The following is a 126,321-nucleotide window of genomic DNA, read 5'->3' as shown; positions in this document are numbered from 1 at the left end:
GAAGTGCAGTTACCCATAGTCACCTCCTAACCACTCCCTCCACCAAGTTTCCGGGTGCTGTTGATATTTTGTGTTAGTATGGTATCTCTGTTACAATTACTGAGCCAATACTGACACGGCGTTTTTTAACTAAAGTCCACAGTATACATGAAGGTTTACTCTTGTAGATTCTGTGGGTTTTGGAAAATATATGGACCAACCATTAGAATATCACACTAAAAATTTGCCTCCCCTAAAAATGCCCTGTGCTACATCTGTTCATCATCCCCACTGCCCGTGCCCCACAACTCTAGCAACCACTGATCTTTTTACTGTCTCCACAAGTTTTGCCTTTTCCAGAATGAATTATACTTAAAATCATGGAGTTTAAAGCCTGTTTAGGTTGGCCCCTCTCACTTAGCAAAATGCATTTAGTGTTCCTCCATGGATTTTCAAGGCATGATACTTTATATCTTATTATTGATTAATAATATTCTATTGTCTGGATATACCAGCTTGTTTATCCATTGACCTATTGACGGAAATCTTGTTTGCTTCTAAGTTTTGTCAATTATGAATAAAGCTTCTATGAACATCCTTACGCAGGGTTTTGTGTGGACGTAAGTCTTCAGTTCATCTGAGTAAACACCAAGGAATGCAATTGCTGGATCATAGAGTCAGAGAATGTTTAGTTTTGTAAGAAACTGCCAAACTGTTTTCCAAAGTGGTTGTGCTATTTTGCATTCCCACCAGAAACAAAAGAGTTCCCAGGGTTTCACATCCTCACCAGCAATTGATGTTGTCACTGTTCAGCAATTTAGCTATTCTAATAGGTATGTAGTGGTATCTCATTGTTTTAATTTGCATTTCCCTAATGACATATGATGTGAAGCATCTATTGAGATGGTTATTTGCCATCTGTATATCTTCTTCGGTGAGGTGTCTATTTAGATTTTTGTCCATTTTAAAATTGAGGTTTTCTTATTGTTGAGTTTTAGGAGATACCAGTCCTTTATCAGATATGTGTTTTCCAAAGATTTTCTCCAAGTTTGTGATTTTTATCTCTTAACAGTGTCTTTCACAAAAAGAAGTTTTTATTTTTTAAAGATTTTATATATTAGAGAGAGAGTGGGAGAGAGAGGGAGAATCTGAAACAGACTCTGCATTGAGTGCAGAGCCCCACATGGGGCTTGATTCCAAGACCCAAGGTCACGACCTGGGCTGCTGAGCTGAAACCAAGAGTTGGAGGCTTAACTGGCTGAGCCACCCAGGTGCCCCACCAAAAAGAAGTTTTTAATGTAGGGGTGCCTGGGTGGCTCAGATGGTTAAGCGTCTACCTTCGGCTCAGGTCATGATCCCAGGATCCTGGGATCGAGCCCCACATTGGGCTCCCTGCTTGGTGGGGAGCCTGCCTCTCCCTCTCCTTCTATTGCTCCCCCTGCTTGTGCTCTCTTGCTCTATCAAATAAATAAATAAATAAAATCTTTTTTTTTTTAAGTTTTTAATGTAATGCAGTAGAATTACTTTTATTTTCTTTTATGGATCATACTCTTGTTGTTGTCCAAAAAGTCATCACCAAATCCAAGGTCGCTTAGATTTTCTCCTATATTATCTTTTAGAAGTTTAATAGTCTCAGGGTACTTGGCTGGCTCAGTCAGTAGAGCATGATCTTGGGGTCATGAGTTTGAGCCCGACGTTGGGTGCAGAGATGAAATAAAACTTGAAAAAAAAAGTTTAGGGGCACCTGGATGGCTCAGTCTTTAAGCGTCTGCCTTCGGCTCAGGTCATGATCCCAGGATCCTGGGATCGAGCCCCGCATCGGGCTTCCTGCTCGGTGGGAAGCCTGCTTCTCCCTCTCCCACTCCCCCTGCTTGTGTTGCCTCTCTTGCTATCTCTCTCTGTCAAATAAATAAATAAAATCTTTAAAAAAAAGAAGTTTAATAGTCTCATTTTATATTTAGATCTACAAACCATTGGGGTTCTTTTTTGTGAAATGTGTAAGATGTGTCTAGATTTTTTCTTTTTCTCTCTCTTTTTTTTTTTTTTGCATGTGGTTGTCCAGTTGCTTAGCACCATTTGTTTAAAAGACTATCCATCCTTCATTGATTGCTTTTTTCCTTTGTTAAAAATCAGTTGATTATATATGTGTCTATTTCTGGGCTCTCCATTCTGTTCCACTGATCTATTTATGTATTCTTTGGCCAATACCACATGTCTTGCTTTTTATAGATTTACAGTAAGTCTAGAAGTCAGGCAGTGTCAGTCCTCTGTTGTTCTTCTCCAATATTGAGTTAGCTATACTGGGTCTGTTGCCTCTCCATATAAACTTTATTAATTTTTTAAAAGATTTTATTTATTGATTTGGCACAGAGTGAGAGTGCACAAGCAGGGGGAGCTGCCCACCAAAGAGGGAGCCCAATACGGGGCTCGATCCCCAACCCTGGGATCATGACCTGAGCCGAAGGCAGATGTTCAACCGAGCCACCCAGGTGCCCTATGGAGGGGCATAAACTTTAGAATCAATTTGTTGTTGTCTACAAAATAACTGAGATTTGATTGGGATTACATTGAATCTATCATTTAAGTTAGGAAGAACTGACATCATGACAATATTGAGTCATCCTGTCCATGTACATGGAATATGTCATTCATTTAGATCTTCTCTCTTCGCAGTTCTATCAGTTTCTATCCTAGATGAGTGTTAGCATGGTATATCTTTCTTCATCCCTTTACTTTTAATCTGTGTCTTTACATTTAAAGAGGGTTTCTTGTAGAGAACTTAAAGTTGGGTGTTGGGTGTTTTCTTTGTTTTTAATTCACTCTAACAGTCTCTGTCTTTTAATTGTTATATTTAGACCATTTATGTTTAAAGTGATTATTGAGGGGCATCTGAACAGCTCAGTCAGAGGAGCATGCAACTCTTGATCTCAGGGTCATGAGTTTGAGCCCCATGTTGGGTGTAGAGATTACTTAAATAAATAAAACTTAAAAAAATAAGGTGATTATTGATATAGTTCAGTAATAGCTACAATATTTGTTACTGTTTCCTATTCATTGCTCTTGTTTGTTTCTACTTTTGTCTTCCACTTTTTTTCTGCCTTCTCTGGTTTTAATTGAGCATTTTATCTGATTTCATTCCCCTCCCTTAGCATATCAATTATACTTTGTTTTTTGTCTCACAGTTCTTAGATATTCTTTTCTCTCCTTTTCATTCTTTTTTTTCTCCTTGCATTTCAGTTTGCTAAGTTTCTATTGATGACATTTCTTCAGGCTCACTGGTTCTTTGGCATTGCACAGTCTATTGATGAGCCCTTCAAAGTATTCTTCATTTGTTATGGTGTTTTTTATTTTTGCTATTTCCTTTTCATTATTTCTTAAAGTTTCCATCTCTCTGCTTACATTACAAATCTGTTCTTTCATGTTTTTTACTTTTCCCATTAGAGCCTTTAGCATATTAACCACAGTTGTTTTAAATTCCTGGTCTGATAATTCCAACATCTTTGCTATATCTGAGTTTGGTTCTGACTATGGCTCTGTCTCTAAACATTTTTTTTATTTTGATTTTTTTTAGTAATCTACACCAAATGTGGGGTTCAAACTCATGACCCTGAGATCAAGAGCTGCTTGCATTACCGACTGAGCCATCCAGGCACCCCTGTTTTTTGTCTTTTAATATGCCTTGTTTTGTTTTATTTTGTTGTTGTATGTTGTTTTTGAAAACCAGACAAGGGGCGCCTCAGTGGCTCTTTTGGTTGAGTGTCTGACTTCTGCTCAAGTCATGATCCTAGAGTCCTGGGATTGAACCCTGCTTTGGGCTCCCTGCTCGGTGGGGAGTCTGCTTTTCTCTCTCCCTCTGCCCCCCCCCCCCCCGTGCTCTCTCTCAAATAAATAAATAAAATCTTAAAAAAGAAAGAAAGAAAGAAAACCAGACATAATAGATAAAAGGAACTGAGGTAAATAGGCCTTAGGTAAATAGTGTGGGGTTTTATGTTTTTGTAGGTAGAAATTGGGTATTTATTTTTTGCTATAGCTGTAGGTATCAGAAGCTAAAGTTTGGTCTGGTGTCCATGTTTTTGCCTTACCTTTTGCTTCTGGGTTTCCCTACGGACTTCTTAAAGAGAACTAAGATGTAGTTGTATTCTCCTCTTCTTCTTTTTTATTTTTTTAAAGATTTTACTTATTTATTTGACAGAGAGAGACACAGTGAGAGAGGGAACACAAGCAGGGGGAGTATCATTCCTTTTTATGGCTGAATCATATACCATTGTATGATTATGTCATATTTTGCTTATTCATTTATTCATTGACAGAAATTTGGATTGTTTCTACATTTTGGCTACTATGAGTAGTTCTATGAACATTTATGTACAAGTTTCTATTTGAACACCTGTTTTCAAATTATTTTGATATATAACTAGGAGTGGAATTGCTGGGTTATAGTAACTCTATGTTTAACTTTCTGAGGAACTTCCAAAGGATTTTCCAAGGTGGCTACACCATTTTATACTTTCATCAGCAATGTAGGAGGGTTCCAATTTCTGCACGTCCTTGTTAACAACTGTTACTGTCTTTTTGATTATAGTCACTTTAGTGGGTGTGAAGGGGTATTGCATGGTTTTGATCTGCATTTTCCTAAGGTAGAATAGATGATTTTCATGTACTTATTGTCCAGGTGCATATCTTCTGGGGAGAAATGTCTATTCAAATCCTTTGGCCATTTTTAAATTGGGTTGTCAGTCTTTTTGTTTCTGAGTTGTAAGTGTTCTTTATATATTCTAGGTACTAAACCCCTATAAGATATACGACTTGCAAATATTTTCTCCTATTCCATGGGATGTCTTTTCACTTTGTTGATAGTGTTCTTTGAAGCACAAAGGTTTTTAATTTGATGAAATCCAATTTCTTTATTTTAAATTGGTTTCTTGGGTTTCTGGTGTTATTAAAGAAATCATTGCCTTAACCCAAGGTCGTATTTACACCTGATTTCTTCTAAATGTTTTAAAGTTTTAGCTCTTATCTTTCGATGTTTAATCCATTTTGAGTTAATTTTTTTAATATACTGTTAGGTAGGGATCTAATTTCATTATTTTGCATGTAGATATCCAGTTGTCCTAGCACCAGTTCTTGAAAGACTATTTTACCCAACTGAATTATCTTTACACCTTGTCAAAAAAACCAATTTACTATAAATGCATAGGTGAATTTCTACACTCTAATTTCTATTCCACTGATCTACATGTTTATCCTTATGTCCTTATGCTACTACCTCTTAGTCTTGGTTATTGTTAAAGAAAAAGAATATTCAGTGACCCTTGTTCAAGATGGTAAGGCAGACTTTCTTCAGGACCACTGCAGTAAGTACAGGGAACACTACAATGGGATTTTACTGTGGTGGAGAAAGATTGGGCTCAACTCTCAAAACAGGCAAGTGGGAAATTATAGCCAAGGAGTAAGGTGGGGGTCAGTGGATGGAAAATTACTAAGAGGAAACATCATCAAGGGTGAGGAGGGTTCTGGCTAAAATGACCTACCAGAATTCATGCTGAAGAGAGGTCAAGGTGATCGGACATTACATGGGATATATGGTGGAAGATGAGAAACTTGATCAGCTGTCAAGAATGATCATATATGCAGAGTGATGAGGTTCTGGTTAAAATGACTTAGCAGGGTTCTTGCTAAAACTAGATTTTTAAAGGAAATGCACAGAAGGGCCTAAGAGGTTTAGGAGCCTAACTAAAGTTTGATCAAGGAAAGTATCTTTGTTAGCAGTAAGTTTTGAAATCAAATGTGGGTACTCCAACTTTTTTCTTATTTTTTAAGAAGATTGTTTTGGTTATTCTGGGTCTCTTACATTTCCGTATGAAATTTTAGGATAAGCTTTTTAACTTTTGCAGAAAAAAAAGCAGTTGAGGTTTTTTTTTTTTTTAAGTTTTTATTTATTTATTTGACACAGAGAGACACAGCGAGAGAGGGAACACAAGCAGGGGAAGTGGGAGAGGGAGAAGCAGGCTTCCTGCCTAGCAGGGAGCCCGATGTGGGGCTCAATCCCAGGACCCTGGGATCATGACCTGAGCCAAAGGCAGACTTAGCTTAACGACTGAGCCACCCAGGTGCCCAAACAGTTGAGATTTTGAAAGAGATTGTATTGAAACTTTTGTATCAGTTTGAGACTATTGCCGTCTTAACAATATTAAATCTTCCAATCCATGAACACAAGGTATGTTACCATTTATTTAGGTATTCCTCAACTTCTTTAAGGAATGTTTTGTAGTTTTTAGTTGTAAGAGGAAATATGAATCTAAAAAGAAAATATTTAATATAATCCAATACAAAAAAGAAAATCTTACAGCATTTCATTTTGAAAACTTGTATAATCATAAAATCTTTCTCTGTCCCTTTGAGATTATGTACAATTTTTAAAAGCTAAATAAGACTTTCCCATTTTAAGACCCAGTAATATTTTTTCTTAATGCTCTGGACTCCATCTCTCCCTCTCTCTTTCTTAAGATTTTATTTATTTATTTGAGAGAGAGCACAAGCAGGGGGAGCAGCAAGGGCAGAGGGAGAAGCAGGCTCCCCACTGAGCAGGGAGCCCGACGATGCGGGGCTTGATTCCAGGACCCCGGGATCATGACCTGAGCTGAAGGCAGCCGCTTAACAGACTGAGCCACGCAGGTGCCCCTGGAGTCCATCTCTTTGACATGTAAATAACCCCATCTTCTCTCCCTTTTCAAACCCTCATCTCCCATTCTGTGGTAGTTTAACTAGATGCCTGGCTCCAAGTTCTAAGTACTTGCTTGTCAGAGATATGAGAAGTTTCTTTTCCCTTTGGATAAAGGAAATTGGCTAACACAGATAGCCACTCAACTGTCAGATAAAAGCTTGTTTAACTTTGACAGTGGAGTCTTCCAGGGAACCATCAGACAGGTCAAATAATAAATAATGTCTGGGAATGGTGCTTTGTAGAAGCCCCAACACTTTATGTCCTTCCAGTAATTGCAGGGCTGCTAGTTTTCACCATGATGAAAGCTATAGGTTTCCAAGGCTACTGTGGTGCTGAGCAGGGAGAGTGAATAATGGAAACAGCACAAGTTAAAATGCCACAGAGGTCACTGTTCTTACTGATTTGGCCATTTTTCTTGAATAAACATGCCATGGGTTGCTGCATGCTTTCCCTTGATTTCCAGAGTTCAGAAAAAGTTGATTCTAATATTTTGCCAGTGTTCTTGTTGGTTCTATGCAGATTTTCATGGTGGTTCTTACTCCACCATTTCCTCTGATATCACCCACATTTTAATTTTAGTATAAATTTTATTACAAAAGCAATAATCTTTACCCTTATGATCAGTGTGTTTTATGTCCTACTTAAGAACACTTTTTCCTGGGGCACCTGGGTGGCTCAGTCATTAAGCGTCTGCCTTCGGCTCAGGTCATGATCCCGGGGTCCTGGAATCAAGCCCCGCATTGGGCTCCCCGCTCAGTGGGAAGCCTGCTTCTCCCTCTCCCTCTCCCCCTGCTTGTGTTCCCTCTCTCACTGTCTTTCTCTGTCAAATAAATAAAATCTTAAAAAAAAAAAACCATTTTTTTCCTGCTATTAGCTCATGAAGATATTCTCACATATTATCTTTTAGAAACTTCATTATATTGTCTTACAGATTTGGATATACATCTCTTAGGAAATTATTTTTATGTATGAACTAGGGCCCAAGTGTCTCTTTTCTCCACCTCCATATTGATATCCTTTTAATCAAGCACCACGGGCCTATTTGTCCATTCTTACACCAATGTCACAGTCTTAACGGCCCTAGATGTATAAGTCTTAATACCTAGTAGAGCTAGTCCTCCACCTTGTTTTTCTTCTTTAAGAATATCTTGGGGGCACCTGGGTGGCTCAGTTGGTTGAGCATCCCAACTCTTGATTTTGGCTCAGGTCATGATGTCAGGGTCATGAGATGAAGCCCTGTATCAGGCTCTGCACTCATCGTGGAGTCTACTTGAGATTCTCTCTCTCCGTCTGCCTCTGCCCCTCCCCCTGCTCATGTTCTCCCTCTCAAAAAAAAATAAATTCTTTAAAAAAGAGAAACTATCTTAGTTACTTCTTGCTCTGCATTTCCATATAAATTTTAGCCAAAAAAATGATGTCAGAAATTTGGTTAGGATGGCTTTGAATATATAGTAAGGATTGGGAAATTAAACATGGTTATCATATTCAGTTCTCAAGTTCATGAACGTGACACATTACTTCATTTATTTAAAAGTACGATTTCTTCAATGTCTTATGGTTTTCTATTGTGGTCTTGTGCAAAAGTCTGTATATACACATGTATACTTATGCTCTATGATAAAAAGAATCATACATATATATGGGTGTTGATTTTACAATTACACAACATGACACAATATATGTGTATACATATGTGCATATTCATGTCACAGTATATACAAAGAGCAGTTGGGTTTTTGTATATCCACCTTGAATTCTGCAACCATGCTAAACTCACTTACTAGTTCTGGTAGCTTTCAGGGATAGATTCAAGCCTATTACCAACATAGGCAATCATATCATCTAAGAATAAAGAGTTGTATTTCTTCCTTTTTAATATTTTTACTTCATCTTCATGCCTTACTATATAGACTAGACCCTCTAGTACAGTGTCAAATAGAAATGGTGAGAGCAGATATGCTTGCCTTGTTTTTTTTTTTTTTAAGATTTTATTTATTTGACAGAGAGAGACACAGCGAGAGCAGGAACACAAGCAGGGGGAGTGGGAGAGGGAGAAGCAGGCTTCCCACTGAGCAGGGAGCCCGATGGATGCGGGGCTCAATCCCAGGAACCTGAGCTACCCAGGCGCCCCTGCTTGCCTTGTTCTTAAAGGGAAAGTATTCACTCTTTTTTTTTTAAAGGTTATTTATTGATTTATTTGAGAAAGAGCAGGAATGGAGGAGGGGAGTGGTGGAGAGGCAGAGACAGAGGGAGAGAGAAGCAAACTCCCCACTGAGCATGGAGCCTGATGCGGATGCCAGGCTGGATCCCAGGACCCCAAGATCATGACCTGAGCCAAAGGCAGAAGCTTAACTGACTGAGCCACCCAGGTGCCCTGTATTCACTCTTTCTTCATTAAATATGTTAGCTGTAGGTTTCCAATAGATGCCCTTTATCAAGTTGAGATTTTCCCATCTGTTATTAATTTGCTGAGTTGTTGTTGTTTTACAACTGACAATTTATTAAAATAGTTGACTTAAAACATGGCACTAGTGACTTCAACCTTCATTCCTGGTCAATAATGTCAGAAGTAATTTGCTTAACAATTTCAGAAGGACTGTGAATGTCCATGGGTTGCTTCTGGATTCTCGTCTGAAAACGATCCCGTCTTGGAGTCTTCACCACAGAGTCTCGGTAGGCATCTGAACTGATCCTTTTACTTTGAGATTCTTTCTCTTGGAACCTCTGATCAAGTCAGCACACACCTCCAAAGATTTTAGTCTGTGGTTGCTTAGGGTAGTTCTAATTCAGTGAATCATCACCTCTGGTTCTACCAGTATCTTTCAAGCCCTGGCCGCGGTGAGGCTTGTTCCTCAGTGACAGTGAACAGCTGGGAGTGAGGGGCAGGTGGTGAGGCACAGGAGCAGCGGAGAGCAGGTCAACCAGAGCTTCGCTGCAGCTGCCACTGCATCTCCTGCAAGAGCGGAGTTTTGCTTTTTTTAAAGACTTATTTATTTGAGAGAGTGTGAGGGTGTGCACGGGGTGGGGGCAGAAGGAGAGGGAGTGAGAATCTTTAGCAGACTCCATGCTGAGCACAGAGCCCCACACGGGGCTTGATTCCACGACCCCGAGATCATGACCTGAGCTGAAACCAAGAGTCCCATGCTTAACCAACTCTGCCACTCAGGTGCCCCTTTTTTCTTTTTCTCAAGAGCTGAGTTTTTTAATTAGTAATATATCTTGGATTTTATCAAATGATTTTTCTGCGTCTATTGAGATGCTATGGTTTTTAGTCTATTAATGCTTAATTATATTATTTTGTTGTTGTTTTGTTTTGAAGTAGGCCCCATGCCAAGCATGGAGCCCAACGAGGGGCTTGAACTCACAACCCTGAGATCAAGACCTGGGCTGAGATCAAGAGTCGGACACTTCAGCAACTGAGCCACCCAAGCGTGCCTAATTGAATTATTGTTTAAATATTAAGCCAACCTTGCATCACTGAGATGAACTTGACTTGGTCATGATGTATTACCATTTTATGTATTTTTCAATTAGATTTGTTAAAATTTTAAGACATTTCTGTATCCATGTTCATGAGGGATATACGTCTACAGACTTATGCCTTTGGTTTTGGTATCACAGTAATGTTGGCTTCATAGAGAGCTGGGAAGTAATTCCCTCTTCAATTTTCTGAAAGATTTTATGTGGAATTGATAGTATATTTTCCAAAAATGTTTGATAGAATTCATTAGTGAAACCATCTGGACCTGCAGTTTTCTTTGTGAGAAGTGTTTTAAATTACAATTTAGATTTTTTAAAATAAAGGGCTATTGGAGTTACTGATTTCTTCTTGAACGAGCCTTTTTGTCTTTCAAAAAAATTTTCCATTTAACCTAGATTGTTAAATTTATTACTATGATGGTTTTTTGTAACATTCATGTATTATCTTTTTTAATATGTGTAGAATCAGTATTCCCTTCCTTCATTCCTTTTTTTTTTCCTCTTAAGTAAACTCTATGCCCGAGGTAGGGTTCAAGCTCACAACCTCGAGATCAAGAGTTGCATGCTCCATCAACTGAGACAGCCAGGCACCCCCTTCCTTCATTCCTGATATTCATTACTTGAGTCCTTCCTTTGTTTTTCCAGATTTGGCTAACAGCTCATCTATATTATGGCTGTTCTCAAAGAACCAGTTTTTAGTTTTATGTTGTTTATTTTTCTATTTCATCTATTTTTTGTTCTTTAATTCTTCTGCTTAGTTTGTGTTTAATTTCCTTATCTTTTTCTAGTTTCTTAAGGTGGAAGCTATATTTGAGACCCTTTTCTAATATAGATGTTTAGTGCTACAAATTTCCCTCTAACTAATGCTTTAGTGGTGTCCACAAATTCTGATATATTGTGTTTTCATGATCATTTGGTTCAAAATACTTTCTAACATCTCAGGTTTTCTCTAAATTTGTGAATAGATTTTTTAAAAGTATATTTTACTGGGGCACCTGGCTGACTCAGTCAGAGGATTATGTAACTTTCCATCTTAGGGTTGTGGGTTCGAGCCCCATGTTGGGTGTAGAGATTACTTAAATAAATAAAAACTTAAAAAAAAATGTTTTACTATTATTGGATAGAGTGTTCTAGAAATGTCAATTAGGTCAAATTGGTTGAGAGTGTTCTTCAAATCTTCTATATCTTTACTAATTTTCTGTCTACTTTTTAAATTATTGGGTGGTAGTAAAATCTCTGACATTATGGATTTTTCCGTTTCTCCATGAAGTTACAATGGTTTTTGCTTCAGACATTTTGAAGGTATGTTATTAGGTGCCTCAATGTTAAGAATTGTGTCCTTTTCAGGAATTGCTTTATCATTATGAAAGAACTTTACTACTGGTAACATTCTTACCTGTGAAATCTTCCTTGTCCAGTATTAATATAGCTACTGAAACCTATTTATGTGAGCATGGCACATGTTTTTCCATGCTTTTACCCTATTGGTGTCTTTGTCAATAGTATTCTATTGCAGCCAACTCAAAACTTACTTAAAACCTAGTTACTTAAACACAATGCTTGTTTATAATCTCACAGTTTCCATAGATGACAAATTGGGCACAGTGTGGCTCGACCCTCTGTTTAGAATCTTTTTTTAAATTTTTATTAAATTTTTATTTTTTTAAAGATTTTATTTATTTATTTGACAGAGAGAGAGAGACAGTGAAAGAGGGAACACAAGCAGGGGGAGTGGGAGAGTTTGAGAAGCAGGCTTCCTGCTGAGCAGGGAGCCCGATGCAGGGCTCGATCCCAGGACCCTGGGACCATGACCTGAGCCGAAGGCAGACGCTTAACGACTGAGCCACCCAGGCGCCCTGTTTAGAATCTTATCAAGGTACAATCAAAGTATCGTCCAGGGCTGCAGTTCTCATCTTATGCTTGGACAACTCCTCCAAGTTCATTGGTTGACAACAGAATTCAGTTCCACTCGGGTATTTTTTTATTTTTTGTTTTTTTTTTAGCGAGGTGGGGGAGGGCAGAGGGAGTGAGAGAATCTTAAGTAGGTTCCACGACCACACAGAGCCCAAAGTTGGGCTCAGTCTCACGACCTTGAGAAAATGACCTGAGCTAAAATCAAGAGTCGGATGCTTAACCAACTGAACCACCCAGGTGCCCCTTTCAGGTATTGTTTTTAGTATTTGTTAGGTGCGAGCCAAGCAACATTTAGCATAGACTAATGTGGTAGGTAAAAATCTCTCCTCCCTACCCAAAGATATCTATCCCTAAAATATATGAATATGTTAGGCTACATGGCAAAGAGGAATTCAGGTTGCAGATGAAATTAAGGTTCCTAATTAGCTGACCTTAAAATAGGAAGATTATCCTGTATTGTCTGTATGAGACTAATGTAATCACAAGGGTCCTTAAAAGTGGAAGGGGGGGAGGGAGTGGGGGGATGGGTTAGCCTGGTGATGGGTATTAAGGAGGGCACGTTCTGCGTGGAGCACTGGGTGTTATACGCAAACAATGAATCATGGAACACTACATCAAAAACTAGTGATGTAATGTATGGTGATTAACATAACAATAAAAATTTTTAAAAAAAGGCGGAAGAGGGAAGCTGAAGTTGGAGTGATATAATATGAAAAGGACTCAACCTGATTTTGGCTTGGAAGATGGAGAAATGGGGCCAGAACCTGAGGAATATGGGTGACCTCTACAAGTGGAAAAGGCAAGGAAATGGACAAATCTCCCTGTCAGCCTTCAGAAAGGTATGCAGGTCTGCTGACATCTGGTTTAGAACAATGGGGCTCATTTTGGACTTCTGTCTTCCAGAGCTATAAAATGATAAATTTCTGTTGTTTTAAGCTTCTGTGTTTGTGGTACTCGTTACAGCAGCAACAGGAAACTATATATAGCTAACTATTCCTCACTACTGAGGCCGACTCCTTCTTAGTACTTCACCTAATGCTTTGTGAATTCCAACATTTTTCAGTCTTGTTGGTGGGAAGAGGTACTGTTCTTGGCCTTGTGTAATGCTGTGTACCTTTCCCTTTAATTCTTTCGGATGGTTCTTTCCCTGAGGGTACCTTCTTTAGTGCATGCTCCTCAACTCCTAAAGACAGGAGACGGACTCTGCATATCTCCAGAGTTCTCTGTACAGCACTTTCCTTTCCATTATTCTGCCCTGTGAACTGCAGCCACGTTGGTCTCTTCCCATGCTCAACTGTATCCCTCATCTCAGAGAATCTGCCAGCTCTACCTGGTTCCCTGTCCCTGTGCAACAGTCAAAATTCTCTTTCTCTGGGGCAATCCTAGCACTCATTTCATTTGTTTCCCACTTTAAATCACCACCATCCTTCATTGCTTGAAATAAAATGTCTTAAAAATGGTTATTGGGGCGCCTGGGTGGCTCAGTCGTTAAGCGTCTGCCTTCGGCTCAGGTCATGATCCCGGGGTCCTGGGATCGAGCCCCGCATCAGGCTCCCCGCTCCGTGGGGGGCCTGCTTCTCCCTCTCCCGCTCCCCCTGCTTGTGTTCCCTCTCTTGCTGTGTCTCTCACTGTCGGATAAATAAAATCTTTTTTTTTTTAAAAAAAGGTTATTAATTTGGTTCCAGTTTTTTTTTTTTTTTCCTGGTGGGAGAGTAAATCCAGTTCCAATTACTCCATCTTTGTCAGAAGCACAAATTGCAATTCAATGTATTTTCTAGTTTCCATTGTGATTTCTTCTTTGAGACTAGGTTATTTAGAAGGATATTTCTTAAATTCCACATAATTTTTTTTCCTAGTTACCTTATTGTCATTAATTTCTCACTTAATTGCACTGTGGTCAGAGAACTTATTCTGTATTATTTCCATCCTTTGAAATTTATCAACATATGCTTTATGGCCTAGTATATGGCTTTGTGCATTTTTCAGTTGTAATTGGAAAGAATGCGTATCCTGCTGCTGTTCACTGCAGAGTTATATGCCCCTCCCTCTCTCCATCAGGGCAAGTCTGTTAATGGTGTTTTTCAAATATATATTTGTGATGGTTAATTTCTTTTCTTTTCTTTTTTAGATTTTATTTGAGATAGAGAGCAAGTGAGAGAGCAGGAGCAGGGGAGCGGAGGGAGAAGCAGGCAGCAGGGAGCCTGGCATGGGGCTCGATCCCAGGACCCCAGGATCATGACCTGAGGCAGATGCTTAACCAACTGAGCCATCCATGGTTAATTTCATGGGTCAACCTGATTGGGCTAAGCAATGCACAGCTACCTAGTAAGGTATCCTTTCTGGATGTGTCTGGATGTTTCTGGAAGAGATTAGCATTTGAATCAGCAGACTGAACAAAAAAGATATGCCCTCACCAATGTAGGCAAACATCGTCCAGATTCCATTGAGGTCCTGAGCAGAAAAAGGAAAAGGGCAAATTCTCTCTCCTAGAACTGGAATATCCGTCTTTTCCTGCCCTTGGACACTGAAGCTCCTGGTTCTTGGATGTATATATATATGTATATCTTTGTGGGTTCTCTCTGGAGAACCCTGAAACAATACTTAGTGATTTTTAAAAATTTTTTTTCTATTTTTTATGTCAGCAAGAGAGGTGTGGAAAGATTTTCCTCCACAAATGATCATTTATTTTGCTTTTTTCTGTCAGTTTTGGCATTTAATGACCAAATAAATTTAGGTCATTAAAGTCTACTTTATCTGAAATAGTGTTTACATGATATAGCTTTTTACTTTCAAAGTTTCTATATCCTTATGTTTTATATGTGCCTCGTACAAGCAGGATTTTTTAAAAAGCCAACCTGACAATTATCTTCTGACTGGAGCATTTAGTCCATATACATTTAATATTACAGTTTAAACCTACCATTTACTAAATGCTTTTTTTTTTTTTTGACTTAGTTGCTCTGTTTCTCTTTGCTTTATTGCTTTCTCTACATATTCCCTGGCTGTTCTTGTAGTGGTTACCTTGAGATCACAGCATGCATTACTGACTAATCTAAAATTAATTGGTAAGGGCGCCTGGGTGGCTCAGTTGGTTGGGCAACTGCCTTCGGCTCAGGTCATGATCCTGGATTCCCAGGATCAAGTCCTGCATCAGGCTCCCTACTCGGCAGGGAGTCTGCTTCTCCCTCTGACCTTCCCCCCTCTCATGTGCTCTCTCTCAAATAAATAAATAAAATCTTTAAAGAATATTAATTGGTAATTTTATAGTTATCCAGTTAATGTAAGAACCTTAGGGATATTTAAGTCCTTTATTCTCTCAACATAAAAAAAAAAACAAAAAACCTTTCTTCTGGTATACTTTAGTTTTTAATACTGCAAGACATTATATTTTTGTTTCATACAGTCAGTACTTGTTTAGCTTTACCCATAGTTACCATTTTCTTGTTCTTGATTACTTCTGCATCTTCAACCCTTCAAGGAGGAATATTTTCCTTCTGCCTAAAGAACTTTCTCGAATATTTTCTTTATAAGGGCCTGTCAGTGATGACTCCTCTCAGCTTCTGTTTGTTCTGAAAATGTCTTTTACCTTTATTCTTGAATGAATTTTTTGCTAAGCAGAGACATCTATGTAGCATTTTTTTTACTTTCGGCTCTTTGAAGATGTCATTTCAGTGTCTTCTGGCTTCAAATCTTTTTGTTGAGAAATAAGCTATTGTTGCTCCTTGAAGATTCTTTTTTTCCCTCTTGCTACCTTTATGATACTTGTCTTTAGTTTTAGCAGTTTTACTATGATGTATATAAATAGTATTTTCATTTATCCTTTTTGAGTTTCATATGGTTCTTGAATCTGTGTTTGATATTACATTTTAGGAAGTTCTTACCTACTATCTCTTTAAATACTGTCTTCCCCCACTTTTACTCATGTCTCCTTCAAACTTACTTACAAATATTTTGGATCTCTGTTTTCTCTCTCAACCTTTTCCTATGTAGACCATTCTTTCTGTCCTTTTATGCTTTATTCAAGATATTTTCTTCTCAACTATGTACTTCACTAATTTTTTCTTCAGCTATGTTTTATCTGTTATATGTATCCATTTCGGCTATTGTTTTTCAATTTCAGAATTGTTATGGTTCTTTTTCATTGTCCCCCATTTTTTGTTAAAATTCTTAATCTTATCTTTCATGTTTGAACATTGTATGCATTGTCATTTTAAAATCTCTGTCCAGTCCATCTGGACTCCCAGATGTGTTTCTACTAGCAATTGCTTCTCTTGGATTTTCTTTGTGTCATTTTTCTTCTCATGTGCCTGGTTTTTTAAATTGTTTTTGTAGAATTGCTTGTAGAAATAATTTGAGAGCAAAGAGAATATCATGTCTTTATAGAGAGGACTTCCTGGTACCTGAGGGCACTGGCACTATGGAATCACTTAAATCCACTGTATAGATTAAGATTCAGAGCAGAGCAGCAGCCCCCTGTGGGGTTATAATTTGAGTGCAGTCTCTAGGGGTCCCACACACGAGAGTGAGCGCATTTGCCAGCACTAACCCCCATCTTGGCAGTACCCAGAATCCAATTTTTTTTTTCCTCTGTGAACCTATCAAAAGTATGACTCACCCTCTCAGGTACCCCTTGCAGAATCAAGATGCCCAAAGAAGGGATAATCTCCTTCAATCTATATTTCTTGCCCATAATTTTACTCTCGAATTAGTTCTTTGATGTCTTTAGATTTTTTTTTTTTAACTTTGTCAGAGAGAGCAGAAGCAGGGAGAGCTGCCAGCAGAACAGGCAGAGGGAGAAGCAGGCCTCCTGCTGAGCAGGGAGCCCGATGTGGGGCTCAATCCCAGGACCCTAGGACCATGACCTGAGCTGAAGGCAGACAACTCAGTTGGTTAAGCTTCTCCCCCCCACCCCCCGCACTGGTGCTCTCTCTCGCTATCTCTCTGACACTCTTTCAAATAAATAAATACGATCTTAAAAAAAAAAAAAAAGGCATTTTGCCCAGCTTTCCCACTTCTCAGTTGGGAGAATAGGTCTGTATTACTTTGTCCACCATTACTGGAAGCAGAATTCTGGGTGCATGTTTTTGCAGGGTGAATAGTTGTTAGGTGATTTCCATTCCAACTCCTATTTTAACATTCTAACTTAAGAGAACATTTACATATAACTAATCTGATTAAATGTCCTTCAAAAAGACAAGAATATACCACAGGTAATATTTCCTAAGAAACCATGGACTTGGAGGTTAGAACTGATCTGCCATAACTCTCAGAGGCTGGTAGTTTATCTCATGCTATAGGTTTAAATCAGACAACTTCAGGATGTCTGTCATTCAGCAATTTAAGTCTAAGTCCTTCCTAAAATGTGGGTGAGAAAATACTGCTTTCTTAAGCCCTTGGTCTTTAGGAGTGTCTGGATGGAAGGAGAGGGGAACTGCCTATGATAAAAGGCTTTCACCTGGGACTCAGCCATGTGTGGCTGAAGAATGATCTGGGCTGAGAGGCAGACTGTGCTGAGAATGTTCCTCCTCTTTTCTCAAACATCAAAATTTCTGGGAGGTACTAATATATACCCCAAACTTAATTGGTTCAAAAATTAAGTGGTAATTACTCATCACTGCTAAGACCACTCCCTTCTTCCAGTTGTCCAATCCCATGTCATTCTTGCTTCTTCTTTCCCTTGATCTTATCCATTCACAAAATCCTCGTGGCATGATCTTCAATGTGTAATCAGGATCCATCACTTCTCACCACCTCGGCTTATCTAAACCTTTGTCCGAAGACACAGTTTCTGCCTAGATTACCTCGATAGCTCCTAACCGTTCTAGTACCCACTCTTGTCCCTGTATGCTCTTCACAAGGCAGCTAGAGGAATCCTTTCAAAGCCTAAGACAGATTATGCCACATCTTTGCTCAAAATCCTGCAATAAGCCTTCCAATTCACTCAGGGTAAAAACCAAAGTCTATACATGGGCCTACAAGTTCCTTGCTATAGGCCCTCTCTTTATCTCTGCCCATGTTTCTTCTTGGTCTTTCTCATCAGCCGAGCTGTTCCTCCAATATGTCAGCACCTTTGCATCTCCTACACTCCCTTTCTGGGATGTTCTTAGATAGAAAAGATTTTATTTCCCCTTTGCCCATAGCATGGTCTGGTATGTAGCTCTTTTGATTACACTGTATTTTAAGTAGCAGAATCAAGTTTTGCATCACCAGATCCTGAGAAGTCAGGTATTATTTTTGAAGTTGAAATTTCATTTTATTCCTATTTTGGAAATCTGCCTCAGCCCAAGCTGCCACCAGATGAGAAGGTGCCTACCTGGTTTGGAAGTCTGCAGCTCTTGAAAACCCATGTGGAAAAGGTGATATCACGATCAGATTAAGATGCCAGATAGGTCCCTTAGTTCACAAGGAACAGGAATCAATACATGCTAGTGAGATTTACACTGTGCATAACCTGTGGCCCAGCAATTTCACTCCTGTTTCCCAGAAAAAACACTCCCAAAGGTGTTCAGAGCCGAAGTTGGTTAAAACCCTAAATAGCTTTCATTAAAAGAATGAACAAATGACTAAGTAAGCACTATAGAGCAGTTAAAGGATTAGATCTGCATATAGTTAATTAATGAATTCATAATTAAGTGATTTCAAAAAGCAGAATGGCCACAGAATGAAATAGAACATACCAGTTTTTTAAATAAGGGTGAGTGGAGGAAATTGGGAGAAATGGGATTGGAATGTGAGTAGAGATAAAAGTAAAATGTATAAAAACGAAAGGCCACACACAGACCAATGATTATGATGCACCACGAACTGAGTTCATAACAAATCCACAATGAGTACCCAAGCTTATCTGTGGACCAGGCCTGGGAAGGGGGCAGATCCTATGACCAACTATTAGAGCTCCCTCTTCAGGTTGACTTGATAACCACCCACTTCAAGGCGTCCTTCAAGGAGCATGTGTTCCAAGCCTTCTCCATATCGGTCACTATTCCATATATTAGACATGCAAAAGCAAACGAGGTAAATATAGTCCATTATTTAGCAAATAACAAGTTCACGTGGCCCATCCACACTTCTATTTTTTCTTCCCAAAGGGGTAGGAAATTCTGTGAAACGATTTACCTAACCACAGATATTTGCAGCATTTCCTAGATCTATGAACACTATAAAAATGAAAGGGAATAAGTCTGGTACAAATGGTATACTTGATGCATCAGAGGAATCAATGTCAAAATCATTTGTAGAAAAACTATTTTAATTAGCATCATAAATTCCAAACTGAAAATAAATGTAATAAATAATGTTTCAATCACCAAAGGTTGTGAATAGTTAAAAAGACTTCTCCCTATTCTCTACCTTTACTACAGAAAATGAAAGCTGTGACAAAGACAGTTAAATCCCATGGAGATCTGTCATAGATATGTTTCAACTTGGCCCATGAAGTGACCTGACAGTCTCTAATAGCACTTATCTGTAATTCCATAAAATAATGCTAAAATGATTGATGCAATTTTTTTTTTTTTTTAGTAATCTCTATACCCAATGTGGGACTCGAACTCACGACCCTGAGATCAAGAATCAAATGCTTTTCCAATAGAGACAGCCAGGTGTCCCAGCTGAGTTTTTTCTTAATGGTGATGCTTTATGTTGAAAAAGTCCTGTACCTTTACCACATTATTTCACAATTGAGGTTTTTATTTGTTCTGTATCCTCTGATGTCGGGTAAGAGATGAGTTCATTGAAAGGTTTTCCCGCACCTGTCCCAGGAATAAGGCTCCTCTCCAATGCAGACTGATGTTTGGTAAGATCTGAACTTTGACTGGAGGCTTTTCCAAATCACTTACACTCAAAGAGCTTTTCTCTGTATGGAATCTTTAATACACTTTAAGAATTGAGGTAATGCTGAAAGTGTCCCCAAAGCAGTCACACATACAGGGTTTTGCTGCAATGTGGATTTACCCATACAGAAGACTGATTTTAGTGAAGGCCTTCCCACTTTTTTTATATTTATGGGTTTTCTGGTAATAAGCACTGCTTCCAAATGAAGACCTCCCTACTTGCTCCTGTCCAAAGGGAATCTATGTTTAATGAGACTTGAGCTCACATGGAATGTTTATGACACTGAAGATATCCCCAACAGTTCTCTGCTATCTGACAAGACCAGTCCAGTATCTGAAGGCTTTGCCACATTCTTTACTCTGGTGGGACTCTTCTTCAGGAATGGCTTCTCTGTTGTGTAGTGTAATGGGCCTTAGGTTTACACTGAAGGTCTTTCCAGGCTGAGAATACTCATAGGATTTCCTCAAGTCTGGACATGCTGGTGCTTAGTCAGGACCACTGGTGTTCCACGGTTTGTTTTATTAGGGAGAGATATTTTTAGATCACTCATTTTAGACTGAGCAGCTGCTTCTTTTATTAGTTTATTACAAGTAGAAATTGTACACAAGGTAAGGGAATATTTCCCACTCCCAGAGCAGTGACAGAAGTGAACTTCAGGGCAAATTCTCCCAAGTGTCTTAGGTCCCTTTATCAGAGAGATACTCTGGCTTGGCTTGAAGCACCATAAGCTGATTCCTCAAGGGGCTTCTCCCTCACTTGGCGGTGGAATTCTGCAAAACTCTGCTTTGAAATGGACTCCTTGTTTAGGGCCAGGAGTCACCATCTGAAAGAACAGGTTGATCATGAAATTAGCATTTTTTCCCTAGAGGCAGAACGAAGTCAAATGTAACAAATGAGAGCAGCCTACAGAGAGAAATCACCTAAAACATGGCTTTTTATATGTGGAAGTTCTAAGTAAGAGTATATACTTGCTTTTTCATTAATTCTACTCTTTAGTATTTTCTTCTTTTTCCTTTCTTTGGGTTATTTTCCTGTTCCTTTTTTTTTTTTTTTTTTTAATTTTTTAAAGTAATCTCTACACCCAAGATGGGGGTAGAACTCATGACCCCAAGATCAAGGGTCGCATGCTCCTCTGAGCCAGCCAGGAGCCCCTTTCCTCTGCTTTTTTAAAAGTTCTCAAAAATGGACGTTTACAGCATTTTCTTCAGCTTTTGTTCTTTTCTAAATATAGCATCTATATTTTTTAAATGAAATAATTAACCTAAGAAGCTTAAAAAAGTACCTGGCACAGACTAGGTCTCAATAAATGGAAGCTATTACTGTTAGTATGATATCACTAATGTAAAACAGAAGTAAAATAGGAGGAAGGGACTGGGAAGGAGACGCAACACTTATTGAAGACCCCCTGTGAACATAACAACATATAAAGCAGATTAGAGAGGCCATCACATCAACAAAGCATTTTACTTTCTCTCTGGAGAGATTATAGAAATCTCAAAGCTGGAAGGGATATCAGAGACTATTTAGCCTGTCTCCTTTATATATAGAAACTGAGGCCTAGCTAGGTGGTGTTTGTCTAGTATAATACAGTTACTTAGAGGTTAAAAACAGGTTGAGACCAAGGGCTCTTAGATCTCACAGGGCTCTTGGATCTCACCTTTAAAGTTTTTACCAGTGTAAGACACTGGCTCTTAGAGCCCAATGTGGTACATAAACAACCTTCATATTAAAACTCTCATTTTACAGTTAGTAGTTAAGAGAACAGATTGTCAGGTTAGACTTCCAGTTTCAATTCCTGGTTCGATCGTTGCCTAGCTGAATGACCAAGTTTTTTAATGTCACTGTTCCTCCATTTCTTCAGCTGTGAAATGGGAGTATAGTAGTATGTATCTCGTATCATTGTTTTTTTATTGAGAAAAAAATACATATAAGGCACTCAGAAAAAGCCCTGGCATAGAAAGTATTCCATAAATATTGGCCATCATGGTAGATATACTATCTCCATGGAAGATTTTCTTAGTTACTTATTGCCATCTTTGTAAGGATCTTTTTCCCCACCATATAGTTAAGAAGCTTGGTCATTTGACCTGCTTTGGCTAATGAACTATAAGCGGAAACAACATACACTCCTCCTGAGTATATGCTGTAGAAGCCATTGTGTGGCCCTACCATTGTTTTTCTTTCCCTCCTTAAGCCTGGATCCCGGAGTGGAGAGAATGTATTGCAGAGCTGCAACTGACCCATAGCTGACACACAACATAAACAAGAACATGTTTTGTACTGTAAGTAACTGAGATTTGGGGCAGTAACAGGGCAGGGTGGGGAGGCAGTTTTGGTAACATAATACAAATCTAGTTGGTCATAAGTAGCCTAAGTCAACTTGTACCATTTCACAGCACTTCGGCGCACCAGCTGCCAGGTGTCGCAGTGGTCAGTTAACACAGGCAAACAGGAAAGTAACAGCTAAGCCTTTCATGACTTACTGCACTGGTGTTAGCAAGACGCTTCACAAGACAAAGTGCTGGCAGCTGCAGTGTTCCCTTCTTAATCCATGAACAGTGCCAGGCGAGGGTTAGGTGAATCAGCACAGGTGTGGGGACTGTCTCACTGCCAAGAGAGCACTAAACAAAAGGGTCCAGTCATTTTATGGACCTGGGGGCCAGGAGGAAGAAGAGGGGAAAAGGCTGGGAATGGAAAAGTACTGACTACTGAGTCCGAGTGGGGAAAAGTGTCTTCAAGTTCCCTCTACCCCAATAAGGGAGTCTTGGCAGAGTTGCTTAGGCAAGGCCCCCAGTGACAGGCCTCCAGATGGAGGTGCCTGGGCTAGACAGAGATGTCTAAGAGCACTACTGTCCAGGCAGTCTTGAATCCTTGAGTGCAACTCAGACTGCATGCATTAGCTGTGCCTCAAAGTCTAGTGTGGGAGGGCAGCTTTCCCCTTACGAGGGGTAAAGCATTTATAATTGCCTATAATCAGGTCTAAAAAAATCACACACAGAAATGAAGCTAGACTCCTCAGGTAAGATGATTTGTTCCACTGAATACCTAAACATAATGTAAAGGTACAATAATTAGGAAAAAGTGGTATTCATGCAAGGAAAGGCAAATAAACCAATGGAACATAACAGGGAAACCAGAAACAGATCTACGCATATATGGACTATTGATATATGACAAACGAGCACTGTACAACAGTGGGGGAAAAAGAGAGTCTTTCCTATAAGTGATGCAAGATAAACTGGATATTCACATGGGAAAAGAATGAAATTTAACTACCTCATTCATACATAAAATCAATTTCAGCCAAATCACTATATTGTACATCTGGAACAAATAGAACACTGCATGTTAACTACAATGAATTAAAAATTTTTTTAAATCAATTTTAAATGGGTTATAGATATAAATGGAAAAGCAAAACTAAGACTTTTTTTTTTTAAGATTTTATTTATTTGAGAGCAAGAGAGTGAGAGAGAGCATGAGTAGGGGGGAGAGGCAGAGGTAGAGGGAGAAGCAGACTCCCCATTGAGCAGGGAGCCCTACATGGGGCTCGATCCCAGGACCCTGAGATCATGATCTGAGCTGAAGGCAGACGCTTAATCAGCTGAGCCACCCAGGTGCCCCAAAACTGTAAGACTTTTAAGGAGTAAATATAGATCAGTCTCATGATCGCAAGCAGAGAAAGAATTCTTCAAAAGATACACCAAACAAAAAGATACAAAGAAAAAGATAAACTGGACTAATAAATTTAAAAAACTAATGCTCATCAAAAGGCATCATTATTAAGAAAATTAAAAGGCAAGCCATAGAGTTGAAGAGGGTATTTGTATTTTCTGTGAAAGGGACTCTCATTAAGAATATGTAAATAATTCCTACAACATGTATAGGCATCTATCCATGAACTTTCCATAAAGAACACCAACCAACCAATAAGCACACAGTGAGCTTATCTACTTTTTGTCCAAGAGAGATGACCTCATCTCTCAAGGCTAGCAGGGGCATAAACAATACGAACAAGCGGCCTGGGTAAGAGTGTGGCCAGGGTCCTGCCGTGCTAGCCAGCAGGACATGCAGGAGTGCAAGAGGCCCAACAAGGGCTGTCTCCTCCCAACAATGGCATAGAGTTACAAGGTAAAATGCACTTCTCACTACATTTCAACACTAGCCCAGAGAGGATGTTTCACACTTTCAAGCATAGATAACAAGGAATCTCACAGTCTGGCCCCCAGCTGTCTTCAGTGTGATCTGTCACTATTTCCCTACTGTATTCTATAATCAGTGAAAACCTCCCTCATTTCCCCCCACATACCTTTTTTTTTTTGTTTTAAGATTTTATTTATTTATTTGAGAGAGAGAGAGAGACCGCATAAGCGGGGGTAGGAGCAGAGGGAGAGGGAGAAGCAGACTCCCCACTGAGCAGGGAGCCCTGTGCGGGGCTCGATCCCAGGGCCCCAGGATTATGACCCGAGCTGAAGGCAGACGCTCAACTGACTGAGCCACGCAGGTGCCCGCACACACGTACCTTTTAGCATGTGATTCCCAATGTATCTTCCTGTCCCTTTTCCTGTGGCTGAAGAACTCACTCTTCATTTCTTCCCTTCTCTGAGGACTTTTCAACCCTTCCACCAGTGGTTGTTACACCTTCAGTGCCAAGCCCTCTGTACAAACCTAGTGGCTTTATCACTGTAATTACTGTTTCCTATCTGCTCCCTTCCCCCTGTCCCCAAACCGACTGTAAGCCCTGGGACAGCAGGGCGATTTTTTCATTTATCTTTGTATTCCTAGTGCCTGGCACAAGGCCCAACCCACAACAGATGATCATTAACACCTTAATTTGAGCTCACAAGAAATAACCATGTTACATGCATCCTGATCTCCTAACACTATATTCTTCAGTAAAAGAAATTTTTTTTTTCTCCAGAATATCTGCTCCTTCAAAGTCTTCAGAATACTCACCACTTATTGCTTAGGATTCAGCTGTGCTGGTTTGGGGTGGGATATAGCATCTCTTCAGTGCTGATCCCCGAAGAGTCTGTCTGCAAACCTCCACCCTAGGGACAAACCAAGACATTTGGGGCCAAAGAGGCAAACACTAAAAACACTAATGATAACAATACAGAAACAGGGTGGCAGGGAACTCTCTCTAGGGCAGAGCAAGGAGCAACCAGTCTCCTTCAACTGTCAAAAGGCAGAAAGAAGCAGGGCAAAGGAATTCACACTTTCAATCCAGCATAGCAAAGACAATTTCCTAGAGTTTTGCTGAGGCCCTCAATTTCTGCCTTTAGGTATGTGCCTCACTCTCTCTAGCATGCCCCATGCCCCAGGTGAGGTCCTGTTTCCTCAATTTGAGCGCCATAACCATGACCTTCTGTGTTCAGCCCCCATGTCCGTGTCTACAGTTACCTGGGCAGAGGGGTTAAGCACTATCTCAATACCAGAGACTTTGTGATGTGCTTTTCCACATGCATCTTGGACCTCAGTGATTGATGGCACAAGTTGGTGCAAAGCTTCATGGACCCCAGTGTATCTATGGGCTGACTGGACTGAAGTGAGAAATCCTGGGAACTGTGCATCCCTTTACAACACAGAGTCATCCTACTCTGAGGAGTGAACATCATTTCACCTTCCCAGAGAATGTTTCCTTCTGCCTATCCACACTGTGGACCAAATCAATCTGCATTTTCCATCAATTTGGTATTCATCTTCAACCTCGAGGGATTTAGTTTCAGGGACCAAAAGAATTTCAGGCCTGTTACCCAGGAGTTAGAAATCACTATTAATATAAAAAAATAGTAACAAAGTAATTTTAAAGTCCAGATCTCTTTCCTGAGTTTCGTATGTGCATATATAACTTCTGGGTTTTAGGCCTGGGGATGGGGTTAGAAAGCTAGGGTACAGTTTGATGAACAGCTCTTCTGGGATTTCCACAGACATAAAAAAGACATTTTCCAAAGTAAACTCAATAACTTTCTACCACTTCTCGAATCTACCACACTCTTGGTTGATATGAGGCATCAAGCTTCAAGGAGTCACTCAAATAGATCCTTGAAAGTCATCCTAAAACCAATGCCAACTCAACAGTTTCCAAGTTAGTCCCATCCGCATACCCTCTTGAATCTGCAGATGCCACACTGCACTTTGAGAAACACCAAATGCAAGGGTTTGGAGCACCTGAAGCTTTTAGAAAGGCTTTTTGTTTTTGTTTTTAGTTCAGAAAGCTCCGTCAAGTGTAGGGGTTTTTTGGATCAGTAAGTCAAAATGCCTGGGATTTTGTTGGCAAAGCAAGAATGACCCTGAAGAATTATCTACTGGATTCCTACCTAAAAAGAGGCAGTGTACCCTCTGCCAAGGAAGTTACTAACCCAACTATCTAATCACTCCTGAGAGAACAGAGGTACATCCAAGGCAAAGAAAGGAAAACCAATTGGTTAGTATTTCCAGAAACAATGAGAATATGTGGTTCCTGTCCCACCAATCAACACTACTTCCGATTTCAAAACTTAATAGGTTTCACCCATAATACTGGCAGCAAAAACAAAAGGCTTGTACATGAGAAAAATAAAAACAATGTTTGAATTACTGACGTTTGCTCTTACTAAACCAAAACAAACTACATTATAGTATATATTTAAAAGGCTTTACCTTATGAGTTGTAAAGTGGCATTCTCAGTAGATGTGATTTTAGAACTTTAACTAGTCACCATTCTGGAGTCATTTTCATTGACTTTTTCACTTCTTCAATATTCTAAGGGACCAAGTATCAATTAAAACACTAACTTTTACCATACCCTTCTTTTGGTGTTAACTTCTGATACAAAAAAGGCCTTTGGAATATCTTCACCACATAAATCACTGAAGACACTTTCCTTTGCCATGTATTTTCTGGTGTTTGGTAAGATTTGAACTCCCACGGAAAGCTTTCCCACACTCATCACACTCATACGGTTTCTCTCCAGTGTGGATTCTCTGGTGATGGATAAGGGTGGAGATTTGGCTGAATGCTTTCCTGCATTCTCCACACTCATAGGGCTTTTCTCCAGAGTGAATCCTCTGATGATTAATAAGGGCGGAGTTCACGTAGAAGGCCTTCCCACACTCCTTACACTCATACGGCTTCTCTCCTGTGTGGATTCTCTGATGTTTGATGAGGGCTGAGCTCACGCTGAAGGCTTTCCCACACTTGTCACACTCATAGGGCTTTTCACCAGAGTGTATTCTCTGATGTTTGATAAGGTCTGAGCTCACGCTAAAGGCTTTGCCACATTCATTACACTCATAGGGTTTCTCTCCATTGTGGATTCTCTGATGGATGATCAGGTGTGCCCTCACACTGAAGCCTTTCCTACATTCATTACAAGTATAGGGCTTCTCACCAGTGTGGATTCTTTCATGCACAGTGAGGGTTGAGCGCACACTGAAGGCTTTTCCGCAGTGATGACACTCATAGGGTTTCTCTCCAGTGTGGATTCTCCGATGTCGAACAAGGCCTGAGCTCTGAGCAAACTTCTTTCCACATTCACATGTATACCGTCTTTCGTCTGTGGGCCTGTCCTCAGGCCTTTGTACCTGGTTCATATACTGAGAGGTTTTTTCATACTTGGGAATCTGAAATGTATCCCTCTTATATATGCTGGCAATCTGCTGGTGTGGGTCCATCCTTACAAAAATCTTCCCTTCAGAATCGCCACCTTATTCATACCTCTGGCCTTGATTCCTGAAATAATAACGAACAAACTTTCAACTGTAATTTATTCCCTGCTGCTAAAGCAACAGGGCAGGATACAGACTTAACTAGAACTCTCAAACATGTTTGAGAAACCCAGGACACACCACTTGTATGACAGCCAGATCAAATGTTTTATTTAGTCTCTACGCCGTAACATATCACAAAACTAACAGAATGAACATCTGACTCAAACTATTTAAAATTTACCCTTCATAAAGGTATCTAAAGCACAGAATCTGAAATATAAGTGAATATAAAAATAATACATAGTTCCTACTTAGACAGACTTTTTATCATATTTAACTAAATTGGGACACAAGACAGGAACTGAAGAGATCTGTAGACAGTAGAGCAGATGAAGGATAGAGAAAGCAAAAGCAGCAGAAATTCAACAGATAATAAGTTGGTAACATCACTGACAGCTGTGTTTTTACCACTCACGGAAGTCCAACTATGCGGGCTGTCAGAGAAACCGGGGGTAAAAGCAGCTCCACCTGCTCCACCACGGCTGTAGCTGATGGGGCAGGACAACACCTGGCCAGCAGGGATGCTCTGTCTCCCGTGGAACTGTGGCACAACAGACCCCTCACCTCTCCAAAGAACGGGGCTCCTTTGGCCCGTTCCATATTTACAGTACAGACCAACGTGCAGAAGCTTGGTGGATTGTGACCTCTCTCTTACCCCTGGGAACAAACCCAATTGTCTCCAAACTTGATAAAACTTCTGCCGCAAACTCAAATTACATAAATTATCTCTATCTCCTCTCTGCCTCTTTCATTTTACAAATTGTCTTATGTCTCAGCAGTAGCAAGTGGACCGTATGTACCCTTGATATGATGAGAATGGCACTTCATCTTTGAGGTCTTCCTCCCCAAAACCTTTAACGGCAGTATAATAATGAGAAAAACATCGGTCAAATCCCAAATGAGTGGCATTCTACAAAAAAACCGGACTCCTCAAAACTGTCAAGGTCCTCAAAGACAAGTCTGAGAAACCATCACACCCAAGAGGAGCCTAAGGAGATGTGACAATTAAAAGTAATACGGTATCCTACATGGGATCCTGGCACAGAAAAAGGACATTAGGTAAAAATGAGGAAAATATGAATAAAGTATGGATTTTAATAATAATCAACAGTAATTCAGTATTTATAAGTATATTAAACTAATGTAAGGTATTAATACGGGAAACTGGGTGTGGGGTATATAGGAACTCTCTGTACTATCTTCAAAATCTTTCTATAACTCTAAAATGTCCAGAGTACCCAGAAACTATTCTAAAAATTTTATTTAAAAATCTGTCTATGCCAGGAGCCTGGCTGGCTCAGTCACAAGAGCATGCGACTCTTGATCTTGGGGTCATGTTGGGTGTAGAGATTACTTTAAATAAACTTAAGGGGCACCTGGATGGCTAAGTGGGTTAGTGTCTGCCTTCAGCTTGGGCCCATGTCAGGCTCCTGGCTGAGGGGGGAGCCTGCTTCTCCCTCTCCCCACTCCTTGTGCTCTCTCAAATAAGTAAGATCTTTTAAAAAATAAAATAAACTTCAGGGACGCCTGGGTGGCTCAGTCAGTTGGGCATCTGCCTTCAGCTCAGGCCATGATCCCAGGATCCTGGGATCGAGCCCCACATCGGGTTCCTTGCTCAGCGGGGAGCCTGCTTCTCCCTCTGCCTCTCCCCCTGCTTATACACTCTCTCTGATGAATAAATAAAATCTTTAAAAAAAATTAAAAAAAAAAACTTTAAAAAATTTGTCTATGGGGCACCTGGGTGGCTCAGTCAGTTAAGCATCTGCCTTTGGCTCAGGTCATGATCCCAGGGTCCTGGGATTAAGACCCACATCAGGCTCCCTGCTCACTGGGGAGCCTGCTTCTCCCTCCCCCTTTGCCTCCCCACCAGCTCCTGCTCTCTTCATAAAATCTTAAAAAATTAAAACTTAAAAAAAAAAACAAACACATGTGGCCAACAGACACATGAAAAGATGCTCAAGGGGCTCCTGGGTGGCGCAGTCAGTTAAGCGTCTGACTCTTGGTTTTGCTTCAGGTCCTGATCTCAGTATCATGAGATTGAGCTCCGGGTCAGGCTCCTTGCTCAACGTGGAGTCTGCTTAAGTTCTCGCTCCGTCTCCCTCTGCCCCTCCTGCTTGTGCTGTCACTCTAAAATAAACAAATAAATCTTAAAAAAAAAAGATGCTCAACATCACTCATCATCAGGGAAACTCAAATCAAAACCACGGTGAGATACCACCTCACACCAGTCAGAATGGCTAAAATTAACAAGTCAGGAAACAAGAAATGTTAATGAGGATATGGAGAAAGGGGAACCCTCCTACACTGTTGGTGGGAATGCAAGCTGGTGCAGCCACTCTGGAAAACAGTATGGAGGTTCCTCAAAAAGTTAAAAACAGAGCTACCCTATGATCCAGCAATTGCACTATGTATTTACCTGGAGAATATAAAAACACCGAGTCAAAGAGATACATGCACCCTGATGTTTATGGCAGCATTATCTACAATAGCCAAACTATGGAGCCCAAATATCCGTTGACTGATGAATGGGTAAAGAAGAAATGGTGTGTGCATATATACACAATGGAATATTACTCAGCTAGAAAAAGAACAAAATCTTGCCATTTGTAAAGACAGGGATGGAGCTAGAGTGTACTATGCTAAGCGAAGTAAGTCACAGAAAGACAAATACCATAGGATTTCACTCATAGGTGGAAGTTAAGAAATAAAACAAAGGGAAAAAAAGAGAAGGAGACAAATCGAGAAACAGACCCTTAATTACAAAGAACCCAGAGAGGAGGGCCGTGGGGAATGGGTTGAATAGGTGATGGGGATTAAAGAGTGCATTTGTCATGATGAGTATCAAATTATAACACTGTATGTTAATCAGCTGGAATTTAAATAAGAGTTAAAAAATAAAAATTAAAAAATGAGTCTGTTTTTGAGTAGGTAATATACAATTGAAGAGTCAAAATTCTCTAAGACGACAAGCAGGAAGTCTTCCTTCCACCATGACCCTCCCGTTTCCCACCCCCGGAAGGAAGCACTTTTACTCGCGGGTGGTGTCTCCGAACGTTTCTTTACGCAAACGGGTGTTTTTTAGGCGTCCGGCTGCCCTCCCGTCGTGGGCGGCTCCGGAGGCTCCCCCCAAGTGTGGCGCACGCGCAGCGCCCGCCGCGGCGTAGGCGCTGAGCCGTTTCTGTGACGCTGCCGGGTCGCGTCCCCTGAACAGCGGCTTCCGGGCAAAGGCTCGCTGCTGTCGGGCTCTCCCTCGGGCTCTGGCCCGGCATCCGGAAGGCGCGGTCCGGGGAGGCTCGTGGCTAAGCCGCTATCAGCGGCCAAACGCGGGGAAGCCGCGGCCCTCCGCACAGCCCCGGGGCTGCCGCTTCTCGCAGCGGAGTTACCGGCCCGGCCCCGCCGCCAGGCGCCGCCTCTTCCCCTCGCAGCCCCAAACCGCGCGCACTTCCGGCAGCGACAAGGCACACACGTATTTCTCTGAATACACGGCCTTAAGCTACAGATGTGTGTCAGGTACCCTTCCGGTACCCGACGGCTTTGGGCTGACGTTCTGAGCTCCGGGGAAAGGCCATCGAGGAGGAGGAGAGGCGTCCGCGCTCATCTTTCCAACGGGAGAAAGGGGCCGGGCGCGGCGAGGGACCATGCACCGAAAATGCGAAAGAAAGGCGTTTCAGCTACCTTTTCTTTGAGGCGAAGAGTTTTCAAGAACACCTCAGGAGAACTGCCAAGGGCCCCGCGGCTACCAGGGCTGTCACGCCCCGCACCCTAAATCCAGCCCCGTGACGCGCGAGCAGGGTCGGCCGCCCCCGAGGAGCGGCGGCCGGGGGCGCGGGGACGTCGCCGGGGCGCGCGCCCCCCTTCCCCGAGCCGAGGAGGAGCGGGCGGAGGCGGCAAAGGACACGCGGCTGAGCCAACGGGGCTGCCTCAGGGCGCACCCAAAACCCGGGAGCACGGACGAGGCGACGCGCCACGGGCACCTTCCAGGCTCCGGGAGCACGCACGTCGGGGCGGGAGCACGCACGTCGGGGCGGGAACAGAGACACCCGCGCCGCGCGCCGGGCGGGCCGCTCTAGGGCCCCGGAGGTTCCCTCTCGGTGGTTCCGGAGCCGGCACCGGACGGGGTTCTGTTGACTTCAAACAAGGCACTGTAGACCTACCTCCTTTACTCCCACAAAGATGACGGTACAGTCCTCCTCTCACATGTATGAAAACGGAAAAGGAGACAGATTTTTCGAGGTTGGACAAGGAACCACACAGCAGAGAGGAAATCTGAACCCGGATCTATGCACTCCCAAATCCTTCCACTTAGCACTCAGAAATTGCTTCTTAATTTGTAAATTTAACACTATTCCAATAAAAATACAAACTTTTTTAGAAGTAGATTTTAACACTCACACAGAGAAGTAAACAAGCAAGACTCTGGGAAAACTGAAAAAGCAGGGTAATGAAGGAGCACTTGTTCTAAATGATCTTTAACAGATTATAAAGTCTCAGTGGTACAGTGTCCTACTGTGAGGGGGACACACAAATGGTACAGAATAGAAAGTCCAGAAATAGATGCAATCAGAGGGAGAAACTTAGCATAGAATAAAGGTACTAAATCAGTAAGAAAAAGATGAGTAGACTCCTCAATAAATGTGTGGTGAGAACTAGGTAATCATCTGGAAAAATGTTAAACTGGATTTCTTCCTTGGTCTATACTCAGGCAAATATTCCAAATAAATTGAAGTTGTGTTAAAATGTAAACTATAAAAAGTACCAGAGGAAAATGTGGGAGGTCTTTTAAACCCTCAGTATGAGAAAGCCTTTCTAATTATGAACCCAAATCCAGAGGCAATGAATGAAAAGATTGATACATTGGGGGTCCATACAGAGAATCAAAATTCCTGCAAGATAAAAAAAAAACAAACCACCACAAGCAGTCAAAGGTAAGTAAAAAATGGAGCACACATACACAATTTATGTCTCAAACAACAGGCAGTAAACGTGGAACTCTCGAACAATAACATACTGTGGAAATGGCAGCAGTGCACTGGGTGCCCTCTTGCTCCACCCTCACTTTGAATCAGATTCTGCTGAATTCATAACGACACCCTTACCCTGATCTTGTTATATAAGTTAAAAAAAAAAAAAGTCTCCCGAGGTCCCTTACTTCCGAAGACCACAGAATGTCAAAGTTTAACACTTACTACCCTCCTGCGGGGTAAAGAGTCCCTGTAGTTGATATTTCAATGGTGTATTCCTGGGTAGGAGCTGGAGGGACAGTGGTTCTCCCTTTGCTCCCGGGGCTGGTATTTCTTGATAGATTACTTCTTAAATGCATGCGAGAGCTGGGACCTGGAAAAAAATTAAACACATGAAATCATGAATATATCACTGTATAAACAAAGGAATCGAGAGAAGACCCATCCCAGGGAGATAGGGAGAAAAAGAAATAATGACAACAAATATTTAAATACTACTTATGTATCACAAACTGTTCATGTAATCTTGGTAACAATTCTAGGCAGGTGCTTTTTATCCTCCTCGTTTACATTCGAGGAAATGCAGGCACAGAGAGATTAAGTGATTTGGCCACAATCACAGGTTTAGACGTACACGTCCCAAAAAATAGAAGACGACACATACGTAAGAGACTAAACGTTTTACGAGGACTTGATACCTCTCCCTTCCCCTGCTGCTGTCTGGGTTCATCCCACTCAGCCACGTTCCCGGCGACGCCCCGCCCCCACGCCGGCCCCTCTCCCAGAGCCGCCCGGCCCTCCTCAGGCCTCATGGTTAGAAACTGGCCTCAGCCACTGTCAACCGGGCTGCTGGAGCCAGCTGAGAGACAGGGAGTTTTCTGGTAACAGAATTCTTAAAACCAGCGAAAACAAGCCCTCTGCGTCTGCCACACAGTTTTGGAGTCTGCAATCCGGCAAGATTCCTCTTAAGGGCCTCTTTTTCCGTTACCCTTCTTCTGTGAAAGAAACGTTATTTTACTCAGAAAAGGCGAAGCCTGCCATAGGTGTTACACAAAGTGCCGAAGCGATGCGAGAGAAGGCAAACGGGGCGCTAACTTGCTAAGAAGGCTGTGACAGCGCCGGCCGCGTGGCCCGCGTGGCCTGTGCCACGGACTCTCCCCCGACAGCGTCCCACTGCGCTCCGGCGCCGGGAGGAGGGCAGCGCGGCAGGGGGCGGAGAGGTGGCTGCTCAAGGGCACGGGCGATTGACGACCGCCAGGCTGCAAGAGACGTGTGCTCTGCATTCGGAAGGACCCGCCCTGGGCACGCCAATGGAGGGGAAGCCCCTCCTATACCCATTTCGAGTCGTCCGCCGCGTCCCCCTTCCGTCCGGAAAGGCGAGCGGAGGGTCTACCAGGAAGGCACGGTGCTGCGGGGACTCAATAAAGCTCGGGAGGCCGTAGCAAAGCCCAGGCTTACCACCCGAGAGGAAGCAGCTCCGAACCGCGAGAAAACCCCTCTGGCCAGCCGCACCTGGGCGTCGCCCGCGGCCCCAAAGACCGCCGGCCCGGCCCCCGCGTGCTGGGTCCCGGAGGGACGGAGGCAGCCTGCAGGTGCCCGCCGCGCAGCGCCCGCCACGCCGCCGCACACGGACCGGAAGTCCCGGCACTTCCGGGGAGGCCCCCCGAAAACTTCCGGGCGGGCCCTCTAGCTGCCCCAACCTGGTTCCGGCCTCGGGCACCTGTGTGGCGCCTCTCCTTAACGAGCTTTGGGCGTCCTGATTTTGCCAGTGTAGGACGGACGACTTTTGAATTTTGGAACATCTCGAGGTGGGCCCAACAGGATCCCTAAAACCGACACGCGGGACCGCAGGAGCTCGGAAAGCCAGAGCTGCAAATCTTCTGTGCTTTAAGATGAGGGACCAGGGCTTTCAAAACTTGACCGTGGTAACACCGCAAACTCCCTCGAACTAGCCATTTCTGGAAGAATTTAACTCAAGACACCAGTCAGCATACTTGTATGGACATACAGGCTGGTAAAAGTAGTTCCTGAAACGAAACATTACAGTTGGAGGCACTAAGTCTGAATCCATCTCATGGCAGAGTACAAATTAAGAACGTATTACAAGGGTCAGACCTGAGGGTATAAACAGCCGGAAAAGAAATGGGCAAAGCATCAGGAAGCCTAGATTCTCTATCTGTACCACTAACTTGAACGGGTGACCCAGTGCAAGCCACAGGCCCCTCTGGATCTCCATTTACAGAATTTCAAGTCACTTCCAAGCCTAGCATTCTATAGACCATGAATAATTCAACACAACAGAGAAACGCAGTTATTTCTTTGGTGTGTTAACACACTGAAACCAACTATCTCAAGTTGATCCTTTTCAAACCTGTTTAGGTGCCAAGGAGCTACAAAAGATGAATATTCTTGATCTTTTAAACCATAGGAAATCACATTTTCTCCTTAACAGTCTGCTAAAACCTTTGTAAGTGGGTGTTTTACTTGGCAAACTCTTTCTGGCTGTGGCTTCCTTGGAATAGTTAATTCTATCTAGAGGGACTGCCCAAGGGGCTGTTGAAGATTGTGTTGTCCCCAAAGCTAAGTCGTTTATAAGTTAGAGGCCCCCTGCCGAAATTTTATCTTTGGTTCTACGTAATGAACCAAGACAGGGAAGGCTACCACTAGACTTGCGGTCCTACAACACTTACTTGGTAGAATGGTGGAGCGACCGTGGAGGCAGGTCTGATGCTGAAAGCCACCTTAGAACGTCATCATCAACCATTTTATGGTTTACCATCACCCCAACCTGTATATTGCTGTGAACTCCCATCATTTAAGGCTTTTTCTTTTCTCGTCTTACATACTATAAAACATATACACAGGGCTCTTTTAAAGTTTGCCGGTTAACTCTTCTAATCGCAGTGCTGGTATTCATCGCTTTTCTTTCTCCTATATACCTTAAATGTATCTAGACCAGGGTTTCTCATGGCACTATTAAACATACGGAGCCAGATAGGTCTTTTGTTGTGAGGGCTGTTTGGGCATGCAGGATATTTGGCAGCATCCCTAGCCTCTATCTGCTAGATGTCAGTAGCATCCCAACTGTCCACTGATGGTACAACCAAAAATATCTCCAGAGGTTGCCAATTTTCTCCAGTTGAGAACCACTGGATATAACCTCAGATATAAAAGCCTCAGATACAAAAGCCTATTCTCAAGCACTTTTGCAATGATAATCTTAACACAGTAGTCTCTAGTTTCTTATTCCTATTTTCTTCCTTAATGAATAAATACATTTGGCCAAATAAATGGAGAGCTTCGTATTTCAGTTTTTGCATATATTCTCCTAAAGTTGGGATTTTTTTTTTTAAGATTTTATTTATTGGAGGGGTGCCTGGGTGGCTCAGTTGTTAGGCATCTGCCTTCAGCTTGGGTCATGATCCCAGGATCCTGGGATCAAGCCCCGCATCGGGCTCCCTCCTCAGTGGGAAGCCTGCTTCTCCCTCTTCTACTCCCCCTGCTTGTTTCCTCTCTGTCTCTCTCTCTAATGAATAAACAAAATCTTTAAAAAAAATATTTTATTTATTGGAGAGAGCCTGAGAGCGAGCGGGGGGAGGGGCAGATGGAGAGAGAAAAGGAGATGCAGATTCCCCACTTAGCGCAGAGCCCAATGCTGCAATGGATGCGGGGCTTGATTCCATGGACGCCGAGATCATGACCTGGGCCAAAGTCAGACGCTTAACCAACTGAGCCACCCAGGTGCCCCTGAAGTTGGATTTTTTATTCTTAGTTTGAGGAACAGGCAGTTATAGCTGTACTACAGAAACAGATCTGCATACAAAGTGGTAAGAAACATATAAGCCTTGAAGACAGCTTAAAATTTTCTGTAGGTAACTCCATAAATAATCCACACAATGATTCGACAAGCATTTATTAAACACCTACTGTGTGCTCAGCACTGTACTAGGCACTAGGGGGTGCAGAGATACAAATGTAGAAGTCATTATTCCTGCCCTCAAGGAGCTTACAATTTAATTTTGGAAATAAATACAAATGTGAACTACAATACAGAGTGCTAGAAAATAATTACAAGCAACATATTAGTAAGTGCATGGACCACAGTACAAACTCAAAGGATAAGTGCTGAGGCAGCACAGAACAAGGGAGGTCTCAGTGTGAAGTGAAGTCAGAGAGAGCTCACTCAGAAGATACAAAGAAGCTAGGCTTGAAGGGAGTGATGAACAAGAGCTGGGGCCAAAAACAATCTAAACAAAAGATGCTGCATGAGAAAGGCACAGAGGCAAGGGCTTGTAAGACAACAGTATGAAGAAGATGAGTCGAGGTGAATACGCCAGAGAATGAGGCAGAGGCAGATTAAGCATGAAGGGCAAAATAATGGGAGAACTTGGAACACCAGTGCTCTGATAAGAATCATCTGCTGAGTGTTCTGGACTAAAAATGGATTCTGAGGAGGATCACCTTAGAAGCATTACAGGATGGGGATCTTGAAAGCAAGGAAAATAGAAATTATAATTTCCTGGGCGTCGGATGATATGGATCTGCAGAAGGCTATAAGGGGTTGGCAGAAATGTAAAAGATCCAGCCTCATGGAGAAAACTAAGAACTGGAATGTCAAGTGGAGAGCAGAAAAAGACAAAGACAACTACAAGACGGGAATAAGAAATATGAAGGACAGGGCGCCCGGCTGGTTCCGTCAGTAGAGCTCAGGACTCGATCTTGGGGTCCTGAGATTGAGCCCCACATTGGGCATGGAGCCCACTTAAAAAAAAAAAAAAGAAACATGAAGGGCAGTGAGTCTATTCAGGGTAAAGAAGTTAAGCAATAATGCCTATTTAAAAGGAAAATGGGAGCTGGGGGACAAGAGTGATGAGGTCTGTTTTCGAATACCAAGTCGTGTAGGTATCTGACCCCAGGGTGGGAAATAAGTTACTGAAATACAGTTAAGTATAAACAATCAAAATAAATAGAAGTGAATACAGAAAAAATACTGGAAAAATCAAGACATGAAGGTTATTTTCCGTGGAGAGGAGAAAAAAGACCAATAAAGCTAGAAACTGGGAGGAAAATGACCAAAAAGGATCCCACAAGCCAAAGAAGAGAATTCCTGAGTTGCAGGGTCAACGCAACAGTGTGAAATACAGATCAAGGACAAGAACTAAGAAAAGGCATTGATATTTATCCACAGGACACTTCAGTGGAATACTGAGTACAAAAGCCAGTAAGAAGTTTCAAGAGTATAGTAATGAGAAAATGGGATTGAGCGATGGATGGTATATTTGAAAAACCATGAATGACAGAAGAAAAACAGAATGGCAGTTGGAAATGGGCAGTGAAGCTGAAGGGTTTCCACATTTTATGCTGTAGGTAAATTTTACTGTCATCCCAACTGACCATATGCCTGGCCTGGCACGGCACATGGATATTTCATTTCCCTCCACAATTCTAGTTCCCTGGGGCAGTTTTTAGAGAGAAATGTACTTGAATCTGTACATTATTGCTTTATCCTCTCAGTTACTCTTTTAAACATGTTTTACTTGTACCATTTAGCTTTCTAGTACTACAGAGCATCAAAAGTATCAACTAAAGTAACATTTTCAACCAATTATCCAATAGTTGCAATGGATCTGTACTACATTATACTGTGCATTCCCTTCCCCAGTAGCTCTTATGGCCAGGGATTCAGGATTTCCAGATGGCCGGCCAGGGTCAGGGTGTTCATTAGAGACATGGTAGCACACGGGTCAGCAGCACAGGCTCGAGAATCTGACCCTGTAGGGCAGAGTCCCTGCTCTGTCACTTCCCAGCTCCAGAACCTTGGTCAACTCACTCACCCCTCTAAGCCTATTTCCTCATCTATAAAACGCGGGATATACTATCTATCAAACCATGAAAAATGCTTAGCATAGGGCTTGGCACACAGTAAGTGCTTAATAAATGTCAGCTATTACTATTTAGAGTCTCAGGACCAAGAGTAAAGCTAACTGCTCTGTATGGGAATCATCCACCACATTCTAGCGCTGCCACCTTGCTCAATGGCGGAAATCTTTGAAACCTAAGATGCGTCTTCTAGGACTAAGTTGGATGGCAGCAGAGTTACAGAAGAACCACTTTATCATGCTGGGCCCTAAAATGAGATCATGATGGGAGGAGAAAGTACTGGTGAACAGTTCATTTCAGATTAAGAGCATAAAAATAGAATCTGCAGGATATAAAGGAACTTAGCACACATCACTCAGTCAGGAGCTCAAGGTCATAAAGATGGATCAACAACACTCTAGTGCAAAGAGTGAGAAGTGGAGACCAAGAATGGACTTCTACGTATGCCCCCAAAGAAACAACAGCCTTTTCTACTCTTACACTACGTGGCTATTTCTACATGTGGGCTGAACTAACCTCGATAGTTCTTTCAAGTCACGGTCTTTCCTCATTCATCCCAGGATCACACTAATCCTTCTGGGCATATATTCTTTTCTTTGAATTTCTGCCAGATGCTTAGTAATTATAGATCTAAGTAATGTGGCTACACATTACCGTGAGTAGAGAGATGTTAGCTGGTATACTTATAGTCATTTTAACATGTTGCTCTGAGAGCTTTCACTGGAATAGAAGACAAGTGTTCCTCGGAACTACGTGGGAGGACTATGTGTACGTGTGCACATATTTTCCCTCTGACCATGTACCCATCATATATAGTATCTGCACACAGGCAGCACTGGCCTCAGGCAGAACTGGTACCTTACAGAGGGTAAGGCACAACTGAAGCAGAGAGCAAGGATCTGGAGACAACCAGATTTGTTTCTGGTTTCTTGAACTTTCAAGTACAAGGGAATGAAGAATGGAATTCCCTTTGAGTACAAGGGAATCTACAGGCCAAAAGAAAAAAAAAAGAGAGAGTAAGAAAACAAAAGATAATGGAAAGCACTGTTTTGAAAAAGTTAACCAAGGTAACCAGGATGGCAAATGACAGGTGGGTATTAATGACTCAATGAAACAGGGGTAGTAACTTTGATGTTGTTAGTGATCAGGGTGGGCCACAGTGGGGCAGAGAAGGGATTTTACAGAGAAGGAATTTATGATCCAAAAGGCAGACCTTTATGCTAAAAGATTTTATGACCTTTTGAAAACCATCAATACGTGTTAATTGTTGTTCCTGTTTAGAACAGTGTGAAATTGTGTAACTTCTCTTGGCGTGTATCCTATTCTTCTGAACAGGATTAATGGAATCCATTCCAATTTTGAAAGCTGATTTTGGAAAAAAGCCAAAAGTAACTCCATTCCAAATGTGATGAACAAGTGGGTAATAGTCAAAAATGAGATGTTATTCAAGGGTAAAAGTCTTCCAAATATTTGGAGGAGCAGTAGCACTAGTGGAATAACCAGAAGTGCCGAATTTAAAGGACAAACCATGTCTGGATGCATAAATTCTGGTGTGTTCCTTAAACCAGCCTCATCACCTTATATAATAATATCCCTTGGTATACTGAAAGCCTCCAAGAAAGACAGCGCCCGGCGATGACGAGTTAATACTGTGTCTCTGCTGGATTACAGATGGAGCACAGCAGAACTCAGAAGGATGAGGAGCTGTGAGGTGAAGTACTGGACGGATTACCACTGTGGACGCAGAAAGCTCACGGCAAGAAACAGACGAGGAATGAAGGGTGAGGTGCTAAGGCCGTCTAACAAGGTGGGACCAGGGTAATGACAAGAGCGACAGACCACGTGGTCAGGGGTTTGCGCAGACTGGTAAGAACCTGAGAGGGCAGTACTATAATGGGCCAGAGGGCTGCGTATACATTCTTTGTAAGGATTTTTAGGTCTTCTTCAAGCACCCCTGTCTCCCCTTTCTCCCACGTGATGCTGTAACTGGGGTAACGTTACCACCTCTGTGCCACCACAGTGTTCAGTGGGAAGGTGGGAAGGAGAGCCAGAAGTCACCAGAACATACAACCACCCGAGCTCAAGAGCAGCCAGGCTGAGTCTCCACTCACCTCTTTCTCTGCTTCATTCCCACAACCATCACTTCCTTTGCTGACACAGGTACTGGGGCTGGGGGTGGTGAAGGATACGTATGGATGTTCAATGACTCAGTGGAGTCAGTGAAGGTGATATATGAAGAAAAATGCTGGAGTGCTGTTAAAAATATAGCATTCTGAGTTTGCGTGGGAATACGGTTTTCCACTGACTATCAGGAACATTAGAATAAAACAAAACACACACTTAAGCATACATACATTAAGTGTCTAAAAATTTCCCTATAACTAGGTTCTTAGAAAGCTAAATACAAAATAAGTCTCACACAGAGGCTGCTTCAAACTCTAAAGTAGCTTCTCAAATCACATTTGGAGCACAAGTGACCCTCAGGGGAATGAATGGGGGAAGAGGGTCACAGGAGATGGGAAGAAGCAGAGGAACTAGGAGGAGTAGCCTCTCTCAAACCTACAGCTACTCACCCAAAAGACAAAATTAAGTGCCTCCACGACCAGCAACTTGCTCTAATGCTACTTTATTTCTAAAGGATACATTAAACCATCAGGAGCTCCACTCCATCAGACACCTCCCAAGACAGTCAAGCTAATCCACCTGCATCAAGGCACTGGCCCAAACTACTGAAGAGCTATTCTAACTCCACCACCACTATCGATTCTGACCCTAGTGAGGTTGCAATGATGGCAAACTTTCTACTACACTGAAAGACCTCTCACCAGCATGTGGTTTCTCTAAAGTTGGATAATGCCCAAACTATGATTGTGGTTTTTTTCCTAAACTCCTATGGATTCAGATTTTTCTCCACTGTGGATTCTCTGATGCCGAATGAGACTTGACCTCTGAATAAAGGCTTTCCCACACTCATTACATTGATAGGGCTTCTCCCCAGTGTGAATTCTCAGATGCTGTATGAGGCCAGTGTTCCCATTGAAAGCTTTCCCACATTCTTTACATTTATAGGGTCTTTCTCCAGTGTGGATTCTCTGATGTTCAATAAGGCCTGACTTCTGACTGAAGGCCCTCCCACACTCATTGCATTTGTAGGGTTTCTCCCCAGTGTGGCTCCTCTGATGGCCAATAAGATGTGAGCTCCGCCTGAAGGTTTTCCCACACTCATCACACTCATAGGGCTTCTCCCCAGTGTGGATTCTCTGATGTCCAATGAGGTGAGAGCTATGACTGAAAGCTTTCCCACACTCATTACATTCATAGGGTCTCTCCCCACTGTGGATTCTCTGGTGCAGAATAAGGCCCGCACTCTGACTGAAAGCCTTCCCACACTGATTGCACTGATACGGCTTCTCCCCAGTATGGATTCTCTGATGCAGGATCAGGCCTGTGTTTTGACTGAAGGCTTTACCACACTCCTTACAGTGATAGCGTTTTACTTTGTTGTGGATATCCTGATGGGAAAGAAGGGCTGACCTGTAACTGAAGGCTTTACCACACACATTACATTGATAGGGTTTCTCCCCAGTGTGGATTCTCCAGTGGCGAACAAGGCCTGAGCTCTGAGCAAAGCTCTTCCCACATTCATCACATTTATGTCGTCTCTCCTGGGTGGGATTTCCCCGCTGCCTTTCTAATCTGCCCAGAAGATCTCGGGCTTCTCCATGCTCAAGACCCCCGATAACATCCCCGTTGCATTTGGCAGCTGTCTCTCCATGTGGTTGGATTCCAGGAGATATTACCTGTTTCGAAGATAATTCCCTGTTCTCATTCCTGGTCTCACCAGCTGAAATGAAAATGTGAGAATCATTAAGCCAATGTCACTTTCCATTCTCTATGTTAAAAAGAAATTGAACATAAGGGAAATATACATGGAAAACTAGCAGTAAACACAAAACCTCCATCTGTCTCCAAATACTGCCACAATAGAGAGAGAGAGGAAAGCAGGGTCAAGCAGAAGTACCACAGGCCAGATGGGGAGGAAGTGCCGTGAAGAAAGAGGGACGTTGGGAGGGCATAGAGCAAGGAAGGGTCACCTGACAAGAAGCAGGGAAGTGGGAATACGGAACTGCTGAGGGACCTAACGGGGCAGAGATGAAAAAAGCCGCAGTCGCTGAAAGGGCGGAGCACAAAAGGCCTAACAGGACGACATCTAGGTAAAGACCCCATGGGACTGGGAGCCGAAGAAACGACTCCACTGCATACAGAACAGTACCCAAAGTCAGTCCTGGACTGGAAGACTGAAGTCCATTTTATGGCACTGTTTCTCTCTGTTAGTTCCCGAGTTTAGACTCAACAATGTCTTTCAGAAAGTTCAGAGCCACTATCACAGAACAAACGAAACATCTTAACTGATAACAATAACCAGAGCTCTCCTTACCCAGGGAGAACATGTTTCTGTAATTCTCTGGCCTACTGTCTCTGCTGGGATCCTTCTGTGATGGATCAAGAAGCCACTCCTCTCGAATTAGGGACACAGCCATGTCTTCGATCTTCTCCAAAGTCTGAAACAAAACAAAATCCCCGTGTGGGACTGGGACTGTTGCACAGCTCCAGCCCACAGTGCCAGAGATCTGCCAGGGTTGGAGAGGACTGAGAGGGGGGACGTACTGTGTGAAGGGATCTAAAGAAGCTGGGAAGAAGAGGGAAATGCACCAGATTTACTGGGGGATAATCAAGAATCATGCAAAAAGAATTTGGAGCAAGTTCTTGGCCAGTACTGCTACAGAGAGTCCAGACACAAAGGGGGATGCCACCCACACTGCCAAGCAGGGCCACGGGGTTTCAGCGAGCAGCAGGACAACTCACCTGGAACCCTGCTGTGAGAAGTGTTGCTGTCATCTCCTGGTCTCCAGGACTTCCCTTCTGGGAAGGGGTAGGACTCTGAGAAGCAGAGATGGCTGAGAGAGGAGAAAGGAGCTGAGTGAGACTAGCCCTGCCCCACAGTTGCAGCAGCCAGCACTAACCCATTCCAAAGACGCTTGTATTTCAGAACATATGCATTTCAGAGATTTTGCACATAAGATGCTGAAGGGCCCCTGGCTGCTTGGGTAGGTGGAGTATGCAGCTCTAGATCTCAGGGTCGTGTGTTCAAACGTTGGGTACAGAGGTTGCTTAAACAAACTTTTTAAAAAATCTTTTCTTGGCGGGGGGAGGGCTCTGGGTCTGTAACTATGGCTGCCCACAAGACATCTGCACTTTGATGTCCTGCTCAGCCTGAAGTTACATGTCAAAAACAGAGTACTGGTTTCCTAACAGGAATTGCTTTACAATTTTTTTCTCTCCCACCAAAGCTACATTCAATCCTTGTGCTTCTGTACGGTGTTTCTTTAGGTCCTGATCTCTTGGCAAATGGAGTATGAGAACCAATTTATATCTATTAACTCTATTACCTTTCTGAAGTGTCTACCATGACTGCCACTATCTGCTTCCTACAAATACCAGACATTGCAATACCAAAATTAACAATAGGCTTTAGAACTTTAGACAAGAATCATATTACTAACCGAAACTGTTTCTATGCTTCTTCTTTAGAAATATTAAAAATCCATTTATATGGAACAAACTGCTATAAACCACATAAGTGAAAAAAATAAATAAATGCAGAGCAAGTACGAGATGAGGCTAGAACACCTTGTTCTGCAAGAAGGTAAGAAGTTCTCAAAAAATTATGGGGAAATGTCAAAAGGACGGAGGAGCCAAACTGAAGGGGCCTCCTTTGACCAAATCGGAGACAATTTAAGCACCAAAATAAAGATGGTAACAAAATAAAGACAGATACAGATATTTTATTTCTGGACTTATGAGTCCATACTGACAAATTAATAAAATGGGGAGGAGGGAACACTCTCTATTACAACAAATAAATGTAGAAGGCATGACACAGAAATCATCATTTTGTCTTAGTAATCACTGAATCAGTCAAGAAGCATCAATGAATATTAAAACTAGTGTTTTAGGGGCGCCTGGGTGGCTCAGTCGTTAAGTGTCTGCCTTCGACTCAGGTCGTGATCCCGGGGTCCTGGGATCGAGCCCCGCGTCGAGCTCCCTGCTCAGCAGGAAGCCTGCTTCTCCCTCTCCCACTCCCTGTGCTTGTGTTCCCTCTCTCACTGTGTCTCTGTCAAATAAATAAATAAAATCTTAAAAAAAAACCAACAAAACAGTGTTTTAGCAACAGAAGTTTGATGAGGACCAGATATTTAAACACACTCAAGGGGCGCCTGGGTGGCTCAGTCGTTAAGCGTCTGCCTTCGGATCAGGTCATGATCCCAGGGTCCTGGAATCGAGCCCCACATTGGGCTCCCTGCTCGGCGGGGAGCCTGCTTCTCCCTCTCCCACTCCCCCTGCTTGTGTTCCCTCTCTTGCTGTCTCTCTGTCAAATAAATAAAATCTTTAAAAAAAAAAAATAAAAAAAAATAAACACACTCAAGAGTATCTCTCCACAAATTACTTATTAATTATAAAGGGAAAAACAGTATAACTTTACAGTGATCAACCTAGCAAGAATAACCTTAGCCAAGTCATCAAAGATACCAACACCAGTAACAGGACAAATTCCTCTGGCACGGCGGAGGAGGCAACAGCACTTCTGGGGTGCTCCTGCCACACGTGCACAACTGGAATTTACACATAAGGAAACATTACACAAACCCAAATTGCAGCCATTCTATAAAATAACCAACCTGTACTCACCAAAAATGTCAAAGTCATGAGAGGCAAAGAAAGGCTGAGGAACTAGTCCAAATTAAAGGAGTCTAAAGAAACATGACAACTGACTGCAGAGGGTCATCTTGGACTGGACTCTGGAAGAGCATTATTGGGACAACGGGCAAAACAGAAATATGAACTGTGGACCGGAGTATTTCTGTGCCAGCACTACATTTCCTAATTGTGATGCATTTATTGTGGCTATCCAAGAAAATGTTCTTGTGTGAGGAATTATGTACTGAAAGTTACAAAGAAAGTGGCACGATACCAGCAAAACCTCGAAAACGCCTATGTTGTTACTACACTGGGGTAACAGAAATGTGTGAAGATGTAAAAATCCCCAAATTCTTTAATTTGTTCCTGAATTTACCAATGGGACTGACAGTCTGTATCTGAAGCCTAAACATTCAAACGCAGATCTTAGGACTGGTCTGTAACAGAAATTCTACTTCCTAGTTCTCCAGGAACTCAACAGGCACTTTCTTTTCTACTTCTCCCTCCTCATCAATGAAATCTGGCCCCTCACCTCTCTCTTGTGGCCCCTGGGGCACTGGAGATTTGTGCTGGGCTGCCCCAGGTCGGAGCGGAGTATTTGGAAGCTCTGGTGCAGACTCTGAATGCACCACCTCCTCCCAGAGTCCACGTCCATGTCCATGTGCACGGGCTGAGACCTGAAAACAATGGGACAGATGCATTACAAGAAACTCCTTCATGAAAGGAAGCAAACAACATTAAGATCAAGAGCACATCTCTAGGGATATGTGCTTGTTAAAAGGAAGCAGCAGAATTTCATCTACTTCCCACAGGCAGTGAGAACACAAATGAGCTCATTAGCACAGAACAGAAAGGCATCCTTTCTGCTGATGCCCTTCCTGGCATTTTGCACTCGCAAGGCATGGGAAGAATGATAAACAGAAACTTAAAGCAGTGCTATTTGGTAGAAAAAACTTTGGTAACACTGAAGAAACCTGAGCTCTGGGTTCAGATCTACCTTTAATTATGAGTGCTGAGAGTAATTCAAGTAACTTAAGCTCTCTACATATTGGTTCCCATCTGGCAAACAGGAACAGTAATAGCTGCAAGGATGTTATTAGGATAAAAAACGTACACCCAGCCTTCACAGAGAAAGAACTCCACAAGTACAAGCCACAGTGCACTAGAACTATGTTCATCCTCCTACCACAGAAACGGACGCCCAGAATTTATTCTGCTGTGGTGCTAACGTCCCTCCAGCCCGCTTCCAGGCCTCCCAGTCACAGCACGCACACCTCCTTCTACTTACTGGCCGTCCTAGTATGTCAATCTGCCTTTCCAGATCCTCCAGTAGGGTCACCACCTCCTCTCCGTTCTCTAGCTGATGTTCCCTCACCAGAGTCTGGAGCTCCTCAGGCAGAATGGTCAAGAACTGCTCTAACACTAGCAACTCCAAGATCTGCTCCTTGGTGTTCAAATCTGGCCTTAGCCACTGATGGCAAAGTGCGCGGAGCTGGATCAGAGCTTCTCGGGGTCCTAATGTCTCCTGGTAGCATAACTTCCTAAAGCGCAGGCGGAACAGCTCTTGGCCAGGAGGGTTATTTTCATGCAGACTAGATTCCTGGTCCCAGCCATGATCTTCCTCTACCTTGACAATTACAAGGTCTTCTTCAGGAGCTTGGTCAGGTGGGGATGGGGCTAACGACTTTCTTGACTCTGCTGCCATTTAGGGCTGGAAAAGCTCAGGAGGCTTGTTTCCACTACCTTCTTTATCTTCTTAAGAACCTTCCACGGAGCCTTCAATAAGGGCAATTCTTGGGGTAGAGAAACTGTCAAACAATATTAAAGCAAGTCAAAGATCATAGTAATACATTACGACATCTTAACAAACTCCTTACCACAACACGTACCTCATGGCTCAAATCATTTAAGTGATCCTCTCCACTGTTCCAGAAGTAACTCCTTACCTCCTTAGCTTTCTGCCAAACACCCATCTGGGGAATATTCCCTTCCTTCTGCTTCCTCTCCTTGGGGATGTGGAATACAGCACACAAAGTCAAGAAACCATGTAGACCGGGTCTAACTAAAGTTCTCCATTTAACCTCAGCTGGCCCTCAGTGATGCTGATTTAACTCTTTCAGCATTTGCTACACCATCTATACTGTTTCTACACACTTCAGCTCTCAACCTAACCCTCACACTCAACAGAGACTAATTTTTTTCTTCTTTTTTTTTTTTTAAATTTTATTTATTTATTTGACACAGAGAGAGCACAAGCTGGGGGGCAGGGGGCAGAGGGAGAGGGAGAAGCAGGCTACCGGCCAAGCAGAGAGCCTGATGCAGGGCTCAATCCCAGGACTCTGGGATCATGACCTGAGCCAAAGCAGATGCTTAACCGACTGAGCCACCCAGGTGCCCTGAGACTAATTTCTATATAATCTAGTTCAAGGTATTGTCCAGAACTGTCCTCACACCAAAGGCTCTTCTCCACTTAAGTCATTATCCTACTGTGCTCTCCATCTTCCCTCCTGTCTCAAGGCTAACCACTTCCACTGTGCACCTTACCTCCCTCTACAACTCTCTTTGGAGCACTGGTCCTGCCTCTCCAAGGAACCTAAATGCCCTAACCACACCTGCAACCCCAAAGTCTATTCCCACACACTAATGACCTTCCACAGTGTTTTATAAATAAAATCATACAGTAGGTAGTCTTTTGAGTCTGGCATCTTTCACTTAGCATAATACATGAGGTCATCAATGTTGTTGCATGCATCAGTAGTTTATTCCTTATATGGATGTATGTTTATCCATTCTCAGTTGAGAGATATCTCAAATCGTTTTCAGTTTTTGATGATTACAAGCAAAGCCACTATGAACATCTGCATATGAGTTTTTGTTTGAACATGTTTTCATTTTACCTGGATAAATATCTAAAAGTAAAATTGCTGGGTCATATGGTAGGTATATGTATAACTTTATAAGAAACTACAAAACTGTTTTCTAAAGTGGGTGTAACACTTTGCATTCCACTAGTAATATGTGAGAATTGCTTCTTACTCCATTTCCTGACAAGCATTTAATATTGTTTTATTTTTATTTTTAGATATCTGAATGTGTAATGGTATCTCACTATGGTTTTATTATTTATTTGCTTTTATTTTTAACCACTCTCTGCTATGTCACTATGGTTTTAATTTGCATTCTCCTTCTGTCCAATAATGTTGAGCATCCTTTCACATGTTTATTTGCCATCCGTAGATCTTTGGTGAAGTATCTGCTCAAAACTTCTGCCTGTTTTCAAAATTGATTCTATTTTGGGCGCCTGGGTGGCTCAGTCTTAAGTGTCTGCCTTCGGCTCAGGTCATGATCCCAGGGTCCTGGGATCAGCCTGGCATTGGTCTCCCTGCTCAGCGGGAAGCCTGCTTGTCCGCCCCCCCGCCCCCCCCCCCGCTTGTGTTCCCTCTCTCGCTGTGTCTGTCAAATAAAAAAATAAAATCTTAAAAAAAAAAAAATTAGATTCTATTTTGAGTTTGAGGATTCCTTACATATTCTAGATACAAGGCCTTCATAAGATATATGATTAGCAAATATTTCCTCCTCTTCATAACAGAAATGAAGTGCCTTTCAAAGAATAGAAATTCATAATGTTTTTGAAATCGAATTTGTCAATTTGTTTCTTTTAGGGATTGTGCTTTTGGTGTCATATCTAAGAAACCTTTGCTTAATCCACGGTCACAAAGATTTTCTCCTGTATTCTTCTAAAAGTTTTATAGTTTTAGTCTTACCTTAGATCTATAATCCATTTTGAGGTTTTTTTTTTTTTTTTTTTTTTTAAGTAAACTCTACACACAACCTGAGGCTCAAACTCATGACCCCAAGATCAAGAGTTGCATGCTTCACCTGCTGAGTCAGCCAGGCAGGCACCCCAAATTTTGAGTTAATTTTTGCACAGAGTTTGAAGTGTGGACAGAGGTTCATTTTTTTTTTTTGCACAAAGATACCAAAATGTTCCAGCACTGTTTGCAGAAAAGGTTACTCTTTACCCACTGAATTATCTTTGCCCATCTTTGTCAAAAATCAATTGACCATATATGTGTGGGTCTATTTCTGGAAACTCTATTGTGTTCCATTGATCTATACCTTTATCCTTTCACCAAAACAAAACTGTCTTGATTATTGTGGCTTTCAAAATCTTGAAATCAAGTACTAAGAGCCATGAAACTTTATGGTATATTATCAAAATTGTTTTGATTTTTATAATTCCATTGACTTTTGATATAAATTCCTACAAAAAGAAACCCTGGAACAGGATTTGTGCTGAATCTATAGCTCACTGACATTTTAATTTCCATTCTATAAACACAATCTGTCTCTCCATTTATTCAAGTCTTCTCTGATTGCTTTCATTAGTGCCCAAACTACCTATTCTTTCTCTTCAGATCATATAAATCTTCGCCTTTTACTATCTATTCTTAATGGACAAAATAAAATGTTTTCTCCTTGAAAATCCTTTCTTAGGATTCCGACTGAGCCTGGCTGGCTCAGTCGGAAGAGCGCGTGACTCTTGATGTCAGGGTCGTGAGTTCAAGCACAAAATTGGGTGTAGAGCTTACTTAAAAAAAAAAGTAAAAAGTAAAATCCTTTTCTGATGACTCCATTTGGAAGTGACTGCCCTCTTACTCTATATCTCTGTTGCATAAATGCTTATCACTTTATTTGTGATGTTCAAGTGATTTTTATTTTAGGAATATAATGCTAATACAAAATTGGAAAATGTATTCTCTCATTTCACCATATTCATAGAACAAAAGATTTATAACTTGTTTTTTTAAAGTGTTTATTAATGATACTTTTCCTGTAGTTACATATTATTAGTTGCAAAGAAGTTTTGACTTCCTAACTTAATTGTATGTTCCCCATGAGTATAGATCTATGTCTTTTATTTTATTGATGGAATTGACGAACATTCAAAAACTATTATTTATAATACTTAACACAGAATATATCTGTATTTGCTAAAGAGCAAGGTTTAGATAAACCTGGAGGTCCAAAGAGTTCAGTAACAGGGTCCTATTTCTTTGTGGGATAAGTCCTGTGGCCTTTATCTTTGGTCACAGACATCACCTCTTGCCTGCACTTGCAGTGGTTAAGTGTCTCCCTGCCTTTGGTTATTCTTGTACCCCATTTGTGTTCCACATTGCTGCCTGTTGTGGGTTGAACTGCGTCCTCCCAAAAGATATGCTGAGGTCCTAATCCCTGATACCTGTGAATGTGACCTTATTTAGAAGTAGGGTCTTTGCAGATGTAATCAAGTGAAGATGAGGTTACACTGCAGTAGAGCAGGGCTTCATACAGTATGACTGGTGTACTTTTAAGAAGAGAAGAGACACAGAAACTGAGACAAAGAGAGAGTCATGTGAAGACAGACACAGAAGAGAGCTATGTGACTACAGAGGCAGAGATCAGGAGTTATCAGGAGTTACAAAGCCACAAGCCAAGGAATGCCAGTAACAACCAGAAGCTAGGAGAGCGTGGCCCTGTCAACACCCTGACTTTGGACTTTTGGCCTCCATAACTGAGAGAGAATAGATTTCTGCTGTTAAGCCACCAAGCTTGTGATACTTTGTTATATAGTATGTTACCCTATGAAATTAATACTCTGCTAGAGAGACTGTTTTAACAAATATGTAATACAACTCATCACTTTAAAATCTTTCAACAGGGAACCCAACTCTTCAGCACAATATGCAAGGCCCTTTATGGTACGTAAACCTGCCTACCTTTATCTGCTATAAGCTCACCTTCCCATAGCTTTTTCCAAACATGGCTTTCTTAAACCTCCATTCTGCTACAGAGCTCTTTACTCTAGCTCAATGGTTCTCAACAGGGGGCAATTTTGCTCCCTTCTCCCAGGGATATTTGACAATGTCTGAAAACACGTTACAACTGAAGGGAAGGTACGCTATTAGTATCCAGTGGGTAGAGGCCAGAGATGCTACTGAACATCTTCCAATGCATAACAGAGACCCCCCCCCCAACAAAGGATGATTTGGCTCTGTGTCAATGCCAAGGTTGATAAAACCTGGTCTAGTTGAGACTATTCAACTCTAACTTAAAAGTCTGAGCTTACCTAGTTCCTTTTTCATGAGGTCTTCTCTATCACCCCCACTCTGTACTCCACCACCCCAAGCAGATTAAGGTGCTACCAAAATATATATATATGTTTTAAGATTTTATTTGTCAGAGAGAGTGAGAGAGGATGAGCAGGGGGAGCGGCAGGCCGAGGGAGAAGCAGGCTCTTTTTTAAAAAAATATTTTATTTGTCAGAGAGAGAGGGTGGGGGAAAGAGTAAGCACAAGTAGGGGGAGAGGCAAGCAGAGGGAGAAGCAGGCTCCTTACTGAGCAAGGAGACTGATGCAGACTCGATCCCAGGACCCCGGGATCAGAACCTGAGCCAAAGGCAGAAGCTTAACCAACTGAGCCCCCCAGGCAACCCCCAGCCTTGTCTAATTTTATTTATTTATTTGAGAGAGAGAAGAAGAGATAGAGAGCACGAGAGGGAAGAGGGTCAGAGAGAGAAGCAGACTCCCCGCTGAGCAGGGAGCCCGATGCGGGACTCGATCCTGGGACTCCAGGATCATGACCTGAGCCGAAGGCAGTCGCTTAACCAACTGAGCCACCCAGGCGCCCAGCCTTGTCTAATTTTAAAGAAATTTTCTTCCTCTTCTGTCCACACTCTCTAAGTAAGGGTTTGTTTTTGTTTTTAAGTTTCTATTTATTTTTTTAGTAATCTCTACACCCAACATGGGGCTCAAACTCACAATCCAGAGATCAGGGGTCTCATGCTCTTCCCACTGAGCCAGCCAAGCACCCCTCTAAGTAAGGGTTCTTTTTTTTTTTAAAGATTTTATTTATTTACTTGACAGAGAAAGACACAGCGAGAGAGAGAACACAAGCAGGGGGAGTGGGAGAGGGAGAAGCAGGCTTTCTGTGGAGCAGGGAACCTGATGCAGGGCTCGATCCCAGGATCCTGGGATCATGGCTGAGCTGAAGGCAGACGCCTAACGACTGAGCCACCCAGGTGCCCCCCTCTAAGTAAGGGTTCTTAATGTTCCTGAAGTTATTGGATGGGTGTCAGGTCTGTGAACTCTGCTGAAATTGACTATAAACTTTTGTGTCTATGGACTTTTTTCTAGAGAGAAATTCTGTTTTCATGTGATCGCAGAAACCCTACCCCACCCTTCCCCTCCTCCAGAAAAAAATATACTCCTGAAAAAGCCACTGCTTTGAAGACTTATGTCAGGAAGTATATAGATGTAATCTGATTTTCCTTCTAAGGGCCTGTCTCTCCTCTTTCTTTGTAGACCATAGGTCTGTGGTTTTATCTTGCATGTCTCTTGCCAACTGCTTTGGGATAAGCTGCCTTTGGTTGTGCTCTTTTCCACCGTCTGCAGGGCTGCCATTGTGATCTTTCTGGAATACATATAAGTAATGCAACTTTCTTGCTTAAAAAGACATACAGAGGGGGGCGCCTGGGTGGCTCAGATAGTTAAGTGGCTGCCTTTGGCTCAAGTCATCTCAGGGTCCTGGGATAGAGCCCTGCGTTGGGACCCCTACTCGACAGGGAGCCTGCATCTCCCTTTCCTGCTCCCCCTTGTGCGCTCCCTCTTTGTCAAATAAATAAAATCTTAAAAAAGAAAAAGACATACAGAGGAAAAGGTCACTGCCACAAACATTTGCAAGAAAACCATGGCCATGGGCACACATTTACAGTACTCTACATAGTGTGGTAAGTCCTATATTTGGACCATGTGAAAAATATCTGCAATTTTGTAGAGAAGTGGGGAAATTTCCTAGAATAGTGAGAGTTGAGGGAAGAGTGAATCTGGGCAAGAAGTTGAGATTTTTTGGAGAGTTTGAGACAAGGGGTAATCAATTTTGTTTTGAACAGCCAGGATTAATATCCACGGTTTTATTTTTTTTTAAAAGATTTATTTATTTATTTGAGAAAGAGAATGAGAGAGAGAGCGAGCACATGAGAGGGGATAGGGTCAGAGGGAGAAGCAGACTCCCTGCTGAGCAGGGAGCCCGATGCGGGACTCGATCCCGGGACTCCAGGATCATGACCTGAGCCTACGGCAGTGGCTTAACCAACTGAGCCACCCAGGCGCCCAATATCCATGGTTTTAAATTAATTTATTTTTTAAGTCAATTAAAATTTAATAAATTCTTAAATGTTCTTAAAATAGCTACTTATGTTTTAAAAACTTAAAAGATCATTACCATGGGACATTAATTTTAAGTTCTAATTGTTTAGAATGTGATGCTGCATAGTTTCCCCGTGTTGTCTGAATTTCCTTAAAGCCAACGTTCATCTTTACTGAAAAACTGGCCATCTTCCGTCTTATAATCAATCCTTATCAACACTAGCTAAAAAATACTTCAATGTTAAGTGTGCACCATTCAAGAACTTTATATTAAGATATTAAATAATTAACATATTAAATGATATTAAATAGTCTCAATAGTGAGACCGATAGAAGTCATCTAATTACCAGCTTTGTTCATAATTTACACCAAATCAGCCAACCAGTCTTGTCCATTCCCCACCCTGATTATTCTTTTTAGTAGCTCTTTTTCCACTTTTTAGTCTCTTCCCTCTCCAATCAAGTTTTTGACAATTACAACCTATAACTAATCAAGTTCAAAGATACAGACTACAAAAATTAGTCTATTATTTACCTTCCTCTCAGTTTCATGTATACACATCTGCATTAAATTGGTAAGCACCTTATGGGTAAGGACTGCTTCTTACATCCTCTTTTAAGAATACCAGGTCAAGGGGCACCCGGGTGGCTCAGTTAAGTGAAGTGTGGGACTCTTGTTGATCTCAGGGTGGAGAGATTGAGCCTGGGGAGGGCTCTGCACTCAGCACAGAGTCTGCTTGAGATTCTCTCTCTGCCCCTCCTCCATGAGCTCTCTCTCTCAAATAAATAAATAGGGGTGCTTGGGTAGCCCACTCAGTTAAGCATCTGCCCTCAGCTCAGCTCATGATCCCCACAAAGGGCTCTCTGCTCAGCAGGGAGTCTGCTTCTCTCTCTCTCTCCCTCTGCCCCTCCCCGCTGCTTGTGCGTGCGCACAAACACTCTCCCTCTCTCTCAAATAAATAAATAAATAAAATCTTTATTTTTTTTTTAAAGATTTTATTTATTTATTCATGAGAGACAGAGGAGGAGAGAGAGAGAGAGAGAGAGAGAGAGAGAGAGAGAGGGGCAGAGGGAGAAGCAGGCTCCCAAGGAGCAGGGAGCCTGATGCGGGACTTGATCCCAGGACCCTGGGATCATGACCTGAGCCGAAGGCAGACGCTTAACCATCTGAGCCACCCAGGCGCCCTAAATAAAATCTTTATAAATAAATAATTCTCGGGGCGCCTGGGTGGCTCAGTTGTTAAGCGTCTGCCTTCGGCTCAGGTCATGATCCCAGGGTCCTGGGATTGAGTCCTGCATCCGGCTCCCTGCTTCTTCCCCTGCCTGCGGCTCCCCCTACTTGTGGGCTCTCTCTGACAAATAAATTAATCAAATCTTAAAAAAAAAAAAAAAAAGAGTCCGAGGCTTAACCCACTGAGCCACCCAGGTGCCCCACAACTCAGATATTTTAAAGCATTATTTTTTTAAGAGGTAAGAAGGAATGTTTTCTTCCTTAGGACGAAGTAAGTCTACTCTGGGATGTTTGGGAACTGAAAATAAAACAAGAAAGTGATTTTTCAGGCTTTAAAGATCAAGAAAAAATAAGTGAAGCAAAAATTGTCCTTTAGAGTTATCTCAAAGAGCAGAAGCCGGTTTTAATATCGACCACATTTCACACTCAACCACAACACAAATTCAAAATACTTATGCATTTGTAAAAACTATGATTACTGCACAAATACACTTAACTGAACTAACCAAACCACAGAAATCCGGATTGTTCTCGGAGGTGGTAGTGGCAGTCTTCCTGTGGCCCGACAGAATGACTCGTGAGTGACCTGAGTTTTGGAAACGGGGCCCCTCCAGAAGTTCCCAGGCATCTACCTTAGTAACCCTTCCTAAACAAGGTAAGTATTTAGAGTAAGGCTGAATTCCATATTACCCCAAAATTGTGAAAACTGTGTTTTGTACAATTATCCAGTCAATACACCACCATTTTCTGAATACACTACAAAGAGCAGAGGAGCAAAAGTAGGTTTCCAAGGATAATTAGGGCTTCCAAAAGCAAAATATCTATTAAAGAAAAAAAAAAGAGAAAATCGTATTTTGAAGGAAATGCAAAATTGCTAAGTAAAAACAGTTCAGGCGGTGGAAGCAGCTGGATAAACGATAACGTGGGGGCGGTTTCCCATTTTAAGACAGATAACAGCACAAAAAGAGCAGCGGGATGAAGAAAGCGACCCCCCAGGAGCGAGTCCTGGCAGAGAGTCTGGGGCCGCGGCCCAGGCCTGCGCCCGCGGGGGTCCAACCCCCGGCGCCCCTGCAGCCCGCGGCGCACCGCGTCGGGGCCCCTCTGCGGACCCTCCGGCCCGTCCCCAGCGGCGGCCTAGTCTGGCCACAAAGCGCTCCCCTCCTCCGCCCGGAGCCCGAACCGTTACTCACCGCGAGCTCCAGGGGCGGCCCGGGGTGGGGAAGGCGGGCTGCAGAGGACGGACGCGCCCGGGGGAAGGGCGGGGAGGAAACCCGCAGACAGCGGCAAGCCGACCGGGACCTCCAGCCCCTAACTTCCAGACCCGCGGAGGCGCAACATGGACCAACGCGCATCTTGTCTCGAGGCACTTCCGGAAGCTCTCTAGGAATCCTGGAGGTCTGGAAGCTCTATGGTCAGCCGGCTGAGGGCCCCGGGTGGCCGGCGCCTGCGCGCCGCTCTGTCCGCGGGCGGGAGGGGGAAGGTGGGTGCAGGCTCGGGTCCTGCCAGCGCTTGGAGACCCCGGCACTTTGCTGTCCTCCAGGGCTTCTGCATAGACTGCCAGTTGCTTGAGGAATTCCTGCCAGCCACAGTTCATAGCCTTTGGAATCCCCTTTGCACCGAGTAATAGTCTTGTTAAAAAAATCATGGTGATTGAGTATAAATTCCCAGCGAATCATTACATGCGTTCAGCCCTTTCCTATCCTACTGAATTGCAACCTCTTACAAAACCTGCTTTGCGGCTGAGCTTTTTGAATGCTCAATTTGTGAGGGACGCTTCGCTAGTAGACCCTAGTTTTCACACCACTAAGTTGGGGAAGCAGATATATGATCTCAGTAGGTTACTGAGGACTCTTGGCAAGGAGACAGTGTTTCAGACGGCTCTGAAGAACTGCTCTCAAGCTTGTTAGCTTTGTATGCAAAAACGGGAAGAGTATGCATGCTAGCCAGCAGCTCTCCAAATCCTTGACTCAGAAGGTATAATTTGTTCGGTTATAAAAATTAAGATTTACTGATTTCCACAGACATAAATCTTAATTTACACATCATCTTAATGCATTATGTTTCTATTATATTGGATTGTTCAAAACTAGTGCCTTGCAGGCCTGTGCTTCACTGGTTTTCTGGTTCTTCCTGTTTGGGGATCTCTTTGAGGTCACTTGAGATGATCACAGAAGGCTGACATTAGTCACCTACTTAGGTGTTAGTGCACACTTTATATATCCGTTGTATTAAAGTTTTAACTTTTCAGACTAAATAGGATTTGGGGGGTGGGGGTTGAGGAAAATGTCTTATTTGTGTTGTTTTGCCTCCCCTCCCCATTTTTATTCCTTCAGCACCTTTCCTAACCACCCACTTATTTTCTCAGATGCCCCTCCAATCTTCAGCTTAATTTCCCCTCTTTATCTGTTCCTGCTGATAGCTGATGTGGAGAACAAAGGCAAAAGAAAAAAAAATTAAACGTCCTTCCAACTTACAGCCCACTGACAAGTACTTGAGACAGGCAGGGTGACCGTCCTCAAGGAGCTCAGCTGCCACAGTGTTAATACTTTGCTAGAAGCAAAAGGCAACCTTAGCTTGACATTAGCCTGACTTCCAGGATCCTATAAAAAAATCCCTTGGGAAACTTCCTTTCTCTCTACCCACCCAAGAGATATGTTAGCAATCATCCTCCAAGCATTGGGCCCACTGATATACATCTGAAGGGTCTCATGACTAAGGATTTACTATACAGTAACAAATGACCTTTTCTAACAACAGCTAGCCCCTCCAGGTCCTGGGAACCCTGCTTCCAAAATTCCTTAGAGGGGCACTTGGGTGCCTCAGTCAGCTAAGCCGACTGCCTTTGGTCCTGGGATTGAGCCCCACATCAGGCTCCCTGCTCAGCAGGGGAGTCTGCTTCTTCCCTTCCCCCCGCTCATGCTCTCTCACTTACTCTCTCTCTTTCAAATAAATAAATAAATAAATAAATAAATAAATAAAATCTTTTTAAAAAACAAAAACAAAATTCCTTAGAGACGTATGCTATCCCCAATCCCCTTCCCAACTTGAAAGTATATAATGGGTCACTCCTCACAACCCCGGTGCAGCTCTTCCTGACCAAGGGTCCTGTCCCGTGCTTTAGTAAAACCACCTTTTTGCACCAAAGACATCTCAAGAATTCTTTTGTGACCATTCACTCCCAAACCCCAACATTTTCACATCAATAGCCCCCGCCAATGTTTCTATCCAGTTATCAACCCAAACCTGAAAATATTTTGTCCACCCATGAGAACCAAATCTTAGTAGTTTTTAGGCTTTTTTTATGCAATCATTAAAATTGAAACAAATAACACTAAACACCGAGAAGTTACAATGTTTCTAGAATCCTTCAAGACACTTATTTTTGCTCCTTATCTCATAGCTCTTGCCTCCCAGATGGGATGGTAACTGGAGGTAGCTGGCAAAAGACTAGAAATCTGCCCTCAGTTTCTTTTTTTTACATTACAAAAATAATTTTTTTAAATCAAAGTTGTACACACAGGTATTTTAGAAGTAAAATAGTGTCATGACCTAAGGAAAGATTTCTCAAAAGGCACTAATGATAACAGATAAAACTGCTAAATTTGACTTCATCAAAATTTAAATCTTTTGCTCAATAAAAAAACACCTTTAAGAAAGTGAAAAGAGAAAGCTACAGACTGGAAAATATTTGGAATATATATTTCTGATAACTGGTATGCAGAATATGTAAAGAACACATACAACTCGATCATAAGAAGAGTAACTAACATAAGTAGGCAAAAGATTTGAGCACACACTTTACAAAAGAAGATATTTGAATGGCCAGTAAGCACATAAAAGGTACTCAACAACATATAAGGAAATATAACATTAAAATCACAATAAAACATTAAAACCACTACATATCCATTAGAATGGCTAAAATTAAAATGACTGACAGCACCAAGTGCTGGTGAGTATATGAAGCAACTGGAACTCTTATTCACTGCTAGTTCAAATGTAAAATGGTATGCTAGTTTGAACAACTGGAAATTTTTAATGAAGTTAAATAATGCCTGCATTATGACCCACCAATCTCTCTTCTAGGCATTTACTTAAGAGATATGAAAACATAAGGCCATAGCACCTCTATTGATAATAGACCCAAATTGGAAAAACCCAAGTGTTCATCAGTAGGAGAATAGAGAATCAAATAGTGTTATGTTCTTACAATGTATACTAATCAGAAATAAAAAGAAGCTACTGATAGATGAATAATGTGAATGAATGTTAGAAATACTATGTTGGGGGCACCTGGCTGGCTCAGTTGATAGAGCATGTGATTCTTGACCTTGGGGTGTTGATTTTAAGCTCCAGGTTGGGTGTAGAGATTACTAAAAAAAATTTTTTTTAAATATTATGTTGAGGGGAGCCTGGGTGGCTCAGTCAGTTAAGTGTCTGCCTTTGGCTCAGTTCCTGAGATCCAGACCCATATTGGGCTCCCTGCTCAGCAGGGAGCCTGCTTCTCCCTCTCCCTCTGCCCTTCCTCCCACTCATGCTTACTCTCTCTCAAATGAATAGATGAAATCTTTTAAAAAAATATTATGTTGAGTAAAAGTAGCCTCATATGAACATATGTTTAGGACAAGTAAAATTAATCTGTGCTGACAGAATACAAAAAATTTCCATCGGGGTTATGGTTACATGATTATGTACATATGTAAAATGGAGCTGCACACCTGACTTGTGCATTTTATTAATAAAAATAAAATTTTAAAAAGTTAATAAAATTAGGGGTGCCTGGCTGCCTCAATCTGTAGAGCATATGACTCTTCATCTCAGGTTGGTGAGTTCAAGCCCCATGTTGGGCATAGAGCTACTGGGAAAAAAAATTAATAAAATTAAATAGTACTCTCAGTTTTATGGTGGGAAAAACACCAGGCCTCACTCCTCTGTTCCCTACTAATATTTACTCCCCAGGGATAGTCACTTTAACTTGTTCCTTTTACTTTTCATATTAACTTCCATATTTTTAATGTACTAACATTGCCATTTCTTGATTTTTCATGTATAGATATTCTATAATACGTATTGACTTCCTACTATGGAAAAGAGTATTTAATTTTTTACACCACTACTAGAACTAGCCACACCAGGGATTAGAAGGCACATAAATTTCCTGAGTTGCTAGGTCCAACAACAACAGCCCCACCAAGGCACAAAAAAGACTCTGCTTACTTGTACTTTTCCTCTTTGTATAAGCAGGGGACATGTTTCTAATAACATCACCAGAGAACAGGTTCCCAACTCGGATTCAATTGCTTGCCTCTCGAAAATCAGTACTTAGAGACAAGTGACAGTGGAAAAGAAAGCTGGCCGCCTAGGAAGATGTGGACTAATGTCTCAAAGACCATCTTCCCAGTCCAGATGAAGCCAGAGGGCTGTAAAGGGGAAGGCATGGGGAAAAGGAGGGGGGCTACATGCCAGAGAAGCTGGTGTCCAGTCTGTTACTCATCTGTAGAAATGACCCTGAACAGACTTGCTGGACTCCATGGTGGCTGTTTTCAAATGCAGCCAGGCCTTAGCTTCTGGGAAAGCCTGGTCCTTCACTTGTCAAGGCCAGTGGTCTGCAAATCCCGAGAATAGTAGGTTATTTCTGCTACAGATCAAGGGACTTAGGTCAGCAAGCAAGGAGCTAATAAGCTTGAAGCAAGTTAACCCTTAAGATCAGTTGGAGTGCTGTGACAATAATACTCCAAATATTTTCCACACCTAGCACCTCAAAGATGTTCCCAGCTTCTCCCCAGTTGTTCTGAATTTTAGTTTCAGAAGCATCACTTCATATATAGTATATGGACTAGCATAGTAATTTTCAAAAATTTTGGTCTCAGGGCACCTGGCTGGCTCAGTTGGAGGAGCATGCAACTCTTGATCTCTGGGTTGTGAGTTCGAGCCCTAGGTTGGATGTAGAGATTACTTAAAAATAAAATCTTTATTTTTTTTAAGATTTTTTATTTATTTATTTGACACAGAGAGAGACACAGTGAGAGAGGGAACACAGCAGGGGGAGTGGGAGAGGGAGAAGCAGGCTTCCCGTGGAGCAGGGAGCCCGATGCAGGGCTCGATCCCAGGATCCTGGGATCGTGACCTGAGCCGAAGGCAGATGCTTAACGACTGAGCCACCCAGGTGCCCCCAAAATAAAATCTTTAAAAATTTTTTGGGTCTCATGATTCCTTTTATATTCTTAAAAATTAATGAGGACCCCAAAGAGATTATTTTTATATGGCTCATATCCATCAAGATTTGCTGTGTTCAAAATTAAAAATGAGGAATTAAAAAATATCTATTCTTTAAAATAACAGTAACATTCTCATTACATGTTAACTTAAGAAATATATCTTCTGGAATTTAACGATATCTTCCAAAACAAAAATTTAGTGAAAGGAGTGGAATTATTTCACATTTTTGCAAATCTCTTTAATGTCTGGCTTAATAGGTAGTTGGATTCTCACACCTGCTTCCTCATTCAGTATCACTGGAGAAGTTCAAACCTCAGGACCAACAGTTGTAAAGGGCAAGTGTGGGCCATTCATTTAAGAACTGTGTTTGGAACTGTTGGAGATCTCCCCTAGCTGGCAGCTGGGCTTTCTCCTCTGCCTACAGCTTGATACCCACTTTTTAAAACAAGTGGAAAGGTTCTTACCAAGAAACTGAGGCCTAAGAAAGAAGCATAGCAAAATTTGAAATGACTCTGGACCTTTAAATGGAACAGGAGGAGGAAAAATAAAGAAAGCACTGTCTGGAAGTGAAGTACATTGAAGCTCTCCAGTCTGGAGAAAGAGGTTCATATTTCAGTAATTGTGTAGGTTCGCAGCCTGTCTGCCTGCTCCCTGTTCACTTACCCTGGAGGAAGGCCTGCCTATAGCCTATTATGTCCAGCCTGGATTGGGTCTTCCCACTGGGGTAAGACCAGCTGCAGAAGCCGCCTCCCGCAGTGGAAACTCACACTATCTACATTAACCAGCACAGGACTCCATTCTTAGATATGAGCAACACCAAGCATTAGAAGACACCTAATAAAAATCAAGAGCAGACAATGAAAGAAAAGGGGGAGGTGTAACGCACATAGAAACAACCCAGGGAACAGAAAAATGGATTAATTGTAAATAATGCAGGGGAGGAAAAACTTGCTCCCTTCTAGGTTCTTTGGTTTGCCTAATAAATCAACAGCAGACAGATTAACTGGAGGAAAAACATTTAGGGTTGTTTATACAAGAGTTCATAAAAATATGATGCTCAAAGAAGTGACCAAAGCAGTTTTTATACCTTTTAGACAAAGAAATAATAAATTTGAGCGGAACTGAGAAGACAAAGTTTGGGCTTGGGATAGTAAATTGGTAATGAAGTAACAAGGTTGTTTATACAGTCTCTCAGCCCTGAATTTCCTATTTCTGGCGATAGGGACATCTCTTTACCTGCTCGTACAAGGAGGGTACTTTCCACACGGGAGATTTATTTTCGGCTTTCAGGGGGACAAAGGAGGGTCAGAGTGCCCTTTTTGTACCGGCTGTTTGTTAAATAACTTTAATTCCAAATAATCAATAGCCCAAAGTGGCATATTTGGGGGCAGCCTGTCCTGAACCAGTTGGACAGAAAAGGAGATAGGGAGGTACAGTTAAGTAACATCATTTCTGTTGTAGGTTTTGTAGATACTCCTTATCAGATTAAGAACTCTCCTTCAATTCCTTAATTTGCTAATTTTGAAAATTATGAATGGATGTTAAATTTTATCACGTTTTCTAAAACTATTGAATGTTGTATTATTTTTCTCCTTTAACATGTTAATATGAATTACATTGATTCTCTCTAGTGTCAAGTCAACCTTGCAATCCTGGAATAAATGCAACTTGGTCATAACATATGTCATCCTTTCAATAAATTGGATTTGATTTAATACTAATTTTTGGACTTTTGTAACTTTTGTTCATGAGTGAGACTGTCCAAGTCAGGTTTGGAATCAAAGATATGCTAGCCTCATAAAATGGGTAGAGTATAACCTAATCTTTGCATTCTGGGAAGGTTGATATAAGATAGGAATTATTTATTCTTTGAATGTTTGGTGGAACTCTCCAGTGAAACCATCTGGATCTGGAATTTTCTTGATTTTTCTTAAATTCAATCGTGCATGCAAACACCATGGGATCTTATTAACAGTATCACCAATTTTGAATGTATGCCATCTTGAGAAGCTTCCTTGATTTACCTGGATGAAATATGGAGGTAAAGTAGAAATCATCAGAGCCAGCATATTTCTCCTTTGAAAGGTTGCTCTTTTCCATTACCATAATCATCATTCTCAGTTCTAGTTATCTCATATCTACATGACTGCAGCCCTGAGATAGTCTTTATACCTCTAGTCCATCCCATATATGGTTATTAGATTCATGTTCCTTAAGTATCATTATCATTCCCCCAATCACTGACCATGAGTGGCTCATCTCTCACTAAAACAACTTTAAACTTCTTTGTCTTTTGTTTTTTATACTTTGAAAGATTAAAATAACAAAATATGATAAAAATTAGGATCTACATGTATATGAAGTAAAAAAAAAAAAAAAAAGCTGACATCTCTACCTCCAAATGCTATTACCTAGAATGTTGGGAGACAATTCTCCAAGGATTTCTTCTGACAAATTTTCTTTCAGATTATCTTTTCAAAGATATAACTCCTTTTGGATCAGATCTACTTCTTGACCAGGATAATAAAGATAATGCCTCATTCTGGGACAAGATTGGGCAAAGACTGGGTTTTCCCAAGCTTGGGGTTCCTCTGCTAGGATGCAAACCCAGTGTGTGAGCAGCATCCACCTGGGCCCCTCCACATCACCCCTGTGGCCACAGCACAAGGGAAACATGAAGCTCCTGATGTTTGTGTCATTAAATAAAATCCTTTGTTTCTGTCACAGGAGTTAGTGACTTCTACCAGGATTCATGAATCTGGCACGTAAAATTGTTAGCTTGCAAATACTGTAAAGTTTTTACAATTCTTTTTTTTTTTTTAAAGACTATTTATTTATTTGACAGAGACACAGCGAGAGAGGGAACACAAGCAGGGGGAGCGGGAGAGGGAGAAGCAGGCTCCTGGCCGAGCAGGGAGCCCGATGTGGGGCTCGATGTGGGGCTCGATGTGGGGTTCGATCCCAGGACCCTGGGACCATGGCCTGAGCCGAAGGCAGACGCTCAATGACTGAGCCACCCAGGTGCCCCAAGTTTTTACAATTCTTAACATGAGAGAATTACTGTTCAGGTTGGAGTGCATCCTTTTCCTTTAAGTTCACAAGCATAACACATAATTACATATATATACACATAGTTTTCTTCCAAGAAATACGGAATACATATTTTCTGACACTGCTTTTTCCAATGATAATTTGTCATTTTAAATGCTTAATAGTATTTTATTTATTTTATTTTTTTTAAGATTTTATTTATTTATTTGAGAGAGAGAGAGAATGAGAGATAGAAAGCATGAGAGGGAAGAGGGTCAGAGGGAGAAGCAGACTCCCTGCTGAGCAGGGAGCCCGACGTGGGACTCGATCCCGGTACTCCAGGATCATGACCTGAGCCGAAGGCAGTCGCTTAACCAACTGAGCCACCCAGGCGCCCTTATTTATTTTATTTTTTAAAAAAAGATTTTATTTGAGAGAGTGAGAGCGTGAGAGAGCGTGAGAGAGCACGAGCAGGGGGTAGGAGCAGAGGCAGAGGGAGAGTCAGAGAAGGGAGCCTGAAACGGGGCTCGATTCCAGGACTCCCAGTACCCTGGGATCATGACCTGAGCCCAAGGCAAATGCTTAACCAACTGAGCCAGGCACCCCCGAATGGTATTTTATAATATGATTTGGCATATGTAATTATTCCCCTATTGATAGACATGCAGATTTTTTCCTTTCTTTCTAACATTAGCAATCCTGTCTGTGTTTACTGCCCTCTAGAATGTCCCTCTCCCTACCCCATAATCACTGTGATGTTTCCCCAGTACTCTGAAGTCAAGAATTTGTCTCATTGTTTCTTAATCATCTTAAATACTGGTCTGTTATTTGAATAACATGTCTCTCTTCTCAGGATTTTATCAATCTATTTATTGCATTCTATTTTGTATTACCTGCTATTATTGCATCTGCTCTTTAAATAGAGTATAAGCTTCCTTATCTAATATTTATTCTGAGCTCTCTCTCCCACTTCCAGTATGTAGTGGCCCTTAAAATATGCAGATGTGTCATACATTTCACACAGGAAAAAATGGTTTGATTTGTTTTGTCAACTAGTGAAATTTAGTCCATCTGATTCACCTTCCCTTTCTATTCCTTCTACTGAGATCTGTCCTTACTCATCCAAGTAACTACTTCTCAAGAGCCTACCTGTGCCAGGTGCCAAGTTTGGTGAGAGTGCTGGGATGAGCACCTGTATGAAGCTCACAATGACCACAACCTTCTTCATTCTTCATGGTTTGTCTCTTACTCAAGTCCTGCACTTTACTTTTATGGGGAAACTAAAATAATTTCGCCTCTACCCTTCTAGGATTTTGGCTGAGATCCCCCCCAACATCCAATAAAAACACAGGTTAACAGGAGAAAAACCGTGAAGTAACAGGTGTACCTCCTACACATGGGGAGATCCAGGAAAACCGAGTGACTCCTTGAAAGGAGCCAAGCCACCACCCTAAGTATAATGTCCACCTCTGAGCAAAGGAAGATTTTTGGGTTTGGGGAGCCCCGGGAGGTTGCCAGGTGAAGCACAATAAAGAACAAGGAGGTTGTTATGCTGATTTGTTGTTACCCTCTCAATAACAAGGAGTTTCTGGAGGCTTGGAGTCCTTCCTCCTCTTCCTGGGGAGACACTCTTACAAATGGAGATTTCATTTACAAATGTAAAGGTTTCTTACAAAGGGGTAAATTTTACATGGTTTTCAGAGCTCCTGTCCTGTTTGTTTTTGAAAAATAATGATTCTAAACTCTCCTATATCAAAGAGGCATATTTGGGGGCGGCATATTTCGCTCCCCCTCACTGTTCTTCCGGGTGAGAGGTTGCGGGGCGCAGAGGCCGGTCCGCACAGTCACTCTCTTGCATCCTGTGGAATCCTGGAGGTTTGCCGAGCCCCGCGGTCGAGGGACTTTACGGGAACGTACCCTGCCGCCTGACAGCGCCTCCGGGAGCCCCCCAAACCAGCTTCCCCCGCTTGCACCTAGGGCCCCCAGGCCTCTTTCAGGCGGGAACCCCAGTGTTTCTGGCGCGGGGGCAGCCCGGACCCTTCTCCCCGCGCTCTCACCACCGCTCGGCACTTCCGCTTGCCGCTTGCCCACGGTTCCGGAGCGGCGGGCCGGAAGGGCGGGCGCCGGGTGGACGGCGTGGCTGGCTGGCCGCCCGCGCTCGGACAGCTGCGGCGGAGAGGGGCTGGCGGCGAGTGGCGGGGCGGGCCGGGGGCGGTCTCCGTCGCTGGGCCGGCGCTGCGGCCCCACTGGGACCGGGCTGAGGTACGTAGGGAGCCGTGCAGGAGGATGGAATAGTCGGGAAGCACTCCCCGCGGCGACGGCGCCGTGCAGCCGTGGAGGCGGGGGACCAGTGAGCTGATGGCCGCGGCTCTGAGGGGAGAGCGTGCGGGCCGGGACGCCACGGTGGCGGCCGGTTCCCGCCGGGGCGCCCAGCCGGGGCGGGACGCGACCCGCTTCTTCAGTCTCTTCAGAGCCTCTGTGCAGAGAGCGCCCGGCGCGGTGCGCGGTGCGCGGCGGGGTGCGGGGCTGCGGCCGTGTTCCCTCCGCAGAAGCGCTGACGGCCGGGAGTGCTCGTCCGGTGCCTCTGCGTCTTCCGTCCCCGTGGTCGCTCGTCCCTGGTGTTTGTCGTGTTTGTTTCCCCGACCGTAGGGTAGGCTTGTAAGAGCGGAGATCTTTTTTCGTTTTTAATGCGTTTGCAGGCACCGCCCCCAGGGCCTAGGAATCTGTATTTTGCTCCCCGGAAAGAGCCAGGCTGGCCCTGGTTCCCTGCGCAGATCCCTCGGGTTTTACTAGTGGGAACTAACGAGGAACATGCTTCAGTGGCTGGCTGCTCCTGTTAAGTGTCGCTTCGTCAGGTCTCCTGCTGGTGGGCCTGAATGACCGCCTTGTGGTTGGCTCTTTCAAGTTTTTGACCTCCTTCAAGCCATGCCTGCCCCTCCCTTCTGTTTTCTACATCTGTGTAGTTTTCTCTTCTCTTTAGAGTCCACACATAGGAGAGACCGTGTAGTTAGGATTTTTTTTAAGGACCGTCTATAGCCAGCGTGGGGCTGGAACGCCCCCCGGAGACCGAGATTGGCGGGCGCCGCAAGAGAGGTCGCACAGTATTTGCCCTTCTCTGACTTACTTTGCTTGGCATAATGAACGCCCTCAAGTTCCATCCATGTTTTCCCTCCAGGATTTCATTTAAAAAAAAAAAAGCTGAGTGATATTCCAGCGTCCATACCGCAGTTTCTTCACCCCGCACCCACCCCGGGACGCTTAGGTTTTTCCATATCCTGGCTGTGTCCTGAATAACGCTGCAGTGAACATGGGGCACATACATCTTTGTCAGTGGTTTGTTTTTTCCTTTGGATAAATACCCAAAAGTGGAATTGCGGGATCGTATACTTCTATTTTTAGTTTTTTGAAGAATGTCACACTGTTTTCCACAGTGGCTGCACCACTTTCCTTTCCCGACAGTGTATGAGGGCTCCCTTTTCCCCACATCTTCATCAACACTTGTTCTTTCTTGTCTTTTTGGTAATAGCCATTCTAACTGGTGTGAGGGGATATCTCCCTTTACTGTAACATAGGCTTAAGGGCAGAGATTTTTACCTTGTTCCCTGCTGTGTCCTCAGTACCTAGAATCGGGGCTTGGAACTGAAGTGGAGGGAAAATTATTACTGTACCCTTCGTGGTCTTACAGTTGGACTAAGAATTAAATTTACTGGAGACAGATTAACAGGAGAAAAGACCAGACGGAAGCCCAATAATGAACTTAAGACCTAAAGAAATGACCAAAGCAGGTGGTTTTTATACTTTTCAGACAGGAGACAATAGAACTGTGAGGATTTGACAGGACAAAGAAAACTTAACTTTGGGAGGTCCAGTTAGTAAGGAATTCTGAACAGAATTTGGGCTGGGGTGGTAAACTAGTAAACAGTAACACGGGGTGTTTATACAGCCTTCTGGGCTCTAAATTTCCCATCTCTGGTACTAAGGATGTCTCCTTACCTCCTGGTACAGGACGGGGACCTTTCACATGGGAGATTTATTTCCTGCTTTCAGGGGGACACAGAGGAGGTCTCAGTATCCTTCTTGCACCAGCTGTCTTTTGAGTAACTTTTATTTAAAATAATCAGTATGCCATAGTGGTACATTTTGGGGCAACCTGCCCTTGTCTCTATAGCACATAACATGTGTTTAATAAATACTTGTCGAACAAATCAGTAAGAAGAAATAGGTAAAAAGTACTTGGCATCACAGAACTTAGTCTCACAGAACTAAAGTGGTTTGAGGGACGCCTGGGTGACTCAGTTAAGCGTCTGCCTTGGGCTCAGGTCATGATCTGTCCCCCAGGGGCTCCTTGCTCAGCGGGGAGCCTGCTTCTCCCTCTGCCTGCTGCCCCCACTGCTTGTGCGTGCGCTCTCTCTGACAAAAGAAAAAAAAAGAAAAAAAAGAAGTGGTTTGAAACATAAAGAGTGGGATGTACCCTGAGGTGAGATCTTGATCAGGCAGTCCAATAAATAGGAATAGAATGTGATCTACCTATGTAATGTTTTCTAATAGCCACATTAAAAAAGTAAAAGACAGGTGAAACTAATAACATATTTTATTTAAACCAGTATATCCAAAATATTAACATTAATCAATATAAAAATTAATGAAGTATCTTACATTCTTTTTATACTAAATCTTTGAAAGCTGATGTGTTTCTACTTATTGCATATCTCAATTCAGATATTAAATTTTCATTGAAAATACTTTATTGGAATTATACAAAATTTAAAATGTTAAAAGTAGATTCACATACCCAAATTACACCAAACATGAAGGTTTTCCAATAACTGAATTATGTTTTAAAATTTAATTTAAATTAAAAAATGTAGTTTCTTAGTTGCATAGCCATATGTACCTGATGGCTACTGTACTGGACAGGGCAAATCTCAATAAAAAAATCTTTGTTCGTGGTTGGGTCAGGGGTTAGAGGAGTAGGTAGCACCACAGGTATGCCAGGGAAGGAAGAGGAAAGTCTTAAAAAATGCAATGTAAGCTCTTTATGCAAGTCCCATTTGAGGGCAGATTCCTCTCGTCTTCAGCAGTGAGGTATGGCTTCCTAAAGCAGACTAATATTTTTCAGTATGATTGCTATTTAGAGCTTAGGTACTCTGGGAATCATTTTTGGGGGGTAGAAAGAGGGTCTAGCAGTGCTGGTTGTATGCACCATCTCCGTAGAATCTTATTGTATATGATGAGGAACAGTCATGGAAATTAGATTATTTTCCTACAGATCAGTTCTCAACTGAGGGTGATTTTGCCCCTCAAGGGGGCATTTGTCCCCCATCTTAAAAATGCTTGCTTGTCACAAGTAGGAGGTGTGGTAGCATCCAGTGGCTGGAAGCTGGGAATACCCCTAAAGGCCCTGCACTGCAGGGGGCAGGGCACTACAAAGAACTGTCTGACTGAAAATGTCAGCAGAACCAAGATGGAGAAACCTTGCTCTAGACGGTTTGAGGAAGACAGACTGAGCTAGCTGTCCCTTCAGAACCTCAATATGACTCCCTTGTGGGATCAGTTAGGGGAGAAGAGCTTGTTTTGTTGAAGTATGTCAAGGTTTCTCGTTGTTTGCACTGTTGATGGACTTTTGATTATAAACAAATAATGTCATGCTCAGGATGAGAATGGAGACCTGTTGGATAAAGATAGATAATACGTGCTGTGCTCGTAAGATGCAGTGTACCTTGGGATAAGGAGCTCATCTGTTCTTCGTATGGCTTATATCCATCCTATGACCCAGGCTCAAACACGACTGATGCCGGTATTAGATTACTCGTCACTCCTCTTCCCCTATCACCATCTCTCGCTTTATCTTTGTTCTTTTCTTGGTACCCTTGTTCCTTTTTATTTTCTCCCTTCCTCCCTTCCCCCTGATCTTGCTCCCCTTCCCCCACCAATGTCCGTACATACCTCCCATAGCCCCTCCTCTCCCAGCACCTAATCTGTTTCCGCCCTTCAAAGCTGTTGGTTCCTAATTCAGAATCACCAGTTCACTACCATCCCCCCATCAGTGTCTAAGAGAGCTGCCCCCCTACTCCCTTTAGGTGCCTCTTACAACCACAGCTGTCTTGTTAGTTCACAAAAACTCGAAACTCCAACTTCTTGCCCCCTTCAAAAAAGAAAAAAAAATCGTCTCTCCAAAAAGATGGAGGCGCAATGCATATGCTTCTGACACAACTGTTTGAGAAACTGGGTTCTTTTAGAGCCGGTGCTCTAAACAGATGGCTGTCTGCTAGAACCAAGCGGTTGTAGTTATGGTCACGGTGTCTAACGTATTACATCTTCTTTTCCAGTAACTGTGGCTGTGCTTGAGCACCCTCCCCAGTTCTTTCCTTTGGGTTTCTACACACTTACCGGACAACACCTGCTGCTTCCTGGTACCAGCAACAACTCAGATCTTTAACATCATGCATTCTTTGCCTTATGCCTGCACTTATCCCAGATTTCTCTTGCCTGCAGCACTCCAGGCTATCTCTGGCCACATATATTTCTCTTCCTCCCTCTGTTACCAGATGGTGGACACTGTGGTGGCAACTGAGAATCAACACCAAACCTAAAAAAGGGTAGCATGGTCTGTCTCAGTGCTCCAGACTAGCCTTTGAAGGTATACAACTCGAAGACTGGAATGATTCTTTGTACTTAACAGGTGGTATTCAAAACTATCTGAGTAGAATGTTACAGCATATAGAGGATGATAAAGGAAAATTAGTCTGTCATGTCTTTACCAATTTTAGGAAACCTAATCTTGTGGTAGGCAAAATCATCTTTCTTACCATTGCAGAAGCCTCTCTAAATTCAAGAGTGGATAATATCAGAAGTATGAGCTTTTCTTTTACAGAGACTGCCAACAGCTTCTACGCTTGTTTCTCAGCAAGACAAAAAAGGTAAAGGGGGAAAAGCTATCACTCAGCATCTAGCTTTATTTTCAAAACAAGGATGTTTCTAATACTAAAGATTTTTAATACTTTTCTCTTCATGACCATTAAAAAATCCTTTGTTTCAAATGCTTTGAAATATTGCTCAGATAATTATGTCATAAAAACAAGTAGGAGTATGAGACTTGATGTTTTAAAATTTTCTACCAGTTGATGTAGACAATCAAAATAAACTTAGATTTCTTTTAAAGCAGTGTTACGTTCAAAAGACATAAAAGTTCAGTTTATGGTGTTACAAAGAGTGATTTAAGATTCATCAATCATCTTCCAACAGTAGTAAAGACACTGAAATGACTGTGGTGGTTTAACTACTCGGTCACAATACAGAAGCAGGTGTATGTAATTCCTGTCTTCAGAAAGAGATTAGATCCCTTCCTGCTTGTCCTGGCGATGGCTATTCCTAGAACCAGTGATTCATGGTGGTTTGGTGGTGGTGTACATGTGAATGTGCTGGGCCTCTGGTCACAGTATCTGTCGTGTTATGGTATTCTCAAACAAGGGATGTAAAACTGGTGCAAGCACATGGACTGCTAATGCATTTCCAAGCCAAACAAAAAAATTGGACTGTTTATTATCTTAAACTCCCGAGAGTCCCAGTTTCTTTTCAGCATATGTATCTGATGGGATGCTACTTTGTAAAGGTAGTTACACTCTTGTTTTAGAGACGATGTAGTAATTTAAGCTTTTAATTTAGATTATTATGTTACTGTATTTACTTTAATAATCTTCAGTCATCCAATTATAATATACTCCTTTTTTAAGGCTGAAAAGTGCCATAAAGTTATTACTAAATTCCTTTTTTAGAGTGTTTGTGTTTTATCTCCTGTTGCTACTACAGTCTCCTCAGGTGTTTCTTTTACTACCTTCCCGAACTCAGAATCACACAATATCTAAGCTGGAAGACATGTTACTGGTGATTGATTAGGACAGCAGCATCCTGTCCACCATGATAAAAATGATCTGTGTCTGTGCTGTCCAGTTCAGTAGCTGCTAGCCACATGTGGTTAAGGAACAGGATTCTCTACTTTGGGTGAATTAATTTTAAATTTATACAGCCATAGGTGGGCACTGGCTACTCCACTGGACAGTGCAGTTCTGGACCAATCCCTCCCCACGTCTCTCAGTTTCCAGGAACCTGAGACTCAGAAGAGGAGTGATTTATCCTCATTACGGTCATCCCTCTTCCCAGCAGCTCCTACTCATCTCACTGCTTTCCTTTCCACTTGAATGTTTTCCGTACCCTGCTTCTTTTTTGGTAGTTTCCTCTTTGTTAGCCTGGCAAACAAATTCCACAAAATGATTATACCACATTATAATGGCCATTATATCAGTAGTGATGGAAAATAAATACTTAGTATTGTTTTAGTTATTAATTTCAAAAGCAGCTTTAACTTAATACAACATACCTGGTGGGTCTCTACTATGTCCTCTACAGAAGGGGGAAATGAAGGCAGAGAAAAATGTGACTGTTTTGCCTAATGTCATACACAGAATAGTCAAATAAAAAGGAAAGCTGAGAAGTAGAATTCACTCTTTCAACCAAGAAACATGGTTATTTTGGGTTGCAAGGGAGCAGTCTGTTAACAGACAAGGCTTTCTGAAATAACCTTAATGCTTCCTAAGAAACTGAACTAATTGAGAAATAAAAGGAAGTTTTCTCAGGTAGATTCTCGGGTGCCAGACAAATGTTCAATGATGACTGAAGCTTTGCCTATATTCAGGATACTCACAGTTCCTAAGGCAGGTTCTCTGATAATGAAGGAGACCTGAGTAGCTTAGCTAAAGAACTTCTGTTACTTCACCATCTTAGTAGAGCTTATTTGCTGTATGAATTCTTTGATGTCTGATCAGGGCTGAACTTACACGGAAGGGCCTCCCACACTCATCACATTCATAGGGTTTTTCACCTGTGTGGATTCTCTGATGCTGAATAAGACCTGTGCGCCCACTAAAATCCTTCCCACATTCTTCACATTTATAGGGTTTCACTCCAGTGTGCACTCTGTGGTGTCCAATGAGATGGGAACGTTGAATGAAGGCTTTTCCACATTCATCGCATTTGTAGGGTTTCTCTCCAGTGTGAGTCCTTCTGTGCTTACTAAGGTCTGAGCTGTGACTGAAACTTTTCCCACAGTCATCACATGCATAGCGTCTTCTTTCCCTCTGCTGCCACTCTAATCTGCCCTCACTTTCCATAGCATCTTTGGATTCAGGATGTTGAGGAATGTCTTTGTTAAGTCTGTCATTTATCTTCCCAAGGAATTCCGTGTCCTTGGGCAAATCTTCCTTCCGGGACAATGCTTCATTCTTAGTTCTGGTTTTATCACCTGTAACACAGAGTACACAAACATGTCCTAGTCTAGGTTTGAGAAGCAAAGCCTATGAAAGAACACGTAAATGTTATAAATGTGTTATAAAAAACAAAGTAACATACAATGTACAAACTAGATATTTGGCATCGTCAAAACGTATATTGACAATATAAGGAAGAGATTAAGAGGCCAGTAGGGAAGACAGCAGCAGAAAAATTATTTGGGAACAGATTAAGAAGAGAGGAAAAGGCACTGATGTGGATCAGGGGGTTGCCTTGCAGTCCTGTGCAAAGGCAGAGTGGTGAGTGGTAAATGAGGACTAGAGATATGCTGAGGATAATTAAGAGGGACAGATGGGCACCAAAAACTAATGATGTAATATATGGTGATTAACATAACAATAAAAAATTAAAAAAAAAAAGAGGGACAGATGGGGATCAAAGAACAGAAATGGGGAGGGAGGTAAAAGTTTGGTAGAAACATGCAGGGCCCTGAAACACAGGTAGTTAAGTGGGAGTAAAACTGAGTAAAAGTGGAGAAGACAGTGGGGTTAGGGATATGAGAGGAATGTAGTGATTAGGAACCATCAAAGGAGGGGAATGCGTGAAGGATAATAATTAATTAAAAGCAGACTGAGAGCATGTAGGTCAGGATAAATCCAGGAAGATTAGTAGGAAGTGACAATGGATGATCTGGTATATGTGCTGGGTTGAATCCTTTTTTCTGAAACTATCATCTCTTCCTGTCCAAATCCTAGCATGGTGGTTCTCAAACTTAGTGCATCAGAATCACCTTGGATGACTTATTAAAACAGAATGTCAGGCTTCCCGACCCCAGAACTTCTATTTGATTAAGCTGGAATAGAGCTTAAGAACTTGCATTTCTAACAAGTTTCCTGATGTGATAGATACTACTGGTCCAGGAACCACACTTTGAGAACCACTCACCTAGCTATTATTCAAGGTCCATCTCAGATGCTCTCTCCTCCAGGAAGTCTTCCCTAATTTCCCAAACTGGATGTGTTCTCTCCTTCTTCCTGCTCCCCATGTCCTCAACCCCAAGTTTAGTACAGAATAGCACATAATGGCAAGTACTCAATATTTGTTGAGATGAATTTTATAAGAAAATAGCTGTTTTGATGATTTGGAGGGAATAGAAAGTCACCTATTTGGTCATGCTGTGACCACCATCTCAACAAACCTAGGAATCCTCACTGTGCAACAGTCATTTAATTACGGTTTTCATTGGTCACGTGGCATGACAGCAGCAGCAGCAAGAGCTACCCGGACATTTCAGTGCCTGGGCTGGGGGTGGAAAACGCTGGCTCACATGGCTCACTGAGTGCCATGCCGTGAAGTCCACTCTTCACTGTCATCACCATGCCCCCTTGCTACCATTCTTCCTCAAATCAGTTCCTCCTTAATGATCATTTAATTAAAAAATTTTTTTTATTATTATTTTATTTATTATTTTTTTAAATCAGGCAGTAGACTTTCTCAAAGTTGGGATATTTCCTCTAAGATGATATTGTTTTGGAACCTGATTGCTGTATTATCTTTGGCTAGAAATGACAAGGACTAAATTAGAGCCAGGAGGTCTAGATTCCAGTCTTGGAACTGTCTGATAACTGCTTAAATTTTGGCAGATGACCACTATTTGGGTTTCCTTTCACCTCTGTGCCCTCCTCTTTACCTATAGTTTGATTAGATGAGGGAATGTATGATAAAGCATTTGTAAAAGTATGATGTGTGACAGAAGTATTGCTAAGTTAGTAGGGTAATAATGATCAGGCAAATCATGGAGATCAGAGACACCCCCATACCATTAAGAAAGGTGTTCTCAAACATCAGCATATTGGGGCGCCTGGGTGGCTCAGTTGGTTAAGCGACTGCCTTCGGCTCAGGTCATGATCCTGGAGTCCCGGGATCGAGTCCCACATCGGGCTCCCTGCTCGGCAGGGAGTCTGCTTCTCCCTCTGACCCTCTTCCCTCTCGTGCTCTCTATCTCTCATTTTCTCTCTCTCTCGAATAAATAAATAAAATCTTAAAAAACAAAACAAAACAAACAAACAAAAACATCAGCATATTGGCTCAACCACTTCTTTTATATACAGCTGTCATCACTGGTTGGCTTTCCTGTGGCTTACTGATGAAGATGAATTAAAAAAAAAAAAAGACAAAACTAAGTGGTCAGTCCACCATCTTCAGTGTAATCTACCAGTCCTCAGGATAAGTCTCTCTCCCACAACTTCAGGAGAAATCTAGAGAAAAATCTCACCAGAACTTCAAAAGGCTTTTTTTTTTTTTAATACAAGGTTGGTTTTTCTTGGTCAGCAATTGAAATGATAACCCTCTCCCTTAGATCTGCAACTGAACAATGTACAGAATAATATTGTATGGAAATTGTCAAATGTGAACTTTTCTCATCTCAAGGATCTGTAGTTATTTCTTGGTCAACTGGAGTTTCAGGGCCTTATTTATGTATCTCTTCCAAGTGCTAGCCAGTCCCAGGCCAATAGGATTCCCAGAGGCCTTCTTTCAAAGATTTACTTATTTATTTGAGAGAGAGTGCGAGCGAGCGAGAGCATGAGTGGGAGGGGCAGAATCTCAAGCAGACTCCCCACTAAGCATGGAGCCCAACACAGGGCTTGTTCTTATGACCCTGAATTCATGACTTGAGCTGAAATCAAGAGTCAGACGCTTAACTGACTGAGCTACCCAGGCACACCAAGAGACCTTCTTTTAGAACAGACAAAATGAAAAATATTTGGATCTAACATCTTCTGCCAGGGCTGACCTTCCAATGTTATTCTGGCATATGTAATACTAAGAGTCCTTATCAGTTACAATTCGAGATAAGTCCAACCCTGCTAGTCACTGAGATGAGGACAAGTAAAGATCATCTGATTACCAGTGTACAACTTGCTTGACAGTCTAGGGGAGCAAAGACAAGGTTAAATGCTGAGTGCAGTGAAACTGGAAGGGAGTTAAGGAGACTGTCATTTATTTGCTAATGGAGAGTCAGTGTTGTGGGTTAATAGCATGTCCAAAAAGTTCACTTTGAAATACTTTAAAACGTGCTACAAAGAACTGCAAAACACTCAGCTCTCCAAGTTCTTCTGTCATCTACGAAGATAATTCTGTATTAAGTGATAATTGCTATTGTAATTCCCAGTTATGTTTATAGAGAGGAGTCCCGTTATCCTAGCCCACAGCTAATACAAATAATAATACCTTGCTGGTATGGATACTATAATTTTTTTTTAAAGATTTTATTTATTTGACAGAGAGCGAGCCCATGAGGGGGCCCTGGGATAATGACCTGGGCTGAAGGCAGACAACTCAACCGAGCCACCCAGGCGCCTCACAATGAATTTTTTAAAAATAAGAAATAGTGCATAAAAAGTCTATTTAACAATAAATTTATATTTTTAAAGATAGTGACTTTTTGGTACATAATCCTGATGGCTTTTAACAGTTGTTCTGGACCAGCAGGCAGGAGCCCCAGGTTCTGACTGTAATCTCAGCTCTGCCTCTTACTTTTTGGAAACTTAGACAAGTCACAACCACTGTGAGTGTATTTCCTCAACTGTAAAATGAGGATTTGGACGGGACATTACATGCTTTTAATAAAGTTGAAAGACATGTCTTGAAGTGTGTTGTGATTTCTGCAGAGTTTTATTTTGTTTTTGTATTGTTTTGGTGGGTTTTGTTTTTTGCTTGTCATTTGTTTTGGTGGGGAGTGTGGTGGTGGTGGTGACACAGATAAAAACTGTGTATGGCTCTTGGTGCTGTACCTTAGAAAAAAAGTCCTATTCATGCTGTTCAATGCAGACAAAAGGGATTCCCTAAAAATTCTCAGGCCTCATAGGATAGCTAGATTTCATGAAGCACCTTTCAGTGTATTAGATTAAGAAAAGACAATTCATAGTTTTCCTTGAAAAGTTATTTTAATAGCAGCACATGTGTAACCCTCTACAATTTTAGGTATAGGAACTGTCTATTTTTCTGAATTTATAACATGAAATAGAGTGGAACTAGTCCAGAAATACCTATTCAAAAAAAAAAAAAAACAAGGAAAGACCATCTAGAACTTAAAGTTTTGCACAGACTATCCATTAGTCATAATTCTTTAATTTTTTAAAAATATTTTATTTATTTATTTGAGAAAGAGAGAATGAGAGAAAGAGAGCACGAGAGGGAAGAGGGTCAGAGGGAGAAGCAGACTCCCCGCTGAGCAGGGAGCCCGATGCGGGACTCGATCCTGGGACTCCAGGATCATGACCCGAGCCGAAGGCAGTCGCCCTAGTCATCATAATTCTGTGTTCTACATAGAATTTAGCATGTTGACATGTTAAAATATTATTGTGACCTATTTTATGACTGACTGCTTCTCCTGTCTCCTCCCAAAGGCAGGGAGAGAAATTTCTTATAATATGCCTGCTCACAGAAAAAAGGTGAAGACCCCACATAGTTAAGCTTACTAAAGCCTATTAAAATAGCCTACATCTTTTAGCTTCTGCCTTCTGAAACTACTCTTGACTACCACTGACTTCTAAATGCCAAATTCAGTAAGTGGACACGTACCAGTTCTTGTCCTGTGTCCCACTAGTAGCACTGGCTATAACCGGCTGAAGCTCCTGGTATCTTAGTGACACCACCCTCTCCTGCTGCTTCTCTGATAGTCCCTCATCTGCCGTCTTTATAGAATCCTCTTCCTGCACCCAAACTTCAAATGGTGGCATGCCTCAAAAATTTGCATGTGCCTCTCTCCTCCTCACTTTATACATTCTTCTTGGTCAACTTCATCTACAGCCATGGCTTCTATCATCTACCCAGGGACGATTCGCAAATTTCTTATCTCCTCCCACATCTTTCTCCTATGTCTAGAACCGTATTTTAAACTGTACTGCCTACTGGATGGATGTTTCAGAGATACAGCAAATTCACATGTATAAGAATTGAATCCAGTCTAAGTTTCCACACGTAAGATACTCCCACCTTCTGATCTTCCTCTCAATTACTTACACCATTATCTGCAAGTTGCCCAAGTCACAAACTTGGATTTTATTAAAACACCCCCAACCACCAATATCTAATCAGACCTGTTCATTAATAAATGAATACTAAATCTCTCTTGAATTTTCTCCTTCCTCTCTCTCCAGCCTTATTTGGGCACTGGTCTACAATCTTCTATATTTGAAAGTGGTTTCCCCTCACCCCCTTTGTGTTTTATCTTTTCTCCCTATTTATAGTGGTGTGCTCATTCACTTACAGACTTTGGAAAATAGAGTAGAATAAGTCACCTGTGACTTCATTGCCTTCAAATAGTCTTTGTCTACATTTGGAGATACCCTTCTAATATTTTTCTCTGTAACTTTAAGAAAGTAGAATCATGGATAGTGATTTTTAAAAAACACAAATCTGTCATCCACTCCTCTATTAAAATAATATAACGGGGCACCTGGATGGCTCAGCTGGTTAAGCAGCTGGCTCCTGATCTCAGCTCAAGTCTTGATCTCAGTGTTGTGAGTTCAAGCCCGGTATTGGTGTTGGGGTGTGGAGCCTACTTAAAAATAAACAAACAAACAAATAAATAAAATAATGTAACAGACCTCCATCTGTTTCCTCAGTATGGTATTCAGGAACCTTCACCAATGGCCTTTGATTTTTCCCTTCCACAAAATTCTCATCAAAATCAACTCAGAGCAACTGCTGTTCTTAGAATGTTACGCTTTCATCCCCCCACCGCGTTCTTTCTGCCTGAAATGTTCTCCCTTCCCAGTTCCCACCCATCTGACCATCTCAGCTCAAGCAAACCTACTCTGTGACACTTCTGCGGGCCTGCCACAGGGATAGCTGTCCCTTTTTTTTTGTAGGTTATAGCATAACTGCTCACTTCTGTTTTTTGAAGAGAAGTCTTTCCTTTGTATTCCTGACATCTAGCATGGTGCCTAGCATGTAGCTGCTGCTCAACAAATGTTTAATAAAAGAAGAATGAACAGAACAGGGGGTCTCAACCTCACCTCTAAAGCTAACCAATAACCAACACTATGCTTTAAAGCATGAAAAGACTCCTTTAAATTATACATAATCGAATGCCATCTTTCCAGGTATGAAATACAAATATCTTAACTTAAAATAATTTTTCAGATTAGACAGATCACCTGGCAGGGAACCTAGAGAATGAGAGAACCATACTAGTAAAATTTAAAGTAGTGAGAATGGAATCCATAATAGGCCAGAGTATAAATACTGCCCAGGGGAGGCAGTATGGACACAGGAGCCTCTCGAGAAAGGACAGGGAGCACTGAAAAAAGGAGTGTTTGGGCAAACTGGAATTTAAAGTTTGTTTACTTTTTATTGAAGCCTGGGGATAAACTAGACATCTGGTTTTCAATTAGTGAACTGATTACTGGGGTGGAGAAGCAAACCACAACCAAAACCCAGTCAACCTAACGTGGAGAAACAAAAAGCCTACTATACTGACTAGTTCTTGCTCTCTCTTTCCTACTTCTTTCAGTGTGAGGCTGTATTAGGGACTGAATTGTGCCCTGCCCCCCCTCCCCCCATTTATGCGCTGTAGCTCTAACCTCCAATATGACTGCATTTGGAAAAGGGGCCTTTAAGAAGTAATTAAGAATAAATGAGGTTATAAGGGTGGGGCCCTTATCCAATAGGACTGGCATCCTTGCATAAGAGGAAGAGATCACAAAAGTGTGTGTGCACAGCAAAAAGGCCATGTGAAGACACAGCAAGTCTGTGAGTCAAGGAGAGAAGCCTCACCAGAAACCAAGCCTGCTAACACCCTGATCCTGAGCCTCCACAACTGAGAGAAAATAAATTTCTGTTGTGTAAGTCACCCAGCTTGTGGTATTCCATTCTGGCAGCCCTAACAGACGAATACAGGTTGTCATATGAATTCTCCTGCTCAAAATGTAAATTTAAGAGAATTTAGAACTAGAATCATCAGATAACAACAAATAGAAATGTAAGGTATTATTAACTTGAATGAGTATTTAAATCCCATCCCCCATCCATCGGGCCAAAAAAGCAGCTTTTAAGTCTAATGAAATACTAAAATATAATTCTTTCCATGATGAGGCAAGGGTAGGAAGGGGATAAAATCTTCCACAGTGAGGTGGAGGATGAGCAAGAAAACTTGAAAAGGAGAACATCAAAGTGAGAAGGCCCCTAACACAAGGAACCATCATCTTCCCTCGCGCACATAAATTCTTGCTCCTTACCATTCCTCTGGGGCTCCCCAGATTCCTGCTCCTGCTGACTCTTCCTGGGACGGAGCTGTGCAGTCAGTGACTCATGCGGTCTTCCCAGGGGGGTCAACTTCTCCAGAAGTGTGTCCTGTCTTTCTGAATTGGCTGGGACCTGGGAACAATGAGGTATGATTGGCCTTGTAAGGTAGATTTTGTGAAAGAACTTCAAAGATCAAAAGAAGCATTTGCCTGGGACCAGGAACACAAATGGGAAAAATGCATTCAACTGCAAATGGCAATAATGACAAAAAAGAGGCAGAAACTAATCTCTACACTTCAGGCCACCGGAGAGTGAAATTCAGTCTCTTCTCTCAATGATCGCAGAGGTCCAGGATCGGTATTCTGACTTGGAAAGAACCTCAAAAATTATCTCGCCCAACCTTCACCGAACGGGGGCATTTCTTCTCTAACCGCACTGTCCAGGACGTTAGCTACAAGCCCAGGGTGGGCGCTTGAAACGTGCTTCGTAGGAACGGAGATACCCAGCGTGTACAATATACACTGAATTTTAAAAACAATATAAACAAGGAATGCAAAATACCTCATTTTTTATATTGATTACATGATTATTCTGGGTTAAAAAATATCTAATTTCACTTTTTAAAATTTGGTACTAGAGAGTTTTCACTACACACATGGCTCACATTACATTTCTTTTCGACAGTGCTGTTCCGTGGCATCCTTGACATCTGTTTAAACCCACCTCGACTATTTCCACGGAAAGGGCTTTCTCTTTCCTTTTTTAACCAGGGAGCCCGTTTTTTAAGAGAAAGCTATGAATGTCGGAGATTCTTTGTTTGCCTGTTACCTGCCTGCCTTCCCTAACTTCTCACGGGCCCGCCCTTACAAACTGCGCCAGTCACCCGGCACGGGCCGGTCCCCCGCTAAGCCTCGTTCTTCTCTACGACGACCTATGCCACGCGTCCGGCTCTTCTTCCACGGGCTTTTCCCTTCTGCTTTGGCCCGGCCCGTACGCCCTGACCTCTCCCAGCCACACGGGCGTCCGCTTCCCACCTGCCGCCGAGGCTCCTCCGGCTCCCGCTCCAGGTCCTCCAGCACGGTCACCGCCTCCTCGCCCGTCTTCGGACGGTGCGCCTGCACCCAGGCCTGCAGGTCGCTGGGAAGGATGCTCAAGAACTGCTCGAGCACCAGCAGGTCTAAAATCTGCTCCTTGGTGTGGCACTCTGGCCTCAGCCACCGGCGGCACAGCTCCCGGAGCCGCGTAAGGGCTTCCCGGGGCCCAGGCGCGTCCTGATAGCAGAGCTTCCGGAAGTGCTGCCTGCAGACCTCCCTCTCGCGAGCGCTGCAGGGCTGTGCGACGGCGTCCCGGCCCCGGCGGCGTCGCGCCGCCTGCACTGCGGCAGCTGCTTGCCGACCGGCGCGCGCCGGGGCTGCGGCCATCGTGCGCGGCGCGCGCGGTTAACCCTCTCCGGGGCCGACTCCAGCGGAAGCGCCGTTACCGCGGAGACGCGGCGGGCGCTGCCGCGAGCACGGACGCGCGCGAATGGAGGCGAGCGGGCGCGCAGGGGCACGGACTCACATCTGCGCGCTCAGGCCCCGAGTTCTCGCCGCCGGCCCGCGCCCCGGCGGCCGTCTGTCAAGCTCTGGCGCTTCTCACCGGGCTGAGGAGCGGTCGGCGCTCGTCAGCCCTGAAGAGCCGCCAGTGTCAACAGCCTTGGGGGGAGGCTCGCCGAGTCCACGCCCGGAGGCTCGGCCCTCGTCCTCCCCTGCGGAGGCCACGGGCGCAGGACGGACTCGCGCGCCACGGCGGCCACCTCTCGGCGGCCCGGAACAAAGGCCGGACTCCCGCCGACCAATGGGCGCCCCGCCGCGGGCCGCCGGCACTTCCGGCCGCTCTAGGAAGCCTCGCCTCGGTGGCCCCGCCCGCGGAGGACCACGTGGACGAGCAGGCTGTGCGCGGGCTCGCGGGCACGCCCTCTTTGTTCTTTTTCGAAACTCTTGCCCTCTCAAGAATTTTTTAGGTTTACTTATTAGATAGGTAGTATGGAAAAGTGAAGCATTCACAGAGTTCAGGATTTAAAAAGAGTAAGTGTCCTCCAGCATCTAATTTTGACAGCCCGTGTTTTTCGCGGCACACGTACTGGTCTGTAGACCGTCAGGCAGGTACATGCCACCCTCGCTTTCCTCCTGCACAAATGGTAGCATTTCTGCGCCTTGCTTGCTTCCTTCTAGCAACTAATATTGGAGATTGTGCATAAAGGGTTTCCTCGATCTTGCCTTTTTTTTTTTTAAACAATTGCATAGTATTCATCGTAGGTGCCACCATTCATTCATAATTACCCCATTGATAGGCAGCTTGTTTCCAATCTTCTTTTTGAAACGCTGCTGCAATAAATTACTGTAAACATGTATCTTTCTCATGTGTAAGGGTATTTACATAGTATATATTCCTAGAAATAGAATTACTAGAGTACAGAGTAGGGACATTTGTACTTTTGTTAGTGCCAAATTACCAACCATAGAACCTACTAGAGATGTTCCTGTTTACCTATACTTGTCAACACAATATCATAAGATATTTTGATATTTGCCAATCTGATGGGTTAGAAATGCTTAGTTTCTTTTCCCTCCCTCTTTCTCTTTCTTACACAAATATTGATTATTCACCGGCTATGCCAGGCACTGTTCTGGAAGCTGTAACTATAGTTTAAAGGAAAATAACACTCTTGACTTCATGGAATTTGTAATTTAGTATGTGTGCTTCTGCGTATGAGGTAGGGAGGCAGGCAACAAACAAGAAAAATATATAGTATATTAGATGGTGGATGTTAGTGCCAAGGAGAAAATGAAGGAAATGAGAAGTTTGGAGTGAGAACGAAGTAATACAGTTTTAAATAGGATGGTCATGGAGGACCTCACTGGTACACTGACATTTGAGCAAAGACTGAGGGAGACGAGTGAGTGCATCGTCAGGGGTAAAGCTGTTTCAGGGAGAGGGATAGCACATGCACAGCCTGGAGTGGAGTGTGTTTGAAATATTCCAGGCACAGGAAGGAGGCTTGTGTGCCTGGAGCTAAGGCATCAAAAGGGTGTTGGGAGTAGAGAGAGGGAAAGATATGAAGGTCTCGGGTGAGTTCAAGGATACATATATTGTTTTACTCCAAGATGGGAAGTCATTCAGAATTTCTGAGCAGGAGAGTAACATGTTCAGCTACAGGTATTGAAAAGAGTTTTCTGGCTGCTGTGTTAAAAATAAACTTGTAAATGAAGGGGGCTGGACAAGGACAGAGCAGGGAGATGGGCTGGGAAGTTATTGCTACTTTGGAGTGGGGAAGGTTCTAAGCATGACATAAAACCCTAAAGACATATGACTGAGAACCCATAAAGAAAAAGATAGATGGAACTGGTGATGCAAACATTTGGAATTTTAAATGAAAAATATAAAAACTAAAGTATAAACTCAGAGTAAAATATGTCACCCATCTAAAAGACACAGGACTGATATTCCTAATACACAAAGACCTCTTACAAAAAAATAAGAAAAATACTCCAAGCCAATAGCAAAATTGGCAAACAACTTAGGTAAGCATTTATAGAACACAAATAGACAACATGAAAAGGTGCTCAAGTTCACTAATAAAGAATTTAAATTAAAACAATAACAAAAATTTTTTAAATTGTTCAGATTACTAAAGATAAAAAGATTGGTCATATTTAGTATTGAAAAGTGTGTGAAAATACTGGCACTCTTGGGCTGGTATATTTTCAGAAGGCAAGACTTTAAAATTAGTATGTCCATACCTCTTGATACAACAACTTAGCTTCTTGGAATTATTTATATAGAAATACTTACACAAAGGGCGACTGGGTGGCTCAGTCATTTGAGCCACTGACTCTTGATTTTTGCTCATGTCATGATCTCATTGTCTTGAGACTGAGTCCCACTTCGGGCTCTGCACTCAGCAGGGAGTCTGCTTGAGATCTCTCTCCCTCTGCCCCTCCCCTGGCTCTTGAACTCTAAAATAAATAAATAAATCTTTAAAAAAATACATAAATGTTCAAACATATACAAAGAAACATTGTTCATTTAAATTGGGAAAACCCAAATGTCCACATTTGGGAATTTAGATTTTTTATATCCCCAACTTTTTTAAAAGCTAAAAATTAAAAGATGCCAAAGGCATATTGAATTAAAAAAGTAAGTTACAAAACAGTATATGATTGTTTTTGTAGAATAATTATCTTAAGTGTGTGTTTTTTTTTTTAAAGATTTTATTTATTTATTTTGACAGAGGGAGAGAGACAGTGAGAGAGGGAACACAAGCAGGGGGACAGGGAGAAGCACGCTTCCTGCCGAGCAGGGAGCCCCATGCGGGGCTCGATTCCAGGACCCTGGGATCATGATCTGAGCCGAAGGTAGATGCTTAACGACTAAGCCACCCAGGCGCCCCCTAAATGTGTTCTTAACTGGGGTAAACTTACAGAGAATTTCATTTCATATTATATATTTCTGTAAAAGTAAACTTTTTTTTTTTTTATTAAAGATTTTAAGTAATCTCCCTGCACCCAGCATGGGGCTCAAATTTACAACGCCGAGATCAAGAGTTGCATGCTTTATGGACTGAGCCAGCCAGGCACCCCTCTAAAATTTAACTTTTTACAAAAATTTATTACTGGTATAAACAGGAAAGATACTTGTTTTAAAACCTCATTTATTCTTCACAACCCACAAACAATTTCCCTGTTTGGGAAATGTCCTCAATATCCCTTTCTCTCTGAAATTCTTTGCCCAACGGGTAATCTTGTAAAAGGACATAACTCTTTTAAGATGAAAACCAGATTCAACTTCACTATGCTTCGTAGGGCAAATATAAGTGATCAAATAAACTTGGGTGGGGAGTGCCTGGGTGGCTCAGTCGGTTAAGCATCCAACTCTTGATTTCAGCTCAGGTCATGATCTCAGGGTCCTGAGATTGAGCCCCTCATCAGGCTCTGTGCTCTGTGGGAGTCTGCTTCTCTCTCTCTCTCTCTCTCTCTCTCTCTTCCTCTGCCCCTCCCCCAGCTCATGTGCTCTTTAAAATGCAGCCACTCTGGAAAACAGTATGGAGGTTCCTCAAAAAGTTGAAAATAGTGCTACCGTACGACCCAGCAATTGCACTACTGGGTATTTACCCCAAAGATACAAATGTAGGGATCCGAAGGCGTATGTGCACCCCAATGTTTATAGCAGCAATGTCCACAATAGCCAAACTGTGGAAAGAGCCAAGATGTCCATGGAGAGATGAATGGATAAAGAAGAGGTGGTATATATACCCAATGGAATATTATGCAGCCATCGGAAGGAATGAAATCTTGCCATTTGCAACGACGTGGATGGAACTGGAGGGTATTATGCTGAGTGAAGTAAGTCAATCAGAGAAAGACATGTATCATATGACCCCACTGATATGAGGAATTCTTAATCTCAGGAAACAAACTGAGGGTTGCTGGAGTGGTGGGGGGTGGGAGGGATGGGGTGGCTGGGTGATAGACATTGGGGAGGGTATGTGCTATGGTGAGCGCTGTGAATTGTGCAAGACTGTTGAAACACAGACCTGTACCTCTGAAACAAATAATGCATTATATGTTAAAAAAAAAAGAAGATAGCAGGAGGGGAAAAATAAAGGGGGGGAAATCGGAGGGGGTGACGAACCATGACAGACTATGGACTCTGAGAAACAAACTGAGGGTTCTAGAGCAGAGGGGGTGGGGAGATGGGTTAGCCTGGTGGTGGGTATTAAAGAGGGCACGTACTGCATGGAGCACTGGGTGTTATACGCAAACAATGAATCATGGAACACTACCTCAAAAACTAATGATGTGATGTATGGTGATTAACATAATAAAAAAATAAATCTTTTAAAAAAATTAAAAAATAAACCTAGAAAGGTCATTTAGGAAACGCAGAAATGAGTAACTTCCAAGTAAGCCAGCTTTAGAGAACTGTCCTCTCTGGGAGAGAAATTTAAAAACAGCATAACCTCTGCTCTTCTTTCTATTAGAAGTACATGATGGAGAGCCAACCCCTTCCCTTGACTGTGGCGCAAAACGTCCTCATAGCCTGAGCAAATTAAAACTGCAGACAATGCTCAACTGTTCCCTGCCGCCTCCTTCAGTGCAGTGCACTTACCAGCATGTTTCTCCCTCCTTATCTAATTCTTGTACCAAATTTTCTCACCAGGTTCCAAACACAAACCCTGCTCCAGGTCCTGAACTTCCTAAGGAATCCAGAATATTCTTCAGGTATGCCCCCAGCTTCAGGCTGCCATCAACTTCACACAATCAGCTTGCCAGAGCCTTGGAGCACCTGGCTGTGGAAATGTGAGTGGTTGAACATCAGTCAGAATGAGGCTTCCTGGTAAAACCCTGGTCCTTGGCTTGGTTACGTCCTTCCTCTACCTGGATAAGCCTCTCTGCCTTCATGATTGAGGCATAAGCAGGCAGTCCAGTGTATGACGCCCAGGGCCCTCTTCTTCTCTATTTAGATCTCCCAAAGCTACTAAAAACAAAAAAGCACCCCACAAAAACACTAGTGGACTGTTTAAAAATAACAGCATTCAATGGATGTATATTCTCACTTGCTTTCATTATTTAAAAAGACAAAATGAGGGGCGCCTGGGTGGCTTAGTCGGTTAAGCATCTACCTTTGGCCCAGGTCATGATCCCAGGGTCCTGGGATCAAGCCCCACATCAGGCTGTCTGCTCAGCAGGGGTCTGCTTCTCCCTTTCTAGCTCCCTCTGCCTCTCCTCCTGCGTGTGCTCTCTTTCATAAATAAGTAAAATCTTAAAAAATAAAATTTAAAAAGAGAAAATGAATGAACTAAGCATTCAAGAAATTAGAAAAAGGATGAGAAGGGAATCCCCAATAAGGGAAAGGTTAGAAAAGAAATAAGGATAAAAGCAGAAGTAAATGGATTACAACAAAGAAAAAGTGACATTAATAGATCCAAGAATGAAACATTTGTAAACAAGCCTATTAAAAACCACAAACCTGTAAGAACTGGGGCAGCTGGAGTCATGGCAAGGCAAGCATTTAAAAGTTTCTTCCCCTCTTCCGTGGCGTTTTAGTTGAAAGGAGTGCGACTAAACCTATAATCAAAGGAGGTATTATGCTTCCAGAAAAATCTCAAGGAAAAGTGTTGCAAACAACAGTAGTAGTTGTTGGATGGGGCTCTAAAGGAAAGGGTGGAGAGATTCAGCCAGTTATTGTGAAAGCTGGAGATGAAGTTCTTTTCCCAGAATATGGAGGCACCAAAGTAGTTCTAGATGACAAGGATTGTTTCTTATTTAGAGATGGTCACATTGGAAGTATGTGGACTGGAATCATTATTAAAACGGCATGAAGTGAAGCTGCTCATTCCAGTGAAGTGAAATCTTTCATCATGTAAATAATTTTCATGTCTGTCTTTTATAATAAACTAATGGTATCCAAACTAAAAAAACAAAAAACACAAAAAACCCCACAAACCTACAGCAAATCCAATGGAAAGAAAACATTTAAGAATTGTAAATGACAAATAGCAGATGAAGAAGTAAGTATGCTACCAAAATTTTAGAAAATCTCAACGAAATTGGTGATTTTCAGGGAAAGAACCCTTAGTTCCAAAATTCACTCAAGAAGTAGCAAAATCTATGGGCACCTGGCTGGCTCAGTTGGTGGAGAGTCCAGTTCTTGATCTCGGGGTTGTGAGTTCGCGCCCCATGTTGGGTATAGAGATTACTTAAGAATAAAATATTTTTTAAAAAAGGTAGAAAACTCTAAATAAACCAGTCCTAAGGAAATAATTGAAAAGGCTATCAAAGAATCATCTCCAGAAAGACTCAATTCTGTAGTATTTTAATTTAAAAAAAAGTGTTTACTACATGTGTATGATGAATTCTAACTTTTCCATTTGGAATATACAGAGAAATAGAAAGAAAAGGTGAGACTCATTCCCTTTTCATTACCTAAATACACTGTTGACATTTTGTTACTTCCAACTTTTAATATTTTAAGTCTGTTTTAGGCATTATATTCTAAAAATACTTTTATAGGCTGTTTAACATTTAAATGTATTAAAAACTTTTCATTTTATTATAAGCCTTTCATAAGAATAAATTACATCTACACATTGAGATAATAAATAGTACCTTACAGAAGAGTTGGAACGTTGACATCAGATACAACATGCTGGATGCTGGACACAACTGACGTTCAACAAATGGCAGCCATGATTGTCAGAGTTTGCAAAGGACTTTTCCTTTTGCTACATCACTTAATTAATTTATAATGGGTATTTCTATCTCACAACACACTTTTTCCTCTTTAGGAGGAATGGGTAAATTACAAGTTTCCCAGAGAGGCCAAGCATGAATTCTTTAAAAAAAAAATTATTTATTTATTTGTTTAGAGAAGGGGGAGAGTGCGGGCACATGCACCAGCCAGGGTGGCGGGGTGGTACAGAGGGAGAGAGAGAATATTAAGCAGGCTGCACACCCAGCACCTAACTGACTCGGGGCTTGGCTCAATTTCATGACCCTGAGATCATGACCTGAGCCCAAATCAAGAGTCAGATGCTTGACCGACTGTGCTACCCAGGGCCCCCACCAGAAATGTATTCTTGCTCCTGGGGGAGAATCCTCCTGCTTGGCTGGGTTTGTGAAGGCAGAGTCCAGGCTGAGCAGGGTTGAACAGTCTTTTTCTATACCTAAGGAGAAGTGTCCTGTGTCCCAACACTCAGAGACCCATGCAGGGCCAGGGCCCTGAGTGACAAAGAAACAGTAGTGAACTCAGATTTGGGTGAGGGCCTTTCATTTATTAGCTTGAGAGAAAGCAAGAGAGCAAGAGACAGAGCACAGAGGGAGAGAGAGAGAAGCGGACTCCTGCTCAGCAGAGAGCCCGGCGTGGAGCCCAATCCCCGGACTCCAATCATGCCTTGGACCTAACTGTCTGAGCCACCGGGCGTCCCTCCACTCCCGTTTCTTTAAACCATGCTTTCTCGCTTCATGTCTTCACTACCTTTGCTCTGGCTTCCTGTTTGCAGTTTGTTTTCCTGGCGTCTCTGTCCGTTCTCCTTCCCTCCGTTTATCCTAGACCTTCCCATATTCATAGCTTTTTCTTCTCACCTCTCCCCAGCCTCCCACTTGGGCCTCATCCCACAGTCTTCCCACAGCTGCTCCTGTCACTAAATGCTTCAGATCTCCAAGCTTCTCTTTCTGAGCTGCACCTCTGCTTTCGGCCCCAGGCCTTCTCACTCTGACATGAGTGTCGAAGCCCGTCACGTGTGCTGTTCTCATCTCACCCAAACAACTCGTCTCCACGGGTTTGGCTTGAAGCTACTACAGCTGACTTTCAATAATTACCTATACATTCTATCTAAGGAAAATTTTAAAGTGGCTTTCCTCTACCTTCAGGTGTGCAAGTACACACTTTTAAACTTATTTTTTAATCTAAATCTTCAAGCTGTTGTTAGCAGAAAGCCCTTTCTTCAGAGAAAATCTTATTGGGGGACGGTGTGTCAAACTAAGGTGGAACTCTTGGTGGCAAGCTGCCCTGGAACCCGCAAGCCCGAGAAGCCCTTAGGGCAGGCAGGGCTCACCCAGGTAGGAGGAGGAGGGAGCGGCGGGAGACCCCAGGAAGCTGTGTGGCAGTGGACCGCATCTAAACACACAGTAGTGATAATCTGTTCCAGTCAACTCTTGCCTTGTGGGAATATGCCATCTAGTGTTGTCACATCACGCATTTTTTAAGAAAATCCAGAAAGTCATATTTTATGTGAAATCGCTAGATTTTTAAAAAATTGGGGCACCTGGGTAGCGCAGTCAGTTGGGCGTCTGATTCTTGATTTTGGCTCAGATCATGATCTCAGGGTCATGAGATCGAGCCCTGTGTTGGGCTCCGTGCTCAGGGCAGTCTGCTTGGAACTTTCCCTCTCCAAATAAATAAACCTTAAAAAAACAGCTTTAAAAATTTGGAATAATTTTATATATTATTGAAGAAAATAGCATTTGGGAAAAATACACATGCAGGCCAAATACAGCCCACTGGCCCGTTTGCCATCTCTGGTGGAAGATGTGAGGGGTCACTGGAATGTGCGTGATCCACCCTCCTTTCCTATCTGCACAAATCGTTCATCCCAGATTACAGAGTGGTTTTTGTATTCACAAAGTTTTCATGTAGATAATTGATAGGCTGATGTCTTTTATCAAGTTAACCTAAAATGCAGGATTTTTTTTTTTTATGTAGATGAGATGTTAACTCTAAATGCACACTTCAGACAAGACCGTTATTCTAACTCCAAAGAAAACAGGGGGGAGGAGGAGGGAGGGGGCGCAGCTGTCTCTACAGCCCCCAAGTACCCATCTCACGGGTCACTGAGGTTTCCTGAGCCCTGGCTTCAGAGATGGAAGTCCGAGCATGCGGAAGGATGTGCTCGTTTGGTAAGCTGCCTGGGGATCACCTGTCTCGGCTCCGGAGCATGGCCTGACACATGGCCGCGCCAACTGCCGCGGCGATCACAGAATTCCCCACTGTCACGGTGGCGCCCTCTGCTAGCCGTGCTTTTCTGGCGTTCTGCAGGAATGAGCGCCGACAATCACCAGGGCTCCTCTCCAGTGTGGATTCGCTGATGTACAATGAGGTGTGAGCTCCGCCGGAAAGCTTTCCCACATACGTCACACTCATAGGGCTTCTCTCCAGTGTGGATTCTTCGGTGTCCCAGGAGATGTGAGCTGTAACCGAAAGCTTTCCTGCATACGTCACACTCATAGGGCCTCTCTCCGCTGTGGATGCGCTGGTGCCCCACCAGCGCTGAGCTGTGGCTGAAGGCCTTTCCACACTCATCACACTCATAGGGTTTCTCCCCACTGTGGATTCTCTGGTGATGGAAGAGGCCTGAGCTCTGGCTGAAGCTTTTCCCACACTCACTGCACTGGTACGGCTTCTCGCCAGTGTGGACTCTCTGATGCTGAATCAGATGTGAGCTCAGACAGAAAGCCTTCCCACAGTCGCTGCACTGGTATGGCTTCTCTCCTGTGTGGGTCCTCTGGTGTCGAACAAGGCCTGAGCTGCAGTGAAAAGCTTTCCCACACCCATTGCATTGGAAAGGTTTTTCTCCAGTGTGGGTCCTCTGATGCTGAACAAGGTGTGAACTGTAATAAAAGGCTTTTCCACACTCATCACACTGATAGGGTTTTAACCGGTTATGTATTCTCTGATGGTCAATAAGTTGAGAGCTCTGGATGAAAGTTTTGCCGCACACATTACATGAATAGGGTCTTTCTCCAGTGTGGATTCTTTTATGTCTAATGAGGCTTGAGTTTTGAGTGAATCTTCTCCCACATTCGTCACAATTATATCTTTTCTCAGTTGAAGTGTTTCTCTGATACCTTTTTGTCCATCCTTCATGTCCTTGGGTCTCTCCACATTCAGGGACCTTTCCATTCATTCGGCCAGAGAACGTTTTTGGAGACTCCAGATCTACAGTAAACTCCTGCGTTTGAATCAGTTCTCCCTTCTCAATTCCGATCACATCATCTGAAACAAAAAGGATAGATTTCAAATATCAATGACATATACAGGAAATAAAATTAAACCCATATACTAGAAGCACACAGCTTAACTATACCAGCAAAACAGTTTTACAACATCTGAGGAAGAAAGTGGGAGACTGCAAAGGCAGAGAGGACTAGCAGTGTCTGGACTAGCAGGGCATGATCTGAGCAGAGTGGAGATAAGTCAGGGAGGAGTAAGTCAACAACAGAAGGAAAGGTCTGAGATGAAAGCAGGTTCCGAGGGGAGAGCAGAGCAGAGAGCGGTGAAGGAACAGGACTGTGGGAGGAGCAGAAAGGAAGCCATGGGGGCCAGTGCTGATGTGGAGTCGTGAAGGAGCTCTGTGCAGGTGGCTCCGAAGGCCTCTGGGAGACTGAAAAATGCCGGGTTGGAGCACAGAAAAGTACCTATTTCCAGATATGGAGAGCAAGGAGACCAGAGTCTAGACACATGGGGCACAAGAGGTTGTTATCATGTAGGGACAGACAGAAACTGATTTGGCCCCAAAGACATCACTACTCTTCTTGCAGAGGAGACCCTGGGAGTCCGTCAAGCCTGAAGCTACACTCTGTGGACCACTGAGACTTCCCAGGCAAACAGTCACGAACACAGAGGATGGTCTTTAACAGACCCAGACTCCCACCTGTCCTGACCCCAGGAAAGCATGTTCCCATAATTCCCCTGCTTGACTCTCCTACAAAGGTGCCTCGGAGCAGGGTCCCAACCCCCCGTCCTCCAGGGTGGGCCACGGGGCCACTTCCTCAATGGTCACTAGCTGCTGAAAAAAAGTGAGATGGTCCCACTCAGGCCTATTCTCCCGGAAGTAATCCCACTTTAGGGCCCAGAGCGAAGGGCAGACTTTGTAACCATGTAGGAATAACGCAGGGAAAAGCGATATGCTTCTAAATGGGGGGGTGGGGGTGGGGGCAGCAATGGGAGGAAAGACAAGTATGAGACAGCTGAAGATGCAGGAGGCAGTATACATCAGACCTAACCCTAGGCAGAGGCGCGGGCCAACCGTGCCAAAACGGGTCAGCTAAGGGCACTCTGGGAGAGCAGGGGGAGGGAGCCATGGCCAAACTGCAGGTGTGAGCTCTCCGTGGAGGAGGGACAAAGTTCACTGGCACCCCAGCTCAGGAAAGTGACAGCCCCCCTGGGTGTCAGGGCTCCCACTGTATGAAGGAGGAGCTGAGAACCATGCTGCCCAGAGTGGGAGGGGCCTTTCCCCTTCTGCAGGCCTCCCTTTAGGACTGGGGCCTGCGGTAGTTCCTCACCAGATCACCTGCCACACTGGTGAGAAAGTTCTCCTGTTACTGGTTATATAAGGTTATCTTAAAAGTTTGGGGCACTTTAAAACTTTATGTTATAGCTACCTTAGATACATTTGTGTGCAGAATTCAAAGGAAAATCACATAAAGTACACATTTATGTAAGAACATAGTCTTTTAGGGGCACCTGGGTGGCTCAGTCCGTTGAGCGTCTGACTCTCGATTTTGGCTCAGGTCATGATCTCGGGGTCGTGAGACTGAGCCCTGCGTGGGGCCCTGCTCAGTGCAGAGTCCACTTGGGATTCTCTCTCCCCCTCTCCTCCTGCCCCTCCCCCTGCTCCTGTGCTCACACGTGCTCTCCCTAAATATGATCTTTTAAAAAAGAAAAAAAGAACATAATCTTTTAGAGCCATTAGCAAATATAAAATGTACTATAGGATGGGATCCAAAACATCACTGCACATAGAACAGAAAATTCGTATCAGCATGAGAAAAAACTAATGGATTGTTATTAAAAAACATCATAGTGTAGAAACATAATTTCTAACTGACTAAAAAAGTTTGGGGAAGGGGTTCCCAGCTGGCTCAGTGAGTAGAGTATGTGACTCTTTTTTTTTTTTTTTAAGATTTTAATTATTTATTTGACAGAGAGACACACAGCGAGAGCGGGAACACAAGCAGGGGGAGTGGGAGAGGGAGAAGCAGGCTTCCCGTGGAGCAGGGAGCCCGATGTGGGGCTCGATCCCAGGACCCTGGGACCATGACCTGAGCCGAAGGCAGACGCTTAACAACTGAGCCACCCAGGCACCCCGAGTATGTGACTCTTGATCACGGGGTTGTGAGTTCAAGCCCCACATTGAGAGTAGAGATTACTTAAAGAAATAAAAATATAAAAAAAAAAAAAGGTTGGAGAAGATGATGTACTTCTAGTCAGGATGGCACAGCAACTTCATAATCTAGCTCCAAATATGCGGAGTGATAAAAGTAAAAATTAATCTCTAACGCATCTGTGCTAAACAAGACAAACTTCTCTGTGGACGAGAAAGGAAGCCAAACCACAGAATGGTAGCTACAGTTGCAGCCATGGACCCGCTGGGCTCCAGAGAGAGATGGACAGTGGCCCACAGGAAAGTGGGGAGTCTGGGTGGGACCCCCAGGCACGCGCACACGAGCATGTGGACGGCTCTGCGACCAGGAAGCCCGTCAGGCTGCCTGGAAGCCTGTGATGACACTGACGGTGTGTGTGTGATCACGGGAGCCCTGGTGTGGGTGTGGGGTCGGGTACAGGGAACCACGGAACGGCTCGGCAAGGAAGGGGGGAATGTACAGCAGATCAGAAAGAACTCAGAATGAGCCCAGAGATGAAAATTTCAAAACACATGAACAGAATGCTAGGAAAGATGGTTAACAAAATCACCACCTGGAACATGAATTCAATCCAGATGAAATTATTCTCATCAAAAAGCCTGAAAAGATGAAAGGTACCTGAAAGAGGTAAGTGATGGGACAGCGCCCATGGCACATACACACGGAATTATGAAATAAAATCAGTAAAAATGAAACAAGAAAAGATATAAAAACTGAATAGGAATTTCAGAAATGGACAAACTGGAGACAGAATAAACTGGAACATAAAGGACTCCGCTGGGATGTACCACAGAGACAAAGGCATAAAGGGTCTGAAAAGTAGTTCAGCGAAGTGAGTGGATTGATAAATAGGTTCTAACCAGTGTCTTCTGGGAGTCCCTGAAGAAAACACGTAAAGAATAAAAAGACCCATTATATAGAGAACCGATAGCTGAGAATTTTCCAGAAGTGAAGAAAAACATGGGTTCTTAGCAACAGGACATTTATGGGCCAAGCAAGATAAGTAAAAATAAAACGCTCTTAGCACACACGTTTTAGTGAAACTTCACATCATAAAGGCTAAGAGTAAATAGAAATGCTATTAATGAGAAAAGATGGTATCTCTAAAAAAATAAAAAGGCATTTAGACACTGATAATATAGCACAAGGCAGAAGCTGGAAGACTAGCTACTAGAAGTAGTACCAGCAAGACCTTCCAAATGCTGAAGAAGAAAATGGTCGATCCGAATTTTACTCTAAAGTGTGAGTAAAAAGGGAGGAAAGGGGAGCCTGGCTGGCTCAGTTGGTGCAGCGTCCAACTCTTGGTCTCAGGGCCGTGAGTTCAAGCCCTGTGTTGGGCGTGTGGCCTACTTAAAAAAAATATATATATGTATATATATATATATATATATAACATATATATAACATACATGTTATATATATATATGTTTAAAAAAGGGGGAGGGCAGAATAAGGGTATTTTCAGACAAGCACAGACTAAGTCTACACCCAAAGAACCTAAGATAATTATTAAAGAATGAACTTCAATAAAAATGAACCCAGAGGAAAGGTACTGGCCCAGAGAATGGTGCTTTTAATAACTGATAAAGTACATCAGGAACTTAATAAACTTGCTATGAAAGAAAAAAACTGATCTCACATTTTAAAGAGAAACTGGTTTCTATGAATGCCAACTATAATCTAGGGTGCCTAGGATTGATAGAGTCTAGTTCCTGAGTTACAGGAGAGTTTTATTTTATTTTATTATTTATCCTAGTTATAGGAAAAATTTAAAAAGCCCATGAATAATGGAATTTAAATTCCTCTGATTCTCATAGAACCCAGAGGTAGGTCTCATATACCCTGAAAGTTAAAGACATACTGACCCCTCACCTGCTCGCACAAAGCCCTTGTGTTCTGGCCCCGACCACCTTCTCTCTGCTCTTCTGCCTCTCTTCATGCTCCAGTCACGCTGGCCTTCTTTCAAACCCGCCTCTTTCCTACCTGTTTTTGCACATGCTCTTAGGCCTACATTGCTTTCCCCTCTACAACTCACCTGGCTACTTTCTACTCTGCTTTTGGGATTTAGCTCCCATGTTACTTCCTCAAAAGGGCCTTCTCTGACTACCTTCTTCTTCCCCCATCTACAATCTGTTATGGTACATTTATTTTGTAAGCTCTGTGAAAGCAAGGATCACGTCTGCTTTGTTCACTATACCCAGTGCCTTGCATGGCGCCTGGCACAGAGTAAGTATTCAATATATATGTGTTCAATGATGAATGATTCTAAGGTCTCCAGGGGAGCCATTTGACCCAAGTGTCAACACTAACCACAATCCTGTTGGTGCTGAGGGTCCTGAGATTCACCCTTAAGCTGGATCTCCATGGGTTGAGGCTGGAGATATGTTGCTTCCTTAGCTGGATCCAGAGGTTCCGAAGTCTCAGAAAGCACTTCCTGTGCACAGGTCTGGGTTGAAACCTGAGAACAGGCAGGCTCATTTGGGCATCTGAAGGGCCCACAGTCTACATGATCCCGAGAGCCCATAAAGGATCAGCCTGGATGCCCACTCCCAACCATCCCTGCACTGAGCACAGGTCCCTTTCTACCTGCTGGTCTGGTTCATCCAATTCCTTCTCCAGATCCTCCAGCACAGCCACGGCCTCCTCCCTGCTCTCCGGGTGCTGCTCCCGCACCCAGGCCTGGAGCTCCTCGGGCAGGATGGTGAGGAACTGCTCCAGCACCAGCAAGTCCAACATCTGCTCCTTGCTGTGTATCTCAGGCCTTAACCACTCACAGCAGAACACCCAGAGCTGGCTCAAGGCCTCACGGGGTCCAGGAGTCTCCTTGTAGCAGAATTGTCGGAAGCGCTGGCGGAATAGCTCCTGGCTTTTTGGGCTGCTCCCCTGTGGGCCAGATCCCTGAACCTTGGCAGGACCTTTTTTGTTGTTTCCTTTGAAGAGCCTCTCTGGCTCTTCAGGAGCCCGTGGAAGTAACACTGCAGCCATATTCCAGCTCCAATGGTCAGAGGGGACAATAACAAGTGTTATCTTTCAGGGAACACTCCTAAGGTTATAGAAACCACAGTTAAAAAGAGACACACACACGCTGACTAAATACTTGAACTTACTAAGTCTAATGTTTCTATTTCAGAAGAGCAAGAAGGCTTGACCCAAATTTAAAAAAATATGTTTAAGGTAATTCAAACCTTTTTCTAAGTAGAAGGAATGTTTGTCAAGAAAGAGCATTTTTCATTGTATTGAGAATATTGTTGGACCCCTGCTTTCCAAAAGTAACACCAGAACAATCCATTGATAAGGGCAAGCTGAATTTATTCTTACGAAGGCTAGCACTACCTTGACAGAGTCTTAGTATCTGCCAGGGAGGGCGGAAAAGTCAGGATATTTATGAGGTTTCAGGGGTTTAAGACAGACCTTTCAAAGCAGAATAAGGACTGGAGAAGAATCATGACAATAGTAACTGAGGAACACAAGATGAAGGTTTTCCGCTGAGGGTTTCAAAAAGTCTGGATCCTATCCATTGAAAGTTGGGAGTCTGAGATTCATTCAGGTGGATTTTTTGAGGGTTACTTTCTTGAAACAAATATGATTATTTGCCACTTTATCTTCTAGGGCAAGGATTTCCTGGAATAGTGGCATGTTGATAAAGATAGTGGAATAGCGTCATATCTAGCGTAGACAAATGAATAGTAAAGTCACCTTAACCTAGGGCGGCTGCAGGCTGTGTGGGTGTAGACGGTTTCAGTTTTCCCCGTAAGAGCAGACGTAAGCAGGGCCTATCTGTTGAAATGCGCACTACCGCTTCATCAGCATGGCGGGCCGCGGCGAAGGACGCGGGCTGTGGATTCCGGGAGACCTAGGCTTGAACCGTGTCGTGTTCTCCTATGTGTAGTGGCTTAACCTCTCTAAACCTCTATTTCCCCCCTCTGTAAAAATCTTACCTTTTTTTTAAACGTATTATTTTGAAATAATTTTGAATTTAAAGAAATTTCCCCAAAGGGTGCAGACAGGTCCCTATACCCTTCACCCAGCTTCCCCTAGCGCGAACATCTTACTTACAGAACCGCAGCACAGTTAACAGGACCAGGAAAGGAACTGGTTAACTAAACCTTCTGCGTAGGGTTGTTCTGAGAGTAAGCTCGGGCAGCGCGGCGTTGGATTCAGAGCTCGCCCCCGGTAAGACCTCAGTACCGGCTGCAGTGCTCGCCGCGACCCCGTCATCTGGGCGCTGGCTGCGGAGCCCTGCCTCGGTCTCCCCGCACAGAACTCAGGACCACGCACCGAGGCCCCTCTCGTGTCTTGTGTGCGCCTCTCACCGGCTGCCCACCCGGCATCCTTCAGACACACCCTAAGGTGTGTTTCCCCGGCCCTAAGGATTAGCTGAGGGGATTCGGCAGTGGGCTTGCAGGAAGCCAGTTTCGGGGATCATTCTGCCTGCAGGCCGCGGGGACGCGCAGCAGTCCACACCTTCCGAAGAACGAGCCAGGACGCCGGCTGAGCCACGACCCGTCGGGACGCGAGGGGCGGGGGCGCGGCTGCGGAGAAGGCGGGGGTCGGGCGCTGCCGCCTCGCGCTCCTGGGAGCCTGCCTCCCCGGCCGCGGCCTCCAGCCCAGCGCCGTCAACGTGGGCCCACCTGCCCGGCGGGCAGGACGGCCGCCCGGAGGCGCAGCTGAGCTCCCCCGGCTGGGCGCCGCGCCCTGCGTCCCGCTGTCGGCCCAGGAACAAGCGCGGGGCCCGGGGGCCCGCTCGAGTCCGCACGGCGCGGGCGGGACGCGAGCGGCTCTGCTCTGCCCCGGGGTTCCTGCCGCGCGGCCACGCGGGGCGCCGCGAAGGTGACGTCATTTCTGGGCTTACTGTATATCCTGAAACTTAAGACAAAACGGCTCCGCGACCCTGTCACGGGTGTGCAGCCGAGCTGAGCGCCGAGAAGGTGTGGTGCTGCCACTAGCTGCGCAGCCCCCGTGCACGCGCCACGAGCTGGCGCTTGGCCTAGCAGTCCAGTGCTCAACAGCGTCGGCTATGCAGTCGGGGGGACTTTCTGCGGGAATCCTGAGTTCTCCGATTACTAGTTGCACTCTTCTGAAGTCATTTCCTCTCCAAATCGGAAAGGACAATACCTCATAGACATGTTCTGATGCATTGGGGAACACCGCATTGCTGTTACGACGCTTAGTAACCTGATATTTTCGTACGCACTACAGTAAAAACCACTTAGTAACTGGATTTCTTACCGTATTCTGGGCAGTGAGCTCCTTGAGGCTATTCTCTTCGTTTTTGCATCCCTGAGCTACTGTGTCTTGTGCAGAGGGGTAATTCATTTGTTTCAGGGTTCAGATCAACTTCTGCGTGAGTGGTGCAGAGAATGAATGTTACAGACACTTCAAAAAGTTTGAGAAAATTGAAATCCCAGGTAGGGAACAGGGTACTGGAAAAATTGAACCGCTGATGTGCGGCGGCGTATACAAGAAGCTTCTACTCCGGAAGTTCTTTCAATTGGTGGGTGGAGCGGGAAGCAGAGAACCACTGATGCGCTTTGCTAACTTACAGGACTAGCAGAGAACCTGCCTGAAAGGTAACAAATGAATAAGACTTCAGTGTTGAGGCGGCACACATAGATGACCTTTGACAAAGCAGATCACCCTTGTAAGAACAGAGATATATTGGAAAGGTGGTTATGACTGAACTGAACACTGATAGAACAGTGAGGTTGGTGTTGAGGGTCTTGCAGAGTCTGAGATACGTGAGAATGAGCATCTGCCGTGGTGGGGAAGGAGCTCAGGGTAGAGGAGGAAAGGTAGTACATCTCTAGCTTTCTCTTTCAGCTCCTCTAAATCCTCTGTGCGCTGTACTGAGACGCTTGTTCCAAGACGGATGTCCTTTAGCTGGATTTGATTGCTTTTCTTTGATTTTGCTTTCTTCCTTTTCAATTCTGCTCTTTCTTATCTGGTACCCAGGCTGCCCTCACCAAAGGCAGAAGTATTATTTCTGGATTCTTATCAGCATCTGGATGGCAGGGATCTGTCTTATCTTTCTTTGTATTATCTGTTGAGTTGTATTAAATGCTTAGTAAATATGTTTTTACTTGGTTGGCCATTGTGGAGAGAAAATCTGTATAGCTTTACAAAACACTACCTAAGCCTACGATTTTATTTTGCAGTGTTGTAATGACGCCTTAGACAAAACAAGCGTATGTGACAATTTTATCAGGGAAATGTTAAATTTTCCCTGCCTTAGGAATTCTCCCAGAAGACTCAGTGGAATCTTCCTGAACCCTATCTCTATTCAAGATCAGGATGACTAAGGAGTTGAAGACTTTAGCAAACTTGATCCCTAAGATACAGTCTCCAAAAGCCAAATAACCTCTATTAGTAAAAAAAAAAAGGGGGGGGCAGACTAGGGTGCAAGAATCTTGGCAGCAGTGGAATAAGTCTATTGACCAGAACTTCTGCCAGTACTTTAGGTAGTAATGTTAGCAGGAAACGAATGTCTGGGCCCCAAAAATCTCTGGGCTAACTCTAGGAATGTTGCTGTTAGAGGCTGAGGTCCAAGATACACATTAAGGAGCAGATTATAAAGGTGCTGGAGCAGTTCTTGACCATCCTATCCAAAGAGCTGTAGGCTTGTATGCATGAGAAACATCCATAATGTGGAGGAAGTGAGCATGCTAGGAAGCTTTAGGGAAAGAGCTTGATGATCTAGGATACTGGGTGAGAAAAGAGTTGCAATCTGGGTAGGACAGTGAGGATGGTGGTGAGGGGACATAGATGCAAAATTGGAATGAGTAGATCATTACTGAGATAAAATCTTCCCTGTGGTTCCAAGTCTGTCTCTTACTTCTTGCTCTCTGCTTTCCATTGCTTGAAGACTGGATGAGCTTCTGGTTCCTAGGTCTCCTGCTCTGTGTCCCTTGGTTATACCACTTGTGATTTATAAGTTCTATTTCCAATTCCCAGTGTGGTTCCCTCACAAGCTCAACTGTATCTAGTTTTCTCCAGGTCCCCGCTTGTTGCCTTTGACAGGTAATGTTTTTAAAGAGAATGGTGGGCCACAGGTCTTGGAGTTTCCAACTCTGGCTTATGGAAACACAGCTTTGCTGTCAGTCTTAGAGATTCAGTCCCCTACTGGAAGGAGGTAAGAAGCACAATTTACCTTGAATTCACCTTTGGTCAGACCATCTTTCCAGAGTACTTCTCCTGACACCTATTTTGTATTTGTCAAAGGTGTAGTCGGGAATTTAAAACTGGATACTTTTGCCCTGGTCTGGGGAGGTCAGTGAAGGTTTCCTGGGAGTCACTGAGCTTTAAATGGACAGTGGGTCTTAGAAGAGAAAGGGAAGGAGAATCATATGGGGAGGAAGAATTTAGAAAATTCAGTGGTCTGTATATGGCCTCCATCAAATTGACTGAAATGTAACAAACATTTACATAATAAACTCATCAGCCTTAATGAGAGTTTTTGTATCAGCAGAGAACAGTGAAAACTTGTTGAAATGTGGAAACTGGACTCTCACTGGCTTAATAACTTCTAGCACCCCAGCCTTAAGGTGTTTGTGACTCATCAAATGAGAAAGAGAGACATGGATCCTTGGAGTCCCTTGTGCTGACTTGAAATGTTGAGGATCTTCTGTATTTAGTAAATTCCCAAATCATTGTAGATCTGTCTCCACCCTCCTTAGTAAAAACTCTGTCGGTTGCTTGTTTTGGGATCAACTTCAGTATTGAATCGGATTTTCCTGATGGTTTCTATTTTTTTTCTTTTTAAAGATTTTATTTATTTATTTGACAGAGAGAGACCCAGCGAGAGCGGGAACACAAGCAGGGGGAGTGGGAGAGGGAGAAGCAGGCTTCCCGCGGAGCAGGGAGCCCGATGCGGGGCTCGATCCCAGGACCCCGGGATCATGACCTGAGCCGAAGGCAGACGCTTAACGCCTGAGCCTCCCAGGTGCCCCCTGATGGTTTCTATTTGCCTGCTTGTTCTTTTCTTGATTTCTGTTGGATCATATTATTATCAATGGCCATTGTTCCCACTTTCTCCAGTCCACTGTCTCTCCCTCCTCAGTCCCTCACATAATGTTGCATTGACCTCTGGTGATGGATTTACTCTAACACTTCATAGCTCTTGCTAATTCACTACTATTTCTGTTCATTCAGCTTCCAGTTCCACATTTTCTTTGATTCTCCTTTTGATTCTTATCATTCTTTTCTCATCCTTGTAATGAGTAGAATAATCTAGTAAAGAGGAAATAGGATTTGGAATCAGAATATCTGGTACTGGAGTCTGTGATTTACCAGACATCTTAGGGACAGTGCACCAGCAGAGAACTCTCTTTATTCGGTCTCTAAAGCTTCCTAGTGTAGTCATTCCCTTTTCATATTTATTGCTGTGTAACAAATTACCCCCAAATGTGCCATCTTAAACATATCTATAGTTTCCGTGGGTCAGGAATTGAAAGTGGTTTAGTAGAATGTTCTGGTCCTGGGTTTCTCAAGAGGTAGTGGTCAAGATGTTGGCTCGGCTGTAGTCATCTCAAGAAAGCTGAGGATTGGCTTTCAAGTTGCTTCCCTCACATGGCTCTTGGCAGGATGCCTGAGTGTCCTCACAGCGTGGCAGCTGGTTTCTCCCCAAAACGAGTTATCCAAAAGACCAAGGACGCTGCACTGCTTTCTGTGACCTAGTTTCTACCACCACTCCCACCATATTCTCATTTTTGGAAGTATGTCACTAGGTCCAGCCAAGACTCAAGGGGAGGGAAATGAGGCTCCATCTTTTAGATGGAGTTGTGTCAAAGAATTCATTGTTATATTTTAAATCACCACAGGCAAGTTACTTAACTTCTGTGAGCTTCTGTTTCTTCACCTCTGAATGGGGGACAAAAATATCTACTTTACAGGAATGAGTTGTGAGGTTAAATGAAGATATCTTTTGAAAGTGTTTTATATACATTATAACTCTCTAATGCTCTCATAATTTTCAGTGTAATCATTGCCAAAGATCTACTGTTCTCATCTGTGTCCTGGATCTTTACTGTGTTAGTGTTGTCTCTCTTGAACTGACCCTGTTAGACTGTGCTTGATTTAGGTTGACCCATAGTATATATTCCGGGACATGCTTAAATCATCCTTTGGTCTTTCCCTTAGGTGTCTGTCTCAGATAATAAGTTATATCTGCAGTCTGTCTACTTTAGGTGACAAAAGTAGTACCAATAAGAAGTTTGCTCTAAAGAACCAAATATTTAGAGAAATACACATAGGCAGTACTAGCTACATAATCTGCAGGACTACTGCAAAATGAAAATGTGGGGCCCTTTGTTCAAAAAGCAGGAAGAACATATTGTTAAAGGTATTAAAATATAAAACCTATTTTTCCCCTACCATGGGCTCTCTCATGACTCATCAGTGTGTTTTTGTTATTTAATGTCATTTAAACAAAAATTAAAATTTTAATTATGAATTTTGCTGTTCATCTTTAGATGGTATAATACCACTTTTAAATGCAAATATGAAAGCATTAGGAATCACCAAATTATACACAATTCATATTTTGTAGTTCCTACGTGCATATGTATTTCAGATCAGTGGAAACGCTGTACAGGGTGACTCATCACTTCTTGACGGGTACACATTCTGTCTACTCTACCTTTAACTGCTGAGGACTAAGGAGAAAGAAAAAGAAGGTGGCAGTGTGTTGCTCTCTTCCCTTTCGCTTTTGCCATAATTTCCAGTAAGTGGCTGCCCAGCACAGGGAAGTAACACAAGTAAGAACATGGTGGGTTCCTTGTTCCTGTTTCTTAGACCCTGTCATTTGCCACCTTTCTGAGTTATGAGCAAGTTCTGGTTCCAGCAAAAAGTATGGTCTCACCTGGCTGTCAGCACCCCAGCTCACTCAGGTGCAGATATAACGTGCCTACCTTGTACCTTAGGGGCAGGAAATTTTCTCTTCATCCCTTCATCCTTTCTAGGTTTTTTGGTTGGTCTAATAACTAAAGTGACCTAAGACAGATTAACAGGAGAAAAACAAATTTAATTATGTACAGACAGGAGTCCCAAAGATATGAGACTCATGGGCAATTCAGGCAATTGAGGTTTATATGCCATCCTGAGCCAAGGAATGGGAGAGGGGTCTGGGACTTCAAAGGGGGGAAGGATAATTCACAGGATAATGAGAGGAGATGTCTGGTTATCAGACGTTTGCCATGGCGTGCAGTTAAGTCTTTCAGATAAAAAAGTTATGTCTGGTAATAGCTCTTTTTCTGGTACAGGCCCTCTATCTAAATTATTTTAAGTAGTTGATGGAGAGGTAGATGTTTTTCCTGAGTCTTCTGGGTCTTGATTGCCTTCAGCTCAACATAATCCACAAGACAAAGTGGTGTACTTTGGGGCAGCCTATTCTGCTCCCCTTCATAGTTAGAGTCTCACTGAACTCCCGTGAATAATGGGTCCACTGGAATTTTGTCTTCCTGGGGAATTACAAGTGCTCTACGTGAATGGGAGGGCAAGACATACCCTCTGCTCAGGTGCAGGCATCATGGTCCTGTCCTTCACATGTACAACACAAGTTCAAAGATACAATTTAGAATCTCAAGACTGTGCAAACGATCTTAAACCAAGCTCCGGACCTTCCGAGAAGCAGGACCCCTCTGAGCACTCTGAGCCCTGGGGCCCTCTGTTATGGCGTAGGTAACACATCTTGGAGGCTGGCACTGCACATCTGGCAGACTCAGTGGGAAGACTTACAAGGAAGGCAGTTATGAAAAAGTCTTCCAACAGACAGGTGATGAATGTAGGAAAAATTTCCCCTAGAATTTAAATCTTTAAACACAGGAGAAACCATACCGGATAAAAACCTGTAATTGTGGTGAGTGTGAGAAAGCCTTTATTCAGCATTTCCCACTTTCTTGACATCAGAGAACTCACTCACTCTGGGGAGAAATTGTATCACTGTAGTAAGTGTGAGAAAACCTTTATCCAATGCTCTCATCTTGTTCACCTGAAAATCCATGCTGGAGTGAAGGCCTCTAAATGTAAAGAATGTGAGAAAACTTCCAGGGCAAGCCCTGGCCTTATTCAGTAATAGAGCATTTGCGCAGGAGAGGAACCCTATGAATGCAATAAATATGGAAGAGGTTTCCAGGTGAGTTCAGCTCCAGTAAGGCCTCAGACTGCTCCTGTGGATAAGAAGTTCTACTAATGGGCTACCTATTAGGCAAATTCATTAAGAATTTAGGCCTCTTTCAACAGATAATATGTTTTGGAAAAGGATGCTATGGGAGGAAGCCTGAGAAAGAAGCATGTCCTCCAGGCATGGCAAATTTTTTCCAATGTCAGACCCTTATATAGAGATGATCCCTTAAAATAGCCGTTTCTATGGTATCTTACTCATGAGTGCTGAGTATAGAATTGTTGAATTGTGTTATATACCTGGAACTAATATTACACTGTATGTTAATGATACTTGAATAAAAAAAATAAAGGGATATGAATTTAAAAAAAAAAAAGCCTTTCTAGCCAAACCCTCATAAACATTTTTTGCCGCGTGCTACACACCAAGTTTAAAGGTTTAACTATGGTCTCTGGATGAATAACTGTTGGTCTGGAGAATCCTGAATCTTTACCTCATAACCTTATAACTGCTGACAAGTTATTTAACTCCTTTATGCCCAGAATTTTTTCAATAAAATGTGGATAAGAACTATTATTTACCAAGGATATTATGAAGATAAAAGAAGGTAACAAGGTAACAAGGCATTTTGGATATATGTATTCTTTTTTTAAAATAATTTTTTATTGTTATGTTAATCACCATACATTACATCATTAGTTCTTGATGTAGTGTTCCATGATTCATCGTTTGTGCATAACACCCAGTGCTACATGCAGAATGTGCCCTCTTTAATACCCATCACCAGGATAACCCATACCCCTACCCTCCTCCCCTCTAGAACCCTCAGTTTGTTTTTCAGAGTCCATCGTCTCTCATGGTTCGTCTCCCCCTCTGACTTACTCCCCTTCATTCTTCCTTTCCTGCTATCTTCTTCTTTTTCTTTTTTCTTAACATATGTTGCATTATTTGTTTCAGAAGTACAGATCTGTGATTCAACAGTCTTGCACAATTCACAGCGCTCACCATAGCACATACCCTCCCCAATGTCTATCACCCAGCCACCCCATCCCTCCCACCCCCCACCACTCCAGCAACCCTCAGTTTGTTTCCTGAGATTAAGAATTCCTCATATCAGTGGGGTCATATGATACATGTCTTTCTCTGATTGACTTATTTCACTCAGCATAACACCCTCCAGTTCCATCCACGTCGTTGCAAATGGCAAGATCTCATTCCTTTTGATGGCTGCATAATATTCCACTGTGTATATATACCACCTCTTCTTTATCCATTCATCTGTCGATGGACATCTTGGCTCTTTCCGCAGTTTGGCTATTGTGGACATTGCTGCTATAAACATTGGGGTGCACGTACCCCTTCGGATCCCTACATTTGTATCTTTGGGGTAAATACCCAGTAGTGCAATGCTGGATCGTATGGTAGCTCTAATTTCAACTGTTTGAGGAACCTCCATACTGTTTTCCAGAGGGGTTGCACCAGCTTGCATTCCCACCAACAGTGTAGGAGGGTTCCCCTTTCTCCACATCCCCGCCAAAATCTGTCGATTCCTGACTTGTTAATTTTCGCCATTCTGACGGGTGTGAGGTGGTATCTCATTGAGGTTTTGATTTGGATTTCCCTGATGCCGAGCGATGTTGAGCACTTTTTCATGTGTCTGTTGGCCATTTGGATGTCTTCTTTGGAAAAATGTCTGTTCATGTCTTCTGCCCATTTCTTGATTGGATTATTTGTTCTTTGGGTGTTGAGTTTGATAAGTTCTTTATAGATTTTGGATACTAGCCCTTTATCTGATATGTCATTTGCAAATATTTTCTCCCATTCTGTCGGTTGTCTTTTGGTTTTGTGGACTGTTTCTTTTGCTGTGCAAAAGCTTTTTATCTTGATGAAATCCCAATAGTTCATTTTTGCCCTTGCTTCCCTTGCCTTTGGTGATGTTTCTAGGAAGAAGTTGCTGTGGCTGAGGTCGAAGAGGTTGCTGCCTGTGTTCTTCTTTAGGATTTTGATGGACTCCTGTCTCATGTTTAGGTCTTTCAACCATTTGGAGTCTATTTTTGTGTGTGGTGTAAGGAAATGGTCCAGTTTCATTCTTCTGCATGTGGCTGTCCAATTTTCCCAACACCATTTGTTGAAGAGACTGTCTTTTTGCCATTGGACATTCTTTCCTGCTTTGTCAAAGATAAGTTGACCATAGAGTTGAGGGTCCATTTCTGGGCTCTCGATTCTGTTCCATTGATCTATGGGTCTGTTTTTGTACCAGTACCATACTGTCTTGATGATGACAGCTTCGTAATAGAGCTGGAAGTCCGGAATTGTGATGCCGCCAGCTTTGCTTTTCTTTTTCAATATTCCTCTGGCTATTCGGGGTCTCTTCTGGTTCCATACAAATTTTAGGATTATTTGTTCCATTTCTTTGAAAAAAGTGGATGGTATTTTGATGGGGATTGCATTGAATGTGTAGATTGCTCTAGGTAGCATTGACATCTTCACAATGTTGGTTCTCCCAATCCATGAGCATGGAATATTTTTCCATTTCTTTGTGTCTTCTTCAATTTCTTTCCTGAGTATTTTATAGTTTTCTGAGTACAGATCCTTTGCCTCTTTGGTTAAATTTATTCCTAGGTATCTTATGGTTTTGGGTGCAATTGTAAATGGGATCGACTCCTTGATTTGTCTCTCTTCTGTCTTGTTGGTGGTGTATAGGAATGCCACTGATTTCTGTGCATTGATTTTATATCCTGCTACTTGACTGAATTCCTGTATGAGTTCTAGCAGTTTTGGGGTGGAGTCTTTTGGGTTTTCCACATACAGTATCATATCATCTGCAAAGAGTGAGAGTATGACTTCCTCTTTGCCGATTTGGATGCCTTTGATTTCTTTTTGTTGTCTGATTGCTGTGGCTAGGACTTCTAATACTATGTTGAATAGCAGTGGTGATAGTGGACATCCCTGCCGCATTCCTGACCTTAGGGGAAAAGCTCTCAGCTTTTGTACCCTCTATCCCTATACTCTGAAGAGTTTTGATCAAGAAAGGATGCTGTACTTTGTCAAATACTTTTTCTGCATCTATTGAGAGGATCATATGATTCTTGTTCTTTCTTTTGTTAATGTATTGTATCACGTTGATTGATTTGCGGATGTTGAACCATCCATGCAGCCCAGGGATAAATCCCACTTGGTCGTGGTGAATAATCCTTTTAATGTACTGTTGGATCCTATTGGCTAGTATTTTGGTGAGAATTTTTCCATCCATGTTCATCAAGGATATTGGTTTGTAATTCTCCTTTTTGATGGGGTCTTTGTCTGGTTTTGGGATCAAGGTAATGCTGGCCTCATAAAATGAGTTTGGAAGTTTTCCTTCCATTTCTAGTTTTTGGAACAGTTTCAGGAGAAAAGGTATTAATTCTTCTTTAAATGTCTGATAGAATTCCCCTGGGAAGCCGTCTGGCCCTGGGCTTTTGTTTCTTGGGAGAATTTTGATGACTGCTTCAATTTCCTTAGTGGCTATAGGTCTGTTCAGGTTTTCTATTTCTTCCTGGTTCAATTTTGGTAGTTGATACATCTCTGGGAATGCACCCATTTCTTCCAGGTTATCTAACTTGCTGGCATAGAGTTGCTCATAATATGTTCTCATAATTGTTTGTATTTCTTTGGTGTTGGTTGTGATCTCTCCTCTTTCATTCATGATTTTGTTGATTTGGGTCATTTCTCTTTTCTTTTTGATCAGTCTGGCCAGGGGTTTATCAATCTTGTTAATTCTTTCAAAGAACCAGCTCCTAGTTTCGTTGATCTGTTTTACTGTTCTTTTGGTTTCTAATTCATTGATTTCTGCTCTGATCTTTATTATTTCTCTTCTCCTGCTGGGTTTAGGCTTTATTTGCTGTTCTTTCTCCAGCTCCTTTAGGTGTAGGGTTAGGTTGTGTATTTGAGACCTTTCTTGTTTCTTGAGAAAGGTTTGTATTGCTATATACTTTCCTCTCAGGACTGCCTTTGCTGTATCCCAAAGATTTTGAACAGTTGTGTTTTCATTTTCATTGGTTTCCATGAATTTTTTTAATTCTTCTTTAATTTCCTGGTTGACCCATTCATTCTTTAGTAGGATGCTCTTTAGCCTCCATGTATTTGAGTTCTTTCCGAGTTTCCCCTTGTGATTGAGTTCTAGTTTCAAAGCATTGTGGTCTGAAAATATGCAGGGAATAATCCCAAGGTTTTGGTACAGGTTGAGCCCTGATTTGTGACTAGGATGTGATCAATTCTGGAGAATGTTCCATGGGCACCAGAGAAGAATGTGTATTCCGTTGCTTTGGGATGGAATGTTCTGAATTTGTCTGTGAAGTCCATTTGGTCCAGTGTGTCATTTAAAGTCTTTATTTCCTTGTTGATCTTTTGCTTAGATGATCTGTCCATTTCAGGCAGGGGGGTGTTAAAGTCCCCCACTATTATTGTATTGTTGTCAATGTGTTTCTTCGCTTTTGTTATTAATTGCCTTATATAATTGGCTGCTCCCATGTTAGGGGCATAGATATTTACAATGGTTAGATCTTCTTGTTGGATAGACCCTTTAAGTAGGATATAGTGTTCTTCCTCATCTCTTATTACAGTCTTTGTTTTAAAATCTAATTTGTTTGATATAAGGATTGCCACCCCAGCTTTCTTTTGGTGTCCATTAGCATCGTAAATGGTTTTCCACCCCCTCACTTTCAATCTGGGGGTGTCTTTGGGTCTAAAATGAGTCTCTTGCAGACGGCATATTGATTGGTCTTGTTTTTTAATCCAATCTGATAGCCTGTGTCTTTTGATTGGGGCATTGAGCCCATTTACATTCAGGGTAACTATTGAAAGGTATGAATTTAGTGCCATTGTATTGCCTGTAAGGTGACTGTTACTGTATATTGTCTCTGTTCCTTTCTGATCTATGCTGCTTTTAGGCTCTCTCTTTGCTTAGAGGACCCCTTTCAATATTTCTTGGAGGGCTGGTTTCATGTTTGCAAATTCCTTTAGTTTTTGTTTGTCCTGGAAGCTTTTTATCTCTCCTTCTATTTTCAATGACAGCCGAGGTGGATATAGTATTCTTGGCTGCATATTTTTCTCGTTTAGTGCTCTGAAGATATCTTGCCAGTCCTTTCCGGCCTGTCAGGTCTCTGTGGATAGGTCTGTTGCCAATCTAATATTTCTACCATTGTAGGTTACATATCTCTTCTCCTGAGCTGCTTTCAGGATTTTCTCTTTGTCTCTGAGACTTGTAAGTTTTACTATTAGATGTCAGGGTGTTGACCTATTATTATTGATTTTGAGAGGGGTTCTCTGTGCCTCCTGGATTTTGATGCCTGTTTCCTTCCTCACATTAGGGAAGTTCTCTGGTATAATTTGCTCCAATATACCTTCTACCCCTCTCTCTCTTTCTTCTTCTTCTGGGATCCCAATTATTCTAATGTTGTTTTGTCTTATCGTATCGCTTATCTCTCGAATTCTGCCCTCGTGATCCAGTAGTTGTTTCTCTCTCTTTTTCTCAGCCTCTTTATTTTCCATCATTTGGTCTTCTATATCACTGATTCTCTCTTCTGCCTCATTTATCCTAGCAGTTAGTGCCCCCATTTTTGATTGCACCTCATCAATAGCCTTTTTGATTTCGACTTGGTTAGATTTTAGTTCTTTTATTTCTCCAGAAATGGTTTCTTTAATAACTTCCACGCTTTTTTCAAGCCCAGCTAGTATCTTTAAAGTCATGATTCTGAACTCTAGGTCCGACATCGTACTAATGTCCGTATTGAGTAGGTCCCTGGCTGACGGTACTACCTCTTGTTCTTTTTGCTGAGGTGATTTTTTTCATCTTGTCATTTTGTCCAGAGGAGAATAGATGAATGAGAGAACAAAATGCTAACAGGTTAACAATGTCCCCAGCAAATATACTGTATACAAATCAGAAAAGACCTGAAACCAGGGGAAAAGAAAAGGAAAGAAAGAAAAAAGAAAGAGAAAAGATAACAAAAACAGAACAATACAAAAAAAGCAGAATAAGATCAAATATGATCAGGCTAGTGCATAGATCAGTGCCACACACTAGATTTTGGGCGTATTTTGGTCTGTTAGAAAAAAGTGCCTCGTAAAATTTTAAATGAAGAAAGACTTATATATGTACAAAATAAGGGTTGATACAATGAAGGGATGGAAGATGACTGTAAAGATGAAAATTATAAAAGATTTTATAAAAGGAATTGATAAGATAAGTTGTTTGAAAAAAGAAAGAAGATTAAAAAAAAAAGAAAAAACAGAGAGAATGTGATCAGGCAGGAGACTAGAACAAAGCCATACAGTAGTGATTTAGGGTATATTTTGATCTGTTAGAAGAAACTGTATCTCAAAATTTTAAAGAGAGAACAACTTATATATATATATCAAAAATAAGGGTAACTACTACCAAGGGATAAAATATGACTCTAAAAATGAAAAATAAAAAATGTTTTTTTAAAAAAAGGGATTGATAAGATGTTGGTTGAAAAAGGGAAAAAGAAAAATTAAAAAAAAAAACAGTTAAAAAAATTAACTTTGATGAACTAATGAATCATGGTAAAAAAAAGCCATGAATTCTATGTGCAGTATTCCCCTAGCGCTGGAGTTCTCCCGTTCTCCTTGATCGGTAAAGTTGGTCTTGGCTTGCTGGCTGTTCGTGCTGACCTTCTGGGGGAGGGGCCTGTTGCCGTGGTTCCCAAATGTCTTTGCCGGAGGCGGAATTTCCCCGCCCTTGTCGGTCCGGGCTAAGCAATCTGCTTGGGTTTGCTCTCAGGAGATTTGTTCCCTGCAAACTCTCGGTACAGTTTTGGAGGACTGGGGTGAAAATGGTGGCCTCCCAGTCTCTACCCGGAGGAGCCGAGAACTCGGGGCCCCGCTCCTCAGTGCGCCCCCAGAGAAAAGCAGTCACTCCCTTGTCCCTGGTCTCCAGCCGCACTCCGTGCTCACCCGGCCTGTGACCGAGCGTTTCTATGTCTGGCACCCGACCCCGTGTGGAGTCTCCAAACCCAGCAGATCCCTGTGGTGCCTCCCGCGCCGCTCCTCCCGGGGGAGGAAGGGGAGTCTCCCTGGCTCTGCCGCTTGTTGGGTCCCTGCTGGAGGAGCAGTGGCCCGACTGTCACGGATCACAGTTTATGGCCACCCCGAGCTGAGAGCCCGCGCCTCGGCTCCGTCTCTGCAGCCGGCTTCCCCGCTCCGATACCTGGGAGCTCTGCCGCACTCAGGCACCCCCGGTCTTTCTGTGACCCCGAGGGTCCTGAGACCACACTGTCCCGCGAGGGTTCCACCCCCAGCTTAGCCACTGCAGCGACGTCCCTCCGCGGAGCCGACTTCTAAAAGGTCCGATTTTGTGCTCCGCGGCTCTAGCACTTGCCAGAAGCGGCCGACGGAGGCCCCCTCCCCCGCCGTCTATCCTCCCGAATATCGCCTCGGATTCACTTCTCCGCACGTCCTACCTTCCAGTAAGTGGTCGCTTCTCTGCTCAGAGAGTTGTTGCTACTCTCCTCTTCGATCTCCTGTTGAGTTCGTAGGTGTTCAGAATGGTTTGATCCCTATTCAGCTGAATTCCTGAGACCAGACGAAATCTAGGTCTCCTACTCCTCCGCCATCTTGCTCCGCTCCCCCCATATATGTATTCTTGTGCTGATATAAGAAAGTTGTGCTACAGGTGAGTACTGGCTCTGCCAAATTAAAAAAGACCAAAATAAAGAATATGACTATGAGAAGAGAAATAAACAAGAATAAAATACATACTAAAACCTCACAAATATCGCTTGAGAAACATGTTACAATTTTTTCCAGAATATGAACCAAAATCTTCTCCCAAAGTATAGATTATAGAATGTTTGTTATTAGGCTTTTATTAAACTTGCAGATTCAGAAGACATAAAATTTACTGTCTTTGCAACCAAATATTTTTTCTTTTAAAAATGTGGAGTATCAGTGCTTTCAGATGGGGAAAAAGGAGCTATGATATTTTAACACTTTTTTAATTTCAGGAAACAAAACAAAACTTGGGTCTATAAGAAGTTATGTTTAAGACTGAGAAACTTTGCACTGATATGAAAAGAATAAAGGAGGAATCATTTTTAAATCCAATTTTGTTATATACCATGAATTGAAAATTCTATTTTATCATGATTATTATTAATCAAAAAGCTAATGACATGGATAGTAAGATTTGGAAAAATAGATTTCATGTCATGATGAGTCCATTTCAAGATGCTGACATTTAAAAAATAGTTCTCGGGGAGGGGAAAAATATAGTTCTCTATATTTTTTTATTCAGCTATAATTGACATCTAACACTGTATAAATTTAAGATACACAACATTGATTTGATACACTTATATATTTCAATATGATTAGCATTAGCTAACACCTCCATCATGGCACATAATTACTTTTTGTAATTTAAGATCTAATCTCTCAGCAACCTTCAAGTATATAATATAGTACTGTTAACTACAATCACAATGTTGATTAGATCCCCAGAACTTATTAATTTTCTAACTGCAAGTTTGTACCCTTGACTGTCTTCCCAATTCCTCCACTTTGAGTTGGTAACCACCATTCTACTCATTTTTACAAGTTCAGCTTTTTTAGTTTCCACCTATAAGTGGCATCATACAATGTGTCTTTCTTTGACTTATCTCAATACAGTACTCTCAAGTTCCATCCATGTTGTCACAAATGGCAGGATTTCCTTCTTTCTCATGGCTGAATAATATTCCATTGTACTATACTTTATCCATTCATCTATCAGTGGACACTTAAGTAGTTTCCACATCTTGGCTATTGTGAATAATACAATAAACATGGGAGTGCAGATTATCTTTTTGATACCCTGTTTTCATTTATTTCCTTCAGATATATATGTAGAAGTGGGATTGCTGGACCATATGATAGTTCTATTTTTTAATTTTTTGAGAAACCTCCATACTGTTTTCCATAGTGGCTGTACCAATTTACTTTCCCACCAACCATGCATAAGGGTCCCTTTTCTCCACATCCTTCAACACTTATTTCTTGTCTTTTTGATATCAGTCGTTCTGACTGGTGTGAGGTAATATTTCATTGTGGTTTTGATTTGCATTTCCGATGATTTGTATCTCTTGGCTATCTGTATGTCTTCTCTAGAAAAATGTCTATTCACCTCCTCTGCTTGTGTTTTATTTTTACTTTATTTTTTTTAAGTAAGCTCCATACCCAGTGTGAAGCTGGAACTCATGACCCTGAGATCAAGAGTTGCATGCTCTACCGACTGAGCCAGCCAGGTGCCCTGCCTGTGTTTTAATTGGATTGTTTTTGTTGTTATTAAGTTGTATGAGTTCTTTATATATTTTGTCTTTTTATTTTTTAATTTAGTTTAATTTTTTAAAAAATATTTATTTATTTGACAGAGAGAGAGCACAAGCAGGGGGAGCAGCAGAGGGAGAAGCAGGCTCCCCGCTGAGCAGGGAGCTCAATGCGGGGCTCGATCCCAGGACCCCAGGATCATGACCTGAGCCAAAGGCAGACACTTAACCGGCTGAGCCACCCAGGCGCCCCTATATTTTGTCTTTTTTTAAAAAATGTTGGGGCACCTGGGTGGCTCAGCTGGTTAAGTATCTGCCTTCAGCTCAGGTCATGATCCTGGTGTTCTGGGATCAAGCCCCACGTCAGGCTCCCTGCTTAGTGGGGAGTCTGCTTCTCTCTCCCCCCACTGCTCATTCTCTCTTTCTCTCAAATAAATAAATAAAATATTAAAAAAAATTTTTTTAAGTAGGGTCCACACCCAGCACGGGGCCTAAACTCACAACCCTGAGATCAAGACCTGAGCTGAGATCAACAGTCAGACACTAAACTGACTTGAGCCACCCAGGCTCCCCGAGTTCTTCATATATTTTGGATATTAACCTCTTATCTGATAGTTTGCAGATATTTTATCCCATTCTATAGGTACAGAGTTGGGGGGTGAGGTGGGCAAGGAAAGAGATGAATAAAGCAACTATTGAAAAGGGATTTGGACTGAACAATGAAAGTAACATGGTTATCAAAAGTGGAAGAAGGTGAAAATAAGAAATATTGGGGATGGCAGTAGAAAGTAACAGAAAAATAAATCTTTTTAAAAGATATTTTTTATTTTGAGAGTGAGCATGGGGGATGGGGTGGGGTGGGTGAGGGTCAGAGGAAGAGGGGAAAAGCAGACTCCCCGCTGAGCGCAGAGGCCAACACAGGGCTTGATCCCAGGACCCTGAGCTGAAATCAAGATTTGGAGGCTCAACCAAGTCACCCAGGCGCCTTTGTTTTGAACTGTAGTCAGAACAGATGAAAATGTACTGAAGTTAGAGGGAATGGGGGCAATGAGGAGATAATACTGAAGAGGAAAGATCTATATTTTAGAATGATTTGTGACTTTTTAACTAAAGACAGCAGGAATTAAAGGAAAAACTAAACAAACAGGGTTAGATGAGTCTGAAAGATTAGGTAGACGACACAGAGTTCATTACAAGGACACAGTAAAGAGGTACAAAATGGCTTTAAATGATCAGGGAAATTCGGAAAAGGTCATTTTAAGGCAAAAGATTGATTAAGTTCTACTTTACAGAGCAAGTACTAAATGTACAGAAGTTAGGCCATGATATTACATATGATGAAAATATAAACAGGTTTAAATAAAGATAAATTTTATTTTATGAGAACAGTCTGAAAAGGTTTTTAAATGAAGTTAGGAATGCTGGAATACAACTTCCTCCTGAGGCTGATAGTAGGGAAGACAGCATTATGTTATTCTGTATCATGTCCTTTGTTAGTGCTAACTAAGCGGGAATTCGAAACTTGAGAGGATATTCAGTCTGATTCAGCATGCTGTTTCTATGTTTCCGGTGTTCCCAATGCTTTTCAACCTGGATAGCTAGCAGAACTTTCAACCACCCTCTCTCACCTTGCTCATGAATGGCCTGGAATTCTAGATATTTCATGGGCTGGAGTAGTTGGTGGCTTCTATGCTGCTCGTCTGCTCTGAACGTACTCCCATTCCACATGTCCTGGCAACAGCCTGGAAACAATTAAGACATGGTTGGGTTTGCGAAAGACTCAGTGAGTGAACCTGAGTTATTATCTTAGAAGGACACCTTAGGGGACAATTCTCAGGGCATAGAATAGAGAAAAAATGGACACAGAGTGTATTCCGCCTTCAAGAAGTAAGAAACTAGAAAGCGTGAGAGAATGAGAAAGGCTGACACTAATACTTCCAGCCTGGCTGAGGGCAGCCTGAAGCTCTGCAACCTCGCTCCCGCGGTTGTAGGGATGCTTCTCTCCCTCACTAGATGTTAGCTCATTTAATCACACCTGCTGTCCTGTTTCATCAAGTGCTCTCTCCAAACTGCCCCGCAGGACCGCTGCCTCCGCTGTTCTTTGGCCGATCCGCTAACATTGAGACCTGGAGCTCCTGGGCAGGATGATTGGGATCTGCTCCTTGGTGTGGCATCAGCCAGCGACCCAAAGTTCCTAGAGTTGGTTCAGATCCTCCCAGGGCCCAGGTGTCTCCTGGTAACAAAACTGCCTGACGTTATGACTAGCGGCTACCTCCTGGTTGTTGGGCGTTCTTCCTGCACAGCCCACGTTCTTAGCTCCAAGGGTAGTCCTCCTGCCCCTTTGAGATTTAACAGCCAAGGCTGCCTCCATTACGGGCTCTAACCCTTCAATAAACTTACTTCACAGGTTTCTGCTTCAAGGAGACTGTCTCTGGGGGTGAATTTTTTTGGCTACTCCTAAGGCAAAACAAATCATTAACTTACAGAAATGCAAAAGAGTGCCAAAAACTGCTGAGGTTAAAGCTGACTAGTCATCTTGAAACTCTCTGAATGAGGGGCACCTGGGTGCCTCAGTCAGTTCAGTGTCTCCCTCTTGGTTTTGGCTCAGGTCATGATCTCGGGCGGTGAGGGCCCAGCGCTCAGCGTGGAGTCCGCTTGAGATTCTCATGCCCGTGCCCTCCAGGCACCCCCAAACAAACAAAATCTTAACAACAACAACGACACCTCACTGAGAGATTAATTCCAAGGGAAAACAACAATCCTGGTGAATTCAGTCATGTGTGATGGAAAGCACAAACTAGGCCAGTCAAAATTTATAACACGGAAAGATTCGAAGCTTGACTACAAATGGAAGGGAATGAAAATACCAGACCAAACTTGCTGGTGTTTTGCAGCACAAGCAAATCTACAGGTAAGACTTCTGATCCTGACCAGAAAATGGGCACCCTGTGCACAGACGATCCCCCACATGAAGAGTTGCGTGTGGTCTTTCACCTTCTGAAAGGCGAACGACGTGTGAACCGTGTCCCCCACTTTAGTGGTGCATGAGTGCCGTCTGTTTTGGTGTCACGTCACGTGGTGATTCTGTCAGGGACATTATCAAGGTTGAGGATTAGGCACGAGGCCGGGAACAGCACGTGTCTGACTCCTGCTTCCAGCACTTGCTGTTCATGCATTCCGAGCAGGACACTCCCAGCTCCGTTTTCTCAACCACAGAAGGGAACACATGAACAGCGCTTGTAACAGCCACGACATAGGCTGCATTAGCACAGTACACGTGCAACAGGAAACTGCGTTCAGTACCCCCACAACACCCGCACATCGGGTTACTTAGATGCTATCAGGACATTTTTAGTTCAAGGATTGAAAAGCAAATGCTAAGGCATTTTTAATAAAGCCTGTTGGTGGAAGATTTTGTACGTTGGATTGTGGTAATTCTACACTGGGGGTTGTTTGCTAGTTTTCAGATAAAGACATTATATATACAATGGGACTTTAAGCCTTATATAGTTGCTTTTATTTTCACATTAGGGAAAACGTGCCTATCAAACAGGAAAACAGTAGAGCAGGATTTGCCTTTATATCCTGAAATCACTGGTGGAGTTCCTACTTGTTGGATTCCACTCTCCATTCTTCTCTTGGATACCAACCCTCTCAACACTGTCTTTTCTGGAAAGAAGAGCAGCCAGCAGTAATGAAAGTTTCAGGACCTTTACCTTTAGTGCTAATTCCCTCAGCCCTCTTCCACAATTGTCAGTAGCCAGAGAACCCTGTTTCTGTCCAGATAGCTCCCCAGAACTGCAGTCTCTTGTCTACTCACCCCATGGAAGTGCCAAAACCCAGGCATATGTGGCAGTAAGATCAAAGTTATGTTACCGTTTGTCTCCTCCAAATCCGAGGTTGAATTCAATGTGACTACCTTCCCTTACCTCTAACCCCAACTCCTGCCTAATTTACTTCTCTCCTGTCCTGTTTGAGTCTCTCTGGATTCTGGCCTCTTGCCTCGGATGCTCCTGTGGTTTACCTCCTGGCATGACCTCTGGACACAGACTTTGGTCTACATATTGGAATGCCACTGTGTGCAGGTCCTCTCGTTTGACATGACTTTCTAATTTAGTTTTGTTGTGCCTTCATTTAATGTTCTGAAAGCTCTGTTGTGTATTGCTCCAACTATTCCCCTTCAGGGCTTAGCCTACTTCCTCTTGAGGAGAATCACTAACTAGTGTTGATGATCAGCTTTACTGAATCTTCTCCCCTCCACACTGTAATCATGGTTACTTCCCAAGACAGTCCTTTCCCCTCTAACTCCATTGCCATAGACACACCTATTTATTAGCCTCCTCCAAATTCCGCTCTCCTGGCCTGACCTCAGCAGTTAGCAGTAGAGAGGAAAATCCTGTCCCATAGAAAGCCTCCCCTCTCCCCCATAGTGAAGGCCATAAGCCAGAGAACGAGAGAAAAGAGACATTCGTCTTTCAGTCATTCATCTCACTCCATATTTTTTATTCAGTATTTTTCATGTTGCTATTTCTTTCGCATTTCCATAAAAATTTAAGTTCTTTACATTAACAGGTTTTCCCTCTTGTGAATTCTTTGGTGTTGACGAAGGTGTGAACTCTGACTGAAGGCTCTCCCGCACTCACTGCATTCATAGGGTTTCTCTCCAGTGTGGATTCTCAGGTGTCGAATGAGGTGTGAGCTCACTCTGAAGGTTTTCCCACATTCTCTACATTCATAGGGTTTCTCTCTGGTGTGAATTCTCTGATGCAGGATAAGATGTGAGTTCAGGCTGAATGCTCTCCCACATTCTTTGCACTCAAAGGGTCTTTCCCCAGTGTGAATTCTCTGGTGTCTAATAAGATCTGAGCTCCCCCCAAAGCCTTTCCCACATTCATTACATTCATAGGGCCTCTCTCCAGTGTGGATTCTCTGATGCCTGATTAGCTTTGAGCTGTGTCTGAAAGCTTTCCCACACTCATTACACTGGTGGGTTTTCTCCCCACTAAAAATTGCTGCATGTTTAATAAGATTTGGGCTCTTGAGAGATGTTCCATATTGGTGAATTTTTTCTCCGGCATAAATTCTTTGATGCTTAATAAATTCTGGATTCCATTTGAAACTTTGGTCATAGGTACTGTGTTTACAAGATTTCTGGTGTGTCAATTCACTTGAATTCAGGTTTAAGCTTCTCTCACAACCATCATGGCTAATGTCACCTGTCAGTGTATTTTTGTGGGTAAGGATTTTACTAAAACCTCCATCCGGAGCAGATGATGGTCTCTGAGACCCTCCTGATTCTTTTTCCCATTGCCTCTTTAATCTGCCTGCAGACTTACAGATGTCTTGAGGTTCAGGAGATCCTTCTGACATGAATCCTGAAATTCTTCTTGATAGAATCCTCTGTGATTCCATTTCTTCATAAATGTCCAACTTTGGCATGGATCCATTGTTTTCACTCTCATTATCTAAAAGAATGAAAAGACAAACTGGTAAATATCTGTTTGCTGAGTTGGAAGAAAAAACAATTTTGAGATATACACAAGACAGTTACATATTGGTACTTCAATTGGCTACTCTAAAAATGTGGCCTTTCAAGTGAAAGGTGTGATGGACAAGGACACAAAAGAGAAAAATTGGTAAAAGCAAGTAGAATGCCTGGGGAGGGGAAAACCTTCAACCATCTATCGACCCACCCATTTCTTCATCGTCCATGGCTAATCAAGTTCTATAAGCACTTTCTGCTAAATGTACCCTGAACACATCCCCTTCTTTACATTTCTGCTATCACTATCCTTGTCACTCTTCCTTTCTAGGGGACTGTCTCAGCCTCCCACTGTTTTGGCTCTGAGCTGTTCTCCCTAGTCATCCTGAATACCCTCACCAGACCAACTGTCTTTAAAATCCTGTCCCTTCCTATACCCGACTCAGAAACCTTCCCTCTCTTTTCTTCCACAACACACCTGAACTCCTCTGCCTGTTTTCCAGAATCCGTTTATGATTAAGTCCTCACAATTCCTGCCTTCTGGCTCACAAATTTACACAATACTTATGACTCTATATTGTGCTTCAATCAAGCAACCCCTCTTTTTGTAGGGTTTCCTTTGTCTAGAATATGCTAAGGCAGGAAAGGTGGTTAGGCCATGCTGGTCTCAGGCTGGGGGAAATACATGATTTTGGATGGAGTGGATGGAATGTCTCCAGAACAAACTGGAAAGCAGAATTTGGGTATTTTTTAAAAAACTGACTAATTTATTTATTTATCTACCTATTTATTTACTTATATATTTTTTAAAGATCATTATTGTTGTTTTTTTTTTTTAGATTATTTATTTATTTATTAGAGAGACAGAGAGCAGAGGGAGAGGGAGAAGCAGACTCCCCGCTGAGCAAGGGAGCCTGACCTGGGGCTTGACCCCAGGACCCTGAGATCATGACCTGAGCTGAAGGTAGACGCTTAACCGACTGAGCCACCCAGGTGCCCCCAAAACTGGCTGTAATTATTCTTGAGTTTATTTTTGAGATCATTCACACCTAAAGTAATATTGAGTCCATGAACTTTTTAAACAGAGGAGTCTTAGAACAGTGATGAGTATTCCATGGAGGTAGTCACCTGAAGTATGCTGACTTCCTATAAAAACATGGAAGCTTTCTAAGACCAAAAATACAATAAAAGAGACAATAATGTGGATCTTGTTCTATGTATCTGTGAATTATATTACACTTCCCAGTATATCATTATGTATCTGCTTCTCTACTAAAATGTGTTGTTTCTCCTGATGCGTTTCTTCCTTTTTCTTTTGTTTCTTTACTTATTCCCTGACGTTTTCTCATGCATTTATTTTTCTTTCCTTTAACTTACTCATAAAAATATCCTGCGTTTTGGAAATATTCTGGATGAAGAACAAATGGGAAAATGTAAATATTCTGGTAAAGGAACCAAATTCTCTCTCTGTTTTTGTTTTAATTAGTCAATGACACATAGGGAAAAAGTTCTGTACTTTTCATGGGGTGATAAAGGAAAGGACCACCTATGGTAACTGAGGCTACTCTGAGAAGGGACATTCACAGTCCCATTCCTTCAGTGACATGAATTGCATGCAATACTGCCTCTTACCACCATCCAGAAGAAGGGGTGCTGAAGAACCATGAAGGGTCTTGGGGTCCACTGGCTGCAACTGGACACTAAGTGCTGGTCCAGGAGGTACCACCTTTCTCCTGAATATCTCTTGTCCATGTGCATGGACTGGAACCTGAGAAAAATAAAGTACATTTGGGCTTGTGAGAGAATCCCTGCTGGGTATTTGAACATCTTCCAAAAACAAAGAGAACCTCCTGTAGGAATACAAAACTGCAGAAGGATTAAGTCTGACTTAAATGTAAAATGTGGCACAGCACCAAATGTGGTGGAAAGGAGACAGAAAGGCACACTGATCTAACAGCCCCTGCAGGTCTCCCCAGGCGTTCAATCTCAGGCCCTTTCCTCCCACTGTGGGACTCCATCCATGTGGAGGTCTTAGATCTCCCATCCCTTGAGTACCTGGACTACTGCTTCTTCAGTGCCTCTCTCCAAATCTTCCAGTATGGTAACCACCTCCTCTCCACCCTCTGGGTCATGTTCCTGTACCCAGGCCTGCAGCTCCTCGGGCAGGATGGTCAGGAACTGCTCCAGCACCAGCAGCTCCAGGATCTGCTCCTTGCTGTGGGTCTCGGGCTGTAGCCACTGATGGCAGAGCTCCCGGAGCCGGCTCAGCGCCTCTCGGGGTCCAGGGGAATCCTGGTAGCAGAACTGCCTGAAAAGCTGCCGGCAGAGCTCCTGCCTGAGGGGATCGCTTCTCTGGAGGCAAGTGTCCTGCCTCCAGACAGAATCTTCTTCCTCTATCTTCACTATCAGAAGTCCTTCATTCTCCTGAAGTTTCTGAGCTGTAGCTTTCTTTGATTCTGTTGTCATTTTTGGATGAAATGTATTACCAGGAAACCCACTTCTGCTTTGTGAACGGTCTTATGCAGTTTCAAGGGCTCTTCTAAGGGATAAAAAATAACTATTACTGTCTATGAAGATGAAAGATCACATCACAGAAATAGTCATTTTCCATTACACGGAAGTGTACTAGGCATTTACTATATGTAAAAGCACTGAAATACTTTGTGGAATACAACTGTCACATAATTTCTACCTCAAAGCAGCTTAAAATTAAAATTTAAAAACAAAATACCTCCTTTTAAGAGTCATTTATTTTAGAGAGAGATAGGGCGCATGTGCGTGGGTCGGAGGGAGGGACAGAGGGAGAGGGAGAGAGAGAGAATCTCCAGCAGACTCCTAGCCCATCCCAGAGCCCAAGGCTGGGCTCAGTCCCATGACCCTGAGATCATGACCTGAGCAGAAATCAAAAGATGGACTCTTAATCAACTGAGCTACCCAGGCACCCATAAAAACAAAATATCTTAAAGTAGAAACAATAAATATAAGATTTATAAATTTAAGGCAATGCTGCATGTTAACATGCCACATGCAATTAAATTATATGTAAGTCATAAAGACAACAAGGCGCAGCATAGAAAAACAATAAAGTGCTTCACAAAACAGGAGATGCAAAGTCTAGCAGGTTGCAATGATCAGGGAAAACTTAATGAAAAAATTAACTTCTGAAGAATGGAAAGGATTTGATAGGATGTGGGAGAGAGAAAAATAGGAAATTACAAGCAAGGAAACAGCCCGAACTGGTTAATGGTAGGATCACACAAGTGGGAAAGGAAAACGTTCAGTAGGTTTGTATAAGGAAATCACAGAGGCAAAGGCCTTACCATAGAAAGCCTCAAATGCCAAGATCCTGAATTCAGAGTTTATCTTTTAGGCACTGGGGAGCCAAGGAAAGCTTCTGAGCAGAATGACCTGACAAATACTGTTTGTGGAGATTAACATGTTGTTCATTTCTAGGATGGACTGCAATATGAAAAGAGAGACATAGAGAGGCCATACTTATACAAGTGTGAGGAAAATGCAAGCTTGGAATGGTAATTATTAATTCAAAATCTGGACCTAGGATTACTTATAAATCTCTTAAGTAATAAGGGTCACTTTTTTTTTCTTACAAGATTTTTAAAAAAAGATTTTATTTATTTATTTGACAGAGAGAGAGAGAGCACAAGCAGGGGGAACAGTAGAGAGAGAAGCAGGCTCGATCCCAGGACCCTGGGATCACGACCTGAGCCGAAGGCAGATGCTTAGCCATCTGAGCCACCCAGGCGCCCTTAAAAGGTTTTAGTAATCTCTACACCCAAGGTGGGGCTGGAACTCACAACCCTGAGATCAAGAATCACCTGTTCCACTAACTGAGCCAGCTGGGTGCCCCAGGGTAACTTTTCTTGAGAGCCAGGGGCTAACAGTTTCAATCAGTGTTAACTAGTTCCTTCTGCAAAGGTCTCAAATAGGTTTCCTGTTACCCCAACAGTTCCTTCTCTACCTCCCTAGTTTCGTGGCTCAGTCCGTATCTTGGACATTAAGTCCTATCATCTCACCAATAAAGTTAAACATAATAAACCAGCACCATGACTTGCTTATCTGTCAACTGTGAGTCTTGTTATTAAATACCAGTTCCTTGAGTCTTAGCACACAGGAATGCCTGGTTTCTGCACTGAAAAACTGAATGACAGGAATTTAGATGTGAAGCCGAGAGTGCAAGAGCAGAATGCAAATACCGAGCTTGCGGGGCCTTCTACTACACATTTCACCAGTTGACTGCTGATGCTTGCTCGGACATGTACTTTATTAAGAATCTGAACACAAGCCAAGCTCGGGCTAGAAGTCGTACAGTAACGGTTTCCAAGAAAGTCTGAGTTCCCAGCTGATTAATTAATCATGTGGGAACTTTGTTAGAAAGTGATTCTTGGGATACTGTCTGGGTCAGTATGGGTATACCTGGAAAATCCGTATTCCGATGTACAACCGTAAGGACTTAAATGGTGCTTGAGTTTGTAAAAACAGTCGGGAAAAAAGGACATAACACCCACGTGGATTAAAAACATTTAAGTAACTGAAGATGTTTCACATATAACACACTGCAGTGCTGGTAACTGCCGAGGCTGAGGGACTAACCGAGTTGTAGGGCAGCGGCACCAAGTGCCCTACGGTTCGGAGGCGGAGAGAGTCCGCGCGGGGTAGCGAAGGCCGGAGGCGGAGGCGCCGACGCGCGGTACGCAGAGGGGAAAGATCCCAACGGCATGAAGGCGGGCCGCGCAAGGGGGGCGGCCGGCCGGCCGCGGGAGGGACGAGCTCGCCGGGCACCGCGTTTGGAGCGACAACTCTGCGCAGTGCCTCCACAGCACCCGCGGCTACAACGCACGTCAGCTCGAATGATGCTCAGCTTTGGCTGTTTTTCTTCCTCGGTGACCGCTGCTCCATGAGGTGAAGGGCCATGCGCCCCCGTTTTCCGAGTTTTCACACTCGCCGAGCGGGAGGAAAGCCCGAGGGCCTCGCGACGCCGCGGGCGCGGACAGGGAGGAGGGATCGGGCCGGCAGGGCGGGCGCCGGGGCGCGCGGGGGAGCGGCCGGGAAGGCTTCCCGCAGCGAAGCGCGCCGCAGTGCCGCCCACCGCCGGCCCTGGGACCGTCTCCGCCGCTTCCACCGCGTCCCCGGCACATCCACTGTGTCCGGCCGCCCCGCTTTCCCTACGAGCAGGCGGGGGCTCCTGCCGCGAAGGGCGGGCGTCGGGGCGGGCTCCCGTGCAGCTCCCGCAGGCAAGAGGCCGCCCAGCCGAGGTCGCCGCAGGGCTCGCCATTCCCGTCACCGACCCCGGCCCGCGGCACGACGCCCCCGCCCGGCGCCCCGCCCCAACCCGCCCGCGGCGGTGACGTAACGCGCGGCGCGGGGACCATGGAAACCGCCGCCCCTCTGGAAGCAGGCGGACGCCGCGTCCTCCGCACGCGAGTCTCAGTCCCACTTTTCCTCGGGATTCCTCCGCGGTCCCGGCGCCAGGGCGCCGCGGGGCTGCTGCAGTCCCGAAGTAAAGTCGTAGGGACTAGGTGCTTGGAGGGGACAAAAGGCCGGACGCATGGGTCCCAAACCCGGACTCACCTCTCCTACAGGGTGGTTCCGATCGGACACTTCCGGTGGGGGCACGGCGCTGCAGCCGCTCTCAAAGCTTCCGTCCTCGTGGGCTCTGAGCCTGCGCAGAAGGCGGCCTGGCTCTGGCCTGCGACTCCCGGAAGTCTTGGCGTCTTTCCCGCGCTCTGCCTCCCGTTTCCCAGGCGGCTTCCGCGGTTCCCGAAGTGTTCGGGGCCCTGGGGTGGGGTCCTTGCACCCCTGCCTAGCGGGAAACGCGGCCGCGCCTGGACTTCAGTCTGGGGCGGGGGACGGAAGCCCACGCACCGCGCTCAGACCTCACCCTTGCAAAGCCCTCCTGGGCTTCCGGGAGCGCAGGTTTACAAACGTGGCCGGTTATACCCCGGCCTCGCGACGGGCTGTGCGTGGCCCGAAAGCGGCGGGCCAGTGCGTGAGGACTAGAATGTTGACGGTAACTTGCGTTCACTGCTGCTCTCAGTACCTCCTCTCGTGTGCGGAGTTAACCAAAATTCAACTGAGTAAGCATGAAGATCTAATCCTATTAATTAGGCCGTAGTAAGTAGAGAGGAGCGTGGAGCGGTACAAAAATCGAAGATTTTTATAGGAAAGAGCTTGGAGCAAGGAAGTTCTTAGCCAAAGGAAAAGCATTGTCTCAAGGCAAGTTGGTGTTCC

The 126,321-nt window shown here is 43.1% G+C and overlaps 3 protein-coding genes across 6 annotated transcripts; all 3 read right to left on the bottom strand.

Moving 5' to 3' along the window:
• Positions 1–19,450: 19,450 nt before the first annotated feature.
• ZKSCAN8 (zinc finger with KRAB and SCAN domains 8) lies at positions 19,451–56,052 on the bottom strand. The gene is made up of 9 exons (XM_035728454.1): positions 55,890–56,052; positions 46,571–47,090; positions 45,815–45,959; positions 43,390–43,481; positions 42,962–43,085; positions 41,465–42,367; positions 26,573–27,417; positions 24,887–24,981; positions 19,451–20,753 (listed from the first exon to the last, which is right to left on the bottom strand). The coding sequence occupies exons 2-7, from the start codon at positions 46,985–46,987 to the stop codon at positions 26,780–26,782; spliced, it is 2,319 nt and encodes a 772-aa protein (XP_035584347.1). The 5' UTR covers positions 46,988–47,090; positions 55,890–56,052; the 3' UTR covers positions 19,451–20,753; positions 24,887–24,981; positions 26,573–26,779.
• Positions 56,053–88,352: 32,300 nt separating this feature from the next.
• On the bottom strand, positions 88,353–98,735 carry LOC113926828 (zinc finger protein 501-like). Its single transcript, XM_027602181.2, has 4 exons — positions 98,226–98,735; positions 96,756–97,212; positions 96,480–96,627; positions 88,353–92,019 (listed from the first exon to the last, which is right to left on the bottom strand). The coding sequence occupies exons 2-4, from the start codon at positions 97,152–97,154 to the stop codon at positions 91,079–91,081; spliced, it is 1,488 nt and encodes a 495-aa protein (XP_027457982.1). The 5' UTR covers positions 97,155–97,212; positions 98,226–98,735; the 3' UTR covers positions 88,353–91,078.
• Positions 98,736–119,072: 20,337 nt separating this feature from the next.
• ZNF165 (zinc finger protein 165) lies at positions 119,073–126,311 on the bottom strand. 4 transcript variants are annotated; one of them, XM_027602182.2, is made up of 5 exons: positions 124,684–125,398; positions 123,393–123,531; positions 122,128–122,611; positions 121,705–121,840; positions 119,073–120,055 (listed from the first exon to the last, which is right to left on the bottom strand). In XM_027602182.2, exons 3-5 carry the CDS (start codon positions 122,536–122,538, stop codon positions 119,151–119,153), a joined length of 1,452 nt encoding a protein of 483 aa, XP_027457983.2. In that variant the 5' UTR covers positions 122,539–122,611; positions 123,393–123,531; positions 124,684–125,398; the 3' UTR covers positions 119,073–119,150. The 4 variants fall into 4 exon arrangements, with proteins under 4 accessions (XP_027457983.2, XP_027457985.2, XP_027457984.2 ...); XM_027602184.2 differs by lacking the exons at positions 123,393–123,531; positions 124,684–125,398 and adding an exon at positions 125,662–126,311; XM_027602183.2 differs by lacking the exon at positions 123,393–123,531.
• Between the last annotated feature and the right edge of the window lie 10 nt (positions 126,312–126,321).

The sequence above is a fragment of the Zalophus californianus genome, chromosome 7, assembly GCF_009762305.2.
Source record: "Zalophus californianus isolate mZalCal1 chromosome 7, mZalCal1.pri.v2, whole genome shotgun sequence".
NCBI lineage: Eukaryota > Metazoa > Chordata > Mammalia > Carnivora > Otariidae > Zalophus > Zalophus californianus.
This window is presented reverse-complemented; position numbering and strand designations above follow the sequence as displayed.

What these genes read in the sequence shown, in the direction of transcription:
- LOC113926828 (XM_027602181.2), bottom strand. Translation starts at nt 97,154, where the DNA reads ATGGCTGCAGTGTTACTTCCACGGGCTCCTGAAGAGCCAGAGAGGCTC. An exon ending in TGGATGAACCAGACCAGCAG is followed by an intron (nt 96,628 to 96,755) that starts GTAGAAAGGGAC and finishes GCCTGTTCTCAG; the next exon opens with GTTTCAACCCAGACCTGTGC. An exon ending in TCAGCACCAACAGGATTGTG is followed by an intron (nt 92,020 to 96,479) that starts GTTAGTGTTGAC and finishes TTTTTGTTTCAG; the next exon opens with ATGATGTGATCGGAATTGAG.
- ZNF165 (XM_027602184.2), bottom strand. Translation starts at nt 122,538, where the DNA reads ATGACAACAGAATCAAAGAAAGCTACAGCTCAGAAACTTCAGGAGAAT. An exon ending in CTGAAGAAGCAGTAGTCCAG is followed by an intron (nt 121,841 to 122,127) that starts GTACTCAAGGGA and finishes TATTTTTCTCAG; the next exon opens with GTTCCAGTCCATGCACATGG. An exon ending in ACCCCTTCTTCTGGATGGTG is followed by an intron (nt 120,056 to 121,704) that starts GTAAGAGGCAGT and finishes TCATTCTTTTAG; the next exon opens with ATAATGAGAGTGAAAACAAT.
- ZKSCAN8 (XM_035728454.1), bottom strand. Translation starts at nt 46,987, where the DNA reads ATGGCAGCAGAGTCAAGAAAGTCGTTAGCCCCATCCCCACCTGACCAA. An exon ending in TTGACATACTAGGACGGCCA is followed by an intron (nt 45,960 to 46,570) that starts GTAAGTAGAAGG and finishes CATTGTTTTCAG; the next exon opens with GTCTCAGCCCGTGCACATGG. An exon ending in TTCTCACAGCAGGGTTCCAG is followed by an intron (nt 43,086 to 43,389) that starts GTGAGTTGTCCT and finishes GTTTTGTTTCAG; the next exon opens with ACTTTGGAGAAGATCGAAGA.